Genomic DNA, 123,787 nt, shown 5'->3' with positions numbered 1-123,787 from the left:
GGCAGGCCCGTTGTCCGGCGGTTTCGCCTTTCCCCCGTGGCCCCGCTCCCCGTGCGGCCGCCGACGGGTTTTTAGCCAGGCAGCCGTGGGAAGAGGGTGTTCCGAAGCGCTCTTTCGGAAACCATTCGTGCAAGCGTGTGGGAAGCAACTGCTGAGAGTGGAGGGGATCGCTGGAGGATGGTTCTTTGGTTTTTGATTGATTTATATAAATATATATAAACAATTTTTTCCCGATAAGCAAAATTGGTAACACTTGCATGGAGCAGCATTAGCAGATGCTTTTGCACTTGTCCTTTCATCTCTCTTTATCCCGAAGAAAATACTGGTTCTCTGCATTTTTAGTATTGCATTGTCCTAATGACTGAATGTAGACTTTGTTCCCTCGTTAAAATTCGCTGTGATAAGGAAGTATTGGTTTCATTGGTTTCTTTTTTTTTTCTCCCTTTCCCTTTCCGTGGTATTGTCTGCTAAGGTACAGTATATAGTGCACAATGAATGCCATCATAGTTCTATAGCAACAGCTACGCTGATGGACTTGCACCCTGATAAAGGCTCTCATTTTCCTGAATTTACATATTTTTATAAAGTCACGTTGTCTTTTTATTAGTCACAGTGCCTACACTAAGCAGATGTTTAATGAGGAGAGGAGGGGGAAGGTGGACCACAGTAAAACTAAAGCTTGGTCAGAGAGGCCTAGTGCTTGCCATCAGAGTGCTGGTCATGCTTTGCTTCTCGGAAAAAGAAACTCTGGGTGATTACAGTGTTCTTTTTAATGATGTGTTTTCAAATTTTGCACACGTTTTTACATCATAGGCTGCTGTTTCTTGGAAAATCCTGGAAAGTAGCCATGGCCAATTGTTTTTCCTAAAATAGCATGATAATAGTTGATATTTTATTTGGCGTTGGGTGATCTGTACTACCACTTTCCCTAGAGTCAGAGGTTAAGAGAAGAAAAAAAACTACATATAATACAAAAATATTTATTATATTTATTATTAAAACAATATATTTGTACTTAATTTAAGAATCGATACCATGATGTCTTTTTGAATTATATAGACTATAATTCTAAATTAGCCTTGGAATTATATTTCTCTGTAAAGCTTACATAAACAGGGGAAACAAACTGTTTTTTGCTATTTTCTATTTTCCAGTGTGAAAGAAAAAAAGGAATAAAAGTAGGGACAAGAACTGGAGGTGCTTACAGAAGAGAAACTAAATACAGTGGTGGTAAACTTTAGCATAGTGCTATATGATTGTCAAGTGTCCTTAGGGATATAGTATGAAAAGGAATGCTTTTTTCCCCAGTGATTGAGTGCGCAGGAAAGCATGGAATACTTCTAATAGCCAGCCTCTGATGAAGTCAGCAAAACCTGCTTTAGGTCTAGTAAGGGTAAGAAATGACATTGTCACAGGATTTCCCCCACCCCTCTCTGTTCAAACTGTCTTGAGCAATTGGTATTGATACTCCTTGTCTAATCTGCGGGTGTGTGTGTACCCTTGCCTTCGCTCCATCTTTCTGAGGCTGCTGCTTTATTTGCCTGACCAGAAGAGATCTGGTAATATAACACTTTTAAAACTTGCTGTGAGAGATTGCTGTAATGACTGCTGCATTTCAGTAAATGTGAAACCAGTGAAGTGTGTTTAGGTTCTTGGCTTCACCTGTAATACATTCAACACAAATTTGTGTTCTTGGGTTTCTCTGATGGATGGAATTTGATCAAGCTTCCATGTGTGTCTTAAAGCATTAGCTGAGTTTTTTCGTTTGACACTTACATTTTAATCCAGCATCTTCTAATGCAGATAGGGACTATTTACATTTTGAATTTAAGATATAATTTTTTATTTTATAGTGGTGATTCATTTAGTTTGTAGGAATATCTTTTTCTTTTCACAAAAAAGCACTGACTTTGTTCTTTTTTTCCTTTTGCCTAAACCTCTGTGTAGATTACCTCTGGTTGAAAGCATACTACAGGGACTCTGGTTCTTGTTACTTTCTCACTGCTTCCGGTGCTGCCTCAGGAGCATTGCCTGCTAATTATAAACAATGTTGATGTCTACCATATGTTTTGGTGGAAAATATGGGATTCCTGCTGTCCCACTCAACTTGAATGCCTAGCTTACAAGTATTTGTGAATCTGTAATGGAAACATTGACTTCCTTATCATGTAACTTCATAATAAATCCTTGTTTTCAATTTCCAAAGAAATTAAGTTTTATATTGAGTATTAGTTTCTAAGAATATGGTCAAATACATCTTTCATTTAAAWTTTCAGAATCCAGGATCCAGAGCTTAAACTCATATCCTTAACAGATATTCCAATGCAAATGGTAAGTAAAATCCATCTGTTCCAGAAATGAGATCACTAAAATCTTCATGTAGTTTTTTAGTTCTGATGAATACAGTGTCTTGGACAACATCCTTGCAACTAGTGTTGTACAAATGTATTTAAGCTGTAATTCAAACTCATGCCTTGTTTATCTTAGGCATGCTGCTTGGGTTTGATCTTGTGACTTTGCAAAATCTTTAAAAGCTGGTGTAACAAAACCAAAGCTTCACGTATTTGAGTTATACAGTTTGGTTTAGACATCTTAATTCATAGGTATTAAGCTCACTAAAATGATACAGCTTGTGAATAAGATAGTGTTGGTTACAGTGGCTCACACAGTATTATTTTCCAATGTATTAGGGGATGAGCAGGTGTTAGATGGGAGACGTGCAAATTCTAATTTAAAGAGGGAGTTATGATTGTAGGTGAGAATGAGGAAAGAAAAAATTTAAATAGCATCAAGGAAGATTGCTGCTGTTCTCATAGTGTTGACAAGCTTGTGCAGAGAAGAGAAATGAGAGAGTGAGCACCTTGAGTGAGCAAGTAGAAAAATCCACTGGCGAAGCGTTCTACCCTTTAGGCTAAGCGAAAATGGGAGATTCTGAAATGAAGTTTTGTTTACAAGGACTCTAAATTGGATAGAGAAGCAAGTGAAGATGAATATGGAGTATTTTCCTGTTTCTAGGTGAGAAGATGAGCTGCTGCATTTTGGACAAACTGAAGTTTGGAACGCTGGGACCTAAAGAATCCATTAAGAAGGAAATCGCAATAGTTAAGAGGAGATGAAGGTATGACTTAGTGCTTGACAGAAGCAATGATTCAAGGGAGGTAGTTGTAGTAAGCACATGAGAATTTAGAGTCCAGCTAAACTCTTATGGTGTTGGCAGAGTTGAATTTGAGAGAGATGTTCTGAGAGAGATTTTCTGAAGAATAAATGTTGGCCAGATCAAATAAAGCAAAAAAAAAAAAAAAAAGTGTTTGAATAATAAGATGAATAGATTTGATGGTGTTGGAAGAATAAGATGAATAGATTTGATGTTAACCTAACGAGATGTTTTGGTCATTAAATGATGTGTGTGGCTGATTGTCAGAAAATAAATGGCCCTTCTTAAGGGAGAGGATCAGACGGACACAAAATACCTAGGTGAAAGGTGCCACTGCTTATCTACTTCTGGTGTTTGTGAAAATGTTTTCTTTCTAATCAGTGTGCCTTCTGCATGTGGGTTGTCTGTTTTCTCCATGCTGATGTAATGTTTGCTATTTCTTTGTTGTTACACTCTGCTCCAGCCCAAGAAGTTGTATCAGTGGAGAATATGTGAGTATGTTACTTCTATGTAAGATGTTCCAGGCAGCAGTTTGGCAGGCTTGTTTTTATCTTCTCTGAAACATGTGCCCATTTATGTATATATGATGGTGGAATGTTATAGCTTTTATTTTGAGAGGGTGGGAGAAAGGTGCTGTGGCTACTGCAGGTGGTTGTTACAGCCAATTTAATTTGTGGCTTGCAGAAGAAAGGTTCAGAATCTTTAAGACAGGCACAAAAATTGAAGGAAAGACAACTGTTCAAGTTAGGGACAGATGTATTTCTCTCACACGCAGTAATTCAAGGGCAGCAAAGTTATTTTTATTTTGTATGATGATGGATTTGTATAATCCTGAAATATTTTGAAACTTAAAAATGCAGATGAACAAACCATTTATGCCCCAGCTCTGAAATGCTTTCATATATATATATATATATATTTTTTTTTTAAAGTTGGTTAAAGTTAGCAAAGCTCTCAAATTATTTACATATTCTTTATGCTGGGATTTTTATTATTATCCCGATTGTCTACCTTATGGATTGTGCAGTGGGAAAGAAAAACTAGCAAGCCATTACCATTAAAAAAAGATTTAGAATTGTTCAGGGTGTTTCAAGGCTCACACAAAATCTTACTCTGAGCTGAGAACTTTTTTAATGTAAGGTATCAAAAACACGATTTTCTAGGCTTGTAAGCAGTCTTTTTATTAGCTTTTGTTAAGGCTGTCAAGCTTTTATTTGTTTTCTTCTTACCTCTGGTCTGTTTTTTTCCACCTAAAAAGGATAAATGCTTTTGATGTGTCTACTATGATTATGTCTACACACCCTACTCTTAATTTATTCTCAAAACTGCCCTTCTTTCCTGGTCCGGTCCTTCACCCCAAGTTTAGAAGTGCATTTCTTTTTGCTTCCATACAGTTGTAGTATCATTATATTGGTCTGACCTCTGGCACTGAAATATTTCTGAGGGTCTGAGCCACACACAGTTATAGCCAAAGCTGTTACATGTATTGTTATGAGGTTGTAGAACTTGATTGTTCTCTTATGTAAATGTTATAAAAGGGACAAGAAGTTCTAATCTTGCACCCCAGAGGAAAGTTATTTTGTGCTTGCTCCAGACTGCCAACAGTTGCACTCATCAGTGCAGCTGTTTGTCTTTTGGCTTTGACTCTTGACTCAGCTGCTCCTGGCCTGGAATTGTTCACTCTCTTTACTCTTACTGTCTATTTAGTTAGTTTTATGAAGCACTGAAGACATGAGTGCTGTCTGTGATCTTTCATCACAAACTGCTTTTGGTCAGTATTTTTAAAGAACTGGTGAAAACGAGTACCTTCAGTGCAAGTTTTTGTGACTGTTGGCTTTTTCAGTAGGACTAGCTGGGGAAGAAGTGTCATTTTATTTTACTATTCACTGATTTTTTTTTTTAGCGTGTGATTCTGAAACTGTGTCCATGAGGATTTCTAAGCTGTGTGATTTCTATCTTGCTTCCCCATAAATTCCAACTAAGTAAAATTTTAAGAGCTGAACCTGTGGTTCTCATTGGTGTTATGGAAGTGTGATGAACAGAAAACTTCTGCGCTATGCTTTGAACATAGCATTTCAATTGACCTATTGCCATGTAGAACAGGATGGAAGAAGCCACCTCCCAAATTGCATCATGTTGCTTGTTTTGTGGTCGCTTTATGCTCTGATGTGTGTTGGGACTGTTCCAGATGACTGCAATTTATGCTGTATTGGCTGCATGTTGCAAGAGAGGGAAGAAAGTAGATCTGACTCTGCTGTTGCCTCTGGTAACAGCCTACAAGGGCAAGCTATAGAGTTCATTCTGCAGAAAGGTAAACACAAGGCCTCTTTCTGTAAATGTGGCAGAAAAGGAAATGTGGAGACACATACAAAACCTGAGACATTTCTTTCTATTCTAAATTACAGAGGCCTGGAAACTGCTGCAATTTAACATATACCATATGTGTTTGGCTTGGCATGAGGCTGAAAAGGTTAGAAAACTCTAGCAAGCTATCATTTTGGTGTATCGTATGCTGTAGCATCATTACAGCCTTCCGCATGTGCTTCTTTGGATTAGGGCAAAACTGCTTAGGGCTGCTGTCTGTGGACACATCCTTTGATGAAACCAAAGAAGTGCTATTCTTTGTGAGAGTGCTAATTGCTTCAGACTGTCCTGCGCTTGCACTTCTTGTATGAAAAGACTGAGGTGTAGGTGTCATGTTTCATAGCTGTACGTGCAAATGTTGTGGACTCTTAGTTGTATTGCTTCTGGGCTCGGTACTCTGCCTTCTTTCGCTCTGGCATTTGCTGTAAAGCAGAGGAAAAGGGCTCCCATTCTGTGAAATGAATAGTTAACTGAGATCAAAGTAAAAACTTATGAGCATGATGTCTTTTTCTTCTCTGAACCTCTCTTATTCGCTAGTTCTCCATTTGCTGTCTCAGTATTCATTATATTGCTCATCGCTCCTTTTTTACACTCATCTTTTACTTCCCTTCTCCCAGAATGTTAAACAGAGGAAGTAGTTAACAGGAGAGGGATCTTCTAAATTCTATCATTAGAAGTACTTAGCAGACGCAGTGTGTAAATTAACACTGAAGCATCCAGCTGAAAATGGGGCATAAGAAATGGAGTACTGCTTCCAAGCTTCAATTTGGTATGGCTGTGACCATATGCTTTGGATGATAGCTTAGCACATTGTTAACTCAAGTATTAACTAGAAGTTGGACACATTTTTTCAAACCATGTCTGCATCTGCTGTCAGAAGTTGCTGAATTAGAGTACTAATTGTTTGTGTGTAATGGAACTATTATTATATGCTTGATTTTTGCCTTAAAATTAAACAAGCTTGCATACTGATGAAATATATAGGGTCTGTGGTTTTTATTTGCTTAATCTTTTGGTTTGAATTAATTGCTTGTGGAAGATCAGGAACATTTTGTGTACTACTTGAAGATCAGGCACAACATAAAACTTCAGTATGCCCTTTTTTAACTGATAGTTTGTTGATCAAAAAGAAAATAATCAGCTTATAACTGAACAAAGCAGTACAAAAAGCTGAAACTCGGATTTGATCTTCCCTAAATGTGTGAAGTTACTTTTTCTTTGAGGTCTTAAAGGGCTCTAGCATACAAACTTGACAGCTTCTGTGTTGAAGAGTAAAACATACTGGTCATCTGCATTTGAGTACTTAAGCGTCTGTTCATATGTTGGGTCTTATTGTTATTTTGAAACTGTGCAGCTGAGTAACTCAGTGCCTGTGTGCTCTTTAATTACAAACTAGATCAGTGAATGAATGTTTAGAGCTTTTGTCCACTCTTCAGGCCCATTTGTTTGGTGTGTTTCTCAGATTACCCTGGGGTACCACCAGTCATATGGAGATACCTTTATTTGTGTTCTCCTTGACTTTGTGACACCTACAGGTCCTCTCTCCCACAGCTCTAAGATAGCTTCAAAGGAAGATGGAACAATAAGCTACATAGATACTTGTGTTATTCAGCTTTCTCTCTGTCATTCTTATGCACACAGATTTTATTTTCATGTGGTACAGATGAACTTTATGCTTTGTGGGTTGAAGTTAGCATCTAAAAAAACTTGCATGGTGGCTTCAGGGAATGAAGCTGTTAATTTTGAAGGTTGCAAATTTAGAAGCTGATTTAAAAAAAAAATTCAGTGTATATGATTGAAGCTTTTCTTTTTTCCTGCACTACTTCAGAATGTCTATTGTTATTTGTGCTATTGTTTGTGCCTGGACTTGCAAGCTGCTGCAGTTCTGAATGTAGCTGCCCATCTGCTTCTTGGTTATTTATAGGCAGATCTATGGAGTTTCTTATAATCTCAAGTCTTCAAAAACCTTACTGAATTAAACATCACGATACTCATGTAGAGAGGGAATTAATATATAACAGCTCCATTTTACAGATGGAGAGATCGAATGAAGACTAAACTGGATAAATGGCTTGCTGAAAGCCATATGTATATTTCATAGCAGAACAAGAAATGGAAACCAGATTTTTTCTAGTCCTGTATTTTAACAGAACAGCTATGCTCTCCTGCTTGATATATGATGAGAGAATGATGAAATTACTCATTCCTTGAAACTTACAGTGAATGTTTGTGCACAGACAAATCCATTTAAAGATCTTGCTCCATGTACTGAGAGTATTAAATGTTTCAGACCTAAAGAATTTGTGTAATCATTTTTATCTTAATTCTCTTTGAGCCTGGATTCATTTTGGTTGTTAATGCTTTTTGTGGAGTGGTTCCAACTGGATCACTTAGGAAGAAGACACACATTAACTTCAGAGTCAGGTTCTCTCTAACATCTTCAGGGCATCTCACTTCTGGTCCTCTAGTGAATTGTGAGTCCATCAGCTTCTTCTCTTCCTCTCCCTTTTCCTTCAAATAGTGTCTGGACATCTGCTCTTATTTAATTTTTTTTAAATTATTATATGAGACTGAAGATGTGTAGTAGCAAATGCAGAAGATGCGCTTTTATTCATCAGAAATTATACGCATTATACACATGGGGGAGTGGGTGTGTTTTTTCTAGTTTGTTTGTATTTTTTTTTTAAGAATTTTAAACTGTATTGGGTAAAACAATGAAATTACAGTCTTCTGGAGCCTAGAAATAATAGGGGATGAAGCCTGCTTAGCCATGATTTGATTCCACAGTGGAATGCAGCATGAAATAGTATTTGCAGTTTATCTGTTCTGTACATTTGTAGCCAGTTTGTTTACTGTTGCCCGTTCCCACCTATTCCTATCACATTTAATTATGTATTTAAGACAATTGTCTTCACAAGTAGTATTAGCTTATGCTTGAGGGTGGTGGGAAGAGTTTTCGCTTTCACTGTGTCTTTCTTCCAGGCATTTGGAATACCTTTCAAGAGTTTAGGTTTTAAATACATATATTCTGTGTGGGCTTAGTCTTGCCACATTTCTCTGGAAATCTTCAAAAAAATTAATATGTGGTTGGTGATGAGCATTGCTGTATTGATTTAAAAAAAAAAAAAACTGTCTGGAAAAACTCAAGTCATCTTGAGTGAGTTCTGTACAGCTCTTTAATGTATTTCTTTTATGTAACATGTTTCCTGTTAACACAAGTTTTATAATTTGGCATATGGTGTTTTAATTGGCTGAGTAGATTGGAGGTGGGCATTCAGCACTCTAGATTTTCTGATTTCCAGCAAACTGATTAAACCTCTTTAACTTGGTTTCATGTCTGTAAAATTTGAGCATATGAAACTTGTATCTTTTGTTTTGGACTAGATAAAATGCAGCTAATGTTTTTGAAGTACTTTGGTTTCCTCAAGTGAAATCTGTTCTTTTCAGTGCTCCTGCTTTCTTCTGTAGCTTTTTTCTTTTCTCTTTCATGGGTCCAAATGCTTTTATTTTATTGGCGAGTAAACACTGGTTCTGTTCCTTTCAGCTAAACAGTGATGCCACATAGTTTCTCATTATTCTTTCCTAATTTTAAATTGAGAGCTTGATGGTCATTTTAAGAGTCTGTTATTTTGTCTTCCTCTGAAGAATACGACTCTACGTTTTACTTATAGGACTAAATTTGTCTGGTTTTTAGCAGTGTACTTTTGTAAAATACCTTTGACAGCTCCCAGTGGAAAGTAAAGGCCAGCTCTCTTGAAATTGTTTCACTTGCTGATAGAGAAATGGCATTTAATTTCACTCATCCTGATATTCTCTAGAGTGTTGAAGACAGTGAGGGGTATTAAAACCCTTTCAATTCTGAAGATTTTCTGGCATGTTCTGATAACTTGCTCTAGTGAGTTTCCCTCTAGACAGAATGCATCAAAACTTTCACAAAAAAGAGGTAACTGAAAATTTTAGGAGTTTCTGGAACAAAGGATAGGTGGTTGAAATTAACAGTAATTGCTCTGACTCAGTTCCCTCCATGCTCAGTGAACAGAATACTTCCTTTGGTTCCAGGAAATATTGAACAAAAGAACTATTTTAATCGATGGACAGCAGTTTTCTACTGTGGCAGAAAGCCAGGCAGCGCTTTAATATTAAATAACTTGGTGTTTTAACAACAGCAAAGAAGTAAGTGCTTCTTAGTCAATAAGTTCATACAAACTTTTGTTCCTGTATGAAGGTATGAAGATAATGAAGTGTGTGTGTGTGTAAGTTTGTACTGTCTTCATTGATTATACTGAAGAACCATTTGTAGTAATTTTGAAATATAGCTTGAGGAAAGAGTGAAATCATTACTAGGTACATGTTCTGCGTGTTAACCTTGGCAATTTTTTTCTTAAGTAGCTTCTGTGGGGTAGTTCAAGTGTGGTTGTAATGGAGAGGCAAGAATGACTACCTTGAATTTTGTGTTTTATGCAACAAATAACCTGATTTTGTCTGAAGCATACAGGAAGTTTTAATAGGATGCTTATTTGAGTACTCATTTAAAGTGCAAGCTGTCTTGGTGCTCTCAGTTTCTTGAAAGAACTGAAATTGCTGTTTGTTTCCTTCTGTAACTTGCATAGGTGCCAAAAAAGACACAAGTACTGAGGTTTTGGTGGGAGGGGTGGGAATGAACTTTGCAAAGCATTACGCTTTGGAACAAGGAGGAACAGTAAAAAGTTGTTAAAATGTTATTTCTGTGTTTCACAAAAAATAATCATTAAACTTTTGGTTCATAATGAAACTCATTGTTTTAACAAGAAAAGGAATAACTTTTTTTTCTCAGACTCTCTATTTGAAGTTCTTAATCTTTTTCTAGAACATTTACAGTTTTGATTCCATTAACCTTTTTTCCTCACAGCAGATTGTATGTGTGAATACTTAGTGTTCATACAGAGAAGTCCAGTTCCCAGTCTGAAGCACTATGCATTGAGTTTAAAAAAAAACAAAAAACTTTTTTGTTGTAAATGGATATCAGTGTATATCTCAAATCATGTTTCTGTGCAAAATTCAATTCTTATGGATTGATCCATGCAAGTATGAGAAGTGGGTCACTTTGAAAAGGAAAGCAAGGAATAGGATCGTGCATGATAGATACCCCAATTTATGGTGACCTCAGGTTCCTCTATTTCCCTCAAGACTGACAAGTCCCTACTGTTATCTTTCAGTTCTGGGGTTTACAAATCTGATCTGGTTCCTAGCTTGCATTTACATTGGCCATAGGGCAATAGCAGCAGCAGCTTGTATGATCAGAATTCATGGCCCAGTGACTGTTTCCCATAAGTCCAGCCTGTAAGGGTTTAAAAAAGTCTACCAAAAAACACTTGCTTAAATCCAAAACTTAACTCTCCTGCTGGGCTCCCCTCACCCTGAAGGTTTCCAAGTCTTTGTATACCACAGATAAGGTGTTTATATGCTTAAATATCTTGTGATAGATGAGCCCACAGCTGAAATGAGAGCTCTCTTAGGATTCATAGTGTGTGTTCTCCCCATGTTGGCATTACAGGGTTCTGTTTTCATATAGGAGGTCCTGCTTTCTTCTTGTGACTTGTAGATTCATCTCTTCAAAATATGTGCTGACCCATAATGCCATCATGGGTTTTTCCTTTTCTATTCAGATGCAGCTCTGCCAACTCTATGTGAATGACCAAGGCTCCCTCTACCGGCAAGCATGTATTACAGTGAACCTACTACTGTCAAAACGTAGTTGTTCTCTTTTAGCTGAAATGGTGCAGGGAACCCCTTCTCTTTTGCTAATGTGATCCTAGGTATGGCTTCATAAGGTATAACTTTATAAAGCTCTTGAGTTCTTGGCATACTGATCTCCCACACCTTTCTGCAAACAATAAATTGCCAAAGTAATGGACAATTTTCCTTGGCACAGTGAGTGCCACCTTAAACATCTTGGCGTTGTTTTGTCCAAGTAACCGTGCAGCCCCCCCAACTTGAATGTTAGCCCTAGTGAGTCAGTTTGATGTTACATTCTGATGATTATATCCTAGCCTCTTGTCCTTTCTGAGTGCTGGACTGAACACACCTTCCCAGATGCAGGTCCCACCCAAAGTGGGGATTGGTGGAGCTATGGAACCTGCCCCTCATCTCTTTCCTCTAACCTGATCAAAATCCACTCAGTCTAGAGGCCTCCTTAAACCATACGTACATTTTCCTGGCACTTCTCTGGCACATCTCTAGCATTCTTGAAAAACCTCAACCCACAGTTAGATTTTGCGTAGTCTCCTGATGGAACTTGATGAGCAGGAAATGTGTTTCTGCACAGATGGTGACAGCTTGTCCTGCCAAGGCTGTCTGCCACCTTCTTTGACCCAAACCAGGTACAGCACCTAGCTGCCAAGTGCAGCAGTTGATTTTTCTGATTGCTTGCTAGGTATAGTATTCTCTGAATTAATTTTTTTTATCCATATTATTTTGTTTAGGATCTTGCAGAAATCTCTTTCTCACACTTGATATTTATCGTATTAAATACTTCCTTTAAAGGTGTTTTGTATGGAGCATCCCTAAGAACCCTATATTTTCATAAAGGTTTCTGTTCTTTTGCAATTTGTCACTTGCCAGTGTTCAGGCTGCAGTCTTTGTCACAGCTTAGACTGTATTCAGTCTGTGTCAAAACTCTTCCTTTTATTTTTGTAAATTCTTACTGTTTGATTTGCTTATGGTAGTATTGTACCCTAAGATTCAGAATTGGCTACTGTTCTTTACTTCCTTCTACAGCCTAGCTTACTCAGTAATAATAATGATTTGATTTTTTCCTGTGTTAATTGTACTTTTACTTGATATAATATCACATCTTACCTGTTTTGGATTATTGATTGTTCCAAATGTCTCTCTCAGAGGCACTTAATTTCATGCAACCATTTAGCAAACAGCCATCAGGAAGTCACTTCTAATGTATTTTCTATATATAATTCTCAATTATATGTTGCAGCACTCAAGGTCTATTTGTTTGCTTAAGCACTTTATTTCTGAGAAAGAGTAAGTTGTCTTGATAGAGCAATAACCAGTTTATCATCAGTAAATGAAATGCTACTTTATAATAGCTTTTAACCACACACAAATCTAGTGAAGTGAGTCGCTTCCATTTCATTTGTGTGACATTTAGGAACAGAAAAAAAATAATGCTTGAGTGTAAAATAAGTTTCTGAAAAAGGAGTGTGTGTTGTTGGGATTTTCTTGTGGATATGAGCAGACTGCATCTGCTTAATCCTTTCACAGCTGAAATTTTATCATTTCCTGAGAGTGTGATTTATCTGTCTCTGCGTCTCTTTTTTATGAAAGTTTGTCTAATTGGAAAGAAATGAATCTGAAAATTGTGCAGCACATCTTCCGTGGTGCAGGAGTAATGGGAGGGTGCGAATAATCAGAGTTGAAGTTTGTTTCTGGGAAAGCATGATACTGCTGCGTTGTAGAGTAGGGCATAAGTAAAAACATGAACTGAGGAAGACTCATGAGGGGACACCAGTTGCTGCTCTGTGTAGGCTAGAAGAGTCCGTTGTGGTTCTAGTGTCCTGTTGATTATCTGTGAAACACTGGAGCTTAATCACAGTGAATCATGGCACATAATGTAATGAAAATGGGATGAGGCTAAGAAGGGATCTGGAGACAAAGGGAGCAGAAACATTTCATTTATACGTTAAACAAACCTTTTCTCACTCTTAGGGTTATTTTTTTTATTTCCCTTTGAAGATCGACTGCTTGCAGATTAATGACAGTGTCCTGACATAAATGCAAAGGTATTTAGCATAAGGTATTTAAATAATTACTATATTCCTAGTAATATGAGACAGTCCATGTAAAAGTGGTAAGCATACTAATCTTACTTATTTTATACCTGAATGACCAACCAAACAGATAATCTGCCTGTAAATTGCTTGTAGTTTAGTGGGGTTGGGAAATAGGGCTTTTATATAAATTATCTCCATGTCTTTGGCTGAGATTTTGCTTTGATTTTCTTTTTTTAAGGTGAGGAGGAAGAAATGTTTAATTAAAGATTTACATGGAAAATGAGTCTGGTGTTTTCTTCAGTTTTTACAACACTTTGAACTTGCTAAACTTTGAGTTGGATTTTGATTATAGTGTTCTATACTTCCTTCAAGAGTACAAAAATGTTTTGGCCCATGCTCATTTTACTGAAATGTGGTAATTGATTTCCCATACTTGACAACTTTAACTTCTTGTGTTTCAGAGCGGTGCAAATTATCTGAAGTAGAATGGAAGCTTCGGTAATATTACCCATTCTGAAGAAAAAATTGGCCTTTCTTTCAGGTACGGTTTCTGTTTTCCTTAAATGGTTCCTGTCCGTGTAATTTGGATGGGGTTTTTAGGTAGGTTGCTTTTTTATACTTGCTGGATGTATTTAACAGAACTATATTGTAGCTTGGCATGTTGTCATATTTCAAAAGCATCTCTGAAACTTTTAATCTAGTAGCCAAACTATTGCTGTTGGTGTTTGGCAGACTTGTTTTCACTGTAGCCTGTAACTCAACTCCACAAAGTTAATATCATGAAGTTTCACTCCGTAAATAAAAGAATGATTTAGTAGGGGTCCAAGAATAACCCTCTTGGTTTTATAAGTGGTTTTTGAAATGTGAGTGGTTAGTTTCAGAATTTTCCAAATAATTTTTTTTCCTCCTTCCTCTCCCCCCCCCCTTTTTTTTCTAAGTGGGTGGAAGCAGAATTAGCCATACATTGCAAGGTTTTGGTTCCTACCAAGTAGTTAATCCAGACAATGCTGGAATTACTGTTATTGTATTTGTTCGGAGTTTGTGAATTTTAGCTTGAATTTAACTTTCCCCCTCCCCAAGCCAAAGAAAACCGAAAGGGAATACTTGAGAAGGATGAATGATGTTCTCTTGCTGACTTCACTGCTGTCATAGATAGCTGTGCTGGCTCTTGGTGTTTGAATGCTTCATTTAGAGAAGGTAGATAACTTGCAGGATACTTCTCAACTTCACAAAATGAGAAATGTTGCTATAATATTCTTTTGTTTTAGTTTATTTTAGCTAGAGAGTAGTTAGCCTGCTCCAGAGAAGTGGAACTTGTTCCTTTTTTTTAATAGGAGTTGTTTGATTTCTAAATTGCCTGGGACAGTAGACAATTTCTTTAGTAGTATCAACAGATGCATAGTGTGGTTGTTTGATCAGCATTATACCTCAAGGAAATTCTGATTAACTGGAATGCATTTGCAGTTTGGCAATTAAAGCTGCCTAATTCATTTTAAAATATTGATGTTCTTAGTGAAAAGTAATTTACTGAGTGTCAGTTTCAATGCTAGAAACCGTTTAGAACTTGCATACTGCTAAGTAGGTTTGACCTTTTTGGAATTGTGTGGTATTGACGGACACTTTAATAAATGGTAAAGATTCATACAATAGTTCTTCTAAGCTTTCTTCAGTGTGAATAAAAGGACCTGACAGAGAAACCGCTTTATCTTATTTAAAGCAATTTTATTCCGTGTGGTTTCATACATGATACATTAACAATAAAAACAAATAATCATAAAAATTATATTTTAGGAGAGTGCTCTCTGGCAGTGTTTGTATGTTGGAATCTTTTCTTTTTTTGCATTACATTAGCACATACAATGTTGGCCTTGCCTTCTTTTTCTGGAAGCAAAACAGTGATTCCTGATGGAACAGCATCTCTTTGGATTTGGAAGCCATAAACTGTATTCAGAGATGGCAAATGGCCTTGTAGGTTGCATGTTGGTAGGTTATTACAAATAGTAGGAGAAATTAAAAAAAAAAAAGTTAGTGCTGACTCAGCAAAATGAAGCAAGCAGCCACTTTGACTGTGCAAAATAAATTAAAGAATTTCTTTCTTTTGTAATGAGTTAATGAGCTTAGTAGTTTCCTTTAGCTTAAATTTACTTTTTACAGTTTGTAGACTTTAGCACTTCTGCTGATTTACAACACACATTATGTCAATCTGTCCTGATTTTTGTTTGTCAGGCTTAGTTCTAAGCCTGAAGACTTGGGCTTTTTTGTGACATAAAGGGGATATTCCCCCCCCCCCAACCTAACATTATAGTCTCATTTGGGTTTACCTCTCTGAAACATAAAGGTTATGGTGAATATTTATAGAATGTCTAGCTTTTAGAAATAAGTTAAAAATAATATGACTAAGATCATAATAGTATGGCTAAGATCAAAGGAAAATTTACTTCACTGTTTAATAAATTTTTATTGTTTAGTGTGGTAATATTGGGAAATGTTACAGACTACATTCATGATAGCTAACACTTCTTAACTGATAACTTTAGTTAATATTCCTTTAAACCCTTATTCAGTTTTTCAGTATTTCCTTTGAAATACAGTTTTGAGTTAAAATGATTGTTAGCTGGTGGTTTGTATGAGACATAACCATTATCTCTTTATCCATCCATCGCTTTTCATGGGGGAAAAGAATCAAAGATAATCCCTACTTTGTCCTCATTTTGTGCTATGACAGAGTGGCAGGATATTTACCTGAACTGTGTATATATTTCAGTTGTTCGTGAAAACTGTACAAAAATCACTGTGCAGGCAGAATATGGATGTTTGAATTCTCCCTCGCAGTGTTTACAGGGTGGGGAAAAACCCTTCAGTTTGTGCACAAGATGCCACGAAACTGAAGAATTTAGCTAATTATTGTAGTCTTTTTGTGGAATGTCAACAATTTTCAGTCAGTTCACTGAATGCTATTTAAATCCAGGTATACAAGTGAGAAGTTCTAGGTATTTACTGTCTTGTATGAGTAGGCTTCCACATGCCAATTCTAAACTGCTGTAAGAAAGACCCTGTTCAACACAGGAGTCTTCCAACTCTGTGTAAACAAATCATGAACCACTATTGGTAGTTATCAGTTTTGGGGGGGAGGGGGTGTCTCAGCATTTTTCATAAATTCTCTAAGCAGTTTAGAGAAGAACAAGTCTCAGCTATGATTCAGCTGTGGCAAGACTAACTTGCTTTAGATGTGGGAGTGTATCTAGGGGTGTGTACACCCCCATGTATACTTTCATTGAAATGAACAACTTTAAAACATGAGTTTTAGGATCACTCATGAGCTTATAGGTGGTAGAGGGCAAGGTGTATCAAATATGATTCTTAAAAGTATACTGTCTGATACAGTCCTGAGCTGCTGCCACGGCTCATGATTGAGGTTGGACCAAAGCTGCCCTTCTATTGTTCCTTGTAGAAGCACCTTCATACCTGCTTTCTTACTTTTCATATTACAGGCCCACTCAGTTTGATTGAATTCTGTCCATTCTCGTTTAAAATTTTTATTAATATTTGTGGCGATGTTTTCTTGCTTCTTTACTCAGCTAACTTTTCGTAGTGCATCCATTTTACTTTTTTTTTTAAACTCAAAAGTAACCAACTTTTGAACTTGGCCCTTGCAAATCTTAGTTTCAACCAGTTTATTTGCTCTATCCCTAAAAACTTTATCTTGCTTGGCTTGATTTGTCAGTTGGATATGAGACCAGAGTTACACTTGGCATTAGATATATCCTCCTTCCTTTTAGGATTTTTTTTTAAATATTTTTTTGGATGAGGAAAGACCAAACAATGCCGAACTGCTTAAGGGCTTCTTTCTTCATTTTAGTGTTTTATTCTTGTTGAGAGATGGTAGCTAGCAATCTACCTTTGGATGAATATGGCTTCGTAAGGGTTATTTTAGATCCCCAAACATACCATTTTCCCCTCATTTGTTGGATTTAATGTGGACTCAGTAAGCACTGTAGCAAGAGGAGAGAAATTCTACTTTTTCCAGTTCAAGTATACAGATGAGAACCAATCTCCAGTTTTTAAATGGTTGAGATTTTTCCTTCCTTTCTTTTTCTCCCCAACCCCAATTTTCAGACTTTGCCCTTCAGAAAGGGAGAAGGAACTAAATACTGTTGCTCTAGACTGTGACTATGGCAAGAACTCCCTTGTATACATCTGTAAGAGTTACTGTGTTGTGCTTGTGTGCTTTTTGTTCTGCACGGGTGATAATATTCTTTAAACAATTGTGCTTACTGGTTAGACAGAACTTAGTTCTACCAATGTTAAATACCTGTAGGAAGCAAAAACACAGTTTAATGGCTTTAACCACATGAACAACACATTTAAAATCACTTAAGAAGAAAAGAGTTCTTTTTCAGCTTAAGAAAAATCACTTTGCTTCTTTCTCACCCCAAATGAAGCTGAGATTATCATCTTCCTTGTACAATTCCATTTTTAAAATCTGGAGGAAATAGTTTAGTAACACCCCCCCCCCAAATATATGTAAATGACTCCTTGTTATTTTGGACTTTTTTTAAATAGCTGATATATTAAAGAAAAGATATTCTAAAAAATAATGATGAAGAAAATGGAAAAACCTTTCAGCTACTCCAGAATATGAAAAACTTATTTTGAAACTCGTTTAATGTAGATGTGATCATTAGTTTAAAAAAAAAAAGCCTGAAGATTAAAAAAAAAAAAGGACTGAAGTTGTGGTTTAATAAGCTGTAAAGTCAAGCAGTAAATCCTTCTCTGGAGTATATGTTTTGTTCACTTCATGTTCTTCTACTTAATGACCAAATTCTTTTCCCTACTTCCATTCTACTACTTCTCTCCCAGTCCACTCCAAAAAAAGAGAAACAAAGAAACTTGTTTGGGTATGAAATGGGGGTGTTTGGTGTGTGTTTTTTGCTGTTGTTTTGGGTTTTTTTTGTAGCTGATTATAGACATGATTCAAAATTCAAGAGCAGAGAAAAAACACTCTGTTCAAAAGATACATTTCTGGTACATCTCTGTATCAACTCCTGGCATCTTAGAAGCATGTATAAGTTTTGTTGTTGTCGTTTTGTTTTGTTTCCCCTGCGCAGCTACTTGCACAGGATGGTGGTATAAGCTTAGTTGGCCGGACTGGGAGATGTGAAGAGCAGTTCTATGCAGCTGCTTGGAAAAGCGTGATGGAGGCTGGATTTCTAATTAAATATTCCCATGTTCTGGATCCCCTTATGCTTTTTATTGTTTTTGATTKTTTTTTTTKTTTKGTTTTAATCAACCTCTGTGTGACTGGTGATGAACCTTTTCTTCGATTCTCAAACTCTCTCTGAACCTCTTGACACTTAGATTGTGTCCCCACCATTTTGCCTGTAAGTCAGGCTTCCGTTAGCTCTAACAAAACTTTTTGTACTTCTGTGTGCTTCCTTTACTCTGCCTTCATTGGTACTTTCACCATTGGAGCTTGCAGAATTCTGGAAGTTATGGTGAAAAGCAATAAGATATTGAAACTTTGCATAGTCCTTGAATGAGCTGGGCATTGACACTCTGATTAAGTAAGGGAGCAAAGGTAGCTGTGCTGCATCTTTCCACTTACAGATTTGTAGCTGCTCTTGACTACTTCTTATATTTGCCATTTTGAGCAAACCAGCTTCTCTGTTTTCTCTGAAGTMAGTCATTTAGGGGCTAATGTTTTGGTCTCAAGGCCTTCTGCCTTCAAAATAGCCCCAATGATGCTCCTGTACTTGGAGATACAGTGATAATGGAAGAGTCAGTTGCACACCTGACTGGTCTCCTTCACTCTACAGGATCTTCTGGTTGACCTTCTTGTGACATAGTAGAGGCACATATCTGGGAGTTGTCAGTATTTATTTTGGGCTTGATTCAGTTATTGGTGGATTTGGATTCAGTTTCCATTTAAGCCAGGAGAATGAACCTAGTCCAAATTCATTCTAGTTATTGGTTCATACCTGTGTGACTCAAAATTCAATCTTCCAGAAAAAAGACCAAAGGAGAGATTTTTTGGCTCTCTTCAAAACTCACTTTTCCTAACTGTACTTTCCAGAGATTTTCCAGTGTTTGTATAGTCAACAGTAACCCAAGCCAGAGTTATGGAACAGTCTGCTTGAAAGCACTATGTTAACATCACCTAATAGTTGATATTATTGGATCTTATAATGGAAGGATAAATGTGAGACCTGCTTTTTTCAATATTTTTGTTGCTGGTACTGTTGGTATAACTTATGCCAGAARGGTTTTGAAAACACTTATGAAGATGAAAGCAACTATATGTGCTGTGGGTCTGTGTGGTACAGGGCCCTCCTTTGTGTACTGGATGTGTTTAGGAGATCTTGCCCTCCAGCTGGAACTGCTGTGTACATACTTACATTGGAAACTTGCCAGGTTTCTGACAGGTTGATAGTGTAGAAGGTCTAGGAGATATTTCTTTGAAAACAAAATCTAGGTATGCCAAAAAATTGCTTCTGGAAGATTTAATTTTTGATTATGTTGTTTATGTTGAAATACTAGATGAAAGACTAACAGATACAGATGTGATCTATGCTCTGAACCCTTGGTGGTGCATTAAATATGAATATGGTGAATGAGTCCTCACAACAGAGAGGTGAAACTTCAGTTGTGATTTTTGTAGTAACTTTAAACTTTAGTTTTCTGATGTGTTTTGAGACCATTTAAGTACAAAGTATTTCTGTTACCTTAAAGCCATCCCATCTTTCTAATGACTTTTTCCCCCCTAAATAGGAGGGAAGGACAGAAGAAGTGGCCTCATTCTGACAATTCCACTATGCCTTGAACAGACGAGTATGGATGAGCTGAGTGTCACACTAGACTACCTTCTAAGTATCCCAAGGTGATTTCAAAGGCATTCTGTTCAGGGCTGCTTGTTTTTCTGGTGGTAGAAGGGGTCTTTTTTTTTTTTTTTCTCCTTACCTTTTAATACAAAATGAAGTTTACATAGACAGTTGTTTTAAAATGTGATACCATCTGATTTAATTAGAAACAACATATTTCAATAAACTAAGGTATATCTACTAATGATTGTATAAGTCCTTTTGTATRTGCATGGCTTTGTTTTTTTGCCGTGTGTGTTCCTTGCTTCTTTCTTGGAATATCTTTGTTAATTTCATTTTTAATGACAGCGCACTTACATTGCTATATAAATTAATGGGCCACTATAATGAAACTCGTAAGATTACAAAGATAGTCATTGCAGTTGCTGAACTTAGTCAGGCTAAGAAAGCTTCTTCCTCTTTCTTTGCTAAATGCCTGTTTTTGTAGCCTGTGGTGCTTAAGCATGTGCTTAATTAAAAAATATATGAAGTATTATTGAATATTTAAAGTTAAGAGAGTGCTTAAATGTGTTGAATTACAACTCAAGTATCCTGCTGTTCAGACCTTACTGTAAAATCATCATTGATTAAGTTCTGCTCGTGTAACCCTGCAAGCTTACAGTGACAGTTCTTGATCTTATCTTAGTTACTGCCTTTTTTTGTCTTAAGAATCTGAGGTTGGTCTTTATTATAGCCTTGCTTTATTTTCCTTTGGAATGGATTTATAAAGGAAAGAAGCCCCTCAGCTAAATGCTTATTTCTATTCCTTTCAGTCTGTCTTTTGAAAATGGAGAAACACTGATATAATTAGAGAATGTACTTTGCATAAATGCTTTAAAAACATGGATCTGCGCTTTTTTTTCTTTGTAGTTAAGAATGTTTAAAAAATACTCTGGTTGGAGAGAGGGAAGCAGAGAATTAATTCGGGTTGCTTACAGATAAAACATCATAATGTAGATGTGTATATTGAACAGCATTTTAGTCATGGAAATTTTAGGGTTTTTTAATCAGCTTATTGTCTTTTTTAAAATGATGAAAATCCCAGATTGTCATCTGTGCAAGTTGCCTCATTGACTTAAGGGCTTGGCTGTGCTTAGGGAACAGATGCAGGCATTGTTGTTCTAGCAGGCATTAATTATTCTGCAGTCTCACCCTGGTATATGGCTTTAGCTATATTAGTGTAAAAGTAACTCTCTGAAAATTCAACCAAAGCACTCTGTGCACTCTGTGCAAAGTGTGAAATCCATCTGAAAGAAAAGTTTAATGTTTTCACTTCTAATATTGTTTGTCAGTCATGTGGAAAAAGTAACCTCTCTCTATGGTGGCAGTATGGAAAAATTATTGTCATTTTTGTTTGCATGTTGTTTTTTTTAGTGGGAAATGTGTACTTTTTGGACTAATCAGTTGTCTTTTGTGTTCTGGAAAGTCTAACTGAACAGTGTTTGGGGGTAGGGGGACATTTTGCCCAAAACCCAGGTGGGTTTCCATGAAACACTGATGTTACTTTTTTCCCAAGTTTTCCATGGAAAGTAACTTTATATGTTTATCTTTGAATTCAGTTATGCATGTCATGCCATGTTTTTGAACTTCTAAACTTTTGTGTTTGGACGTGTGACTAAACCTTTCAGAACTGGTGGCTTACTTGTGGGTTTGATTGTTTTGTTTTGAATGGGTTAAGTAATGAGGGAAAACAGAAGCTGATACTGCTAGTTTCCAGTGAGTGTAAGAAAGCAATGTCTCAAATGTTATAGTGACACCGTTCATCTTGCTGCTCTTAAAAGTAGTGTTGGTCTGCCTCTGTGATTTGTTCTGATTGAACATTGAACAAAAAAGGCCTGATTTTTCTAAGTGGTTTCAGGAAAATCATGTGTGTAATCCCAGAGGTTCCTTAAACAAACAAAATCAAATATATGTGTGGATTGGCAGCCAAATTTGTAATTAATTTTTCCTGAATAGATTAATAGGGTGCCTTTTTTTTCCTTTTTTAAAATTCCAAGATAAACTTATCAGTTGTGGGTGGAAGACAATAAAGCTTGGCTTAAATGTGGATTAAAAATCAATTAATTTTCTGAACATGTGAAACATAATGTTTGCTGTTACAAGCAAGTTACATCTTTTTTTGTAAGCTAAAGAGATCAGAAATAGCTTTTTTTTGTGATCACATATTTGAAAGGCTGGACCCTAAAGATTATGTAATGTTTTTCAGATACTCATGACTTTGACAGATAGAAAGTTTCAGCCTGAAAAGTTGCAATACCAGGCCTTACAGTTCAAGTAGAGGGAACTTCTCTAGTCCTCCATTTCAGAAAGTAAGACTAGAAGAGCATGTGTTAGCAAAGCAATAATTAGAAATTATGTAGCACATTTGTGTCTGAGAAGCTTTAAGGCTTCTATATGGATTTAGAGTTTGGCAAGGGATGATGTTGTTCTGAATCCCACCAAAAGTTATGAAGTTGTAAATCTTTTAAAATTACTGCTTGCATTTATTTTGTGAGTGTGTCTTATGCCTTGATGGCTAAATCCCATGAATGTACTTTTACTGTCCTTTGCTTATGAAAGGGAGAGAGTGTTATTCTGAGGAGTGCTGTGGTGTCTGATGCTAAAAGTACGGGCTTATTTCCATGCCCTTTTCTGGCTGCTGCTGCTGACTGTGAGCAGGTCGCTCTTCCAGAGGTTGCTGCCCTCTTGGAACTATCTGCTCAGCCAATTTTGCAAGCACCTTGTTACCTGTTTCATTTAAAATGAGCTGGATAGGTCTTCGCGGCGATGTGCTGGGAGTGAGGAAATGTTTTCCCATTTGGTACTTCAGCAGAAGTACCTTTGAATATTTGGCTTTGCAATTAACTGTTATTTCAGCAGAGTTCTTGTTTGTAGGACACAGACTCAAACCTTTTCGTTAAAAGAATAATAGACACTGTTAGTTTAAAATACTTTCTATAGAAAGCTATATGTAAAGTCTGTCCCTGTAGAGGCTTTTTGTGCACTATAATTATTAGATCACTCATTCAGAAAAGAAATTAGCTATGTTTAGATGCTTTCCTGCTTGGACATGTGTCAAGTGATTTTTAGTTGTATTCTCAAGTCTGCACCAATTTGCAAGTGACCTCATGAAAACTAACATTCCTTTGCTTTTCTTACCAAGCTGCAAATGACTATTTTATCATTTGGAGGATTTTTGAGTTTTTTTTATATGTTCATAAAACCTTTTCAGAGGTACTGAAGTTTAAACAAATGTTTGTATTATGAAATATGCTTCCGTGCTACTGCAAAATTGTGATTTGGGATATCTATTAATATGCATGAACATTAAAAATGAAAGCTATTTCTGATAGAGCATACTTAACATTTATAAGAGTTTTTTAAGAAAAAAACTATGTAGTATTTCTTTAAAATGGTTGAAATTCAGAGTCGCTGTGATATGACACTTGTCCATGAATTTTACTTTATTTCTAAGTGTTTTTCTTCTTTTAGTGAAAAATGTAAAGCTAGAGGATTTACTGTGATAGTGGATGGCAGAAAATCTCAATGGAACGTGGTAAAGACGGTTGTGTTAATGCTACAGGTAAATCTGTTTTTATACATTCGTAGTTGACAGATTAGTTTTTATAGATGCAAACCCAATTAGCTGCATTACTGTAACAGCAGTAATTTCTTTATTGATAAATAGACAATTTATGGTTTTTAAAATCACAAAATCAAATTTGTTCTGTAACAAAGTTTTAGGCAGGAAGAAACAATCTGAAAAGGGGATAATATACTTAAGTGGGGGACAAATTCATTACATGCTCAGAACACAGTGTTGTAAACCTTTTTCTAAAACAAAGGGTATGAAACCTTTTTAGTTTAAAAATCCAGAAGTCTGCTGTTGGCATCATCAGTCTGGGTAACCGTGAATGGTAGAAAGATCTGTAGAGAAAAGTCCTACAAAGCAGGAAAAAAAGGTGCCAATTACTGGTGTAAAAATTTCATAATTTATTGTTTTACTTCCTCAGAACTGTGGGCTTATTATAAAGTCATCTGATTTCTGCAGAACAATATAGCTTATTCTGTGGACTCAAAGGTGAAACTGTAAGATACAGTATGTGAATAGGTTAGAGAACTGTCATGTGTTTTGGATTACTGCCTTACTAACTTCACAGATGATGATTGAGGAAAAAGTGATCTGTTTATCAGAGTGATTTTCCTCTCAGACTTAGCTGAAGCCTCAGAAAGTGTCAAACATGAATAATTTGATTTTATTGTCCTACTGGACAAAATTTGTGCTCATAGGTTCTTTGATCTGTTTCAAGGTGTCTTTCATCTACTTTTGACTAAGATGCTATTTCTACAAATAGAGAGATCGTAATTCAGTCCATTAGCTTGCACTTATGGCTTTAACTGAGCCTTCACTTCAGCTAATACCCAATTGTGACATTTAGTATGAACTTCAAGCTAGTGGGGAAGGTGGCTGTTTGCCCATGCTCAGATTTCACTGGCTTCCTGTCATCATGGCCAGTGTGAAGTCTGCAGAAACATAAGTCGCACATCTGTAAACTTAATTTGAGAAGGAAGAAATAAAGAGTATTTTGATGTGTTAACCACTTGTTTGTGCGGACCATTTGTTTTCTCTCTGCTTGGATGCATAGTTCACGAAAGGTTCACAAACATAGTGGTTGGTCATCAGAGAGGCACTTCTGTGTTAAAAATATGGTGTGCTTTTATATAACTTCTGCATTAAAATGGAGTAAAATTGAAATAGGTCCTTTTTTCCTTTTAGTTATGATTGCTGAGTTGTATACTTTTTTTTTGAATTATATTTTTAGAAATAGAACAAAATACTGGAAGTCACATGCGCAGTGTCATCTTGATCTCAGTACTATGAGTACTGAGATCATCAGTAGATGATATTAATGTGTTAGGCTGAAGAAAAATTTTCCCAATAATACCTTCATTAATATACTTGAATGTTAATGTTGGCCTTTCATTGTATTCTGAGCAATATGTACTAGAGAGATATAGGATATGATCTTGATTCAAGATTTAATAATAAAGTATACATGTCTTTTCTGACTTTGTCAATGTTTTGAATTCTTTCCATTTTCAAATACTGTTTTTCATAAAGCTTATACTTTTCTTAAAAGGTTTCTTAAGATTCTATATATATATATAGCAGAGGACACAGGCAGAAAGTTTTGTTGTCTTTAATTTTTTTTTTTTTAAATGAGGTACCATAAATAAAATTCAGTCAGGCCAATAATAAATGTTCTTCTGTACTGATGGACCCTGAACTACCTGTGGTTAGACCACAAAATTGGGAGCAGAGAGGCCAGATTTTCTTTTTAGTTCTGACAATAACTTGTTATGGGATTTAGTGCACTCTACTTCAAAATAGGATGGCACCAACAAGCGTCTTAGATGCAGTAGATTTTGTTTAAAATATATCTGTAAATTTTAAATCCTTGAATAGAGGGTGACATAAATGAAATTCAGACTTTAATCTTGAGTGTTTTACTTTTTTTTAAATTATTTGTTTTACAGAACGTTGTTCCAGCTGAGGTATCACTTGTTTGTGTAGTAAAGCCAGATGAATTTTGGGACAAGAAGGTTACACATTTCTGTTTTTGGAAAGAGAAAGATAGACTTGGCTTCGAGGTATGTAGAACTTTGGTCTACCTCAGTCAGAAATACTGTTTCTAGAATACTAGAAATTGGATGAAAATGAATCTTTTTTTGAAAGTAGTCACATTCTGGATTGCTTTGTGGATATCCTTAAGAAACTACTGTGGCCTTCCCCCCCCCCCCCCCCCCCAGTGAAAAAAACATTAAATGAAGTAGGTCTTGAATTCGAGATCTGCTTTAATTCTTTGCCCAGTGAGAAGATAAAACTGTTTGATAAACCTGGTCATGTTTTGCTCAAGAGATTGTTTTACAGGGTTTAGTGTGAATCTTGTAAATGATTCTTCAGTAGTAGATTGCAGAGTTGCATATTGCATGGTGTCACTAAATCTGTAGTAACTGTTTAGAAGAACATCTTGCTGCTGTTGCATGCATCTCCTTCTCGTGTTTGACATTAGAAAACTCGAGGGACCTGTAAGCTTGGTTACTGAAGATATGCTGATAGTGCACTTACCTTGTGAGGCAGAATTGGTCCAAGAGTTGCACACTATCATTAACAGTTCCATTCTTTTATCTTTTTGGAAGGTTAATGGAATGTAGGTTGTTTTTAATTTTCCCTATATTTAGAAAATTATTCATCACATGATCGATCTTTCCAACTGTTTTTGGAGCTGATCTTGTTTGAACTAAAACTGGTTTCCTGTGCTCACCACATACTAAAAGGTCTAGTTGTTTTATACAGCAAAACACCATTGAGCATATTTTTTTTGTGAAAGGGTTTGGATAGAAGTATTTTGCAGCCCTCTCAATTGCTAGGTAATTCCTACTGATGTTAAGATTATAACATTCTTAAATACTCCTGTAGAAAAAGTTAATTCAGGGAAAATGAGGATGGGAAGGTGGCAGCTAAAGGGTTATATAACTATCTACTAAATAATATAAATCCAGAGATTCTATTATTCAGGTATAACATTGTTAATTCACATTAATTTTGTCCTATTACATTTTTTATCAGCCTTTACCAAGAATAGGTGGCTTAATTTTGGAAACATACTTCCTGCATGTGAAAGCGCTCTGAAGGAGCGTGGGGGCGAGGGAAACGTCTATTTTCCAATCAGCTGGCCAAGCCTATTTTTTTTGAAACTTTATTAGTTTCCTTTTATTACATTACTTTTTTTTTAAGTCAGCTTTACATTGTAATGAGTAAGCAAGTCCTGTAGCTTTACCTTCAGGCTGTTTTTGTCTGCATTTTCTCTTTGAGTAGCTTCTTAAAGACAGATTTGAAAAGTAGCTGAAGTTCGGCAGAGCAATCCAAAGAATCCCTGAATAGTCATTTGTGTTTGAAAGCCTACAGCCAGTTAAATGTTTCCTAATAAAGATACTTAAGTGCTTGAAATTTTGCTACTGCATGTGGTCCCAAATATGACCATCTTGTGACTTAAATTACAGTTAGTCTCTCTTGGGCTTCACAGAGTGTCTGTCCCTTCACCTAAACCTGTTGAGGGGTCTGATAAGGAAGTGCAGTCAAGGCGTGTTCGTCTGTGGCAACATCTTGGAGTTCAGCATGTAGCAGCTCAGTCATGGCTGCTGTGATTACGAGAGGAAAGAGAGAGGGGTATGGTGCCCACCTTTTATGTGCTAGCCTGTTGGTTGGTGCACCTCCAAGCTGAGCATTAAAAAAGAGAGACCGAACCAATCATCTGTACTCAAAAACATGATTTAAGAGATTGTGTTCAGAAAGTGACTTAAGTTTGCAGTGTTCAGTTTCGCGTAGATGCCTTCAGGACTTTAGGTACTGAAGTTCGGGGACTAGCAGCAATAAAGATGGACCTCTTTCTTTAGCAGTTCCTACTGTGTAATTTTAGGCTGTCTTTCTGCACCTGTGAATGTTGTTCTCAGACAAGTTCGGGAAGCCTTTGATGTTGTGATCTAAAAGAATTTTTCTCATGCCTTTTGTAAACCAGCATGGTTGTAAGCATGGTCTTGCTAGTTTTGAAACTAATCTTTTTGAAGATTTTTTTTTTTACATTTTTCTTTAATATGACTCAGCTAGAATGTATTTCTAGGCGAATAGGTGGAATGCCTACAGAAAACATGAAATGATAATGAAGCAAGGATAGTTTTACATGGTTACAATAACACAGGGTTTTTTGTCTGACTTTAAGGGTTGATTCTCAGTCATTCCTGGTATTTCTGTAATGAAATTTATTACGCATAATATTTTTGTGAGGACAGTTCTGTGCTGATGAGGATGGCGTTGTTGGTATAAACCATTGGAACCGTGTAATTACATTTTTTTCTTTCAAAACTTTTTTTTTAACTGAACTGTGAACATTTGTTCCTGGTCTTAAAATATTAAGAGAACTGTAGATCAAACTTTCAGAGTTCTGCAGTTTTAGAAATGGGGAAAACATTTAAGTATTAAAGACAGATTTCATGCAGATGTAGAACAAAATGTGTCAACTTCTCTGTTCAAAAAAAAAAGTCAGTGATGAATTGTTTTACAAGAAAAAAATCACAACATTGAAACACAACAGCTGCATACTGGTCTGGAGGAAAACTGTTTTTTTTTTTTTTTTTCCTTAGTGACTCCTTGTATTTTGGCTTGATGCATGGACAGGTCAAAGGTTTGTATGGATAAAGGATAAATAATAAGTAGTTGCCGAATTCTCACTTTGGTTGATAGTTCTTTGCTCTTGAGTTTTCCTCGCTAGTCTAGAAGTGCTGACTGGCAGCTTGTGTTGAATCAGAGTGAGACTGCTGTCTTGCATGGGGTATCCATCAGCTTTGGGGCAGTTGTCCTCCAGCTGAGGGTGGATAATGAGCAGCTGTTGGTATAGTGTTGCCACAGCTGTTTCTGAAGAGACTGTGACTGTGTTCTAGTTTTCTCAGTTTCTCAGTTTTTTATTCCTGTGCAATAAAATCCCATTTTCTTAAGTGTCATTCTTCACTAAAAGACAAGGAAAGCTCAGAGAATAGTAGGAAAAAATTGTGTGCTTTCCCAGATGACAAAGAATGACCCTTAGTAACAGGTAAGCTTTTGTTCTTCTGTTACAATCCGTTTAACTCTGTTAATCTGTTATTTGGTTGTGTTTAGGAAAACTGGCTCAGTAAAAATGGCCCACTGTCTCTGTGCTCCCAGTAATCTTTGTTTTAGAGATAGTCATATGCTTTACTGTCTTTTTTTCCTGTTCCTGATATGACTGCAGAGCCCTGATAAGGCTATGGAAGCCTCTAACTTATGCACACACTTACAGCTGCGTAATTATATATTACTGACAGTAAAAACAAAAACCACAACTTGTGTTTCAGATCACAGGGTATATTTGCATAACTGTTAGTCAGGAAAATCAAGATCACTTTTGCACCAGTGAATAAATATGATGTAAAATTTTGAATGAAAGCATGGAATCTTTTCTGTTACTTCAAAGTATAATCTCATTTTATTTCAAATAATTGCTATGCAACTGTGGTTTCCAATCTCTTCCCTATTTCCTGCTACCTGATCTGTTTTTAATATCTTGCTTAATRCTGCTATACAAAGCCATCACTCACAATACCTTCCTTTCTGTTCCAAAGCAGAGATTCTCTGCCTCAGAGTGAGGTGTGGTGGTGATGACCTGGAGAGCATTGAAAGTGAATGTGGGAGCTGAGATCAAAAGGCTGCTGGGTGGATAAGTATAAACAGGTGGTCTGACTCAGCTGAGCAGAAAAGTGCACATCCTTAGTCTTGGTTGGTAATAGTGTTGGGTTTGGACACTCCTCAGTAAATTCTCCTTTACCTTCCAGCAGAGCTTTCCGCCCCAAAACATGTGTTGTTCACTGAAGCAGTTTTTTCAGGTCTTGTCCCCATTGATATAAGGGTGCTTCATAGCAGGAGAGAGTTGTTTCAATAATTGCTCAAGGTGTGTCACTCAGCTGGAATGTTGTGTATGTTACACTGTGTAATACTTAAGTAATAATTAATATTGCTAATGGTTTTAAACGAATGAAGAATAGGATGCTAATATAAAAATTTCTAACTGCATTTTGGTAGTTTGAGAGGTGGTGCTTTTGGCTTTTTTATTAATGTACTACACACACAGTGGTATGAAGCAAACCACTCTCTTTTTCAGTAGCCATTGCGTCTTGTGTTTGATTGTGAGCTTTTCACTCAAGATAACTAGAATAACTGGAGGAAAATGGGTACTATAGAAGTTGCAGAACTGGTAAATGTCTTTGTGCTTTGCTATTCGCACACAATGCACAACTGCCCCCAGGCTGAGTAGGGGGGGCTTTTGTTTTTGCTTTGGAGGGGGAGGGTTTGCATATCACATCCATTTAGCTCCAATGGGAGCTAAAATTGTGTCTGACCTTGGTTCAGATGTTGGATTAGTCCTTTGAAAATCAGTTTGCTTTGAAAGGGGAGGGAAAAAGTGTGGTTGCTATTCTTATCCTTATAGAAATCATGGAGCAAAATTTAAAAGTTCATTTAGGATTGGGACATAGGAAATCATGATCTAGGTGGTAAACACATGGAAAACTTAGACTGCTGGGGACCAGTTGAAAAATCAGACCTTAGAGTATATGGTAAAAGGATCTTGATAGTCCTGAAGTCCAAAGTCTGAGTAGTTTTAAATGTTTCATGCTTACATTGTAGCAGCTAACACTGTTAAGTTTTTAGTAACAGTGTCAAACTTATGATCAGAGGTCAGCAGAATCTGCACTGGAAAATCTCAAGTTAAGTGTCTAATGCCAACCATGTTCAATGTACAAATGAATACTGAAAACCAAAAAATAATCACATTTTTGTCTGAAGATTCCTGCATATCTGTTTATGGTCTGTATATTTGCATATCAGAATTGTTCTGAAAGAAATAACAGGTAGCTGATTTCTTTTTTCATCCCATGCACGAGAAAAATAGCTAATAAGCTTTTGTCTTTTGTTTAAAGCAAGTATAGGAACTGCTTAAGAAAACTTAAAGGGTCAAATCCAGTGTGATTAGACCCCAGCTTTTCATATCAGTCCCCAATTCAAGCAAATTTCTTTAAGTTGGAGTGGTAGATACCTAAGTAGGTACTTATCTTCTCAAGACTTTATTCTGAAGGTGATTAAACACCTGCTAACATGGTTATAGCATTCACTAATGTTCCGGGGGGGGGGGGGAACACCCCAAACATTTTAAGTGTGCTTTTTGTTGCCTTTAAAAATTCCATGTGGTCCAGAACTTTCTACTATGTTACAAGTTTTTTTTTAAACTGTTCTTAGATGTTGAAATTAAATGTTACTACATGTATCTATATATCTTAGCTCTCGGTATTTTCCTTAAAATTAAACATGGCACAGTATCCCCATTTTATCTTTAAAGAATAATGCCAGTAAGCAGAATGTTGCTCTGCAGAATGTTGCTCAACAGGATGAAAAATGGCTAACATTTTATAGGAAGACTTTAGTTTCTGTATCAGATATTCCAGTTCATTGTCTTAATACTGGCACCAATATTTGCAGCTTCATGAACTAAACTGTGTTGTGAAAGTAATGTTTTTCCCCTCAGATTTTCAGATTGCTTTGTGTATTTTTTTATCTTCAAAATGACACATTTACTTAAATATATTTTTCTAATATGCTAGATTTCTGTGTGATACTGGCCAGATAAATGCTTAACTTGTCTTTTTCAGTCTTGTGTTAAAGCAGATTTTCACTGTATAAGTTAGTGTTCCATTATTAACAAACATCACTTTACCCTACTCAATGTTTTATCAAAATAAAAAATCGTTTCAAAAATGGGTTGAAATAATATTTTTTTAATCAAACAGGATTTTGTTCTGCTCAAGAAAGCCTTTTCATCTTTAAAATTGTGTGGCACCAAATGACTGTCAGACTAGATGTATGGGCAGCTATGTCTGGTGCAAGTACCATACTTATTCTTGAAAAATCACCAGGAGAATAATTGAGTACCTATTTCAGTTTTTCCAGCAGCTGGTTTTTCTGAGTAATAAGCACAACTAATTTTCAAAAAACAAATGCCACAGGTGAATCTGCTTATGCTTTAGAAACCAATTAGAATCATGTTTGATGAGAAAAGTTGCTGCTTTTTGTTTAAAGCCTGCATCCAATGTAGTGTGAAAAATGAAAAAAGTTATTTGGTTTGGATTTCTCTACAGACTGAGCAAAGGTATGCTCACAAAATCTCTGCCTTGTTTACTGAAGCCTTTCCCATATTTTGGGGGGGTTTGTTTTTTTGTGATGGGGGGGTGCTTTTGGAAAAAGGTATTTTGGGTGTGAGGGGTTTTTTGTTTTGTTTTTGCTTTTGGTGTAACAGATCATCAAGAATCCACTGGTATTACTTAGAAAAAATTTGCAACATTGAGCCCAAAGGACTTCATCCAAATTTAGTATGTTATGGCCATCAACCAGGCTATGAGATGAGAAGAGCTATTTGGGCTTTCTAGTGATTCTTAGTAAAGTTTTGGGGAAACAAACTCCTGCTTATACTTATTTGCATGAAATGTGTCCAAAATTACCAGTCAGTGAACAGATAGACTATGATCAGMTTATAGAGTGCATTATTAATGTTCTCCTAAAATAAAATTGTATATTTTAAGAATAACTTCTTATTTTCCAATAATTAAATGAAGGAAAGTAAATATTTTGATGTAACAGTTCATTAAAAGTAGTAAACGAGCAGTGGTGTTCTGTTCATATTGAATAAATACCTTAATATACTCTTGGAGTAGCTACACTTTGTAGTCAGTTACAGTGCAACATAACAAATTGGAACAGCTAATTTAAACATTATTATACATATTTAATATCATATCCATAATCTTGTCATTAGTTGCATTTCTATATCACTTTTATCTAACACTGAACAGCTACTACTGTGTTTAATATATCCATTCTGTTGTTCATGGACTTTTTTTTTTTTCCATGCTAAAGATGTATCTGATTTTATGACTAGCATCACTCTGGTACCACAGCATCATGAGGGTTATTTACAATAAGTGAGAAAATGCCACACATCAGTAATGCACATTTAGCACACTTAAAATTCTTCGTAGTTGAGCACTTCAGAATTCTTCATTAAGAATTCTGAACTCGGTCATGCTTTTTGTTGATGGATATTTTGTTGCTTGAAGTGCAAAAACAAAAACCAGACTAACAAGCGGTATTCAGTATAGGTATGTGTATTCAGTGTTCTCCATTTTCTTAAATGATTTTGTCAGGATTAGCTTTTTTCTGCTCTGTGAAGTTCAGTGTGGTTTTAGATTTACAGGTGTTGTATTAAAATGTCTGTTAATAATAAATTAGAATATTTCTTTTTTCTAAGAGAAGAGACTATTCTTTTAAATTCTTTTAAACTAAATCTGATTTTTAGAAGGCTTTTTTTACTCCTGGGATGAAAAATATGGATTTTTCAGAACAGTACTTCTGTAGCTATTTCCCAAAATACATTTTTGCTCTGATAATAGATGTAGAATATCATAGTCCAAGTTGTTTAGATAATTTAGGATTCTTAATTTATTCCAGCATTAGAATATGGTATCTCATAGATGGCAAACTATGAAGATTAATGCAGATGCTTACTCCACTCAGAAGAACATATACTCTGATTTCACTTGTTTTAATTTTTTTTTCCTCAAGCGATATCTGTTCTTTGGATCTTAACTGCTCGTTTTTAGACTTAGTAGTGTGGCTGCTTTTGATTTTATAGCCTTAATAAGAGAAAAAAAAAATTCTTGTAACTGAGATTTTACACCAGCCTGTTTTCTGATAGTTCCTAATTTTGATTCTATATGTGACATTTACATTAAATTGCTTTGTTTGCGGTCTCCCCCCCCTCGCCCCCCAAAAAAACCCCAAAAAACTCAGATGGACATGTTTAACATTTTGGGGTTCCTTTCAGTATGTCTTGTTGAATATCCAGGCATGAATATTGGCATCTGCATCTATGTGATTTCAAACAGTCAATGATATGAGGATCAACTGCAAAAAAAGAGCAAATGAAGTAGAGAAGTCAGCTTTGTACAAACACTGCTAGAGCTGTTGTATTATTAAAAATCAACATTAATAGCACTGTTGACTTGGTCAGAATCATGCTGCTAAAAAAAATAACCATAGTCCTACTTCAGAGAAATATGTGAATTTTGCAATTGCAATACAACACTTTTTCTAATGCATGCTACATCTTGTTATGTTTTTTTCAGCTCTGAAAAAGGTTGTTTTGATTTTATTCAAAAAATATGCCTTTTTTGTGGGCTGTTTCTATTTTTATAATTGCAGATAGCCTCCATTTATACCTGTGCCTTATCCGGGATTATTGAAAGCTGGTCAGGCAGTAGAAAGCCATCACAGGGAATGGTGCCCTCTTCACAGAGGGAAGRGGAATTAATGATGTTCTCTGTGGTCAGTAGGCTAGTGCAGGTTGGTAATGATAATTGTAGAGGGAAAGATGGCAAGTAATTAAAGTATGCTGACAACAAAGTATTGAACTCTTGAGGATTCTGAGGAGCCCGTGTGACCAAGTGCTTTGTGAAGCATGAAGGACAGTAGTGTGGTGGAATGTGAAATTTAAGTGCAAACAAACTGGAACAGTGTAAATGACAAAGGAGAAATTTTTACAGAACGTGAGAATCTGACATTCATTTTCACAGCAGATCAAAGACAGTTCCTGTGATTGGATTTTGAAAAGTTTTAGGAATCTGTGATAGGAAAAGTTGGCATGCTGGAAATACTTAAAGAAGTAGAATTCACATCTTTTGGAGGCAGAAATGTTTTACTTACTCACTCTGCAACATTGCACCTACTGTTTTTCAGCTTTTTTTCTTGGCTCCCAGGCTGTCGTCTTATGGACTATTTATCTGTAGTAGCTGATTAAAACAGTATTTCAGAAGCTTCAGAGAGGCAGGTTTTTGTTTTTGGAGGTGGTTTTTGTTTTTGGGGGTGGTTTGTGGGGGTTTTGGGTTTTTTCCTAATATGTTTTCCAGTTCTGCTCCAAGATAAATCTTGAATTCTGGTTACAGCTTCCTGTAACCAGAATTTTTGCTTTGCAGGAAAATTTCTTTGCTGGTTTGTTTTCTTTAATCTCTCCCTGCTACAAGTTTGTAAAGTGCCCTTCCTCTTCCCTGCAAAGTAAAATAGTGGTCTCAATGTGGCCCATCCTTTTCTTCATTTTTTTTAAACCAGTATTTCAATGATGTAAAGTAGCTGCCCTAATTACTTTAGTACACAACATCAACATATCTTGATTGAGTAAATTAATTTTCTCCTTTTTCATAAACACGTAGAATGTAAAGGGAATGTAAAAATGACCTGAAAATATAAGTATGTGTCTAAAGAAGAAAGAATAAAAAATCTTTTTATCTTCTTGGACCTAGCGTCATCTGAGGTTTGGGCTGCTTACCAGCATTACTTAAAGAAACTACAAACTAATTCAATTTATGGCAGCTACGCATGCAGTTGTATGGGATGAGAATGGAGGATAATCTCCTATATTGGCTGAATGTTGGTGGAAGACATTCACGTACTAGTACTCATTAAATATTAGGTCATTTTGGAACTATTCTAAATTCTGTAGTAGTAAAAATTGAAAAATTATAGAATAGTTCAGGTTGGCAGGGACCTTGGGAGGTCTGTAGTCCAACCTCCTGCTCAAAGCAAGATCATCTGAGAGATCAGACCATGTTACTCAGGACTTTATTCAGTCAGGTCTTGAAAAACTTCCAAGGGTGGAGACTGCACAACCTCTGCTTTCAGTTGCTAAAGATGACCAACAGCTGTTGGCCTGAGTAGCTTTTGATCTGCTCAGAAACACAGTATTTCATCAATGATTTGGTATATCAAATGGGTTTAGTGTTCTAAGCTAGTCAGAACTGCCCTGCAGTAGTGGAAGACAAACACTGAAGTAACTTAAGGAGAAACCCAGTAGGTTTATGATGGGGTTTCTATCTTGCAGTGTCTTCAGTAACATGGAACTTGACTAGAAGATTCTTCTCAGGAATGTCCCCTGCAAGAATGTGCATGGTTTGATGGATTCTCAAAATTCCCTTCACAGTTATTTTTTTCTGGCCATATAGTGCCAATATATCTGCTTTCACAGACAGATTTTCCATGAGTTATTCCAGTGGTAGCATGTCTTGTATCAAAGCAACCTGCGCTGCCAACTTTTGTCTTCGATTTATATGGATGAGGCTCAGCCAGGAGGCTCTAGAATGCAGAAATTAAGCGGAGAGTTTTGTCTTCTGACTGGCAGTGGACCTCTTTTTTTCTTTATTTCCTGAAGCGGTTGGTGCTCTTCAGAATGGTCTTCTGCGTGAATGACTCAGGCTTTTGAGCATACTCAGATTTGAATTTGACTGCTCATGGGAGAAATATGACTGACCCAGCTCTTGCTGGGCTTATTTGCACAGCAGATGCAGGCACTCAACTTGTGTGGCATAAACTCAGCACTGGAACTGGAAGTACTGCAGGACAGTGACATGAACACTTCTTTTAACTGCTTGGTTGCAGAATACCATGCTGCAAGAGTCACTAAAAACAGATCATGTGAAGAATCACTTAATGAAGAAACATCAGTTACCATCAAGAGAATAGATATCTAAGAAAAATGTCTAAACAGACAAGGTGATACAGGTAATGCTCTTACAGGATTGATACGGAACCTACATCCCGTGCTCAAAATTATGCATCTGTTTTAAACCCAGATTAATTGCAACTATCTGTACTTCACTTAAACATTTAGGCAGTAAGAGCGTCACCTTCTCTGTATCAAATAAAAGATCTTCTGCTTGGTACCTCTGGACACACTTTGTACAACCTGTCAGGTGCTTAAGGAAAAACATGAGCATTAACTAGAACAGTTCCTAAAATTTCTTATATTGTTGCAGGTTATTTTAGTATCTGCTAACAAGCTGACTCGATATATAGAACCATGCCAACTAACAGAAGATTTTGGAGGAACTCTCACCTATGATCACATGGATTGGTTGAATAAGAGGCTGGTAGGTTTTCTTTGTTTCTTTCAAATGTCTCATTCCTTGAACCATGAATTTTTTTTTGTGTAGTAACTGATATATGTAAAGAATCTGTCTATGTATAGTAAGGAAATGTACAGTTTAAATGCATAAATAGCCTCATCATGATAACTAACACTGTTTTTGCTCAAGGAGTGATAAAGCTAACATAATCAATTTGTGGAAGCAACAAGTTTCTTAATGAAGCTCTTATGTAGAACCTCTTTGTAGAAGAGCCTGGGCATAGGGTAGAGTGGCTGCAAAGGGAGATTGTGTTTGGCTACTGATAGGAGAAATTGAAGACAGTAAGGGAAAACTTGGACTCTGCAGGTCTGTAAGGCTTTCTCTTAGGCCTGGGTTCCTGTGTATTGACAGCTGGGTTTTAAGCTGCCCTAATGCTAAAACCTCTGGCAGTACAGTTTTCCATGTGGATGCAGTGTACATGTAGAAGCAAATACACCCCTAAATCATTAACAGTGACAAATTATTTGATCAATTGTTAGTGCACATAGCACTCCAGAACATTTTAAATCTGTTCCTCGTTGTTATTTATTTTGTAGTTACTTAAATTGAATTTTCAAAACAATATAAAATCTTGAGTGAAACTATTTCCCCTTCCCATGCAATATGTTCTTAAAATGTATATTCCTACCTGTGATCCCTAGGTGGGATCCTGGATGTGGGACTCCACAGCGAGTCCCAACCCCAACTGTCAAAAGTCTTCAAACATACTCTGCAGCCAATCTCACAGCAGTACTTCCCCCCTCAAGTAATTTGAGGGTTTATACACTGTGTACCTTGTTTTATTTCTGCTGAATCTCAGCAGCCATATGTGCTCAGACCTTAGGACAGAGAGAGGGTTATCTGCTGTGAGCTTTTTTCTACTAGACTTTGACTGATCTGTACGTGTGCCAGGACTAGGACAAGTGAGATTTTCAACTTCAGGCAAAGAAGAAACAGTCTGGACAAATAAGGAGAAGAAAAGAAAATCTGTGTAGATAGAATTTTAGGCGGAAGGCCTGGGCTTTTAATATCATGAGTCTGCTTATACAGAAAACCTTGTTCACTCCCTCATTTTTCTTAATTTGAAAATTGGCCAACTTTCTGCTAATATCTTCATAAACCTTCCTTCTTGGATAGGATATACAAATTTGGCTTCTACCCACTTCTTCCTACATTCAGAAAATTCATAAGTACAGTACTTCCATCCTAGCTGAGACTTCTGCTTTGTGTTTGTTTTTGGCTCCAACTAAAAATCTTTGTCATGTCTCCTCAGTTACGTAGCACTAGCCTCATTTAACCTATTTTATATGTTAACAAAGAACCTTCTTCAAAGGCTTTTATGAAGTTGGAGGGTAAATATGTCCATAATGACTTACAATTTTAAAGAAATCTCAAAATTCAGTTGTCCTCCATTATATGCTTTAATTTATATATAATTTGCTTTTTAAAAATTAAAACATGCCTTTTATTTAGGTATTTGAAAAATTCACAAAAGAATCGACGTCGTTACTAGATGAGCTTGCTCTAATTAACAATGGAAGTGATAAAGGGACTCAACAAGAGAAAGAGAGGTATTTGATTAATTTTTTGAAATAAACATAATTCAGTATAAATTTTGGGGGTAAATCAAAACAATATTGAACAAGTATGATATGCCTTTAATATTTTGTGAAACATGTAAAGAAATCTTAACGGCTTATAATGTGAACAACAAAATTCATCAGTGTCTTTGTGTACAGATACTCATTTGGCTATTGACTACATACAGTTGCACTTCTGATACAAGTTGAAAAAGCCAGGCTTTCCTGGCCAATTCTTTTTACTGTTATTTAGAATCAAGGATGAATTTACTCTGGGTGCTAAACTTTCTAATAAGCATTTGTGTAAGTGTGCTCCAAAACAATCTAAAGAACTGTGTGTGTTTTTTTTTTTTTTTTTTTAAATGTGTGTTACAATATGTGTCAAAACAATGTAAGGGACAAGCTGGTGTTCTTGATTATTTCCTAAGACTTTGATAAAAGATAGGTCTTTTTATAGATTTGCAAGGAACCCATGTATTTAAGGTATTGGGTTGAGATGCAGGAGATTAAGTTTCAGTTTTAGGCTTTGTTGGAAACTCCTTACATGACAGTGTGCAAGTCGCTGAGACTTTGATCTTGTGCTGTTATCCTGGCAGGTCACAGTCCAAGAGCAAAGCTTGTAACAGTGATAGCACTGTTGTTGAGTTCTGTTAACTATGAATACTGCTGTTTTTCACTTTATCTGCACTTTTTTTGTCTTGTTATATATAATGTGTTCTCTGGAGGAGCGTAGGGGGAGGAAAGGCATGAAGAAAAGAGGCATACAGACTCTTAACAGCTCTTTAGTGCTACCATAATACAGATGATTAATAATATGATTAATAATATGTTTATTTGTTCTAAGATCAATAGATTTGAACTTTCTTCCATCAGTTGATCCTGAGACGGTACTCCAGACAGGTACAGTAAGTTGCAAAATGATCTTTTTGGTCGATAAAGTAACATAAATTGTTTCGAAACTTCAAGTGAAGGCACTGAAGATAAATAACTATCTTAACTAATTTCACAGTCTAATAACCTTATCAATTAATGTCATCTTTGCTGAGTTTAAAAAAAAAGTTAACGAGTAAATGGGAGCCATCCTGATAACATTTTTACAGAATTACCATAATTAATAGGTTTAATTTGAGAATGTATTGCTTCTAGATGATGACAATATGTCAGCATTGTAGAATGAACTCCACTCAGTAGCCACCAAATGGTTGCAATACAGACAATGTTTTCCCACACAATTTTGATAGTTTGTATCAGCCTAGTTCTGAGCAGACCAATTGTAAAAGTAAAGCATACAGTCTTCTGGCTCTTTGGTGCTTAGAGTCTCCCTTGAGCATTAAACAATTTGAGGTTTTTTGATATAAATGTCTTTCAGGCAGGTTTATTTTTCATGGTATAGTGCCACCATTGATTTGGACTAGAAATTTGCTAACAGATTTGTGCCTTTGTGGAGTAGGAAGTAATGTATAATATTAACATGGTGGTCAGGGTCTCTAAGGAGTGCTTAGGATCATTATCTTATAGCCTTGTACAAACTAACATGTGAATCACGTATATTAATTGCTACAGAGAACTGCTGGCTTTATATGCACTCTGCATAAAAGCTTTAGCTTATTTAAATCTGGGAGAATATTGTTGAAGTTGGAAATTGAAATAATATTGAAGTTCCTTCCTGCAGCCTTTAAGGTTCTTATATGTAAAGTGTCCACTGACGCTGTCGATAGATTTTAGAGTCTAACTGTGTGTTCTCCTCTAATGGTAAGATTTTTGGACAAAACAACAGTTTTAACTTTGAGTAAGTAAGTGGCTCCCAAAAATGTTAGTTTATACACATTGTTTATTTTCTTAATTATCACACAATGAAAATTCTTTAGGGCTGTTGAGTTTAAGAACTTTCATTAAGTGTCTCTTAGGAACTCCCATCAACCTTTCACTTTGTCAGACCCACTGTATTGACATTTGAGAAGTCAAAGATTAAATTGTCCCYGGTTAAACTTTCCTATCCTTTAATGTAAAATACAAACAAAGGCAAAATAAGGAAAAGTTGTAAATTTTTTTTCCTCCCTGTTCTAGGATTTTAAATAGAAGGCTTCTGTCTTCCACAGTTAAGTTCTGTTTCTTTCACAAGCTCCAAATCCACATGTAAAGTGTATTTGTTACAATTTCACAAGAACCTAATATTAAAAAAAAAATAAAATTATTTACTGTGAAAATGTAAATTCTTTACTGCTGAAACAATACAATAAAAATTCAAAATTATCCCAGTAGAACTTATGACTTGAAGAAACTTCTGGGAGCCTGTGTTTGCCCTGCAATTATCTCTCTGTGCCTAGTAGTATTATATAAGAGGAAATCAAAGATTTTTATTTCCACAGTATGTCCCAAGACATACTCATTTCACAATAATATATGCTGAGTAATTTAAAGTTTCTTGCTGCAATCTCAAAAGCTCTTGGCATTTTGATTGTCTAGATAAAGCAATTGAATTCAGAGTCTGTTTTTCTGCATCTTCCTTGAGCTGTGATAATTACTGTTTTAGTGGTAAATCTTTTTAGTGAACTGTTGCATTACTGTTTTAAGAGCTGCATAACTAACTGATTGCAGCCTTTCATTTTTACGCTGGCAGTTCTTTAGTGACTAATACACTGTTTTATTTGCTAACTAGTTTTTGGGGCTTTTGGGTGACAAATAGATGACTTCCTGGAAGGATGGTGTTTACATCCTGAAAACTTTACCATAATTTGTCAATAGCTTGTATTCTTTGGACAGTTGAAACAGAGGACTGAATCACACCATGCTACTTTTGCATGTATGAAAGTTGTTACACTGCAGAGAGTCTGCACGCAGATGTGGTACTTAAGAACACAAAAAAAGAGGTAGGGAAAGTGAGAAAATAATTTTGGTAAAAAATATTTTGGATTCAACACCACAGTTTCTGCGAATGTTTTGTACTTGCCATAAAATTTTGTAAGCTAATAGAAAAGTGATAYGCTTAATTAATCTAAATTTTCCATTTAATCTAAGAGTAGATTTCTTTGTTAATATTATTGTCAGTGTGAGTACTGAAGACTTGGTACCTTTTTTCTGTGTCTAAAATATACCAGATGATTTCTGCCTTATTTTGACTGATACAACCCCACAGACTGGACAGTGTTCTGCCTGTTGTTAATGAAATGATATCATTAAATGTGCCCAATGCATAAAAAATCATTAGCTGCAAGAATGTACCAGCAGGTGGTCTAAAAGCAATTTTGCCTACTAGATGTTTTTGTGATTTGATTTTTTTTTTGGGGGGGGGGGGATCTAAATTAACCATGTTGCTGTACGTATCCTTAAAGGTCACGAGTTACTATCTGAGTTGCAACAGCGTCGATTCAATGGTTCAGATGGAGGGGTGTCCTGGTCTCCAATGGATGATGAGCTACTTGCTCAGCCGCAGGTCATGAAGCTCCTAGACTCACTCCGAGAGCAATATACCCGCTACCAGGAAGTTTGTAGGCAACGTAGCAAGCGAACGCAACTAGAGGAGATTCAGCAGAAAGTGATGCAGGTAAGCGCAGAGTTTTTCTTGATACTGTGAGATGGAAGTTTGAGTTCATGCCCCAGGCTGTGATTTCCTACAAAACTAAGAATCGGAGATGAAGATCTTCATTCCAGTCTTAATGATCCCTTTCACTCCTCAGACTGACATGCTGGTTTGACTTGGTGCTTTATGTTGTGGCTACATGCAGTGACTTTCCAAAGTCTCCATGTTCTGATACGTAGAGATAGTTAGCATACAGAATTCAGATGGAGTTGCTCTCCTATCTGCACAGTGTTTCTGAAGAACCGTCACATTGTCCCTTTGCTGCATACTGTGTACTGTGACAACTACTCTTACACTGTCAGCGGGTCAAATGCCTGGCCTGTTAGCAAAGAAAGGAACACTCACAGGAGAGACACATTTGACTGTAGTTTAGCTTGTGAGTTGGAAAACTTCCCCTGCTCATGTTAAGTTCATGTTACTGAAAATAAGTCATCACTTATTCCTTTTTGTCTAACACTTGATGCTTTAATGAAGTTAGTGATTAAACTCTCTATCTTTGGATTTCAAGGCTACCCTGACAAGAATGATTACAAAACTTTCTAATCAATTGTGTGTTAAAGGTCATAATGAATTGCTTTGGTCCTTTGGATATAGGCATGTAATTGGCACTTTCAACGTTTTCACAGGCATAGTCTCAGTAGAAATAATCGAGGAAATGGAATTAATTTATTTCTCTGGTGTTTATTACTTGAAATTAGATTTATATGTTTTTAAGCTTCTGTAATAGTTTGAATATGCAGAAAATGGAACGCATATTGCTCTTAACCTTTAAGCATTGACATTTCTAATGTGTGGGGAAGGAATCAAGTAATTATACTTCATAGCATTTCAGGTATGAGTAAATATAAAAACTAATCAATCTTGTTATTTCTAGCAATAAAAATATAAATGTACTGAAATACCATTTTTCACTTGTGTAGTCATTCATATTTTAAAAAAAAGGGAGGGGATGCAAATGTCATCTTTTGATATTTTCAGCTGAAAACAAAAATATGTAAAAGATGAAAGCAATACTGCATAGAACACATTAGCATGGCAGTGGTTATAATCAGGTGATGAGTTGTTTTTTTTTCATGTGGTAAAGTTATTTAGTTTGAACAAGATGTACTGATTGAAATGTTTATAACAGTTTGGCAAACAGCCATTGTTAATGCATTTAAATAGACTTGTTTACTGGGGCATCAGCCCGATTTTGCAATATTTGTGTTAGAAATAGTTATCGGTTTGCTCTGTCTACACTACAGATGCTGCATAGTAAGTCAGCTAAGTCTCAGCACATAGGAGTGTGCTTAGCTATTTTAGTGAGTTGATCAGTTTTATAAAGTACATTTTAAAGATCTCTAAATAGCATGCAAATTTGTGAAAAACATACTAAAATCTAAAAATTGATTTAGTTTCCAGTTGGTTTGTGGGAGAAAATTGGGCTAACAGAAGAATAAGAAGATAGTGATGCACTGGAGGAAACTGATTGAGACAAAGTGCTCTGAAACTTACTTTGCTAAACCGAACAGAAGTTGCAGGATAACATGCTCTAACAGTATTAAGTTGGAATGAGTTTGTACATACAACACACGCCCTTGTATTGCTGATTGATTTTAATGATTTGATTTCCTGTCATCTTTCATTACAATTCTATTCCTATTTCATTCTTTTTATTACTTTTCATATTGCTTACCACTTCTGGTTGGCTTTTATTTGTGTTTCTTTCATTTTCATTATGTGCTGCTTCAGCTTACTGTGAACTGCTTAGTTCTTACTCCCCTCTCAAAACATTCATGCATGACCATCCCTTTTGCCTTCAATATCCTATCCCCCCTTCCAAACCACCACTCTTTTTCTTATTCCATAATTTTATTTCCCTTCCCTTTCTCCCTCATTCTGCAGTGTAAAGATGGCAATGATTTCCAGATGTATTCTGATGAGCAGTTTTACTAAGCAGACTGCTAGTAGACAGTTCTGTATATTATGATAAATTTTAGCTTTGTCCTCATGCAGAATTGTTAATTATTACTTTTCTAATCAATTTACAAAAATATATGCCTAGCCTTGTAGTTGTCACTAGTCACTGACCATTTAAAGGAGCTATTTTATGAAAATAATATTGCTTCCTCCTCAGTGTCTCTTAATGACTTAATGATTCTCTCTCCTCAGATCAATTATTTGTTGTGTTGGCCACAAGGGTGGCCACATGCTGAACTAAGTAGTTCAGGAGGCAATACAGTAGTAGCTGAAAACTTGAAATGGAGCAGTGGCCTTGGTTGGAGAGGGGGCTGCTAAGCAGTAGTCTTGCACACTGTTTCAGGCTTTCACCAGAACCATGATTTCCATATGTGAGTTTTCCAGGCCACACTGAGGTTACAGGGGGACATCTTAGTGCCTTCACTTCTAGGTCATATTTAACAAGAGATGGCTGTGCACAGATGGTGAGTGCAACAGGGAGCTTGTCTTAAAACAAAAAGACTCTAGAGCAGTGGAGTCCTGATTTGACAATTGAAGGCCCCTAGAAATGATATATAAGTAAATAAAACCTAGGATGTTTTTGGAAGTGTGTGCTCTGAAATAGAGCTTCATTTAAAAAGTATGACACAGACAAGGATGACTAAAAGTTGGAGTGAATTGAGCGAACTTCCTGTAATGATCATGGTCATTCATGATTGCTGTTGCAATGTGGCCTAACAGCACTGAGAAAATGGTCCAATTAGTCCATAGTTTTTTAGGAAGTATAATACAATACATAATGTGACACTAACCATAAAGACAAATGGAAAAAATAATATGTGAAGCTATTCTGGCACGTTTGCTTAAAGAAAAGTCGCATAAAAGAGAAGAAGCCAGTTTTGTGTGCTTTTTTACTAAGATTCAGAATGTGGGATATTCCTGTATTTCTTTGCTTCAGGACTCCAGTAATGAGAAGTGACTTGTGCATTAGGTTTCATCAGGACTGCCTCTGTTTTCTAGATCTGTTTAAAGATTTATCATAATATTTTTGTCATAGGGATCATCTAATAATTCAAACTTATATAAAGAAAACTAAATTTGAGATACTCAGCTTTCCTTTGAATAATTTTAACATAAATTGACCTATTAATTTTCCAGAAAAGTAAATCCATACTGTAGTCTAAAACACTACCACTGTCACCTTGTGGAGAGTTCTGCAAAGGCAGATCCCATGAAAAGTTGCTGTTAAGACTCTGAAAGAGGCTTCTGGTATATGAATGGAGCAATTTTCAAGGCCTAAATATATAAAATACCAAAGGTGTTTAATTTTGAAAAACATACGTGTCCTGTACTTGTATGTTAACATTTTCAACAAAAGGAGAAGACTCTCAAGCATGAAGTTGAATTCAACAGTTCAGTGTTGCTATGTGCATTGTAAGTCACTTAAGGGGGGGGGAAATTGTTTGAACATGAGCTCCATTTATCAAGACAATTGTGTGTTAACCTTGTTTGTTGACAGAGGTATGAAATGACAAGTATTTGTGTGACAAATCTTTTGCTAGCTGCCATGTGCTTGCATGGAGCTGACAGGCTAAGGTTAGTGAAAAGTACTTTCTACCTTTTGAAAGCTTTTGAAAAATGTGAATGGTTTCAACAAGACTTCCATCAATCCTAAACAAACAAAAAAAAGTAATAAATGTATACTTATATTGAAATATTTCTACTTATGTTTCAAAATTCATTTTATGCCAGTTTTCATTTAATTAATTTGATTTTTTTGTCACCTTTATGTTCTTGACAGGTAGTCAATTGGCTTGAAGGACCCGGATCAGAACAGCTAAGAACCCAGTGGGGAATAGGTGATTCAATTAGAGCTTCACAGGCTTTGCAACAGAAACATGAAGAAATTGAGAGTCAACACAGTGTGAGACTTCTCCTACCCTCTTCAGTAGCAAAATAGTTCTAAGTACATGAAGTTATGAACAATGTATTTTGGTCATGAATATCTAGAAATTTAGGGTAGTGTATGATTTTATGGGTTACAGAAAAGACTACCTGAGCAGTTTAAGAAGTTAGTATGTTCATTACATGTTGATTTTATTTATTTTGTTTTCCAGTATAGAAAAATACTGATTTTTATCTATGATTTGTCTTGTTCTTGTTGCATTATAGCAGTTCTTAAATTTTCATTTTCAAGTAGGAGGAGTAAATTTCCCTTCCCCTCTCTACCAAAATAGTTGAGAAGTCCTTTACTTCTCCAGTGAATAAGTTAACATTTCATCTTTATTAAACCACATTAAGCCAGTTTCAGCTCTTAGTAAATGCTTTCACTGATCAAAACTTAAAATATGGGTAAAATTCGTAATGAAAATTTGAAGAGACTGATTTATAACTGTACTGACTTGATGCCTTTGTTACTTCTAAACCTGAAGATTTCCTAAGGTTTAGTAGAACCTTCTTCTTTCCATCAGATACTTTATTATAACCCAGATCTGAATGCTCCATGTTCTAAAAGGGAAAATGGCCAAAGGGTGTTTCCTCTTGTCGGACCTATGCATGTAGACGCTGACAATTCAACCAGCTTTTCCTAAGCTCCCTTTACAGTCATTGCAGGGAAAATAATCGCTGTTGAGGCATGATTTTTCTGACCTTATTTAGAGGTGGGGGGAGAAACTTTAGTCTGAGAAACACTGTGCCCTAGACTTCACTGCCTCTGTTGACCACATCTCTACTGTTTATGATTTCTTCACTCAGATGTAGAGATGTGCATTGTGGGTGTCTGTGTTTGGTCAAATGTATCCTGTATCTTCTGTCTTTTCATTGTTCCAAGCTCTTTAAGTGTGGTTCTACTTTGAAAATAGTATCTTCTGAAGTGAAAGCATCTTACAGTTTGGATCCTAATGGATTGAAAAAAAATCCTCTGCCTACTTTGGAGAAAAATAATTTTGACTACCTTTCAATCATATTAGCACTTCAAACTGACAAGGGAAAATAAGATTTAATATACTTTGTTCTYACTTGGATATCTTTAACATAGAGAACTATGCTTTAGTTGGGGATGCATACAGTCTTCCCAGAAATCATTGAGATGCCACTGAAGTTTGCAGGCTGGCCTACAGCATCCTTATCACTGTTTATATAGCACAGACAAAACAGAACAGGTGCTGCTGTGAGTTTGTAGAAATAACAGCCAGAAAAGTGATTTTTAACTTATAAGCCATATGAAATATTTGGGAAACCACTGGCCAGTCTTAAGTTCAGATTCCCCGTTATAAATAACACATTTCTTAAAAACAGCACTGGACAAAATATATTTTGCCTTTTTCCATAACTTCTAAACATCTTGTAATAGGTACAAAGCTGAGTGCACCTGTTGTCTTTTCTTCCTCCTTTAGCATTTTCCTATTTTTTTCTCTCCTAAAACTTGAATTGACAGCTTGTTTGCTTTCTCTCATCGTATATCCCATTTATTGTTGCTTTTATTACTCTTATTTTGAAGAGGCTTCCAAAAATGTTTGTTTTGTTTTAAAGATTGGGTTTTTTTTGTTGTTCTTTCAGTTTACTTAAAAATGAAAAATAATTTTCTTATGGTGATTTTTTTTTTCTTTATTGCATTTTTTTTCTTGTTTTATTCAGAGTCCATATACTAGAGCTGCTATTTTGGGGCAAATGTTGGTCTTTTCTTCGTGGTTTGAGCTATCCCTCATGGCTGTATCTAACTAGAAGTCTGTGGATAATATGAAAACTATTATCCTGTGGATAATATGAAAAGTGTCAGAAGTATACCTTTTATATTTGATTTATCAGTCTCTTAATTTCAGTGCTATTTTGACCAAAATTAACTATTGCAATTGTTTATTTTAATGATAAAAAAATTTCTTGATCTAGATTTATCTTTTGACTCTTATATTGTAGTTGATTTATCACACTCAGTAAGGTTGATTTGTATGTTCAGTGTCTAAAGATAATAACAGGAGTTAATTATTGCTGTTGGGTAAATGGAATTTATTGAACCTATAGATTTATAGCACAAGTGTGACAATACATGTGACATGCCCCTTAAGTGCTCTGGTTGGGGTGGATGAGAGATTTATTGTGCTCTTAAATTTTTGGCTGATTGCTAATCTAACTTTTTAATGACTTTTTTTTTTTCCCTCCCCTCATCTTTTCATATTCAGTTTCTTCTGTGAGCAGACAGTAGAAAAGGTTTTGACTAAACAGGAAAAAAATCAGAATATGCATATTTATACCCTACATTTTGCATGCTTTGTAAATAAATATGATGCAAAAGCTTAAGGCATAATTTAAAAAAATTGCAAACATCCTAATTGGAGAGTGACAAGAGTACTAATTAAATCAGATATTTAAGGCCAATAGATGGTGCTATTCACTTGCATTAGAAAAGCATAGGGCATTTGAAGGTCACTTGAACATAGGCCAGAATGAAAGCTGTTGAGCAGACATGTTTTGCTTTACAGGCTTATAAGTCATGCAAGGTGTGAATTTAATCTTGAAGTATCAAGTAGTTTTTATTATCTCTCAGAACTATTAAATATTCAAACTATTTTCTTTTGCAAATACACCACCATGACAACATTAATAAACTCCAGTGTTCGTTTTCAGTAATGAAGATATTTGAAAGTGAAATCTACATACTTTGAAATGAGTAGTATAATGCTTTCCTTAAATAAGAAACAAGGGTCATTTTAAAAATAAGCTTCCATATATGGATGCCTTGTTTTATTCAGAACATAGGTGTTACTTCACTTTGACAGTAGTGCTTTTTTTCCCCAAACATTTAAGAAATTTACTGCTGGTTTCATTTGCCTTACTGAGAACAACACTGAGCAGTCTTATGAATAGCTTTTTGTAAATGCTTATGATTTGGCAAAAGGTCTTGTCCTTTGTTACAGTAGAGCACTATCAACATGTAAATATTAGGTTTTTTTCTTTTTTAAAATGATGAAATTCTTCTCTTGGTTCAATAGAATAGTTTTAATGGGAGTTTGTTCTGTTAGCTGGTAGCCAGGCTGTGTTTATGGTTTGTGATCTTCCCATCTTTCTGCACTGTTTTCTTATATACCAGTATATTACCTGAAATGTTTTAAGCATGTTTTGAGTCATTCTGAAATGAGAAAAGTTCCTTCCTCTTGTGTGAGATTTAATAATTACAGTGTAAGCTGTAATAGGTTCCTTTTTTAGTCTATTAGCCTGCAGTTAGATGCATGCCATTTTAAGAAAAACAAAATTATGTTTGATAATATTTTAAGGCTGAATTTTCTTGTGTTTTTTTAGGAGTGGTTTGCTGTTTATGTTGAGCTTAATCAGCAGATTGCAGCCCTTCTAAATGCAGGGGATGAGGAGGACCTTGTAGAACTGAAAGCGTTGCAGCAGCAGCTGAGCGATGTGTGTTACCGGCAAGCCAGTCAGCTGGAATTCAGGCAGAACCTGTTACAAGCAGCACTTGAGTTCCACAGTGTTGCCCAAGATGTAAGCTTTTCTTTTTAACTTATTCCAGGCTCACCTGTTGATATATTATTGTCTTAATATTAAAAGTATTCAATATATTGGAAGAGATTTATCTGGAAAAAAATTTTAATGTCACTTGGGAAATACAGAAAGTCTTCATTTACTATGACTGAAACTCTGAGGCTGGATTTTCCCTTTTGTAAGTGGGAAAGACATTGCAATACCTCTTACATTTCAATAGTATTTAAACAGGAAAGTTTACTAGAAAAAATGTGCTTTCTTCTGTCCTCCTTTTTTATTAGAGGTATATGCATTGACTGTACCACAAGATGATATACTCTTCATAGCTTCTTTTTAATACTGGTGTTTGTTCTTGTACTTGTCTAAAGACTTTTGGATTGTTAGGTTTTTTTTCTCTAGGGATGTTTGCACTTGGAATCATACAAGCAGATGGGCTGTTTATCTTTCATCTTGACATTCTGGTTGGTGTAGATGCAAAGAGAAACTTGAAAATGAGAGATTCCCAAACATTTAGACAGAATGTAAAGTCAAGCCTCTAAAGCTCAAAACTTCTTTCTAAATATCATTATTTAACTAACCTTGTGATTTGGTGGGGGGTGGGGGGGGGGACAATCTTGATAGTATTCTTTGTATATAAAGAAGTAGATAAAACCAGGACAGGATTTTGCCATTTAATTTCTTAGAGCAATTAGAGTGAACTAATTGAAGAACGATGGCGGTTTAAAAAAAAAAATCCAAATTGTATGTGCTGTTTTTCATTTTAGTTGTCTCAGCAGTTGGATGGCTTACTAGGAATGCTGTGTGTAGATGTAGCACCAGCAGATGGGGCTTCAATTCAACAAACTTTAAAACTACTGGAAGAGAAATTGAAAAGTGTTGGTAAGCAAAATATTTCTGCATTTCAGGTATACACATTCTAATAAATGCATTATAGGGAAAAAAAATTTTTTTCATCTCACTAAAAAAAAAGAGTGGGAAAAGTAATGTCTGCCTCTTGTGGTTCTTGGCAAAGTAATGCCCCACCTAACTATCTCTGATTTGCTTATGCTTTTAATCTGGGGAAATGTTCTGGAAATGTCTTTTAAAGGTTTTACGGGTAATATAAGCATTYGTTACATACTATTACCATGTTTTGCATTTGTGAACAAACCTTTTTCTTTTTTTTTAATCATCCTTGGAAATACAATGCTTAAATAATCTTTTTTTTCTTCCCAGCAGTGACCCCTCGATGAATAAGATGATTATCTTATTCAGTTTTAGAATGCTTGTATTGAATATTTTGCAGTAGTTTTGAATGCATATTTTATTAAAAGTAATACTTAAGGTTGTTATTTTGTCAAATGTATCCTGTAGGAGAAAGGTTGGGAAGTAAAAACATATATAGCTGAAGTAATCATGCTCGGAATATAATACTGCGTAAACCGGATATTCCTTCAGGAAAACAGATAGTAGACCTGCCAGATCACAGAAGCAAGAGCAGATCTAAGGGTTGGCATATTGGTATAGAAAAATGTGTCAGCCATATCATATGTATCATAAAATAGTAATTTCTGCTGTGAAAGAACATTTAGGTTGCAACTGCATAGTGGTGATAAATATTTTAAGTATTGTGCAACTGTGTGGATGAAAAACATTAAGTAGCTATTTTTATGCTGAAAAGTTAACACTGACTGTTAGCTTTTATTTCTTTTCTTCTTTCCTTTTTATCTGCTAGATCATAAAATAGCAAAGTCTGTATCCTTAGCTCTTCATTAATATTGACAAATGCTCCCTCAGAYTTAAGAAAAAATTAAAGGGAAGGGGCAGAGAGAGACAAAAATAGTAATGTCCTTTTCCTCTCTCCACCCTTTTATCTCAGAGATTCTTTTGTATTTCATCTCTCTCCTTGGGGAGGGGAAGCAAACTTTTCGAAGACTGACTATTTTTTTCTTTTGTTTTAGACTTAGGCTTGCAAGGCTTGCGTGAGAAAGGTCAAAGTCTTCTTGATCAGATATCTAATCAGGCATCATGGGCCTATGGAAAAGATGTGACCATTGAAAACAAAGAAAATGTGGACCACATCCAAGGAGTGATGGAAGATATGCAACTTAGAAAACAAAGGTAGTAACAACAGTTCTAATTTGTTTGGATTTTCCATTAAGATTTTCCTGATAGGTCACTTAAAAATATATTTTTAAAGAGACAGTTTTGTTTTATCTTCAGTTAAGGGATATAGTACAGTTGTAACTTACACTATTTGTAGTATAGTTAAATGGAACTGAAGCTTTTCTTTCTCCCTGGCCTTCCCCCCCCCCCCCATCTGTTACAGCATATTCTTAAATTTAAGTTCTTTTTGCTTTTCAGTACTGAATGGAGTATTTGAGTGCTTTCCTGTACTTGTAAATGTGGAAGAAGTGTCTTCTATAGAGAGACAGATGCAAGAGACATCTTGTAGATGTTAGCAGATTGAAATGGAAAGCATACTAAGACTATAGCAGTGATGATGGCTCTAAAATTTTGTAGTAATTGTGCACCAACTTGGTTCTGCTCTTCTTTTTCACAACCTCTAGCCTTTGTCTGAGCACGGTGTTTCCACCCCTAAAGATGGGAAGAAAGAGAAGCTGGTGTCAGGTCTCACTCCATACCCTGTGCCACTGACCAGCAAAATAGAGGGACAGAATTCAGCTTTCAGAATGTGGTTTTTGTGAGTCTTGGAAAAAGATAGTGTGGGGGATGAAGTTGAACTAGGGTAAAATGCTGAGGAAAGTTGGATTTGCGAGAAGGAAAGGATTGTGTGTGGAGTGTGTGTTTTTTGGTTTGTTTTTTTTTCCTTTTTGTCACCGTCCTCTTCCTCTAAGCCTTTCATTGACTCCTTTTTCTTAAAGATGTAGTAGTACTGGGATAGATATGGTGTACTGCCTTTTTTTCACCTCCACAATGTGAAAGAATCAAATGGTGTTGCTTGTCATAACTGCTGGAACCTCTGAGAAAATAAATTACTCTCCATAGAAAGTGCTTGAAGTTTGGGGGCAATGGCCAAACAGACAGAGATGCAGTTAGGAAACAACAAGGTTTAATGAGCACTAAGTTGCTCATTTTAGGAATTAATTCTGCTACTCACAAATTGTTTTCTGAGATAGCTCAGTCTAAGAAACCATGTGTTTTATGATAGCACTTAAAGAAGGTCTTGTTTCAAGTATGTGCTCCAAATCCTATTTACCTCATTGATGCTGATGTTTAGAGGATCAAGTGCAAACTGTTACAGAAGGACCATATGTCACTGTCTGGGCAATAAAATGGCAGTTGTCACTTCTCAGAGATGAAACTTAGAAAGTTTTTGCAACAAAGTATCTTTAATGCTCAGTTGTAGTGTGAGAAGCAAATAAAAAGCTAAGGAGTATTAGGAAAGGAATAAAAAATGAAGGAAAACGTCAGTGTGACCTTGCATAGATCTGTAATGCACTTGCATTTTAAATGTTATACAATTCTGGTCTGTCTTCTCAGAAGGGATATAGAATTGTAATAAGTCAATTAGAGGATCAAAAATGTCAATAAAATGTTCAGACAAGGATCATCAAAGGTATGAAACAGCTTTCAGGTGATGAATGAATAAAGAGAATTCTTCAGTCTGAGAGAGACACATGCAATAAGGTCTCTAAGATCAAGTGAGCTGTGAAGAAGATAGGGATAGACTTCTCTGCCTCTTYCAGTACAAAAGGTGAGGGAATCAAATGAAACTGGCATAAGGAACACTGAAAGCTGGAGCTCATACTGCTTCAACAGCATGTAGTTAAGCTGTGGAACTTCTTGCCTCAGGCTTGCTGATGACAAGTTTAATTAGTTTCAGAAAGTGTTTGGACAAACTTATGGAAGGAAAAATATATCAAAGGTCATTAAACACAATTGTAACTTCTGCTTCAAAGTCTCTGTGAATTACTAGATGCAAGTAAACTTACATTACTGTGGAAATACTGCTATATACTTACCCTGCTTGGATGTTCTTTCTTACGCATCTGCTATGTGTATGTGCTTAAATGCATCTTTGAATGCTGTCTCTTTTCTCTGAAGACAGTTATGTTCCATGCTTATAATTCTTACTGTTACACTGGGGAATTTGAGTCCCTTGGCTGAGAAGGAGAAGTTCTGTGCATTCATATGTGAGAGAGGAAGCAGATACAGACAACATCCATTTAGATGACATACCCCTTAAGTAAAACATTGTAGGACACCACCTTTACCCCACCCCTTCTCTGTGTCAGTCTGTTTTCTCCAGCAAGGTTCTTCAAACCTCATGAATCCATTTCACTTGACAGGGTTTCTAAAATGACAAGAACTACTCTAAATTGCTTGCCTTTTTCTTACTATCTCTTACTGTGACACATTTTGAATCTGCCTTAACTGTCAGCATCCTTAATCTTATCTGGTTGCCCTAAATAGCATGTAGCTTCTCCTAGTTGTAGCGATTACTGGAACTTTTTGCTTGCTTTTGTATTCAGTTTGTGAACTAGATCTTTTGTGTAATATTCAGAAGATAGTTGGCTGAAGCCAGTGAAGTTCACATCTTCAGAACTGAACAGAATCTGTATGTTTCCTTAATACTATCATTGTAGTATCCTTCAGGTGGTGAAAAGAAATTGGAATGTTAGAATTTCACTAGGTTTGTAAAAACTAATCTGCATAGTTTATTCTAGATTTAAAAAAAGCTTATCAGCTAACCATATAATACATCTTACCATAGAATTGGAGGTTTCTCATTTAAATACATACCTAAGAAGGGGTTTTAGTAGTGGGCTATTTCCATCAAAAGGAGGAGAAGGAATAGAAGTAATATATATTGTTGGGAACTGAACATGATTGGTTTCTGCTGTCTGAATTTTTCCAAAGGAATCAGTGACTATAAGCCCTTTATATAGGCAGAAAACAGAACTGTTTTAAGGTATAAGTGGATAAAACATTTTTATTACTTCTATTTTGACTACATTGCTAGATTTTATCTTTGCTSACTGAAAAACACCTAAGGACTACTGTCTGTCCAGAACATTCAATAGTAATTTTGCAACATTTCATTTTTTTCAAATTCTGTTGAATGTTTTTCATTTATTTAGATATATGCACACACGTAGAGTTTTGTTAGTAGCTATTTCTAGGGATATTTTACTGCCTTAATTATGTTTTTGGAATCCAAAAAGCTGTTTTCCTGCATTTAAACTACAGTAACTGCTACCTACCTGTAAACATCCCAACACTGCAGGGCCCTTAGCAAAACTCAGCGTTCTAGTAGACTGCTCTTGGGAAGTGTTTATGTGAATTGGCCAACTAGTTTGAGAAAAGATGTGTGCATACTGCTTTCACCATACACTTACAGTGCTAACTGTTGTTGATATTAACTCAATTTGTTGCACTGGACAGGAGTCTGAATCTTGCTGCCTACTTAGTAGGCTCTGAAATTTAAGTGGAAAGGCCTTTCTGCTGGTTGTATTAAAGTTTAGCTCTCACTGTGTAAAGAAGGAAACTTCCAATACTTTTTTTTTTCTGCCTAGGAAAGGAATTACAAAATGATCTTAATTCACAACAGAAGAATTAGAATTAGTTTTTTTATGAATTAGATTAGAAATGTCAAAAATTTGTTGATGTTGCACAGGTGAAATTGTTTTTTTCTAGAAGGGGATTTTGTACAATTTCAGAAAATCTGACAGATTATAGCAAAAGAAATCATCAAAATGAGTCCTGTAAGACTTTGATTCCTACCTGTAATGGTCCACTTGTTGCAAACTTTATGTAGTTAGCTAAAAAGAAAGAGGGAAAGATATATGCTGTGATTTTAAACAGTCTTCATTTTTATTCACCAAGAAAGCTTTGTCATCAGCGACAGTACAGGTCAGAATCCTGCCAGGTTTAAGCCATCTTTAACCTAGAAACTTTAGTAGAAGCAGCAGTCTGTCTTAGCCATGCAAACCTCTGTGTGGCCTGCAAATCTTACCAGAGCAACAAGGTAAGGAACCTCCAATGCAGCTACACGGCCACAAAACTTGCTGGTATTCTCATCTATAGTATAGACACGTCTGAGTCTTAAAGATCATAACTTTTGTGTTTTGTAGCACTCAGTTGTATTTATTGCATGTTTCTTTTTCAATATTATGCAAGATATTGTCTATTTTGGCCAAGCTGAGCAGCACAGGAATACTTTAATCACCTTTTCATGAACATTTGCACCTTAATGTTGCTCACTGAAAACATGTGGTTTGTTATACTGTCACTGTCAGATGTGGAGTCTGTTTGGTCTGCTATGCTTGTGTTGGTGAATCTTTCTGTGCTGCTGTTTAAGGTGTGAGGATATGGTAGACGTGCGTCGACTAAAGATGCTTCAGATGGTGCAGTTATTTAAATGTGAAGAAGACGCTGCTCAGGTATGGGACTGCCTGCAGAACTTCATTCTGTTCTTTGTAGTCCGCTGACTAAATTCATGAGGGTTGACAGCATTATTTTTGTCACTTTCAAATGTAATTTTACTTAAGTGAATTTGTAGAGTGAAAATAAGAAAGGATATAGCAATTGACTGGAAATAGTGTGTTCGGTGATTTCGTGCATGATTGACCAGTTTAATAACTATTTTTTCCAAATAAAAAGTATATGTCAGCACTGTAGTTAGTTCACCCCTCTGGGTGAATTTCTTAATTTGGTATGAAAACTGTTTCATTTGTATAATTTACTTGTCTCTTTTAGGCAGTAGAGTGGTTAAGTGAACTGTTGGATGCTCTGCTCAAGACACATATCCGCTTGGGAGATGATACTCAAGAAACTAAAGTTTTACTGGAGAAACATCGAAAATTTGTTGATGTTGCACAGGTGAAATGATTTTTTTCTAGAAATTTGAGGTTTTTGGAGTTTCAGAAAATTTTCTAAATAAGATCGCTGCCATATATATATGATTATTGAACCGCTGTTACTAGTTGTCTTCATAGTTTGCTTCAATGCTTGAATGAAGAAATCATGATTGCTGGAATTGATGATTAGCTTAATGAGATTTTTGGAGTTGCATCACCAACAGTGACACCGCAGTTCTACCACCTTTAGTTTGGTCTGCTTCACATAGGCAATGCAAACCAAGAACATAAATTTGACACTGACTTTTTTTTTTAAAGGCAGATATTTCAGACAGTCTTTGTAATGATGTTTGAAGGATTGCAACCAAGATAATGAAATATGAGTGAGCCACTTGACAGCAGTCTGTCTTCTGCTGTATGTTATGAAACAGAGCCTGCCTTTCATTTGGTTGTCCAGATAGAGTTGACTATTAGTGTGTCTGTCCTGCTCACACAAGGAGCCCTTGGTACTAGAAGAGTTAGGGATAGAACAGAACTGACATCTCTTGACTGTGGCAGCCAACTAAAAAATCCTGTTTTACAAGAAGATACTGAAATTCACTAAAGCCRTGGGGCATGTTTGCACACCTGTTTGCAAACCTCGAATATGCAAACAGAATATGTATAAGTTGGACCTTCTTCAGGTACTTTTTCAGATGCTTACTGTTATCTCTTCTTTTGCCAGCATGAATGCTAGTCAGTAGGGGGCTCTTTGAAGAGTATAGTGCCAATTAGAGCAATTGTGTTTGGTAAATGCAATTTTATTCACGCTTCAGCAGTGTTTTTCTAGTAGACCAAATTAGTTCAATATGCTTTGTGAATCTAAGTTGAGGAGGTTTGACAGACCTGTCTGGTATCATCATTTTAAGATCCTAATGAACCCTTAATTTGAATGCAGAAGTTTTTACCTCCTTTCTTCTCCCTCCCCCCACCCAACTTTTAGAGTACTTATGATTATGGGAGACAGTTACTGCAGGCTACAGTTGTGCTGTGCCAGTCCCTGCGATGCACTTCAAGGTCCTCAGGGGACACACTTCCAAGACTGAACAGAGTGTGGAAGCAGTTTACATTAACTTCTGAAGAAAGAGTACATAGGCTGGAAACAGCTGTTGCATTTCATTCAAGTGCCGAAAAGGTGAGTGTTGTGTTTTTAAGAAGAAAAATATAAAAATTTAAGCAAACAATAATTTAATAAAATCATGTAAGAAAAATAAAGTTGCCAGTGCATATTTTAGACTTTATTTTTTTATTTACCTTTCTAAATAGTAAAAAGTAGAAAGAATAGGAATTTAAGAATCTAGAATTCTTACTGATTATAAGAATTATGTTATTAATTACTTTTTTCAGTACTTAATTATTATTTGCATACAATATGTTGGCATAGGGCCTGTATAACAAAAAGGAGAACACCCTTGAACAGGTGGCATCGGATTGGAACTGGGAAGAATTTTTTTTAACTCTTAATACCAAGACAGATTCTGTGTGATGTTGATCATAAAGCATTTTTTTGTGTGTTTGTTTAGACTGTAATTCTTAAAAGCAAGGAAAATTTCTTGATTTGTGTTGTTGTGCAAGGTATAATACAAAGCAATGATATTAAGAACTTTGCAGAGTTGAAAGCAATAAATTGCCTTATACACTCTGTTTATAATGTAATCTTCTGCTAATTGTGTAGGTGTATGAAACTCTCAGCAATTTCATTTTCTTACATGCCAAGTTGCTACATCTTTTATTTTGCACTTGGAATTCAGTCCTGGGGGATGTTGAACATGCTTTCTTCCAAGCACTCCCCTATCTTACTGTGGTTTTCCAACTCCTATAACTATGGGCCTGGCTCCTGCACCCAGCTGGATGTTGCTAGAAGCCACAGAGGAGGAGCAGTCAGCAACAATGTTGTGAGGAAAACTTGCTGTTCAGTAACAGCTTACCTAAGGAGGAACGCTGGGAGTTTTCAAATACCTGAATTCCAGAAAGCATCCTTGAATATAGTTCATGGGGGACTTGGCCTTTTGGTACAGGAAATGTTCTTTCTCCRTGTTTATAAGTGATATGTGTTAGAACAGCAATTTAGGACATCTATCTCCAATATTGACACCATTATCACTTAAAAAAAAAAAAGCCAACCTTGGACACAGTAAAAGTAAAAATTTGAATTGTCATTGAAGAAAAGAATGGATAAAAAGTTGATTAATACACTCCTTGTCTTCATTCCTTTCTTGTTTGTGTTAATGGAGGATACTTTGAATTCCTGGGAGTTAGAAGTTGCTCGAGGTTCATAAAAGCAGAAATATATCATCTGTGCTGCCACAGGGAGCTGAAAATAGCTTTACCTGATATTAAATTAGAATTCAGTGATTAATAAAAGTTTTGATTGTCTCAGTCCATATTACAAGCATTCTTTCATTGTTGCAGTAGTTAATTGCTATATTTGTAGGCAATCATAAATAAAAACAAGTAAGTGGATGCTTGAAAAAACTACTGTCTTGTTCAAAAATGTAATTCTCCTGGCACTATTTTTGCATATTAATTAGTGAGACTGTGAAGAAACTTGTGATCATAATATCCATGCTTCGTAGGGGGGGGAAATGAAAAAAGGAGGAAGAAAATAGAGACAGTGCTTTTGGAAGAAAATATGGAGTTAAGCACTAGTATTGGGTCCCACTCCAGCACAGAAACACTTATGTTCAGATCTTTTAATCCTAATGTACTGTGTGAATTCATTGCTGGGTATGATTTTTAGTTTCAAAATAGCTTGAAAGGGGCCCTTCATTATTCATGTTTTTCTGTTTCATGTTAGTCTTGCATGTTTAATGATGCAGCCTACTTTTTCCTACATTAAATATATATTGTTGGAATACCTCCTAGCAAGACCTCATTCTTTTCTTCTTTATACCCACTTAGCAGTAACACAAAATGTGCCAACACAGAATAGCAGCTGCCCTGAACGATCTTCTCAAAGTAGCTGAACCAATCTCATTCTTGAAACTTACGTATCTGTTTTGATCATTCAAGATTGATCTCATATAAACAAAGTGCTGAAGATGCTGAAAGAGCATTCACTCTGCCACTTAATGGCACTTTAAAAACTAGAAGCTATCCTTTGTCTACTTCAGTCTATGTTTCCTTATTGTTTTACAGATTTTGCAAGAATGTCCAGAGCAGCCTGAAGCTATTAATGAAATGGAACAATTTGATGAAATTGAAGCCGTTGGGAAATCGCTGTTGGACAGATTAACGGTGCCTGTAGTTTATCCCGATGGGTATGCAAAATGTTATTGTAATGCCTTCTGAGTATGCTTTTGGTAAAGTTTCATAAGTTTTCTGTGCATAAGAATTATGAATGCTTATTGCTGAAATAAAAAATGTAGTGCACTAATTCTTGTTAAGATTTTTTCCCACCTTTTCATAGAAAGCAGACAGGTCCAATTTCAGACTTGCCAAAGACAATGTGCCTGCTCTTTCAAGCTTGTGATCTTTTTCAGTCTCAGTAATTATTAGGTTTATGCAGTCTTTACAACAGTGAAGTATGTAAAGATAACAGAACAACGACCTGATCCCGATCTCTTCTCCCTAAAAACCTATATCGGGTCTGAGTCATGTTATTGTATGATTAATATATTCCAAAATGTACCTATCTTAAGTTCTGAGCCTATACCTTGAGGGTAAATTTTAATGATTTATTCAGCTTATAAAACAGTACCCCCTCATGAGGTATTCATACTAATTTAAAAGTGGTCACTGTCTCAGACTACAAAAAGTAAACTGAGTTTGGAATCTCAGTCATGATAATACTGTTCTCTGTGTACAGTAAAATATATTTGTCCAGTGGGATGCTTGAGCTCACAGTTGATTTCTTTTAACTGGCTATAACCAAGCCTTGGAACTAGGCTATGGGTGTGTAGGACCAGACCACAGCATCTGAGATCTGAAATCAATACTTTGAATTAGAGGTTGAAACTTTGAAATGATTTCTTTCTACAAAATTATTTTGAGTTAGCAGGCCTTATGAGTTATCTGAATTTGATGTCTGAAAAATTCCTGGTCATGCAAATGAATTTTCTGTCATCTTATTTCCAAAATATTATGTTCCTTATGCAGCATAGTTCTGTTTGGTAATGAGAGTCACCCAAGAAGATAGACTAGTGACGGAAGTAGTAGTGATGTATTCAGTATGCTGATTGACTGCTCTTCTGCCGAAAGTTTAGAGGCACTTGTCTGGCTTCTGTTGCTTCAAAGTCTGGTTCTTCACTTCTGCTAAGGATATTGAAAAGCAGAAATCAAAGGATTAAAAATATTAGAAAGGCTGATTGCAATTGTTGCCTTATGTGTTTCCCAAGTGGCCCTTGACAGTCTTTCCCTAAGACTTCTACTAACAGTTATCAAGTCAGCTATTCAGTAAGTTGCAACTTTGTGATGCTGTCTTGAGCAAAGATCCCAGTTATTTTGACCTTCGATATTGTACCTCTGACCAGCCTCATACTTGGCTCTGACTTTCTTGTATGCTGTGGACTATTCTTTCAGCTCGTTAAAGTTAATTTCTGTTGCTCGTCACTTTTCAGAATGCTGCTTACTTCTATCTATTCTTTCCATTTCTAAACTTAAAAGAATTTTTAGAATGACACTGTGAATATTTCCTAAAAATTAATTGCATTTTCTGTTTCCAGTGTTCTTTGAAATAGAAACATGCACATATTTTTGAACACTGGCAAATGCAATCTAAACAGTGATATTTTAATGTGAGCTTGTTTATATCTCAGTTGCTTTTCTGTTTACCAGAAACACATGTGCTCTCTTAGACTGAGTCAGTGCATACCTGATGTGGTGCTGGATAGTTTTGTCTTGCTTATGAACCTTGCAATACACTAGATAAATATTTTCATTGAAGAAGTCTTCTACTCTTGAAAAACAGTTTTAACCCTGTGTTTGCATAACTGCCGATTAGTGTATYTTTTTAATGAGACCGTATATGCCATGCCGGGGAACAGAAAACCTTTTCTATGTTAAAATGGTATTTTTTTGATGAATGGGGCCCATCTGTAATGCCCCATAAAGTTGCTCTTCTCTTACAGTCCTATTAGTAAGAAGTAAACCTATTAAGAACACTATTTTTAAATAAAACATCTTTCTTTTTAAAGATAGGCAGTAATTTTGTCATGTTTCATTTTTAATGGGATAGTATAACAAGAAACTGTACTCTTTTCTGAATATATTTTTAAATTATAATCTGATATGTAGCAACCAACTCCTCATGTGATAAAAAGAAATTATGGATGTAGAAGACCATTTTAGCAATGCTCAGCTTTGCTGTTTTCTAGTAGCATCGTCAGTGTACTGAGTGTTTTACTGCTGCCTCAACAGATTTTTCTCCCTCTGGTCAAATGTTTGTAACTTATTTTTCCAAGAAGGCAAGATATGTTAATATCAAGAGCATCAGCAGGGAGATTGAATACATCACATGGAACTTAATTGGTATATACAGTGCACTACATGTAGTTCATATTGTCCAGCCGTATGACTTGGAGGACCTAGCCTGTACTTTTTCCCTGTAAGTGGTACACCTTTATGGGTAAGGATGGTAAAAGAGACCTCAAGGATGCCATCARTAGTGTTTTTAGATGGTGAACTCAAAATGCTGTTACTTAGTGACTTTGTTAATCAGAGAGGTAGCATTTAAACAAAAACTGCCCTTTCAGTAGTGTGTTTGAGAGTAGCTGGAGAGTTTTAGGCTATGAGAAAAGAATTAACAAGTGTGTTATGTTTGTTTAAATACAAAACTTTTTATAGTAGGTTTTGCATATATAGTGACACAGTAAAAATAGTAACTGCTATTTATTCTTAAGATTATTTACTTTAATAGACTATTAAAGTAAAACTAAATGTTAATGTTTTGCAGAACTTGCTTTGGCACCTGTTAGAGCCTAGGAAAGTTCCCCATAAAAGAACACACTTGCTGCGCTGCTGAGTTTTGAGTCCTAACGCAATGCTCAATACAAGCACAAAACACAATAGCTCTAGGTATATGTGCCTGTGTTTTAGGCTGCCTGACTGAATCCTGAATGTTATTTTTGGCCTGTCTGGAATTTCTTCAGCTGAATTCTGCCTGTCCCTTCCTCCTTAGAAGTAGAATTTTAGCTGTCCTAACTCCCAAGATCCCCTGCTAATCCTCCCTGGGCATTCCAGTTTTTGAAATATATAACAAACAATTTGCAAAGGGTTTGCTCATTAGTAGAAGTAGTTTAAGAAATATAGGGAAACATCAAAATGTCATAAAATGCCAACAAGCATACTTCTTTAGTCTTCATCAGCCTCTTCACCGCTCTTGGGCTTTGGTCAGTATCTTCTGGGAAGTCCAGGTTCCCTCCCTGTCCTGCTTGTGTCTTCTGATCTGCATCAGAAAAAATGTCTGACCTTATTTGTGATCACATACACACTTATGCTTTCTGTTTTCTTTCTGGAGGTCCCCAAGTCCAACTAGTCTCCTCCTGCACAAAATACTACTTTTCTGTTCAGGTATCCCCATCCCCTGGCTCCATCTCAAGTTTTTTGTCCTACTACCACTTCCCAAGTCTGTTAACCTCTGTGTGTTGTAACAAGGTTTGATACTGTTCTTCTTTTGAAACGTTTATTCTGTTCAGATCCTCCTTTTGCTGACAACTTGGTTCATGCTTTCCCTAACGCTTCAACTGTTTTGTTATATTTGAATGGACCAAATCAACTTTAACAGACATATTTGTCTTTGGTTTGGGAGAAAGATGACATAACTTGATGGCATGTGGCTGGCTTCACATACAGAGAGTCCTTCAATAATGGAGCAATTGTACAACCTCAGTCAGAATTCATGTATAGACAGATTTCCTTCATTGTCACAGTACTTGAAACTGCCAGATTGGCTTGGAGGCAGCCAGAAAACAGAGGTACAAATAGTATCGGGAAGTCTTCAGGCAAGCTTTTAGCACAGTACCCAGCTGTTCAGAGAAATTTCTGGGTGTAAGAGGATCAGTTATTCATAATAATTTCATCAAGATTTGACAAACTTCATCACTGTTGCATTTCCAAAGCTTTTTAAAGGTGGCTTTTAAACCTCAAGAGGAAAAATGCCTGTTTTTCTAAGCTGCTTCGTGTTTTCTAGAGTTTGTCATTCACATGTATATTCATGCACTGTCTTACTTTTCACTAACTTTTTTGTTTTGTTTTTTTTTAGTTCTGAGCAGTACTTTGGGAGCCCAAGTGATATGGCTTCTGCAGCAGAACACATTAGAGAAAAGATGAAGCTAGTTAGCCTGAAAAAGCAGCAGCTGAGACAACCAGAAGCCACTACCCCGGAGAGCTAATAGACTGACCCTTGTCTATCAATTCATAATAGGACTTCAGTTTGTAATCCAGCATGCTGTTTGCATATTACAGAATTTGGCATAATATATTAAAATACATTTCACAGCCATTATAAGTCTCATTTTTTCAAAGTAAATGTTCTCAGCATCTTAACACTGTATATCTATCAAGCCATAATTATTCAACATGCTATGAAACCACAGATTCCAAATATCTTATGAAAAGGAGCTGTAAACTTTGCACTGAAATTTGCTGTAAAGCTTTACCTGACCTGTCAGCTGCTTCTTAGTTAAACAGCTGATGCAAGCTTTGAATGGTGCTAATGAAAGCATTAGAAATTCCACCTCATGAAATCATAGTTCTTTGCTTCCCCTGTCCCCAGGTGATGTAGTAATTTTAGACTGCAGGCAAAGTACCTGCAGTGTAGACAGTGGTGACCCTATAATTTTAATTTGAAATACTTTTAAAAATGATCATTTTTATTGTGCCAGTATGCAACCTATCCATCAAATCTTTGATATATCAAATTCATTAAACAGATGTTTTCCTATTTGTATTGATAATGTATTAAAAGCTGTTTGTGCTTAATAAAAATCATCTTTTTAAAATCTAATATAAACTTGTTTTGGCTTGTATTCCCATTTATGTTACATTTCGTGATAAATGGTAGTAAAACCCCTCAATCTTGCAACATATTTACAATGTCTGTATTGTTTTTCTTATAAACCACACTGTTTAGTACCCTGTAGCTATGAACGGAACTGCTCTTGAACTATTATATGGGAGTGAGATGCTGTTCTGTTTTTTCTTACTTTCTGATAACAGTCCTCACACAACAGTACATTAGTATGTGCATAAGTCACCATTATATTAATAACAGCTTTGCTCCCAGGTAGGACTGGCACACATCTCTTGTGTGTTGTTTTTAAATCTTCTTTCCCTTTGAATTGAGAATCTTGAATAATGTGATACCCTTGGGCAGTGCTTTTGAAGATAAAGATTTTTCATCTAATTAAAAATGGTTAAAGTGAAGTTCTTAAACTATTACTAACCTCATGGTTTTAAGTTAAGTGAGATTTATTAAGAGAAGGGAATTGGATCGAAACAAAATCAACCGTGCATAATTTAGTTAACTTCTTACTCTTAAGGATTTAATTTGGATAAATTCAGTATCATATTTACTAGAAGATGGTGTGGTGTCTGACCATTTTAGAATACTGTCTGTGAAATAAACAACTGTAGGTCTAAGTATTTTTGGTTATCTCACTATATTTTGCTCCCAGTAAACTTAATGCTCCCTTCCTGTAGGTACTGTTATTACTTTTCAGGTTTTCTTGATGGATCTGTCATTCAAATAGTGTATTTAACAATTTGTTTCAGTTTCTCCATATTTTCTGCACAGGAAAGTGATGTGTCAAATACAGCAGTTTCTCTATTAAAATTACTCAAAATTAATGGTTTCTATGTAACTTGAGTGGTAACTTTTTTTTTAACATCTCAAGGTATTTTGGAAGAGAAAATCGAGGGGTTTTTTTTCCTGATATATTTGATGCGATGGTATGATATTACCTTAATGGTGTAGTTTAAAATCAACTGAAGTTTCATAGACCTTATTTATAAAGAGGCTTTTTATAAATAACATCTTAAAATTGCATTTAATTGCTCAGTTCCGTGTGAGAATGCAGCTGATGCAATGGCTAATATTTGGATGAGAGCACTTTATTTAGAACCAAAACAAGGAAAATAAATACGTATTTAATGGCCATTCCTTTAATACAAAGCATAAATATAAAAGTAAACCAAGACTATAGTCATTAATAAGCACTATGTCTCCACTTCTGCAGCGTTTGTTTAGAAATAGAATCCTGTTAGAATAAATAATGGTCTGCAGTGTAAAATCTTGTTTAAAGTATTAATTTACAATGAGCAAGTATGTTATGAACATTCAGATTATTTGTGGGGTTTTTAATTCTATTTTTATTTTGTTTAAGGGCTCAATAATGTGATTAGAGAGCAATATCACAAACTTAAGTTGTTCACGTGACAATTTTTTTTTGAGGGATACAGTGCTGCATATGAGATGGGAAGCTATAGTGGAATAGAGAAGGATTGATTATAAGGGTTGTAGTTGTTATAAATACATAATGACTAATGATTTAAAAGTGATGGTGTCAACCCTGTTTCACCATAATGAAGCCAATAACAGGAATTTCTAAGTTCCAGTCAGCCAAGTTTGGATGCATTTGAAATGTTTCAAAATATGGTAATTGTTTTGTTACTGTTTCTGGTGGTGGAATCCTGAGTATGTTTTTGTGACAATGAAGAGCAAGCAGGTAACTTGAAAGTTATTATTTTTGTTTTATTATTTGGGCATAATATGGCTCAAAGCAAACAATCCACATCTGTGAAATAACCCCCACTTCCTCTGGAACCAGCAAGTTGTTGGAATGGTGATCAGCTCAGTAGATCTCATCCGTTCTTAGTAGGACACCAGTTGGGTAGGCTGTTATATAAAATGCCCGTAGGCTCTTCTAATTGCAACGGGTGTGATGGTATTTGTGTTAATTTCCATAAAAACTGTTTGCTGCTTAACTTTGTATCATCATTAGCAGGAGTAGTGGGGTTAACCTTTTGAAAAGATAGGTTTGGAGCGTGGAGGCTTGTATGACTGACCAGCATTCAAATGGAGTTAGTCTGGAGATAGAGGATGGAGCAGGGTTGTGTGTGCAAGGGATTGGATGGCACTTTTTGACACCAGCACACTAGCCTAATGATATCAGACCAGCTGGGAATGAGATAGGGAGAAAGGCCTCAAAAGTTGAGGGACATCTTGAGTAAAGAAAAATGAGTAGTAAAAGCATGAGTAGATCCTGATCACAAGGAGATGTTGCCAAGGGCTTTCAACAATAGTAATGTTCTGTAATTTTTTCGTGCTGCCTCCTGTTTTCTGAATTCTTTCTACAGGATAATTTTAATCTGTATAATAAGGGAGGTGATGCATAGGATGGAGGGAGCTCAGTAGCTAAAAGACTAAGGAAACAGGGCTGAAACCAAAAGTTTGGTGATGCCATTTCAGTTTGGGGGAGTTTTACTTTCTATATTCACTTTTGATTCTCTCAGCAAGAGCTACAGATGCTGGGTAAGTGACAGCACATTTCCACTATCATTGACTTTCCAGGCATGCATGGATTGCTGATGATCCCCATGCCTTGCGGGATTAGAGCTTGCAGAGTTCCAGTGGGTTGGAGAGCTCCACTAAGACATTTCTTTTAAATACTGCACCAGGAGTTTTTTAAAGCTTTGGCCAAGAGATAAGTATTTTTTCATGTTCCATTCTCCTCTTAAGGCTTTTGGCTATGAGGAAAGCGTGTAACTTCCATTTTCTCAGGCAATTATGCAGCATGGCTACTTGATAATTATTATGATTGTGTGATGTTGCAAGTCTGGCTTTTAGAGGTTGGGAATAAGCCATATTCTAAACTGGTACTAAGTGCAGAGTCTTCTCTTTCTGAAGCATTGTATGCAGCTCTGCATGCTGCTGTTAGGCAATAGATAACTGTGAGCTGGGCTCTGCAGGGTGAATACTGTACAATGTAATGTACACGTTTAACTGCTGCTGCACATATCTGTGATGATGATGTGAACATGATGCCCCACTGTCTGCTTTATATCACTAACTGCTTCTCAGAGCACAGTCTTCCTTCTCGCCGAGACAAATGTATACAAAGAAACATAGCAATGCGGTCAACTGTAGCCAGCATTTTTATTAATGCTTTGCTTGAAATGGCATCAAGGCTGTAGTGAACCACATGCTCTGAGTTTGTAATGTTTTTATTTCCACCCATCGTATATGGCCAATTTGTTAGGTACCTGCTGTTCACAGGCATCATTTTATGTTGCCTTACCTCTGCAGGGCTAGTCATTCATGAAGAAGCCAGGGCTTTTGCTCCTACAGATGATGGAAAAAACATGAATATTGGGGATTCTTTCTGGTATTCAGCATTAGCTGTAACCTCTTTGCTGTGTATTTGTCTCCTGGCCCTTATCAGAGGAATGTCCACATTCCTACCACTAAACTGTCTTTTCTGCTAACAGTTTTGTCAAAGACCTTGCAAGTGGGCCAACAACTATTTTTAAAGAGGACCTTCAGTGTTTCCAAGGAAGAGTTTAGTTTCAGGATGGAATGGTTGCTACTGCTAGTGAATGGTGGGGAGGAGGGTGGTAGATGCATTCCCTGCTTCACAGCATTGCTGTGAAGGAAACCTCATTAATGTCTGAGAGTGGGTGAGATGTTACAGTCATGGAAGTCATGCACACTCCCAGAGGATATAAAAAGTGCAGCACAAAACATTTTCATCTCAGAATGCTGAGGTGATAGGGTTTTTTTCTATATACAGTAGTGAGAGCTAAAGAACAGTATGTCATTTGATTGTAAAGAAAGAGAARGGAGGGGAAAACTAAGAGTGCAATAAAGCCTTTTAGTGAATTGAAAGGGCTTACTTTGCAATTAAAATATTTATATAAATCATATTTATAGTCTAAGTATCAAACGGGTGGGCTGCAGGGAAGTTTGAGAAAATCTAGCTGGCCACTTGAAGGCTGTCAATCACATACCCTGCAGGCAGAAGTAACGTTGGGACAGTGAAAAAGAGTAATGCAGAGAAAGGGGGTTAATTACAAAATATTTATTAAATATCAGATCAAGTGCATAAAAAGCTATGCAGCCTGTCAAGTAGTCTAGCAAACTTTTTATGAGTGCCCTTGCCTGGAATACTGCAAGCCAGGTCTAAAACACATATAGTTAATGTAGATCATGCTGCATCAGCAAGGGGTGACTTAAAGTAAATTCATCTCTGCCTTTGAAGAAACTTCTGTACAATGAAAGGAAGGCAGAGAAATCCTCAAAAGTTTGTATTAATTTAGGCCAGGTTCTGGGGTTCTTCTCTGACATGTGGCTGTTAAGTCTYGAGAGACAGTCAAAAGATTATGTTGGATTAAAGCTCTGTGATGGAGTCCTGCAATGCAGACAGTGAAGTAATTTAGAAGCAAACAAACAAACAAAACCCAACACCCCCTAACTCTTTAGCTAAAGAAACAAAAAGCCCACAGTGGTTATGTAACTGGAAAGGGGGGGAGGGGAAGGTGTCCAAATCTAATAATCTGATTTTCCATCTCGCAATTTTTCTTGTTATCAGGATGATTTAAGCTGCTTTTGTCATTTAAAATCACATTGGGTGATTTTTAAAGAACCAGTGCAAAAATAGAAAAATATGAAGCATTTAGGATTTGCAAATACATTAGCATTATTATGATTTTAAGCTTACTTTGTATACATCCCCTTTATCCCAGGGACTCACAAGTCACCTCTTAAATGAGTAACACCCTGACTTACGGTCATTTGCATATTAGCGGATAGGGACAGAATAGAGCAAAACCTACTGCAGTGCACTGAGATTTGGGAAAATGAGGTCAATGATACCATGATATCTTCTGTAAGTCTTCTATAAAAYGTCAGTGGATTTTAATGTGACCTGTCAAAAACCTTGATTTGAAAGTTATTTTGCATTATGGGAACTTCACCTCAGCACACTAGCAATGTTATTGTGACCAGTGGTGATGCAGTACTGTTCTCAGACCATAATATTTAGGCAAATGAATGTGATATTTGAGAATATATTCCCAAGTACTGGCTCATGTGTTCTAATGCTGAAACTATATTAAGCTTAAAAACAAAACAACAGCCTCTGTGCATTTTTAAAAATGCAGGAAGCTTACAGCTGTACTCAGCGTGATTAATATTTCCTCTTGTTTTCAATCCTGTTGCACATAGAGAGTCCTCAATGCTGCTTTGTGTCAACCTGCAAAATCTGTTTCATAGTACGTGCCTGCCTTTCGTCTCCATACTGTGATATAGAGGTATAACAGGAAGTTACAGCAGAAAATCTTGTATCATCATATTGTTAAACTTCAATTCTTATCCTTTTTCAAAGATGGTGATTATCATCCTAGATGAACCCTTTTGCAAGTGTGAAATCTGAGCTAATTAGCAATGGGTTTCCTCGATCAAAGTGGCTTACTGCAGAGTATGTTAGAAGACTGATGCTTAAGTAGCAGCTAGATTGAGAGACTGGAAAGAGCGGTCAGAAATAAATTATTCCACAATTCATAGGAAAAGACTTTTGTCAGGACAAAAGGATCCTGAACACATTACTGGACTCTGTGCTGAGGTTAAATCTCTCGGAAAGGATATATTTGAGCAACTGGATTGCTTATAAGTGATCAGCACTGATGCTGATGATCTATATGTATATGTAGGTATATGTATATCTCTGTTAAAAGGGTCATAGATAGAACCATGCAGGTTTAATACAGATGTAACAGAGGCTCACCTTAGTGATTTGGTTTGCAGCAATGCTGCAGTTTTAAAGTGAATCTTCAACTGTCTCCATTCATTGCATATTAGTTTGATTCTCGGACCACTGTTTTGGTATATTCAATTTATTTTTTTGAAGAAAACTAATTGGAAGCTTAGATCCAAAGCTGATCTAAATTGCTTCAACACTTAATGAGATATTAGGTTCTTAACGAATGTGCCATTCTCCCACAAGCTCTTTCAGCCCGTATTTCCTGTAGGCATATCAACAGAGAGGTCTTCGGTAATGCAGAGCTCTTGCAATACCCTGACATGGTTCTCTTTCTACAAAGAGCCAAGTGCCATGTGTGCCTTTTCACTTACTGTTGATTGTCAATCCTTAATTCATTCTTGCAACTCTCAGCTTATCCTTTATCATTCATCAAGACTTCTTCTAGTTCAAAATTGTTTCCAGTTTATTTCTTTTCCCTCTCCCTGCTTGAATTCCTTCTTTCTCTTATCACCCTTTTTTTTTTGAATTATCTTTTTCCAATTTTGTGGTCTTTTACAATGTTGAGAACTATGCCTTCAGCCTCCTGTTGAAATCCAAGAGGAGAAACCTGAGGTCCCAAGAAGGCTGGTCATTAATCTGTGCAGTGGAAGAAACAAAAGTTGTTTGGAGCAGATGGCAGAACTACTCAGTGGCTCTTCTAGGAATTTACTACTTTCACAATTGCCACTGGGGCACAAGAGGGGGAGGAGGAACGCTGTGCAGAAAAGGTATTTGAAGGGAGTGAAAGCAGTGTTCTTGAAGACCTGGAACAACAATTGCATCTTGAGGGCAGCATAGGAGCCACACACCCTTTATGAAGAGCCTGAAGAGACTGTCAGGTGGGAACACAGTGCCAGGTTGGGCTTTTGGATCTGGGGAGTGACAATAAGAGAGATTTCAAAGGAGTGTGCACCYTCTAAAGCTGATCCAGGATCTCTGTGCCTGGAATCTGCAGACAAATCCAGCAAGGACCTACTGATGGACCGTTTTCTTTTTTTTTATTTCTCCCTACCATAGCCAGGTAAAGATACTGTTTTCTTATATACATTTCTGGCGGAAACAGGCTTCTGGTGATATTACAGCACTGGGCTCAGAGGTGTGGGAAAGTGACACATCTCTAGCTTGACTGCATGGGTTGCTTTGCCTTTAAAGCAATTCCTCCAGGGCCTGGCACCCTGAGAGGAATCTTCCTGTAGCAGTTCCCTGAGACACATCACTTGCCCAGGCCCTACCCTGTGTGAGATGCCTGGTCCTTCTGCCCAAATGAGCCATGTGTGCAGCATGCTATGATAATCCAGTGCTCTAATAATGTCTTTGGTCTTCTCATGGGAAGAGGCATAAGGACAGCTTGGGAGGGGGTGGGCAAAGAGGAGTCATTTCTGGGACAACAGATCCAATTGTGAGGACTCTCTGGGGCAGAAAGCATGGACAAAAGGGTACTGATGGGCCATCATGAGGTTGGAAGGGCACAGTCACCCCCTGAATAATGTTTCCCCCGGAAAGCTGAAGTCTGGGATACCAGTGAGAACTCTCCTGAGGGGTGGAATTGATCATTGTCGAGGTAAACAGCAAAATGGGAGGTATACAGCATTTAACACTGAATGATCTTGTCTGATCTTGGTACAAAAGTACCAGCCTCCTCATCAAGTCGGACACCAGAGTTACAGAAGACATGGGCATTGTGAGTCTTTATGATGAATCCTGCTACGCTGTCCCCACACCAGTCTGCACCTAATTTCCCAGGCCCAGAGTCTCTGGCAGACCATAAGCAAAGCTGTTATAGTGGAAAGGAGTTCCAGAAAAACTCTGCCTCTCTTTTTCCACAGAAAAAAGGATGTCCAGCCGAACAGACATTCATTCATCCAAGACAATATCCCCATAGGGTTAAGTCTATTGCTCCCCACTGTGGTGCCTTGTAGTGCACATTGCCATGCAGACAACTCAGTTGCCACAGTGACACTTGGAAGTGATATAAAGAACAGCGATACATATAGGGAGTCTCATATAGGAGTGAAACTATAGGGAAAAATAGGAGTGTGGTCCACTGCTATTGCACTAACCTGCTTGCTGCTGCAGACAGAGGCATTCAGATGAAATTTGAGCCCATAGTCCCAGAATGAGGACCAAGTCACCTGTTCCTGGTAACTGTACAGCAGTATGAGCTTTTGCTATGGGTAGAACCCAAAGGTTCTAATACATATAAACCAATCTTCTGAAGGAGTATTGAGAAAAAATGTATATTTTATTATAGACGCTGCTTCCTAATTTTATGTGGGACTTAAATTCCTAAGTTTTACATGCCATCTTTTGTAGGTGTTCAGGGTCACTTAGATAAACTGTGAACAGTGAGAACATATCAAGGAGAAAATCTTTATATCCTGTAGTCACACCCCTGTTACTTTGGGTGTCAGCAGTGAGCACATATCTGTTTAACAAGCCAGTTCAAGATAAATAAGCGGGGGGGGGGGGGGAGATTTCAATATTTCCTGTTTGTTTTTTGTTGTTTTGTTATGTTTTTAACCTCTTCTAAGTATGTCACAAAATTCAGCACTTAAGGTTAACTGAGAGGGACAGGCAAGAATTGGTACGTGCTTGGTGTTTGAGGCACCATGGTCTGGAAGAGGGAAACGTGTGACCAGAATATACAGAGGAATGCTCAGCAGTGTGAACCTTCAAGTAGCAGTGTTGTACAAGATGGAGTTATCTTTGTAAAACAAAACAAAGCACTGCTATTTATAGTTCCACTGATAAATGCCTTTTTAAAAAGGATTATAAAGCCTCATGGCTCTTTAACACTTAAAATTCAACTCCCCTGTTGAATTTTACTTTTCTGGGTAAAGCATCCTCAATATTAGATGTCTAAAGTAATGTGCTATTAAAAGTGTGGCTGTGTAACACACTTCTCTAGTTGTTCTAAATTTAGCTTTTTGAAATCTGTGTCCATCCAGGCAGTTATTGTGCATTTAAATCAATTCTCCCAAACAATAAAAACAATATGGCTTGAATGTTTTGGTGCTGTTAATATAACTATTTAATTAGTCTCTTGTTAAGTGAATGACTCATACTGGTCTTTTTGCATCATTGCTGACTGATTACTTTGATAAGGTTAAACAGAGATATTTCACCCTTAAAACATGGTCCTAAGAAACCAATTACACTAATAATGCCTCTTTGAACAGTCTGTATGATTTTTAATTGATTTTTTTTCACATGTTTAATACAAACACCTGTATTCACATAGAAACACTGAAAAATAATTAAAGAGAAACAGCCTTTTTGTACTGCTAAACTGTAAATACAAACTGAACGCAGGAATTGGTAACATGAGGCAAAACTGTCATTGTATAATTACCTCATTAGTGGGACAGTGTGTAGCTGCCTTGAAAATAGACCTGGCCTACAATCTGCCTCTTAGCCTTCCTTCTTTAAAGGGAGAAAATGTAGCCTCTCTCGCATCTATATTTGGTGCAGGGTGCACACTCTGCTGTGCTAACACACCGCATCAGAAAGGAATTTCAAATGCTCCTCAAGAATTTAGTAATAAAAGTCCTGTTGGCTTTCGCTATGTGCATGGATAAGGGTATGTATAATAGAGTTTCTTTCTGCTGCTACTCATGGAGCCTGAAGAATGGATTAATGAATTATCTAATGTCTCTTCATTCTCCTGATAGGGTTGAACAGACAGGGCCACAGTTTTCACTGCTGACAAGCTTGCAGTTGTGTTGAGTGGTGCTTGTACCACCTGTGAGTTATCTGTTACAACTCCTTCACTTTTGTACTCATCAGTATAGACCCAGAGGCTGGGCAGCCATTTGTTTCGGACAGCTCCCAGCGAAGCAGAAATGTTCAGCTTCCCCAGTGGTGCTGACGGGTAAGTCCTCTCCAGCTGATTTGGAGGACACTGAAGTGGGGAGAGTCTCTCCACCATTTCCTCAGTAAACTTGGGAGGATGCACTGGTCCACCTCTCCCCCATCCCAGATGAAATGAGATGATGTAGATGGTTTCACACCTCACATTTGTGTATTTTTTTGTTTAATCTTTTCACCCTATTAAACTGTTAAAACTCACTTCATTATATTTTTGCCATTATATAAACATTTGAATAGTCACCAAGTGTTTCATTTTTTTTTTCCTTCAGTCTTTCCAGTAGTTGTCACTTTAAGGAAAGGCATAAATCTGACTTGAGTGTTTTATTGGCTCTGACAGCAAAATAAAATTAAACTTGCAAAGAAAAATGATACCAAGTAATTAATGTGTTTGAACAGATGTCTCCAAATACAGATGAGTTGGCTTAGTGATGCATCCGTAAATCAGGCAGAGCTGCCAATGGTCTCAGAATTATTGTGGGGGCCAGTGCTCATCTCTTTCTCTCTTTTTCTCTTTCTTTCCCTAAGGTGTTTTTTTTCTCCAGTTTATTGTAGTATGAAACCTTCTCAAGCTTATTTGTGAGTAAAGAATCTAAAGAAATTTTTGCATGGTGCTACATTCAACGAGGAAAGGAGGTGCTTTTTGAAAGCACTAATGTTTTAATGCATTCTCAAAACAAGAAATGTTTTGCTGCGAGAGTTCCTGACTGGAGCTCTCAGTCCCAACACCTCAGTTTTCTATGGTACCCGTCTTGAGTAATGCTAAGGTGACAAGATAAGAAGAAAGCAGACCAGATAAGCAGGCTACAGCAAGACTTGGTTTATTATTTTTGTATATTTGAGAACAATCAGGGTGATTGTACAGCCTCGAGGAATTCAAATAACATTATCATAGTGCCTAGTGAACAAAAATGTGAGCTGTCACTAAGTGTCAACATTCCTTGCTGCTCCATRTATAAGCCAGATAAAGATTAGGAAGACACATTTTTAAATAACAGATGCCAGAAAGAATGGTCTTTATCTATTCACCATTTAGAAGCTGGAGTTCTAAATTTAAAGGTTAGATGAGCTTTCTTTAAATATGAGCGGAGGCTGGAGCTGACACATGGGCTCATAAACCCTAGTTAAACTTGGTGGAACTCTTCTATCATTCAGGACATATTAAGGGTTTAGGTACTATTTTGGCAAGTGCTAGGTACAAATAGCATGTATATGCTGTGGAAAGCCTCTAGTATCCAAAAAGAGGGATGCAGGGGGAAGAGAGTGCTTGGGAAGGGAAGAGTGGGACACGAAAAATTAATGACGAATGGACTGAAGAGCATATCAGCTGTCATTGCTTCCCAGGTCTGTTTACTGAATGTTGTTTTTTTTAAAATGYGGTTGTCCATGGAAGCAAACAAATAGCAGATATTGCATGTATCTGTGCACCTAATTAGAAATGTTAAACTGTTTGCCAGTTTTTTGATCTTGGATACATTCTAGTTTTTGCGCAGCTAGCAGTTTTTCTCTCGTGCAGCTCGGTGTGTTGAGGATGAATCAGGATACCTTTACGTTTGGCCTCCGCTCCGCTCTGCGTGGCGGTGCTGTGGGGTCGCCCTGCCTCACCGTGCTGTTCTTCCTGCGTGGCGCGCAGTGCCGCAGGAAGAGCCACGGCAGAGGGCGAGGGTTGTGCTGCACTCATGCACAGGGCCAGGGGAAAGACTGTGCTAATTTTATTTGATAAAATGAACCTGTGAACTGCCAGACAATAATTCATATAGTGTGGATCGTGATTCTTTCTCATCAACTCTGCCTCTGCAGGGGCGGGGGGGTCTTTTATCACTGGAGCACTCTTTCACAGCCATTTCCAGGCCTTTCACTGAGACGCCGGTGCCTTCTCTTTTCGTGTCAGGTAAAGACAAGAAAACTCCCTTTTTGGGCCACAGGGGCCCCCAGCCTTTCTGGGGACTGCCTTAAGCTCACGGCCCCCAGGCTCTGGGCCAGCAGGGAGATGGTTTCCGCCTGTGCTAGCGCCGTTGCCGACCAGGCCTCGCTCTCGCCAACCGCCGCCAGCCCCGGGGGGCGAGGGGGGAGAGGGGTGGCCCGGCGGGGCGGGGCCGCCGCCTGGCGCCGTGGCGCAGGGAGCGAGGCGGCGCGCAGCCGCTGTGGGAGCCCGCGCGGCCCCGGGGCCCGGGCGTGGGGTAACGGCTGTTGCCCCGGCCCGTGTCCTAATCTTGCAGCCACGCAGGGGGCGGTGTGTGTGTGGGGGGGGATTAGCTCTACTTCTTCCTCTGCCTTCTGGGCGCTGCGAAGTGATGTTCTGCCCGGCTCCCCTTCGTCCCGAGACTCCTGCCCCCCAGCGAAGGAGGCGGCTCCTGCAAATGCCTCAGTTTCCCTCCATTGTCCAGCAGCCTTCACAGCATGGTTCATTTCTAAGTAAGCATGGCCATTTCTAAGTGGTACTTAATTTCTAATTAAGTAGCAAATGGTGTTATATGTTCCTATTCCCCATCTGATATTCATTTACTTTTTGACCTCTTCAGGAGGAGACATCTGTGTTTCCTGCCTTCCTTGTCTGACTGTTACAGTTGCCAGGCTGATTTTTATCGTATTTGGTTTTGCTTTTTAGGAACAAAGAAATTTGGCCAGGATTTCAAACAGTTTGTCCTCCTACAAACTCACTTGGCGAATGTTTAGTGAAGAGGAGCCTCTTCCGGGAGAAATATTTATCTCCTGCTCCRCCTTCACCTTTGTATGCGCTCTCCATTGTGGCATGGTTCCCTCTGCATGAATCCAGGGTGACTTTCAGGTTGTTTCCCTTCATACCCTCCCTTCAAGGCTCCTGAGGACGCCTAAAAATGGCGCCAAAGGATAAGAAAGTAGGAGCCAGCAAAAAGCAGCAGCTGTAGACTTGCTGGGGTCTAACATCTTGCAGCTTACCTGGAGGGGCCTGCCAGGGAAATAGTGTTTATGTACCTCCTCTCAGCTTTCCTGAGCCGCACTAAATCCATCAGCTCAGGAGATGTTTCCTTCTCTCATTTTCCCCTCTGTCCCTTGCTTTTCATTGCCTGCTCTCCCAGGCATGAGACAAGGAAAGAAAAGGAGACCCTGTTACATTTACAAACCTGTCGAAGTAAAGAACCTCACATCTTTGAGGTTGCAGGTAGTGAACTTTGTCCCTCCCAGAGGCATTTTCACAGTATGTTGGCAGCTCCAAAGCTCTGAGCAAAACGTAACATATGTTCCTGAAAGATGGGCCCTTTCTCTGTGAGTAACTGTCAAAACTGGAATTAGGACTTCCCTCACCATACAAGAGAAAAAGCTGCTGATAAGACAGTCTCCRTGTTAAAAATGAAATGAGTGAGGATTATCACATCTAGCTCTCAAATCCTTTTTTCTTATAGTCAGATAAGACCTGACATTATTCACACTGCAGAGAATTAATCTTTTTTCTGTTTTACTCAGATGGTTTTCTTTGTTCATTTGTTAGGTTTCCTTGTTTCTCATAGACAGATGATGAATACTACAGTTTCCTCTTTGTTATTCTTCCTCTTGTCTTTCACAAAGCAGTAGCTAAAAGAAAGTATTTCTCCCTTCTGACACAGATAGTTTGCCTGTTTCTGGCTTCCAGCAGGTTGGTTTGTTTCAGATAGAGAAGGTATGACAGGTAAGTAAACAAGACTGAGAAGGGCATGCCTAAGTTGGTAAATTTTGTCTCCCTGAACACAGCTGAAATTGATAACCATGCAGTCCCCAAATTCTCAGCTTTGTCTCCATGTGTCATGCTATGAGATTTTTTTCTGATTCCTTACTATTTTTTCTCTGCATGCTACTCTGATGTTTCCCTGTTTCTATCTTGTTACGTGTAGCTGAAGCTAAATCAATACTATATCCGTGCGTTTATTATCAGACATTTTGAATCACTTGACTTATCTGCTGCTCAACTTGCTTATGGTCAGCTTGAGCAGTGCTTTTCCATGGTTTCAGCTATGAGCACTACAAAAAATAGTTCCTCATTAACCTGAATGAAAAGCAGCTCTTACATCTAGCTACTCTGGTGAGATGATGGAATGGCTCAACTTGTACCCACAGTTAAAATATGACTGTGAGAAAACAAACATGAAAAGAAACACCTGGGCATAGTATCAAAATTGGCTTGTAACTCCTGTTATGAGACTAACTGGAGTTCAGGCTGTTTTTTACTATCAGTTTTTCCAGCAGTGAAATCCTGATCTCAATCCTGCCCACAGGGTAGAAAACCCAAAGTCCTTATCTTCTATAATGTTTTGTGGAAATCTTCAGTGTTTAGCAGATTTTACAAACCTCGAATTCATACAACGTTTATGCAAGATGTCAGTCTTCTAGTCAATCCAAAATAAGGCTATATATTCTGTTTTAAAGTTTTCTTCGTGACTTCTACCATTAAACTTTAAATGTTTTGTTCTGTCACACCTGTTACACAAATGCCCATCTTATCTCAAGGATTACAAGTTCTTATCCTCACATGAATCTCATGAATATCTATACAATGTTTGTTTTAGCCCAAAAGGCCTCTGGGCCTGTGAAAGGTATTTCAATGAGTTTTGGAGAACTATGTGGTATTTGCTTCCCTTGTTGGCAGCTTGAGAGTTCATGGTTCTGTTTTGGCGTAGGGATGGTGTTCTTTGACTGGAAAAATGTTTGTTTTGATTTCCCAACCCCGTGTAGTTCAGGACAGTTATCCAGAGTTTGAAAGTGGAGCACAGAGAAAAATTGAAGCGTTGTTAGATCCAGTTTCCTGCATTTCCTACTGACCATATTGGGGGTGTGTACTGCAGAACAGTTAACCTGCAATGTCTGCAGCTTAAACTACCACAACATACTTCTGGATGCTCTCTTCCAAACTCATGGTTGGAAGATGAAGATCAGATTAGGGTTATAATATGCCAGCAATTGAAGGGGGGAAAAAAAAAGCAGCCAGCTCTTGACACATCAGTTCAAATATACTGTAACTCCATCTGCAGCTTCTTTCAGTCCAATATATTTTAGGATTTTCCCCCAGGTTTTGGTTTTGCTGCAGGTGCGTCTGTTTAACCTGCAATTACAATGTGCAAAGCACTGTACCACTGCTTTCGATAATTTTTGAGATGTATATTCAGAGGCATTCTTCTGGTGTAAACAAGGGTTCACTGTGTGTGGAACTTCAAAGAGATATATTCTGATTATTGGAGTGTAGGGTTTTTTATTACTGCTAATCACAAAGGTGACTTTAAAATACAGTCAAGCTTGATGACACTAGCAATTTAATAGGACTTAATTTCTAATGCTAAGACCATCAGATTCTGAATCTAATTTAGATCTTAATACCTCTAAGTGTTAAATATTTTTAAACAAATACAGCAAGCAGATGCTTATGAGCCATTTATGTCTGTAGTTTGGTGGGATTGTGTTGCCTCAGTGACCTGCAAACCTAAACAGCAGTGTCACTTTCTCAGCTGTTCTGTCAAAGAAAACCTAACAGCTGCTGTTTAATACTGTAGGCTACTTGTAGCATGCTCTGGGCTTCTGGCAATAGAATTAATATGCTGAACAAATACTGTGATTTAAGTGTCTGTTATTTCCATGCACTGAACTTGTGCTTAAGTGGAGTGCAGGCTTTAAACAAGTAAAACTGAGTTCTTACAAAGACAGTATTATAGATGGCTTCCTAATCTGCTGATTTAGATCAAAATAAAGACAACAGAAACAATTTACAATTAAAATGAGAACCAGAGGAATTATCTTAACATTAGGGAGGAATGAAATACTTGAAAATTCACACAAAGTACTTGGTTTACTTCAGTTGTTATGGTGACTATACATTTAAATATTTTGGATAAAAAATACCATCTGTTTTGATTCAACATCTGATTTATATACACATGCTCCTCCTGTTTAAATGCTTTGACTCAGAGGAAGAACTGTGTTCAGCAAATACATTCAGTAAAGAGTAAGTGAGAAAGAAGTTATTACTTGTATGTGAAATGTGAAAATGTGAAATGAAATGAATGTGAAAATTTAGATCGCATAGCTGCTTGTTTTGAAGCCCTACAACCCTGGGTTTGTCTGCACAGCCTCAATAGTACAATTAATTCTAGCTATTTTAAGTTAAGAATCTTTTTTCCTTTAGTTATCCAGTGTCAGGTGATGTTCGTGGAGGCAGCCCGTCACATTTCAGATGGTGACAAAAAAGAACAGGCAGTTTAATGCTACCAAACTAGGGGTGTGTCAAATCTCTCTCTCAAGTATGATAAACTCAATGGGGTTGTCTATTTTTAACATCCTGTTCTTTCCTTTTGGCAGAGTAATCAGTGTTAGCTGAACTCTTTCACTGAATGAATCCAAGCAACTCTGTTGCTTTCTGAAATGAGCAGTGGACCTTGTAAGAGTGTATCAAGACTTCTTTAATGTATGAAGTCCCCTTCTGAAACACCATGTCGAATGAAAGTAATTTAGAGCGGACACTTTCTACAACAACCATCAGTTCAGTTGCTGTTCAGGCTGGGGATTCCAGTATCGTTATAGCAATACTTAAGGTAAGGCAAGAATTACTAACATTTTGTTCTCGGCTTGGTAGTTTTCTGCTACTCAGTGGTTACTACTTCTGTTAAATGTTCTGCACAGATGAACAGCTATATAGCACAAAATGATAAGGCATGTACCTGTAATTAATGAATGTTTAAAAAGCCTTTCTTATAAGTTAACACTTGTTTCTGTTCAAAACTTCTGTTTTTGATGTAGAATAATTTGGCCAGAATACATAAGCTTGTTGAGGCAAGGAATTCCTTTTGCTCTGTTTAAAAAGTAACAGATAGCTGCAGGGTGCCATGAAAATGTATTGATAAGCATGAATATTATCTTTTGAGGAGTTTAAACCATAATTAAAATGGTTTTTAAACTGTAGTGAGACTGTTATATAGTATTATTGATACCAACTTCACAAATACAGATTGTGTGCGTCTGTTTTGGTGTATTTGCTGAGAAAAGTCACCTAAAATGGGTAATGAGTGGTTATTTTTGAAAGCTGTGAATTCGTATTCCCACATTTTTTCATAGGAGCCCTTATGTATCTATGGCTGTGCTTATGAGCACCTAGAGCCCTGTTTGTGAACTGGAATCTGCACGTAGAGCTTGCACAAAATTTAGGATGTGGAGTAAAGCCTAAGGTATTTAGGTACCCAGTCGCGGTTAGAATTTATTGGCAGTCTGATTCTTCATTCTCAAGGCAACTTGGAGAACACCCTAGCCTAAGCCCCTAGTCTGACTGCAATGCAGAATAAAGTGATAATGTGTTAGGGCTGTCACTGAAGGTTAGGGTGATTATTCAGAATGGTGTACTCTTACTTCAGTCCTGCCAAGGGAGGGTTCTGTCCTCTCAGGTCTCACCCTTTCTGGAAGTTTGTCTGCAAGGAGTAGGGGAGTAATTTTGTTGCAAGGAAGATTAAGTTTAGGGTGAAGGTGCTTAATTCTCCTGTGTGCCATGGGATCCATGTTAGCCTCCAGTGGCATCACTGCTTCATTCTTTGTCACTGTCCTTTATTAGTGTAATACTTCTCAGACTGTAGCAGTTTTTTAGCACAGAGAGGATTAGGAAGTCCTGGAAGAGAACTGGGTATGCTTTGGGTTGCTGTCATGCTTTACTTTGTGTATCCTCTGGGGCAGAGTGAGAGATTGGTGTTTTAGTGCCTACTCATAAAGCTAGTTATTATCCCTGCTGCTAGTTGTTCATTACCTCTATATCTTCAGTATACAGCTATGTTGGATTTGTGTGCTAGAAATAAGACTGGAGATGAAGGCTTTTACCTCCACTGTAACATATTTGTTCCTGTCCTATACAAATTTCCTTAACTGCCTGTGCAAGCTTCAGCTAAAAAGGGAGATGAGTTGGTGAAACCTTTTCAGTCTGTTGTGACAATCTTACTCTTCATAGGCAAAAACAAAATCTCAGTAGAGATCGGTTAAGACTAGTTTCTGGGATCTTGGCACGTTGCTTCAAATGAAGTAAAGTGTATATTGTAACTTCTGAGTCTTGATCCTGCAACTGAATGCATGTTTATGGATCCCAGTGCTCCTATGACCACAAAAGTATGTATATATAACCTGAGAGCAAGAGTCTGCGTGAGTAAATCAAATGAAGGAAAGCTTGTGTTTTCTGAAGCCCATAATTGTTTGCTTATTACAGTGTGGAAAATGGGTGAATCTTCAGCTGGCTGAATCAACACCAAATTTGTTAGAAATTGGCAGCAATCAAGATGAGACTCAAAAGCTACTGCAAGATCATGAACTTCTCCTGGCTAAACTTAAGGTAAGACATCTGATAAAGCCACCCAGAAATATTTCTAGTCTTTACAGTACAGATGCAACAGTACATGCATGCAACAGTGACATAGGTACCTGGGCCTCCTGCCATAATCTCTTCGTTAGGGAGCTTCACACAAATATATTCAACCTATATCTATAAACAAAGATTCATTTTAGCAGCATCTTAGGAAAATAGACTGCATCTCTCAAAATCCCAAGTCACAGTCTTCACTATGTCCAAAAGCCAGACCTCTGTATTATGTAAAATGTGAGCTAACGTGTGAAATATGGCCCAAAATAATAATGAAAAGGAACATAGGGGAGGAACCACTGGGCAGGATCACGGTTAAAATAAACTAGGTATAATTCCAAAATTACCGGAGAAGTATGTAATCCAGTCATCTACACATGTAAGTCTGGTCTGAACAGTTTGAAAAGCCCTACCCTGTTTCAGGAAATAACAATGAAAGACAGAAGTAAATGGAAAGAGGAACAAAAGGTGGAGTGTTTTCCAAAGTTCTATCTTTCCAGAGCAATCTGATACCTAATTCTGATGAAAATATTGCTTTCCTAGAGAATGAAGATGTTGTATAGCTTATCTATGTAGAATTCAGTAAAGAATTTGGTATGATAACACATAGGAAATTATAAATTAAGCTGAAAAAGACTGAATTAGTACAAGCGTTAGAGAGTGGATGAGTGGCAAATAGACAGATTTCTACTGAAAGAAGTAGTATGAGATTGGAAGGAAATTACTTTTTTAACTAGTTGGGGTTTTCAAATCTGTGGCATTTTATTTCACTCGTTATTTTATGAATGTTGCTGGCACAATAAGGGTATGAGAATGAAATCTGCAGATGACACAAAATTAGGAATTATGGGAACAGAGAGAGAGTCCTATACAGGAAAAAGCAGAAGAACATATAGTAACAGAAATACAAAGTTCAACAATCCAAAGTGTAAGATGATGCAGTTAAAGTGAAGAGCAAGAATTTCTGTTGCAGACTTGGATATACTACTTGACTGTAAAACAGCTATTAACCACCAAAGCAGTGTGCTGTGGAAGAGGTGTAGGATCCTATGTAATTATAGAGGTACTCTGAGAAGAATCAGGAAGTATGAATGGAAATTAATGATTCTGGTCATCCATATTGAAAGAAGCCAACATCAAGCTGAATAGGTGGGTGCAGAACAGAGATATCAAGGGAAAGGGTATCTTATTTATTAGGGTGGACTGAAAAAAATGATTTACAGTAGTGGAAAGGCTGAGAGACTGACTACAGATGTTCTCATAAATATGTTGCAAGGGTAACATCACAGAGGGAAAAGACCTATTTAAATCGAAGGACAATGCTTGCATAAGAATAGGTATAGTAAATAGAGATCATGCATAGAGTGAGGCTGGAGAAGGTTTTAATTGCCAGAGAGATGTCCCAAAACAGCTTTCCAGTGGAAACAAAGGGAGCAAGAATCTTATATGATCCTATGAGATTCACAAATATATCGTATTCCTGTTCAGAAAAGAATTGTGTGAAATGGTTGTTTCTGAGACTCAGAGACCTGAACAAAATGACTCAGGTACTCACTTTGTAATCTTAACAGAGGATGAAAATTCAAGGATCTATGTTTTATTGGAGTTCACCTGCACTTCTGAGATCTTGATTATACTATAGCTAATAATTTAAATCTGTGGTTCATGTCAACTTAAATTACTAAAAACTATGAATTTATGTTATTAGATTGAGTCAAGAGCTGACTCAGGAGCTTTGTTGCATGTCTAAGAGGAAATATGGCATAGTATTTCAGGGGGAGAAACATTTTTTATGGTGATCTTGTTGCACTGATGACTGAGTTCAGGAAGCCAAAGATAGAAGCTTTACTGACATACAGTTTTAGATTTTTCTGATAAGCAAATCAGTAAGGAAGTTTAGGAGGAAAGAAGGCAGTTCCACCTACCAAATTCTGGCTAGACCTAACTGCAGACACTCTGTGCACTATTCAATGATTAAATTCAGATTACATGCCCTGTTTGCATTATCAGAACATAAACTGTCATCTGATACCAGCAGGCTTCTGATGTAGGCCAAACTGTAAGGAACGCTGTTAAACCTATTTTATTAGGAAGTTTTACTGAGTCAAATTGTTGCTAATGTCTGGAGGTCACAGACATCACAAGACTGGACCTGTGGGATTGATTCACTTTTTTTTTTTTTTCCTGATCAAACAAACAAAAAAAGGCACTTTCATGCAGTGAAATGGGGAAAATAAGTTTTAGGTTGAATTAAATAGTTCATTTATCTGTAAAATAAAATACTTGCATTCTGATTTTTTTTTAAATACTTTGAGTAATTTTTCAATATGAATGTGGATATGTTTGTAATGAGACTGGTAGAATAAAAAAAACTTACAAATATCTACCACTTATGAAAAGAAAGAGTGAAAAATGCAGAATTTGAACCATTTTAAATCTACATATAGATTAGTTCAAATAATTCTATGATATACTAATTATAACACTGTGGTATGCTGTATTTGGCTTTCCTAATATTAGCTAGGCCTCAAGTATAAGTTAGAGTAAACTCATATCAAAATAAAGTGGCTTCAGCATGCCTTGCTATTACAGTAACTAAAGAATGGTGTAAACAGGATACTGAATTGTCCATATTCTTTATCACTGTTACATCTTTCACTGTGGTCAAAAAAAACCACCCCCCCCCAAAAAAAAAAAAAAAAAAAAAAAAACCACAAGATTTAAAACACAAGCACTCAGAGTTGATGAGGGGACGATTTTAATTCTGTGCTCCCTCAGTCAGGTCTTCCAGCCTGATATGAAGCCCTTGCTTCAGAATGCGTGTGCTGTGCTAGAGCTTCTCAGCAAAACTTGTACCTTTTAAATGATGTATTCTTCCCTCCTCTTGTTTTTAAAATGACTAATTTGTTTGTTTTAGCTGAAACTTTCCAGAAAAATTCAGCTTGACGCAGATCCTGTCGTGTTAAATTTCATCTTGCACGGTTTCTTTGGCAAATTCACAAGCAATAGAGAACAGTATCCTAATGAAAGGAATATGCAGCCATAATTTTAGGCATTACAGTCTGCATTAGAACTCCATGAAATAGTGCTAAAACAACAAAACTTTGAACTTTTCCTTCAAGAGAACATGCCAGCACTGTCGGAAGAATTCTGTAGAGCTTGGTTTTACTGAACACAGGCTAAATTCTAAACAGAAAACTCAGATCTTCTGGGGGAAGCAAAATAGAAGCACTTGTAAATCAGTCTTTCTCTAACCCCATCCTCATAAATCTGGTCTTTTCCTTCAGTTTTGTCCTGAGGTTAGCAGCTCTGCATGGCTTTTTGGGTTGCAGCAAACACTATGCAATCCCCTCTACGTCCCTAGGAGGTTTAAAACCCATGTGTGTGTCTGGTCCTTGTTTTACTCGAGTTCTCCAGTTTCCGACAGTGCTTTTGGCTCCCTGGTTGCTTGGTGTCTTGCTTTGTTTCCTCTGCTTTGTACTTCAGCAGCTTTCTCCTACTGAATGTACTTAAGTCTGTACCCAGGAAGGCACAGTTTTCAATCCCTCCAGAGTTTTACTAGCTCAGACTACAACAACCAGGAAAGGTAAAAGGCAATTTTCCCMTCTCTTTCTATGCTCTTTTCACAGAATGTGAAGTATCCACGTAATGGACTGTGATCAAATGAATACAAAGGCTACACTACCATTACAGCGTACGTGGAAGGATGTTGTTCAGCTGATTTTTCTAGACCTTGAGCTATTCACATTTTGTCTTTGCTACAATATCAGAGTCCAATGCAGCCCCCCCTGAAAATGGGTGGGGCAAGAGTTGTGTGGCTGCACAGCCGCTGCATGCATGCATGCATGCATGCATGCTGCAAGTCTTAGTTTCCTCTCAGGAAATCTAAACCAGAACATTGTTTCTTTTATCGATCAATATTTTCCTTTGGTACAGTGAATAGAGCAGTGGGGAAGATGAAAGGAAAAACATCATCTCACACAGAAATTGAAACTGGCCTGAAGTTTTAAAAACAATACTTTTAAAAACAATATATGTTTTAAAAACAATACATGGTTTTACTGACACCAGCAGAAGTTGCATGTTTGCAAAAACTCTTCTTGACTAGGTGTGAGGCATTCCCTATATGTCAAGCTTTATTGCAGGTCCTTGGAGCTGAAAAAGAAACATACCATCCTGTACTTTTTTGTGTGTTTACAGGGAGTGAAAAATCATAAAAAGAAATAGTATATGAAGTGAAAGGTACTCTATATGTGTTCATGCCACATAATAGTTAATATGAGAAATAAGACTACTACATAATTGAGCTGGATGTGTTTCCTTTTTTTTCCTCTATTCAAACTGGAAAAATAAACTCAAAATCAAAATTTCCATGAAACAAAATCCCCCTGAGTTTGTTTCTGCTCCATTGAAATGATAAATATCTCAAAATGTCTCATCCTAATTTTGATTTCTGTTGCATTAAAAGTAGAAAAGCCATGCCAAAACAGAAAACTGAAACATCCTATTCCAAACATGATTGAAATGGAAAGTTAAGGCTTTATTGGAAAGCTCTGTTAAGTTCATTCAACTAAAAAAGAACCCCCACCTCATCAGAATTCAAATTTCAGTGAAACATTTTGCTTTCCATGAGTCATCATTTTTGACAGAAATACTCTATTGAAAAATTCCTTAGTAGTTCTACACATGACATAATAATCCAAGTATCTAAGTAGCTTCAAATATTTGCTCCCTCTCAGTAAGTTCAGAAACTGTAAGTTATTTTTTTCTCCTCTGAAGAGTAATTGCAGATTTTACCACATTTCCATTCGAAAATGATACTGGCCTAAAACCCAGTGTGTTGATGACAACTATCTATGAAAGAAAATGAGTTAATCTGATGCTTTTTGAGAACTGAAGGCTAGAAATTGTTGCTTTCCATGCAGTGACTGTAGTTTGTGAAATTTAGTGCATTTTCAAAGTTTTTTTTTTTTTTTTTAATGAATTCAAGATGGAAAAGGACACTTTTCAAAAGGAGATAAATTCTATGGTGTATAATATGAGCTAAGGCAGTCATTTCTATCAATAGAATTCATGAACTATTTGCCTTAAATCAAGATTATATGTATGTTTGTTTTTTTTATAAAACCACTTTTAAATCTTTTCTAAGACATATTAACACTCTTTCTTTCTTCCTGTTAAGCTTGTACAATTAGATTCATGCCTCTAGGATGAGAGGCAACAGGAACAAGTTGAAACTTGGGAAATTATGATTAGATGTTAGGAAAATTTTTTGATCATGAAGGTGATCAAATACTGGAACAGGTTGCCCAGAGAGGTTGTGCAGCCTCCAGCACTGGGGCTGTTCCAGACTTGCTTGGGCTACTCCCTGAGCACCCTGATCTAAGTAGACCTACTTTGACCACCAGGCTGGACTAGATGACCTACACAGCCCCTTTCAACCTAAATTATTCTATGACTGTGGTGATAAAAAGTTCAGGTTTCAAAGTATAAAAGCTGTAATATGTGTACTCCTTTAAAAAGTGACCATTTCCCATATGTAGACAAAAATAGTTGAGGATAAATATTTGAGAAGTTTGCAGTTACTAATGAATGGCTTTGTTGGTTGTGGATAGCATAGCTCCAAATTCATGATAATAAAACTTTAATATCACTCATGAACATCTTGTGCATTTGAACTCTTCCTCAACAAAGTTAAGTTTCCTATAAAAGATTCCTCTGGGTGTTTTTTACTAGGCTGCCTTTTCAAAATGCAACTGTATTCTGTTGCTAGGGTAAGAGACAAAGTGACGAATGCTTTGATATTATATTAGGTGTTTATAGCATTACAGGAGCTCTGCTTTAAAACAAAAGATTATCCACAGCTGTTTTATGTGTGTGAACCATATTTTCAATGGACATTACAGAAACAATTAACACTCTCTATATCAAAACTTCCATGAATCAGTTATAAAAGCATAAAGGGTTATTACCCTTTTTTCTAAGTTTTCTAATTCTTTTTTTAATTGTTCATGCTCTTACACTGCTTTTGCATTTCATTCAGTAGGGTAGTTTATTTTGCTCTACTTATTTAAACTTTCAGATTTTCTTGTTGGATTTGAATTCATCACATAGTAACTAAGTGATTAAAAAAAAAAAAATCCACAAAACCATTGCACATGTCTGACAATTTCCAAAAGTTACCCAGTTTTTCCTCTGTCTTTGAGGGATTATTTAGCCAATTAATTACTAGAAAATATAGCAGCCTACTGATCAGGTACAAATGTTAATTAACAAGCTGTTCAAGAAAAAGGCTTCTTAAAGAAGGAAATCTACCTTTGGGCCTATAACAAGTTTGCAGTGTCCTTCTTGAGTAGTTAGAAAAGATTTAGAATTTGAAATGTTTTTTTAGTATGTTGAAGCTGATGTAATATTAAGATAAATGCACACCTAGTTTTATTTCAAAATATAAAATGAAGTAGTCAGCTCTTTAAAAAGTCAAACTTTGTCTACAATTTCCAGTGGGAGCTATCTCAAATGCCACATGTTTTTCCCCAGTGTATTCAGGACAGCTCTGAAAATGGGATGATACTTGTTGGCAAATGCTAAGCTACTAACAACAAGCAATCTATGTGTGAACTTGTGAAAATGTTTTACACTATCATTTTTTTTACGTCAGCATTAGATCATGGCAGTTCTTTAATTTCGTAGATTAATATCGCAAGATGTTGAATTAGTGAAGAGACTATCAGTATCACATATTTATTTAATTCCTGTTACGTTAGTTTCAGAGCTGGTCCAGAATATGAAGAATATGATATCATGCCAGATAATTATAAAAATAGTGGCATTCATTAAAATTGTTGTGCATGGGACCATTTTATGCCTCAGTAAGAAGGAAACGTATAATAGTGGCTTTTCTTAGCACTTACTTAATCATAAACTTTTTATCTTGTAATATTAAAATGGCTATTATAGAAGTAACATTTATTTCTTAGATGTATTGATAATGTTCAACAACTGCTGTCTCAACCCATTTTCTGCCTTCTCATGCCAATGCTATTCACAGATAAAATAAGATGAAATACTTGTTATTGCACTAAAAAATATCTGGAAAAAAATAGAAGCGTTTCATGATCATAGGAAATGACATCTCTCTCTAACTACATGTTGACTTATGGACAGAGGTTGTCACTTATTTGCATCTCTACTATATTAATTTTATTAGAAGCTGTCATTTAATATATTATGTGAGAGATGGGATCCTTTAGTGGCAAGTGTGCAGATATTCAGAAAGATAAAAATGTTTTAAAGTCTCCCTTCATCTGTTCCATTAGCTAGCTTCTCAATATAATTCTCTGATTTCAGTAGTCCTTCATGAATGTGCAAATGAAGTTTGCTATTACCTGAACGTGAAAAAACACTGATTATCAAATTCAGTTTAGAGTCACAGCTATTACCAATGAACTAAATCGAATTCTGGGTCTTCAGTAGTGGTAAGTCTGATGGGAGAGGGCTTTAGGACACCATCTTTCCCAGGATGCATGGGAATGTTTTGAATTCCCTCAGCAGAGACTTCCAACATGGCTCCTCTAAATCCCAGACATACTTTAAAGTTATCTTTATTCCTCTTTTTGTCAAAGAAGCCTGATGAAGGGCAGCATAATTAGCATCTGCCTATTGCTGGGTGTTTTTATGGGCAGGTTGTAGTCACACAAAGTGAATTTTGCATGTCCTTGAACCAACTTCAGTGAATTTTCAGCAAGACTTTAGTAAAATTCACAAAAGGAGGCAGACCCTCCAGGAAGAAAGGAGCCATATTACCTGTTCTATGGAATCTTTTTCTCTGTCACTTCCAGACCTCCATCAATTTAAGCAACTGGCTTCTGCCTATAGTGCCCAGCAAGGAGTTGACATAGAATGTGCTTATCTAGTGCACCGGCCATAGCAGGTTTTGTTTGTTTGACAGCCAATAATCAAAGTTTTCTGGTTGGGAGAAGTTTTACTGACAGGTGTTTTACAAAAGGAAGTAGGCGATCATGCATAATTTTTAAACATTTTTACAACTTCTGGGAGCAGCACAGATTTGCCTTAAATGAAGCAGATCACAAGCTGGTTAAATTCTTCAATGGATTAGACTGCTCTAGCCTTGCTGGAAGCCAGAGATTAGACAGAAGAACTAAGGCAGGATTGATTTCCCTGCACCCTTAGAAACTATTTGTTATGCTTTGGAGTGCAAACAGACAAATACAGGCAGTTAGAGGGAGAAGAATGGATTTGTATATATTAGTAAATATTTGACCAAGTTCTGCAAAATAAAAATACAAGCTTTTTTCCAGCCTTAAATGTAGTAAGGACCCTGGAGCTATACATGCAAACAGTGTTTTTTTTTCCAACTAATTAATGACCAAATTTCTAACCAGACATTTCTGTGAATGGTCACAATAGTTATGATGGGAAGTTTAAAAAAAAATTTTAATCATATGTAGTCATCAGTTCAGTTAGCTCACGTGAACAATGTTGAATTGAAAGTAGTTAGGGACGTAGCACACCATAATGATTGATTAGTTTTAGAGATTCACTAACTGTCCTCCTGAGAAATGGGCATTTGTTAGAATGGGAGACCAGATTAAGTAACAGGAGAAGGCTTGATTTAACTAGAGATGGCTACAGTTACAATACAGTAACAGAAAATTTAGCATTAGGGATGATTATTACTGGCACAGTAAATAAATTTTTGCAACATAGTCTTGTATAAAAGGGTGGTTCTTGCACAGTATCATGAGTTTCAAAGAGTTTATGAATAATTGTGGTACAGTTTATCATAAAATTGTTGCCATATATCTCATTGTCAGATATCTCACAGCTCCTCTGCCTGGTATATTTTAAAAAAATGATTCTTTGGGAGTAAGGGGAGATGTCAGATTTCAGTTTAACACAATACAATGGGATCTTGATGATCTATATTGACAGGAAAAAAAAGCTTCAAAGACAATCATCAGTAAATCTTCATGAGCAGCAGTATGAAATGAATTGTTAAGTACTGTAATCATTTTGGCCCAATTTTGTAGTGAGACAATTGGAGGTGAAGCTCTTGCACCTGCACAAGGCATTGCTGGCTCAGAAATGCATTTCCTCTCCCTTCCCAAGTTCTCCTGTGTGGCTCCTGTTTCCTCTTTCCTTCTCTAGCACTGCTCAGTTTGGCTAGGTGATAAAGTGAACATATATTCACTATGCACAGAAAATTATTTTCTGTGTACCCATGGCAAGGTTTTCCTGTATTCTGAGCAGCTTCAGAATATTTGACTATGGAGCAAGTTTGACTTGACTTGTCAGGCTTGATTAACCTCTTTCACAACTGGTAAAAGATGTGTTTGGATTTTTTCTTCTCTTATTGCTACTTAAACTGGCTTGAGGATTTTAAAGTCCATAAATCCAGTGGCTTTCCTATTGAAGATTACACTGAAATGAAATATTGGGAAGATCAGATACACATACATCACTACAACTTCTTGCAACTCTACGTAAGATCTACCAAGATGTAGAAGAATTGCAAATAACCTGTGCCTTCCTATTCTCCTTGCACTAGAACATCTTTTTTTCCTGATGCTACTCTTAATCACATAACCTTTTATGTATAGTGTTGTTGAAATAGGATAATTCTATGGCAGAACGGATATGCAAATCTCTCATCATGTTTGATAGCAACTTTGTAGCCTATTGGCTACCTAAAACTAAGAGGTAAACTGTGTGTTATAATACAAAATAATTTTAATTTAGTAATAAAGAATAACATGATCTTTCATACGCCCATTCACATTCTTTAGTAACTTTAGGGATAAGAATCTGTGAAGTAGTACAGCACACAGCAAAGAGGGAAGAAGTATGAGAAACCTTAAGCCATCTTTGGGTTATCCCAACTCTGGACTGGCATATCCGTTGAACTGGCCTTGAACAAAATGTGGAGAAGAAATAGACAATAAATGACCATTTCAGTGATAATTATCCCTGAGGCTGGGTAGTCTGTAGTCCACAGTGCTTTATGTTTCTGTCCTCTCTTGGCAGCAGGCAAATGACTGCTTCAGAAAACAGTCTCACTGTCTCCCACGTCACTGGAGCCATCCTTTCCAGGTTGGAAACGAGTTGAGGGCTTTCAGGGACTATAGATCTCTCTGGGCCCCTTGAAGTGGCTACAAAGTGGGGAGGTGAGAATCTCACTCACGGTGTCAATTGTTAAAAACATGAGTTTGGTTTATCCCTTGCCCAATGAGTGTCTGTAACTGCCCAGAGATGCAGGTATCCTTGCCAGCTTCCACTCCCTCCAGCACATTTTAGAACAATTCAGATGATGAACATTTTAACGCTGCATAAAAGTGAGTAGAAATTTAGAAATTGGCCTTTGACATTAAATTGCACTTCCAACTAAAAAATAATATAGGTGAAGACTCAAACTGCCACATTGAGCTAATCTATTTTAGGGCATAGCATCCCTAAATTTTAGGACTATTATAGGACAAATTTTAGGACATAGCGGTTACTTCCTAGTGTTAAGTTTGAGATATGAAGGCAGGAATGGGGAAGAATTGAATCTGCACATGAAATCCTTTTCCATAATTTTTTCCCTTTTGTGGCCTCTCATACTCTTTCATTTATCAGTAATTGAGCCCATTGAAAGAATGAGTGAAATCTATAAACATTATTTATGTCCCATTTTTTTATGGCTTTTTTATTAGTGTTTCATTTCTCGACTCATGATTTCTCTAGAATCTTTTTCTAAGAGTGAAATAGTATAAGCATTGAAATGTGCATCTGAAGTGTTATTTATTGCTTTGAGTAGGTTGAGTTGTCAGAAAAGGGAGTGAAGCATTTTTCTGTGCCCTGTAGACACAAAGGGCCCGAGGCATTTCATGTTATGCTATCATGTGTAGTTAGAAAATGTTCATTATTTTGATGAAATTGAACACTGTACAGAGCAATGCAACATGAAAAATTACTAAAAACTTCCCCTTTTATTTATCTGAAAAGCTAGTCAGTCTATCCTTGACACTGTCTTCATGGTAACAAAAACATTGTTTTATGTTACACTTTTATTGGGGTAGCCTGTAAAACCATCTTGTGAACATTCTGGCTGTGTTTTCAAAATAGATTTTGAGAATCAGTATCTAGGTCTGTTCTGAAGGAACATAAATGCCATATCCTGCCTTTATGCTATCTGTGGAATGTAATAAATGATAACAGGAACAGCTGGCATTAGAAATAAATTGGAAGACTAAAATATATTTATTGAATGTATAGAGTACGCATCTAAAGAGAGAAGCACATTATAGTTATGTATGCCTACTTACCTATTGGCAAATAGCTTCAGTTAAAGAAATTGTTCATTAGTATTCCTTCTGCAAAAGCTTAGAAACAAATTTAATAGCATAATTAGCAACGTTAGAAAGAAACAGAGTACAATAAGTTTAACCACAAATTTTACCAGCATTGTACAACACGCTAGAAATGTGACTGCGTTATTAATGTATCTGAAATTAACCAGCCAGGGACATGGTGGGAAAGAGAGGAGGGGGCCTGAAGAGATGGGCTCAGTGGCCTGGTAGCTGAAGTGAGTGGCTTCTTCCTGTAAGTATTGTGTGACCACTGGTGATTTCAAGGCCTAACCAGTGCTTCTCAAACAAGTAAACAATGTGGAAAAATGGGCAAGATTATGCAGTCATCATGCCTGTAGTTTACTTCTGAAGATGATTACTATTAAAAAACCAAACCTTCAATATTTTCCATAAACTGCAGTCTATTTTCGAAGAGAGTTAGAAGTTCTATCTACTACCCTCTTGCTAACTTCCCAGTTCCCTAACAAATCAGGAAAATAATCCCTTCCCATTTGTCAGTTTTAACTGATAGCAATGACTGCTGGCATATCTACAAATTTGTTTTCTAGCCATCATTTAGCCTTAAAGTGAGCGTTTTTATTTTTCAGCGGAAAAATTTTGACTAAATACTAAGAATTCTGATGTGACCATATTACTGTAGTCATGCTGCTCATGGAATATCTAGTTTGGGTGTCTTATAACTTCATTCTCCACTAAAAGAGAAATGGCATGGTGAGGAAGCTCTACAAATAGAGGAAAGTGGGCATAATGAATAGAGTCATGACAATAGAATTTTCCATGTTTTTATTTTTTTGGCTTATGTCATTCACTTTTTCAACTAAAGTCAAATTTACCTGCCAAGAGCAAATGCTTTTCATGAAAAAGTTTGAAAATCATTTCTCATCAAAAAGATGGAAAAAATGTTCCACTGATAGAACATTTTCAGCTATATCTAGTAAGCCCACTGAAGTATATGTCTATGTTAACCTCATATTTGGAATCACAGAGTGATGATGAAGTCATATTCTCTATGTGTATTTCGTTCATTCATATTCTGTCATGATACTTCTTTTATTCTGCAACACAAACTGGCTTAGCAATAGGGATAGGACTAAGGTAGGATAGGGATGTAGAAATACACCTCCTTATTTGCTCTGTGACCTTCTCTGCCTTCATCCCCACTTTGACCTGAAAGCTTCCATAAGACTGACGCAGAACAGATGTTGTTCTTCTGGGTGCTAGGAAGTAAAATAAAATACTTTTAGATCTGTTGGCCTGGATTCATCCAACATAAGTAGCATTTTGGGGTTAATGCTTGCAGTTTAGCTTATTTTTAAGGTTGAACAAAGCACCAAGGCTCTGTTGAGTCTGAAGAGGTTGTGCACACATTTAGGAAAATCTAACTTTGCGTGGACACCATGATTTTTATAGCTTTGGTAATATAAAAAATATTTGAGAAATAATGATGCAAGCCAATAAAAAGAAAATAAAGTAGTTTTCAAAGATCTGTATTGAGGATTGCAGTGAAAGATGGATGTTCTTTTAAAATTTGCATGAGCTTGGTTCATTAACTCTGACAATTATCATTAGTTTGATGAAGCTGATTTTTAAGTTTTATTTAATCATACAACCAAATAATCTCTGTGATATAAAAATTATCATGAGTCTGTACACTTCTTTAAGGGTTCTGACTGCTGCATATAACACTTGTCGAACACTTGCAACAACCTTTAGTTACCTTATCAGATAGATAAGCATTACTGAATAAAAGATGATTGAAGTACTATGGTTTAGGTTCTCAAGGCCAAATGTTTTTCCTAATCTGATTCTTATCTCACTCTGGTGTAATGGAGATATAAAACAGTTGCTATCAATAGTTATATCAGAGTGACGGAATCTACTTCATGGAACTGACCTGATTTCAATTTAAAGCACCATTTTAAATAGATGCTAATTAGACTTGTACTTACATACAGAACAGGTAGGATTTGGGGGATTTGGTCTTTTATTCCCATATTATCCGGGTAGGGATTGGCTCAACAGAACAAAAGGTTGGTTTCACAGAAGGATTAGAAAGCAGCAGTTTTCATCAGCAGTGCTACTGTTCAGAAAGTAAAAGCGAGTGTGTGTGTTGTTCTCTGATACACTGGGTTTTGATTGGGTGCTCTTTGTGACAGGTTTGTCACCAAAGGGTAAGCGTAGATTCATGCTACAGATAATAATGAGACTTTTCTATATACTGCAAAAAAGACTGTGGTGGTGGATGTGCTCTTACGCCCATTCATTTTACTGCTGTGCTATGCCAAAATGCCTTTTCTTCATATATTGGATTTTGGTAAAACAATTCTCTGATTTTTCTTAGTTGGCTCTGTATAAAGATAAGTTGAAATAATTTCATTGTATTTTTTTATGAAAGAATAAAAGCTTCATTGTTTAATATATCATTCTCACCATTGTTTAATATATCATTCTCACAGTACTGCTGTTAGAGAGAAGTGATCCCTTTTAACCCTTTTAGTTCAAATTATTATTTTTGTGTGGTATACAAGGTCTAGAGAAGACTGGAGAATGTGGTTCTGTGCTTAGAACAATTAAGAATTAGTTTTCTGCAATCTCCTCTTTTCAGTTTGATATGTCAGGAGAATTTCAAGTTTTTCTATTTTTTTTAGTCTTATTAGAGGCTCTGTTATGAGAATGAGTTATCACAGATTTTAATTTGCCTAATATAATTTTTTTTCCTGTTATATGTTCATGTGATAGCACCTGTAATAACAGCAGAAATTGGCACTTTATTAACTCATGCTCATGATAAACATGCCAAGTGAAAAAAAAATTAGAACAAATGCTAATCAAATTTTTTGACACGCTAAAGATTTTAATGTAAGCTGGAAATGGCCTAGCAGTTATCTTTCTCATGATAAAGTTAGTAGAAGGATTGAAACACAGTAGAATGATTCTCTTGACAATATGAATATTTGTGTGAATATGAATATTATGAATATGTGGCCAACTTGAGCAATGCAGCAAGCAGAACAGGAAACATTGCACATACTTCGTCTTTTTCTAGAGAATACTTGCATATGTTCAAATTACTGTTGTCTGGATTGTATTGGAATTATCAAAGACTTGCAAGTAAGTTACCTGACAAACCTTTAGAGCTTTTTGGGAGGGAATAAACTGATTATATCATGGCATATGAAAAACAGATCTCAAATATTTTCATTGCTAACACTTGCAGGAATATTTATGTTCAAGTAGATTTAAAAATACTTGAATCTGAATTTTAGAGGTAGAATGATAGATTTCCTTAGCACTTGTTTTTAAATGAAATTGCATAAAAATGTTGCGTCTAAGTGTGGAAGAAATTCAGAAGCTTGCTGTGAAACACAGGAACAGCAACACTCCTGTGGTTAGGATTTGATTTATCAGTTCCACTGAAAAGATATCCTGAGGCTAATATCAGTATGGTGTTTTGAGTTCTGTTTATAAATTTCTTTGTTCATTTTTTTCTTCTTATCAGACTTTGGAAGACCAAGTGTGGGACCTGCTGCATGAAGCAGACAAGGCTGCAGAGGAGAACAAAGAACAGAGCCAGGTGTATGATGCTATGGCAGAGACCCTTGGGGATGCATGGGATGCCCTCATCATTATGTTAGAGAAGCGAAGGGCACTTCTGGAACTTACGGCGGTGTTCTTCGAAAATGCTCTGGAGGTTTGTATTGAAAATCAAATGACTCTCAGTTCGAAACCTCCCACATCTTTCAGGAATTCTTTCCTTTGTATTTCCTTCGTTTTATGATATCCTTTGCATTCTTAAAGGTTCAGTTGATTAAGAAAATAATAATCCATAGATGCATTCCATCCTTTTTTTCCTTTTTCTGGATAGTTGAAGATGAAATTGAACCAAAAAAATACAGACTTTCAGAAATATCTTAGTCATGACATATCCAACATTTGTATTTGACAGAAAAATGACAGTGAAAAATGGAACTGGACCTAAAAGTAAAGTATATAATTCAGTGGCTCTGGACGTTCTCCAGAATATCTTTCATTCCTTCTGATTTAAATTATTTGACACTGAAAGAGCTAAATTCTTGGATGCCTTCACTAATGCTCACTAAAGACTGACCACTGAAGATTTTACACTGAAATATGTACAGCTGTTACATTTATGCTTACAAACTAATTTTTAGTCTAACTTGCTAGTCCTTTACTCAAGATCTCCATATGCAGCCATGCACAAGGGACAATTGTGCRAGCCCAGTGACAGATTTCAGGGTGGTGGTGTTACCCCTATTTATCCATTTCTCTGTATCTCTTATCTTAACTCACAGCTACACAGGGAGCAAAAGCAGAGAGGGTTTCCACACCCTGCAGGTGTGCGCTCACCCTGCCTTCTGTTCTCCCCACATTCCTGGAGTTATGAAGGGGATCTTTGTATTACAAAAGTAGGCTGAATTCACTCCAGAAGTTGAACATTCAATAATGTGAAGTTTTCAGATCTTTATTGCAAAATATCCATGATTCATCAAAAAGCAGGACTCAGACACCAACAATTTTTTAAAAATGATTTAACAGTTCTCCCTGATAGATCTGTTTCTGCAATGGTCTAGTGTCACACATAAATTACAGAAGCAACCATTCTAGTGCAAACTGTCCTAAGAGCTCCAAGGGGAGAACTCCCCAGATGAACAACCTACTACAGTGTCCTGGCTATTTGTGTTATACAAAGAGATTACTACAGATTTAGCATAGGTATCACTATGATAAATTATATACAACCAAAAGTTAACCCAATGCAGAGTAAATCCTTAAGGGACTACTTGAATTGGCCTTATAACAGGCTTACATCACTAAAGCAATGTGCCACAGCTGGAGCAGGGCACAGATCATACCTGTTAGATATAGATGCAAAGAAGAAATGCAATATTGGTTTAAATAGGAATTGTTGAAATTTCTTTTTGAAAGCCTTTTCTTTAAAGGACAGCCTGTGATTATGTTAATCCTTTTTTGTATTGTGATAAGGAGCAAACTTAATCTCAAGAATATTCTTTAATGAAAATCAGATCTCAAATCCCAACTGTTGACACATAATGGATTTATTTTATAGCATACAGATCAAGAGGGAGAAAAATATGGAACAGCAGACAGAAAAAGCAATAAACTTACTTTTCATCTTTCTTAATTTCACTATAGGTTTCAACATCTTTGATTTCACTGAAATACAAGTGTGAACTATCTTGATTTCTTCATGCTTGCAATGAAGCAGTAGAATTGAGAAAGACCAGGCAAAGATGCAGAATTTGGGTCTAGATTTTTAATACCTTTTTATACCTTTTTAATAATCTTGGTTTAGGGTAATCATACCTGGAAATGTCCCTTTAAAGATGGAAGCCAAATAAAGAATTCCAATTTTAGTCAGGGTTTCATCAAAGCTTTTGTCAGCCAGGGTCTGGTTTGCTACTTACTACGCGATGAAATTATTCAGAAGGAATGGGAGATAGATAATGATAAAAACAACTAAACAGGTTTAACAAAAGGAAGAATGTGTTGCTAGCTGAAATTATCACCTGATTTAAATCTTTTTAAATGCATGAATAATACTGACTAGCAGTGCTTTGTGTGTTATAAGAATGTCCAACAGTCACACCTAAAGTTTTGTGACTTATCACTTAGTTCTAAACTACCTTGTCATTCTGATTGGTACTCTGAATAATTTTTCAGTATACCTTTCCATGGGTGATATCTATTCTGAGGGGTGATACCAATTTGAAATCATACTCTGCAATCCTAATGTAAGTCAGAAGATTTCAAGACAGTTACTGTATAATCTGTAATGGGACTGTCTTGGCAGTCTTTTGCTCGTGCAGTCTCAGAACTGGGTTACCAAATCTGCTCCAGATATCCCTGAAACACAGCATGTTTCAATATTTAAAATATAGAATGTCTGGAAAAATGAGCTGTAAAAAGTAAGCTAACTTCAGTCTTCATAACAGAGATAGTGCAGTCCCACTATAATCAGTTAATGTGTTTGCCATAATATTAGCTTCAATTTGCTACTYACTGCTACTGTCAGAAGATTGCTTTGAAGACCATATCTCTGTCTGACGTTTCCCTCAAATGTTTGGAACTTAATATTTTAACATGAGAGAACTTCTGGAAGGAGACCTAACTTAACAGTTTCATTCATTTAAAATGGGTCTTTACAAAAGGCTTTAAAATTCATAGATTCTTCCATAAGAATTTTCAATGGGTTTGAAGACTGTGTGGGAAAGATGATTCATAAAGTGACAAACTGTAATTACAGAGTATGGCAATTGAACATTGGGTTCCCTCAGTCAAATGAAAAGTTCAGAAAAACTGTAGAAGCACAAAGGCCGCAAAGCGTCTGTAGCTAGCAGTCACTAGAAATGCTTATCTTTTTCCGAGAATTTAAAATTCTTGTAAATTTGCCCTAAAATACATAGATTATAATGGAGTTCTATAAAAGAGAATTATGCTGTGCTTCCTTCCACCCTTTATTTTCCTAATGCAGTTTGCTGTTAAAATTGACCAAGCTGAAGATTTCTTGAGAAATGCCCAAGAGTTTGAAAATGTTGATTCTTTGAGAGAACTCCTTCTGCAACAAGAGCATCATACAAAAGGTACAGACAGTATTCCAATCCTGGCAGTCTGCATTGACATTTGTTTTTAAACCTCTTAGAACAAATATGAAAATATCCTAACTGGGAAAATATAATGGTGAAATAATTGAACTCTGCAGCAGGCCTCTTGAAAGCTTTGAAATTCCTGGATTTTGAGCTCTCTCATGGTTCCATGTTTGTTGCTGCAGAGCGTGTAGTGCTAGGCTTATGTTCTGAGTTCAAGGCAGTCTAGGTTCAGTGAGCTGCTAAGAAACTAAGCTGATTTTCAGTGCTGATTGGCAAACAAGTTCTAAAACCATCTGTATGTTCTGCTGGAAAATTCATCAAAGTCAACACATACCTAAATGAACTAGCATTTTCCCATGGAAAACATTCCATGAAAAAGCTTCCAATTAGCCCTAGTACCAATCCCCTTTAGAGTTCCACAGCCTCTTGAGAGTGGCCAAGGGATAAGTTTTACCTTTGCTCCCCTGTATTCAGGGGTGAAGTTTGAGGCAAAAATGGTGAAGTGAGGATGGGAACTATGAGCTATAGCTGGCAGCCGGACACCTTTGGAATCTAGTTGCCTACATTAGTTCCCTGCATTCTGCCTCTGACTTTGAGGAGCTGGGCTGTGTTTTACTTCCCTGTCAAGTTGTTGTGTCTGTTCTAAGAGGTTGTGCAGCCACAACCCTACCACTCTGGTAACAGGGTGCCCTCTCCCCTTCCACCACAGATTTCCTGCACATATGTTTACCTAGACAAATTCTTCCCTCTTACTTCTCTTTGTTCATTCATGAGAAGCATCTTCTGCCGCATTATGGTACTCTTAATTTACAAAGATTTTATTGTATTAAAACATAGCTACCTTGAATGCCGGGTATTCCTCCAAAGAGACTGCATAGAGAATTGAATTCAGATATCTGGAATATGGGTTTTGGAGGTTCCAATTCAGTCTTCATGGGGGAAAAGTGCTACCCATGTAGCAATTTTAACTTACAATATCTGGCAATGGTTTATTGTCACTCCTGAAAAGAGGGTCTGTAACTGTAAGAATCAGCTGAAATGGTTTGCCAGAGGAAAGATGGCTTTGAGAATGATACACCTTTCCTCAGACAGAGGGACATGATTGCAATTGATTCCTCTTCATCTTTCTTAACCACATCAAATTTGGAAAACTGGTAGTGAACTATTTGATAAAAAATAGTATTTGTATTTGTTTTCTGTGAGAAAGACATGATCTGCTTACTCTGAAGTAAGGTTGCTGAAAATACGACCTTTACAAAACATTGGCTCTACCAGTATGTGGTGAATAGTTAATCACAAGTATTTCTCACCAAAAAAAACCCAAAACAAAACAGGTTTTGAAACAACTGCATTTCAAATGAGAATAAAAAAAGGTCCAAATATGTAAATGCTGCATATTTATACATTCTATACTGATTTGGATGGACTGCAGTTGAATATTTCAGATTATCTGTTACCTTCCTGGAAGGCAAGAAGTAAAATTGTCAGGCCGTCACAGTGAGCTCCTGGATGCTGAATTCTCTTGTTAGCACTTCATTGCTGGAAAGGTGGGGGCCTTCCACTTGTGCATTTTCCCTGACCACTCCACATGAAAGGTGGAGAGCTAGGTGCTTTGCCCTGAGCTATCAGCACGTGTGCTTAGCTGGGAAGATGAATGTTCCAGCTGTTTACTGCCTGTCGTATGGCTGCTTCACTAGTAGCTCCTTCCAAACATTCCTGTCCTATATTTTTCTCCATGATTTTCTTGCTTCTTATTCTGGCTTTGACGATTCTCTTTCATCCTGAGTCCTTCCCTAAAACACTTTTTATTTCAAAGACCTGTAAATGCTGATCTTAGTCTTTGTCCACTAAATAGATTTTGCATTAGGTGTAAAAACCCTAACCCTCCCCCCTAAATCCTAATAACCCCCCCTGAATTTGACTTGTATCACAAAGGAAAAATACAGAGGCTACTGACCCACACAGAAAGCAGGGTAGAAAATTCCGCTTCAGCTTTGCTGAGTCTTGGGAAACCAGAAAAAAAGAACTTGACTTGGAGAAAACAATATCATTTCTGGATTTTGTCTCAACCACTGCATGGTTGTCTGTACACTGTTATACTATTTTATATATATATATATGTGTATTAAAAAAAAGTGGGTATACACACATGCACACGCACACATATATATGTACCCCTTTATACTTTTATGTGTTTATACAACAGCTGTCCACACTGAAATGTCTTGGGATATAAACTTTCTAGACGTCAGTATTTATAATGTATTCAGGCAATGTATGAACATATATTACGCTTGTGTATGTTAATAGGTATATAGTTTTAAACGTACTTGAGCAATGTTTAAAATATGCCACTACATTTAAAATCACTTTTTTTTTTCTATGAAATTCTATTCTTACAGAGCTCTTGGAAAAGTCACTGGCCCTCTTAAACAAAAGTCAAGAGCTAACTGAATTCATAGAAGGATTCAAATCTGAGGGGCCAAATGCAAATCCTGAACTGATTCAGGGAGCCCACAGCAGCTGCTTGAAAATTGACAATCTCCTTGAACTATTACAAGACAGGAGACGGCAACTGGACAGATTTCTTAAACATCAGCGCCAAGGACTGGAGCAGGTTCTGCACATTTGTTTGTGGCACCAACAAGAGAACCAGGTAAGGCGCATGGTATTTAGGCAAGCCACAGTAAAAAATCAAGAAACTGTTCCACAGTAGAGATGGTTACAAGAAAAGGAGATGAAATATATTTATTAGGTCAATATCCCTGCACATCTTTCATTTGATGATTCCTAACTTCTGAGTATTTGACTTTGTAACTGTAACATCCTCATAATTTATTTTAATAAACCTTAATGTTTTCAAAAGCATTTTCTATCATATGGGATCCCTCCTTTAAGTTATTAAGTTTGGTACTTCAAACAAAATTTGATTCCCTTCAAATGAGATTCCCAGCACAAACCTCTAGCTACATGAGCTAACACAGTAACTGATAATAGCAGTTATATCTGCAGCAGGCTGTTTCTGGACTAGTCAGTTGAAGAGAAGATATAATATAGTTAGCCAGCTAGTGTGACTGAAAGCAGAGGAGTATTGTGTTCTTGGAGTCAAGTCAAAATTCTTTAGGGTAATGTGGTGATTGCAGGTTTTCCGCACCCATGATCTTTTTCTCTTCCTTCTTTTTTCTTCAAGCTTAGCTCCTCTCTCTTACTGAATCTCCCAAATATATCCTGTTTTTTTTGCCTTCCCTTCAGAGCCTAGGTATGTTGAAGCCCCACTGCTTTTTCTCTTCCTCTTTCTGGCCCTACTGCACCTTTTCCTTTGCACTCATCTCCCAGCATTCAAATCAGCTAGCTTTTTTCTCCTTGTCCTCCATGTTATCAGAGGAATTTCTGCAACATCAGATTCTCTCCTCTTATTTTTCATGAGAGTCACCACAAAAGCTTCGCCAACTTGTCAGTGCAAATACACAGAGAGTCTTGCTCAGCCTCTGAGTTGCTGGATATTAAGTATGCTCAGAGAAGGAGGAACCTATGCAAATTTAACTGCCAAAGTCTAATAAGACTCAAGTAGAGTTATTTTCAGTATCTTGTAAATAGGCTAATTTTTGTATAGACCACAGCAGTGCATTCCTAATTGTGATATCCCTGTAACTTTCATTCCTTGCCTCCAAAATAAAGCTTCCYATTGTGTCAGAAGAAAACATTAAAGACCCTTAACTGTAGTCTATTTTATATGCACTAGCTTTGCCTGTGAGGTTAGTTAAACTGTGAAGCACCTTATTCAGCAAGAACAACTGTTTGTAGTTTTGGATAGAGACAATATAATTGGTGAGGTACACAAGCAAACTGACAGCCTTATTCTGGAGCCCTCAGCATGAATAATTGCCAGAATCAGAGTAAGGATTACTTATTTAATGATTAGACAAAACAGATAAAAATATGCAATATGCAAGTGTCCTAATCTCAGCATCTAGTTATAGAATAATAGCTGACAACAAATCTACATCTTAAATGGAAATAATGAAAACAAGAACTACAAGATAGGAGACTGTAGCCATTTCTATGAAAATCATTAAATACCATCTAGTGCTTGCTTGGAGAGACATGTTTTTGATGTTTTTTTTCTTTATCACCCTATAACTATCCCATAGACGAAAGATCCTCAAAAGGAAATTTTGTTTCAACTCACTGGGTGCTGTAATAACTTTACAACAGCTGCAACTTAAGTTTCAATGTCAGGCTAACTTGGTAGTTTGGAAATAAATTCTATTAAACATAAAAAAAGATCCTTTTTCCATATCCTTTCTCAAGTTAAAAAGCATTAGATATTACTGTAATTACCTGATCATCCCAATGTTATCCAGTAGTATACAAATAGGGAGGAGCATTCAAAACAGAAACATTTCTGAAATATCTTGCTGCTTAAGAGTAAATAAGAGATAAATAAGTTTGTTTTTTTGGGTTTTTGTTTTGGTTTGGTTTGGTTTTTTTGGAGCCAACCACTCTTTCGAAAAATGTCGCAAAGCCTGAGGTGCTAAATGCTTTGGTAAATTTTACCAAAGATGTCCATTTGCCCTCATCATGTAAGGGACAAATATTTGAGAGTAACCAGATGGAATTTATCCTAATTTAGGCATGGTGGAAAACGCTCACTGTGTAGTGAGTTTTATGCATGTATGTTTCCATCTGAGGGAGGTGCTCACATCACAGTGTGTCAGCATAGAAACTCGTATCTACTGACAGCTTTCCTGATAATCCGGGGAGAGGGGCCAGTATTTAACTTACCTGCCTGTAGTTTGAGGCTGGTGAACACCATGTGGGACAATTTAAACAGTTCATCATGCTTAGCAGAATAGAGTTTTCTGCATCTGCGTAAGAATCAAATCTGGTATTGTGTATGGTTATTAGATTTATGCACAATTAATACATTTATATACATCACATGCAAATAATATATTCACATGTAAATACATACATGGAAAATTAACTTTTGGAGACTTTATATAAAATCTGTCTCTTTAGCCTTTAAGATACTTTTAAGTAATGACAGAAATTCTATTTGTAAAGCTTCTCAGCAGATCCAGTCTCTGTATGTGCACTGAACTGCCATTTATGTCAAATGGAGTGCTACATATATACAGAGAACAGTCTAGTGAACTCTTATTGACATTAATGGAACTTCAGGGGATATAGATAAAGCAGAATACTGGAGATGAGCTGTGCTATTCAGATCCAAGAGTGGATTTTGGTCTTTATACTGCTTCCGTTTTTCTAGGTTTAAATATACAGCACAAAAGTCTGTGTAATCTCTTTTTTAAAAGAGAAGTCAAGCAGCTCTAAAGATCACAAAGATCCTGGTTCTGAAGAGCTAAAAATGTAGCGCCTGCCTTTGACCTTTAATTGGAATGTGATGGTCTGATAAGCATGATTGTAACATATTTTTCTTTATCAGTATTTTCAAAATGTGAAAGTGTACTTATTTTACATTTAAAGAAGGGCAGCTGACTTTCCTTTTTGGAAGTTTCAACATCTTATTTTCTGATGAAATCTCTTTCATTAATGAAAATAGAGGCAGATTGGGCTATTTTGTGCATAATTATCTTTGGAAGAAGATTTATGAATTTTCTCGATCCAGTTTTTCCCAATTGAAGTATGAGACAAACAGATAATTAAATTTGAAGTATTCGTGGTCCTTGGTAAAAGGTAGCATCAGGGGCAGAGATAAGAGCTGAGGAAAACTCAGGGGATAGGTGAGTACGCCCACAACAGCTTTCTAGACAAATCACAGAATCACAATGGTGACAACCATCGAATGGTTGAGGTTGGAAGGGACCTTTAGAGATCATCTAGTCCAGCCCCCTGTTCAAGCAGGGTCAGCTAGAGCAGGCTGCCCAGGACTGTGTCCAGACAGCTTTTGAATATCCTCAGGGATGGAGACTCCACAACCTCTCTGGGCAACCTGTTCCAGTGCTCAGTCACCCTCACAGTAAAGAGGTTTCTCCTTCAATTCAGGCAGAACTTYCTGTGTTTCAGTTTGTGCCCGTTGCTGCTCGTCCTGTCACTCAAAAGAATCTGACTCAGTCGTCTTTACACCCTCCTTTAGATATTTATACACACTGATAAGATCCCCCCTGAGCCTTCTCTTCTTGAGACTAAACAGTGCCAACTCAGCCTTTTCTTGTATGAAAAGATGCTCCAGTCCCTTAATCATCTTAGTGGCCCTTCACTGAACTTGCTCCAGTAGTTCCATCTCTCTCTTGTACTGGGGAGCCCAGAACTGGACGCAGCACTCCCGGTGTGGCTTCACTAGGGCTGAGTAGAGGGCAAGGATCAGTTCCCTCAACCTGCTGGCAATGCTCTTTGTAATGCAGCCCAGGATACCATTAGCCTTCTTGGCCACAAGGGCACACTGCTGGCCCACGATCAACTTGTTATCCACCAGGACCCCCAGGTCCTTCTTGCAGAGCTGCTTTCCAGCAGGTCAGCCCCGGCCTGTTCTGGTGCATGGGGTTATTCCTCCCCAGGTGCAGGACCCTGCACTTGCYTTTGTTGAACTTCATGAGGTTCGTCTCTGTCCATTTCTCCAGCCTGTTGAGGTCCCTCTGAATGGCAGTGCAGCCCTCTGGTGTATCAGCCATTCCTCCCAGTTTTGTATCAACAGCAAACATGCTGAGGGTGCACTCTGTCCCTTCATCCAGGCCATTGATAAATGAGTTGAACCCAGTATTGACTGCTGGGGTACACCAGTAGTTACTGGCCTCCAACTAGACCTTGCACCACTGGTCACAACCCTCTGAGCTATGCCATTCAGACAGTTTTCAATCCAGCTCTGTGCATCTATCCCATACTTCATGAGCTTGCTATGAGGATATTATGAAAGACAGTGTCAAAAGCCTCACTGAAATCAAGGTAGACAACACTCCTCCTTTCCCCTTATCTCCCCAGCCAGTCATTCCATCATAGGAGGCTATCAGGTTGGTTAAGTGTGACTTCCCCTGGGTGAATCCATGCTGAATAAATGGGAAACAAACTATCTTGTTTTAAAGGAAGAAGTTTACATCACATAAATTTTCTAAGAAGGAGTCAGAGCTTCCTTTTTCTTTTAGTTTTAATTAAAAGGCAGTTTAACTGGCATAAAAAGCCTACTATTTTAGCTCAGTGAATTAAAGACTGTCATTGCATTTTACCCAAATAAATGCAAGGTATTCTTCTTCCCTTGTAATCTTTACACAGTAAATAGATGGGGTTATGATCTTACTTGTCTGAAAGGTATTCTGTCAGTTAGGCTACAGGAAGGTTCTATTTTTGCTTGTTTGAAACCAGATTTCTGTTACGAAAAATGGACCTGAACCTTTATAGGTTACTTCGTCATAAAATTTCACAATGTTTTTGCAAAGTTCAGTTCAAAATTTAAATTATTCCTATTAGCTAATATTCTAATTAAATTCTGCATTTGGGAATATTGTCTAAACAGAAATCCTTTGTTTTAAAAAAAAAAGAAAGAAATCATGCAATGCTGCTGCCTACATAGTCAAGAAACTTTACAGATGAAAAGGACTGTTATAGTATATTGCAGCTTGATTTGCTTTTGGTGGCTATACATCACATTTAATGGTGTGGGGTTTTTTTTATTTCCACAGTCTTTTATAGTCCTTCACAAACATGGTTAAAACAAGCCACTAATAGCTACTCTGGGACACTGCAGTGTCCTTTCCCATAAAAATTACTTTATTATTGCTTTTCTGTATAAGATTGTGCTTGATCATAGAAAAGTCACTAAAGCCCAGATTTTAAATTGAAGTGCTGCATTTTTCTTTAAGAATGTGTTTGGTCTCGTTCTGCTCTAACTAGTTATTTATAAAATTAGGATGCTTCACTAGCAATATTGTGAAGATAAATGCATTGAGGATTAGGGAAGCATTTAGGTAGTGTGGTTATGAAAAGAGGGACTTATAAATCTCCCTTGAAAGAACCAAGATAGATCTGTATTATTATGACAATTTGTGCACATACTGATGATAAAAATATTGTTTGAGACTTAAGATAGTAACTAAATCATCAGCCACTCAAATACAGTGGTGACAGAAGCAATATGAAAAAATAGATATTGTTGGCTATGGAAAATCACATGTTGCTGGAGAAACCTACACAGTAGACAGTGGAAGAGAAAACCTGTCTGGTATTTAACAAAAGTCAGCTTATTGTGAATGCACTGGAAAAACTATTTGAGAATAGCTCATTCATATGAAAATGCAACTCCTGCAGTTTAGCATAGACATGTCAAAAGATATATTGCAGACTGCTGAAGTTCGAACTACCTGAAGTGAGGTCAGTTTTAATTTATGGCATGTGTTGTATGTGTGTTTTAATGTATACAGGAAGAATGGGAGTGAAAAACAGTTTTTCCTAGTCTGAAATATTTCTTGAAAGAAAAGTGTATTTCTTTTTAATTTCTATTCTCTGCTGTATTTGCTCTTTCTCTCTGTTCTCACAGTAGTATTGGATTGTTCAAGAACTTCAGTACATCCTAGGAGAACATACTTATGTATAAGCTTTGAATTAGAGTTTGCAAGAATTCCCCTCTCACTGAGAATATCCCAAGCCATATGAGCCAAGCTACACTGTTGGGTTTTTTGCCCCAGTTTTTTTTTGAAAACTTTCTTCTTCCAAGTTGACAGTGGGAAATGTAGGAAGTCAATGGAGAACTATAAACATTGAAATCACTCAGACCGTAATCAGTACAAAATGAGCTGTTTAGCAACCTGAGTAAAATGTTGCAGAACCTTTGATTTCTGACTATGGGTTATTCATAGCAGACAGAGCAGTTAGTAATCTACGGTAAATGAATGATAAAGTCTAATTTTTGAAGAATGGGAATGATTTTAGATTTCAACCAATCAAGGATAACCACCATCTTTTTCAGAATAAATATGTTTACCTTCTCTCTTTTCCTGTCCCTCTACCCAAATCACTGAAAGTAAGGTTCTGTGGATTTCTTAAAAAGCAGCCAAATATTCCCAGCTGTCACACGAGCTAAACTGGAACCACTGAAAACACTCACTGGTATTAGCAGTAGTGAAAGCTAACTGATTAAACTCATTGTAATGGAAAGAGACATTGCCAAGTGGTAAAGGGGTGAGTATTTTACTGTAATAGGATTCAAGAATGACTGTTTTTCCTCTCTCTCTCTCCCTAGCACTACAGAAATACTGGTTTGTTTTGATAAACAGACGGTACTTCAGGTGACAGAGAGAACTGCCTTAATTTACAGAGAAAGTCTTTCCCTTTTAGCACAGCGTTGTCCCTTCCATACATTTGTAATTTGATGGGCACATAGCAAATGTTCTGTGGAAACATACTTCCAGGAAAAATGCTTTCATTAGGAAGTACATATCTGAAGGATATGGTCAAGAAATGGAGGGTTGGTAGTCCACATAATGGTCTGATCCCTATCTGAAAATACTGAATTTGTAAGTGTTCCTTGCACTCAAAAATTCCACCAGGCTTCAACCTATACCTCTGTTATGGTCAATCTTTTCTTTGAAAGACTTTTTGCACAAATGGGAGACTTAAATGTTCTAGCCTTATTAATTGGAGGAGTTAAATGGTCTTTGCCATATCATATCCTATGACCATATCTATCTACCTGGTAGTAGAGAGTGAGTGGTATTCAACCTGGTGTGAGTCCGCCCTTCCCTAGAAATGGAAATACCATCTACTTTTCCAACCTAGAATGGGCTGTAAAACAATAGACTGTATTTCAAGCTGCCTTGAGTTTGTTGTTCAGTAGTTTAATTGATTAATTTTTTTTATGTGAAGGACATGCAAAACTCCTTTTGTATTTGTGTGCTTGTTTCTCCAATAAATGTATGATATTTGGAAAAATTAGTTCCCATGTGTGTAAATAAAAACAAAGAATAAACTGGAGGTATTTACAAAGCGGTTTTGAGACTTGGACTTCAAATTAAAATTTAGTTAGATAGTTAATCTCTTTGCTTTCCTAGCTCTGTTGAAGTTTTTAGATAATTTGCCCAAATTTTTAGTTTGGACATAGTGGAAACATTTTCAGTTACAAAGGTTCTTTCATTTTCATAATTATTTAAATACATTAGAAATAGCTTCTACATAAGCAGATCTARTAAAATCAAGAGTGTGCTTTTTAAATCTGTAGTACCTGTGGTACAGAGTAATTCTGAGTATGCCATACTTGATTACCATGTGGTGGTGATTTTCAAGACTTTGAAAAGATTTGAGAAAGTGTCTTTGATACTAATAACGTTCTGAGTACTATTTTAAAATGCAAAGCTTCACTCAGGTATTTTTGCCATGTGTTGTTTACAAAGAAAGTGCGGGGTATCTACCGTGAATCAAGCAGAAATAAATGCAATTCATTCTGTGCAATTCACAAGATATATTAACTACTGCGTATATTTGCTACATATACTTGCTGAAGTAAATCTACTAAGATGTAACTGTTTTTTTTTTTAAGCTACTAACGATTATTTCACATAATAGTATTTCAGTAACTTCACTGAGTTATTCAGGCCAGAGATGGAGAGGTCCTATTTAGTCTTTGTTTCTGTATCCTTGTAAAATTCTTGGATTTATAGTCTTCTACTGTACACACAGGCATATTTTTATATTGATGTGATTCTAGGGAGAATATGCAATATCATTATCATGTTAGAAAACATACATTTCTTCTGTTTGCCAAGTTCTAACTTGATTTTTCTTTTACTGTAATCAAAACAACTGTATTAATTTAGAATATGATCACACTATGAATACCTTTGTCTTCTTTCGTTACATATATTCCAATATATGTTTATTTGGACCATGATTCTTTCATTCTGCATTTCTTAATATTTAAATAATGCAAACACAAACATTTGAATAAAGGAATGAAAAAGGAATGAAAAGTCACAGGAATGAAAATTAGGGCTTCCTTTGTAGTTGAAACGGTTTTGTACATATTTTAGAGACTGGACAGTCATTTTTGATGTTTTGCACTAATGACTGAATTTATTTTTGTTGTTTATCTAGGTAACATCTTGGTACAAGAGCAGCATCAGAGATTATTTTCACAGGCAAAACCTAGGCTCATCTTTATTGGAAAATGCAGAGCTAATTCAAGAGCACAATGAAATGGAAGTCAAAGTGAAAGTAAGAAATATGATAATTGGTTGGTGAAGCAACTGTAAAACTGAATAGCAAAACACAAACTCATGCATATAATATACACGTATATGAGTAGATGTGTGATACATGTACATATGATAAATGTGCATATGATATATAGCATATGCTTAAGTGAGAAGTTTTTTTATTGTTCCTGCCTTAACACACACACACGCACACACACACACACACACACTTTGCGATGTTTTTCTCATTTAAAACTTTCATAATTATTGATAAGGCAATAGAAGAGTAATCTTTTCTGTTGTGTAGTTGTTTTTTCAGTTTGCTGATCAGCTTTCCAGCCTGGTGGTTTAGATACAAAATGGTGTTGTAAACACTAAAGAAAAGCAATTTGACCATTTAATATTGATAAAGAGAAAAATAGGTGGCCAACCACTAGTACCATAATTTATTGTCACTCAAATGTGTGCCTTGTTGGAACTGATGTTTGTCCGTCTATTTCTTGGGAATAAAAACAATAGAAAATATTGATTTCATCATGAATTTCAGCGTGTTAGAGAATAAATCTGTAACTGTGATGCAAAAAACCAAGGTGGGATTAAAGATTATGTTGATATCAAAAAAGAGTATTTATATGACATAAAATGCATACCTCATAGACTTTTTCTTTCGGTACTCAACTGTGCCATCATCAGGTAAGAACTGCTGCTGGGTGAGGATCATTCCTCGTTGTGTCATTTTTAAACAACTGTATTTGGATAACGTGGGTGACCAAGTAGGCCTGTTTTCATCCAAAAACCATTTCTATAAAACAAATGCCTTTTTAAAGGTTACTGCGTTGATAGGAACTAACAGCTCTGTGATTTTTCAGATATATTTCCTTATAAGTTTTATAGTTAAATGTCATCTATCTGCCTGTTTGCATAATTTGCTTCAGGATTGTAATGTAAACAGAATGAAATAATATTTCTAATGCTTCTCCAAGCAGCTTGTCAGAAAACACATTTCCTTCATGAAGGAAGGATTGGGTCTAAACAGCCAAATTTTGCTGCAGACACAGCTGCTGCACAGACATTTGAGATGATATTCTACGTGTATTAAGGAAAACAATATGTATTTTCATTTTGTACAGTAATCAATCCTTTTCATGGCTGGGCCTCCAAAAACTATCCCACAATGATAACTCTTATTATTACAGTTTTATCTAATAATTTCTCCCCCATACACTAGGTAATAGGTTCTTTGTATCAACTTACCGAGTTGTGCTTTTTTTTCTTAAGGTCATTTAAAAGTGTTCAGTGTTAGAAATTTTTCTTACACATCCATGTGAACTTTGAGAGTACATCTTACCTTTAGCCATCTGTGTGTTTTTGTTTTTTTTTTTTTAATTAGTAGGATTGTCTAGCAGAGGGAAGTGAAGTTTATGAAGTGAATCTTACTGAAAGTGTTGGTTATGCTTATGTGCAAAAGAGAGGCCAGGTTGAACTGTGTACTGCAAATATATTTCAGAAAGCTGAATTACAGGGCTTTGTACATTAGTTTTCATAGCACCAACCCACAGATGTTAAGACTAGAAGGAAGGAGAAGTCTGGCATCTTGATTTTAAAGTTCAAATAAGGTATGTTATTCCAGTAAATATTTGTTAGATGGCAGAGATTAATCTTAGATTCATCACTAAACAAAGCAGCGTTTTACGTGTGTTTGGAATACACTGAAATTCAAGCCAATCTAGAAATGAACTTGGCATCTGTGCTCACAGACTAAGCAAATCCATGCTGTATCTGAACGTGAAATTGCCTAAGCCTTTGACGACTCATGGGCCTTCAGCCTCTGATCTCTGATCTGTTTTGACTCATATAACGTATTTCTGAACTGCTGTACTGTTGTCTGAAGTATTCTTTCTGTGTTTGAGAAGCTGTTGACTCATTCCAAAAGAAGAAGAAAAAAGTTCTGGGAAGGCCAGTGAACAACTAGGTAAAATATTCCAAAAATAATTTCATTAGTCCTGGAAATGGAAATATTATTTCCTTTCTATTCTCACACATGGGTTCACAAAATTGCCTTAAGCCTCTTTGCCCATAACAATACTTATTTCAGTTGGTCATCCAACATGATGTTACTGTCCAGGGTGACTACCTTCTAGGGCACAATCTTTCATCCTAGTAATGTCACAGAATTCCTGATAAGTTTGAAGTTACAGGTGGCTGTTTTATTCAAATGAGCCCATATAATGAAAAGGTCACTGTGACTGACCTTTCCTAATTATTATGTAGCACTCAGCATTATCTTCTGTTTTTTTTAATTCTTGTTGTATGAGATCCTTCTGTAAGGACCACCTTGTTCCCTGAACTCAAGAGTTATTATATGCCATGACAAAAAAAACATAATATGTGACAAAATTTTAAAACACCCATAAAAAAATATTGCAAGGTTCACATTGTTTAGAGGGATTCCTAGCTGTACCTGGAAAGCTAAAAAAAAATACTATACACAGCTATGGTACCATTCCATATCCTCTAATTTTAAGCAGCATATATTATTTGGAAAGTCTTAGGGTAGAAATTACATTCATATGTCTTTAATGTTTTATCCAGATGAAAGCAGATAGCAATTTTTGCTGCATATAAATTGGAAGCAATCTCATTAGCAATAGGAAAAATGTATTTTTCTGATAACACTAAAGCTACAGTTGGAATTGTCTCCCCTACAGAAACTCCTTTAGTGTCTCAACTTACGTTCTAATTGAAAAAAGAAAAAGAAAAAAAGAAAAAGTGAATGTTCTACTTTAATTTCAGAGTGAAATCTAGTTTTCAGAAGTCTTCAGAATTTGGTGTATGACCTGTCTGTTTTAGCAGTTCTGATGAGAGAATATGGAAAGAGTTGAGAAGAAATTTCAATTCATGTTCAGGAATAACCCTCAGGAGGACCTTACATGCTACTTGGATAATTATATGCTTTCTGTAGCTTGGTGATTGCTTGGAGCATAGCTGATGTCTGTTGTCATTTATATCTAGTTCCCTGATGCCAAAACTGTGGATGCCTCCTAAAAACAACTAGTAGTTTTGAAGTATTTTATTTACTTTGCTGGAATTATTAAAGTAGATTTTTGTTAGCATCTTTCCCATAGTGTCTGGCCATGAACAGTTTCTAATGGTATTCTGTCAGAAGGAAGGAGGGCCTTCATAAACAAGTCTTATCCCACTTTGGGATTTCTGTATTTTGACCTACAATGGTGTAGATGCATCTTTTCAAGGAATGTTGCATATGTATACCGTAACTTTGAGGGTATGTGAAAAGTTACTGTGTACTAAGACATGCTGAACAAGCACAACTTCTCATAGCGAGGAAGATAGTGGAAAGTTCTGGTATTTTGAACAGTCTCACACAAAGATCTGTACATGTATTTACTTCCATGTTTTGTTGCATTAAGACCAACATGACAAATGATTTGCTTAAATTGTTCAGAGGCTAGCCTAATACATATTTGCAGGGCTAGCCCCCTTATTTATGTGACTGGGCTGACAAAAGATAGAAGAATGGCTTATTACATTCTCCAGCTGATATCATGACTTGAATGTCAGCTTGCTGAGCTTTAATGTGCAATGATCTGACAGAGGTGAAACAACTTAGAACATTAACACTCTTTTGTACAAGAATTAAGGTCAAAGATAAAACCAATAATTCATACATGGAAATCCAAGTTTAAATTGGAAAAAAACCTTACCCACACGTAAGGTTTAAAAATAAAGAGAGGAGAGACAGATTCAAAGGAGAGTGATTCTGTTGCTTTCTGAGCTCGTGTTTAGGAAATGGTGTTTCAGTGGAGCTATCTGCTAGCACTGATGAACTGCTTTCTGTCACGTTTCTGTGTGTATTTGAATTGCTTGGCACAATAAAAAGAACTACTAGCTCCACTTTGTGGCCAAAGAACTGCAGAGATGAAGAAAAGTATTCTAAATTGTTTGCATTTTGTATAGTTTCTCTCACTTTTCAGAACTGAACAGTACTGGGATCGGTTCTACTTTTAACAAGGACTAGTAAGCCAATGAAGAGTATTTCTTTCCTGTATTATAGATCTGCACGCTTGTTCAGTCTGGAATAGCCATGCTAGGTACTAATGTTATGGAGATTCAGTCTGTTCTACTATGGTCTCAGGATGCTTCTTAATGACCAAATGAATGTCACAGTCAAATGTTTGTCTGGGACCCTCTTCTCTGTCTGGCCATGCACCTATATTATTCTCTGTGTGGATGCAAATTTACCAGTTTTCCCAGGACTGGCACGCTCTTGAGGAGTCTGACAATTATTGCATATCATGATCTAGCAGATGTCTTAAAGCACTTGTGTATTTTTATAGCTAGAATGAAATGTTTTCGAACACCAGAAAGGACTGCAGGTAACTTCATTTTRTCTAATTAGTCAGCTTTCTCATGCGGCATACACAAATCTCTGTTAATCCAAACAGATCCTTCTCACTGTCTGATTCTCCTGTAGTGCCATCTCACTGCCTTGTGAGAGTGTTCTTTTTCCATCTATTATTGTTCTGTTATTGTCCTGTTTTTGTAGTTCCATCTCTATCCTGGCGTTGTATTTTAATAGCTCTCAAGGTTTTGCTGAGGGGTGACTTACTTTGAATGCTTTCCCCCTCTTTGTTGTTGTTTCTAATAGCTCATGGTTGAAGTACACTGGTGTAGCCAGGCACTAAACTTCCCAACAGACAGATCATACAGTAATTGTCATAGCGCGTCAAAATCCATTGCAGCTTGTATTAGACCACACTGTATTATTCCTAATTTAAGGGAATGGTATGAATGGATCAGCAAATGGATCTAACTACATTTAATACCCATAGAAAGTGTACAAGGTTATAATGTTCATGGATTTTTTTTTAAACTATAAATTATTGTAATAAATTGTTACTTTGAGTTTGAGTGAAAGGATAAGGCAGGAACTTGGCTGAGTATAAAAGAGGCAGAGGTTTAACCTGGGCTTTAAGATCTGAAAGCTGATTATTGGACACCTTCTACCAAACATAGATTTATGAATGCTGTTACAGTGAAATCCTCTTATAGTGAAATGATTTCACTATTGGTGGAGTGAGTTTCTTATAATTAGTCTTGCCAGTTTTAATTGCAATTTACACAATGCAATACTCTGAAACAATGCAGACCTTTTTTCTGCTTCTCTACTGCTTCCAAGCTAACTGTAGACAAATTCCATTCCACTTGCATTAAAATATGCATTTTTAATTCTTACAAAAATATTAACTATGATATGAATAGATTTTCATAACAAAATGAGGCCACACATATCCAAAGATGGTCTTATTTTTTGTTAATTGTAATTAGTCCCAGTTAAAAGCTCCCAACTGCAGTTTTGTTTTCTAATTTTCATTAACATCGGTATGTTTAAATGTTCAAATGTGAATAAAATCTCTATTAGAATCTGATCATAGAATTCATTTGGTACCGGTCATTCCAGCTGCAAGTAATGGAAGATGATGACATTGTGGTGCTGACAGGTTTGGATATCAGTGGTCTAATTTGTCACCCCTTGCTCTCCAATAGGCCAATTGAAGACGTGTATTTGGAGAGTCATCCTGTGCTATCTATTTCCAAGATAAATATTTCAAATAAAGATGAATGAATATAGCACAGCAGACTATAATTAGTCTCGAAATCCTCATTCTTGCTGAACTTTGCTTGGAGTAGAGAGACAAAGACAGGATTTTATGAAAGAGGTATTGTATGTTAAAGAATGCATTGCATGGTCTCACTTAATAAAATTTACAGGCTGAAGATTATTGCATCCAGAATTTAGGAGTGATCATTATTTTAATTTGAAAGGAAAATAAAACAAAAAAACAAGAAAGATTTTGTTATAGATGTTTATCAATAGTAGAAAAAATGAAAAAATTATCTTTCATTGTGATCCAGATTCACTTCTTTCTATTCCACTGGGAAGCTGAAAGCATCTGGTTCAAGGCCTCAGGTAATACTTAATGTGAGGAATTTTGAGTGTTTTCTTTGGGGAAATGTGCAATTTCGTTTTGGCTTGTGAATCTTCCAAAACAGCAGCATTTTCTACTGTATACAAGCAAATATAATGGGCAGGGTTTGGCCTTCAGATGCTTGTTTGTCAAAGAGCTGAACTTTAAATAGCTCTGAGAGGCTCTTCATAAGGTCTCCCCTATGGAAGGAATGGTTAGCATGGGGGAGACAGGTCTCCATGTTTGTAGGCATACCATGCACATATATTGAAACTTACTCACAACTCGGTTCTCCATCTTGTAAGAAATTCTGGCATTTTTTCACATCTTTCTCTTTCAAAATGAAACAAAGCCAAAGTTGCTGAAATATCATGTGGAATTAACTTTCTTCCCAAACCATTTAGATTCCAGTTGAAAAATTCCAATATTATTAAATTATTTTATGTTGGCTTTTGATTTTTTTTTTTTTTACTGGTAATATTATAAAGAAATTTCAAAACATATGTAGAACTAAAATGAAAAATCAAAATAAGGTGTTAATGCATATCCATAGGTTTTACACAGATACTGAGTTCCTTACCTCTTCCATGGCAGAAAAGGGAGGAACATTTACCAGAGTGGAAAAATTTATTATAAACTCAGCAGAATTGTTCTTGTAACTTTCCTTTTACCGTTCATCCTTTTTTTTCAAAATGAAAGCACGTATTTCATTGCACAGAAATCGGACACTGATCGAGTCTTTCATCTGAGACACTTCTACTGCTTCAGTGAAGGTCTTATCAATCCTTATATGTTTATTAGCATGATGTCTCATTTTACATTTTTACTGCCCGAAAAGCTTGCTTAATGCCTAAATAAGCTTTCATATCCTTCCAAATTTGTTTTAATTTCATGAAAATCTATGTTTTTAAATCTCATGTAGGTTCTCATTTGTCATACAAATGTGCATCTTTTTTCTTAACTTTGCTAAAATATTTATCTTTGTTAAAACCTGCAGAAGTGAGTACCACAGGATAATTAATCATGCCAAAAGATCTTCATTAGTTAATATACTTTTGTCATTGTTTTCTGAAAGAGGACAAAGGTATTTTGAGATTATCTATTGTTTGTTCATATTTTAAAATTATTTTTGTTACCTGTGTCAATACCATCTATTTCAGCTTCAGCTGATATACTGTAAAGTTGCAGAAATGAATCCAGAGTTCAGGCATGCTCCTGAATGCATCTGTGTTTTCCATTCTGAGGTGTATTTTTCACTGACCTGTCCATAATGCCAGATCTTTTTTCCTGAATTGCTCACATTAATCTAGAAAGCAGTAAGGAATTTAGTCCTTTCCATTGGAATTACCATGCACTTTTTAAGCTTGAGTATGTTGGGCACTGGGTACGTTGGGAATTGTAGGAAGTCTCTTGCTTGTTTCAGATCAAGTCCATAGTGAGGGAGAGTTATAATTCATCTGGAGAAGCCTCTGTAAAATAAGTTGCTGATTTCTTTGAAGGAGAGTTTTTATCATACCAGTTGTTGTCACAACAGAGGACGGTCTCGGAAAAGGAATGCACTGAACTGCCTAGACCAAAATAGGTCTATTCTCATTTACTGTATTTCAAAGAAGGGTAAAGCAGCATGGTGGAGCACTGTGAGGGAATTTGTATTGTGGTTGCTTGTCAAAGATCTGTGAATAACCAGGTGACTTATTTTGTGAAAACTTTCAAACCAACATCTTTTCACTAGCAATAGTTTCACTAAAAAGAAACAAAAAATGTGAAGCTGACATTCTTCTGGCATGCTGAAAAGTAAAAGGAAAAAGACTGCCCTATGTTCTTGTTGTGCTGTATGCACACTTCACAGCATTTTTATGGACAATTGTCATATTTTAAAATATTTTTCTGTCTGCTCAACCAGACATTTGATACGAATCTGGGGAAGGAAATGCTAAATGTATTTCAAAAAGGTTTTTCTCTTATTTCAAAGTGCATTTAATTCATTATCAGAAAAAATAAAGGAAAGATGCTACCTAAGACATGGGGAAATTGCAGGATAATAGCAAGTGCTTCTTTTGTTTTGAATAGTGTAATACAGTCCTAATATTAAGTGTTGACAAGCACAGTAGGAACAAAGTACATTATGTAACAGTTTTACTATCTTATTGTTTCCTCTAAAAGAACACAGCAAAAATAAAAAAGCAACTAAAAACAAAGCAGTAGTTGTGAGACAGGAAGAGATTAAATTGTTTTTTTCTTGACTCCCTTGAAAATCCTTTCCATTTGAGTTGTCTAATACACTTTTCAATACCTCTTTATAACTTAAAGAAGATAGTGGGACTGAAGACTGTACTAGCATTTATCATAGGTGAAAGTGTGGAAAGAAAGGTTTTGTGTATGCAGGAAAGTGCCTTGGTTGAATCCCTGGATTTGATGTATAAGTGGGGTCAGTACGCTAGAAGCATAAGTCAGTTCAGGATGAATAGTTTAAAAAAGAATATAGGAGTCAACACAGAGAATCAGTTCTGATTAGGTAAACTTGCTTCAAACTATGCAGTGCAGACAAAGCATCTACATGCAAACTTGTACTGACTCGCTTCAATCCATTTTAAAGTACGTTAGTTTTAAAGTATCTATCTCAATCAAGTGTCAATAATGTTTCTGGCTGTATGGCTGGAAATAAAATGTATGATCACCCTTTTTAAACCACCTCTTCTGTCCGTCATTGCCACTAGGGTGGCTCATGGTCAGATGAGGCAGAGATATGTTTTGAACTGACTTTTTTTTTTTTTTTTTTGTGAACAAAGTCAGGAAAAATGTATGATACAGGGTGTCAAGGAGAATGTCACACGTTACTTAAAGGATAATCATCTGGATTTAAATGATTACCAGAGAGCTCTCAGCAGAAATTGTCTTGCTGAAAGCAGTTGTTATCCAGGCAGTATTTTAATTTGTTATTGTTTAAACGGTTGGGCTTAAGGGGCTATTTATCATAGCAATGTGATGTCACCTACTATGAATGATGTATTCATTATTAAAAACTGAAGAAAAAGTTTCTTGTGTGGCTGAACCTGCTCTTTATGTTTTCCAAACTAGTCTGGACAACAGACACACTAGAGTTTGCCACTTCGATATGTGAAACTGTGTGCAAAGAATGTGCAATGCTGCCACTGACAATTCTGTCACTAAAACCATACTTTGCTGAGAAACCCCTCCTAGCAGAAATTGTTTCAGATGGCGATAATCTCCAGACCTATAATGTGATCTGTGATTTCCACTATTTATATTATTGTTACTGTGCAGATATGTTACATTTTCTATGTATAGTTAATTAAAGTGGAATTCTTCCTATTAGGAATGGAATTCCACTGTGGAACAACTGAAGGCTGAAGCACTTAAGGTCTTGCTTTGGGAGGACTCTGCAGACAAAGAACATCTGAAGCTTTCAAATCAGAAAATCTGTCTGCTGCAAGAGGAGGTGTGCTGCTGTATGGAAGAAAGGAAGGCCCTGCTACAAGAGGCCAATGACTTTTTTAATGCTGCTAATAAGGTTGGTAAGAAGCGAAGTCTGTAATAGTACCCTGATGATACAACTGTTGCTTTGCTCTTAAAGGCTGTTATATATGGGATTATGCAAATAGGGTTTGTTAAGCATTTTGGAATGCATAACTATTAATCTGATTAGCCTTTAATGTGATCTTCTGCCTCAAAATTCTATCCAAAATGGCAAGTGTATTTTAAAATGCATTTTAAAAATGTGTATATGGAGAAGAGCACTCAACTTCCAAAATAAGGGTTATAGTATTCTGCAGATAAGGTATATGAGAAATTTAATCTTCCAAAACTTGAACTTTAAGATCATGGGCTCTGTCATGATGGCATAATGCTATATAAGGAAAGATACAGGAGTTGCTCTAAAATACCCAAACTGTTACAAGCTAGAATGGGTAATAGAAGCAGTGTCTATACTTGCGGTCTTCTCCACAGGGGCTAATTAGTAATCAGACATGAGAGAAACAAGGACAATATATAATCCTTCATATAGGGCTTGTTATACACTATATGGACTAGACATGATACAATGGCAAAGAGGCCAATTAAAAAAAGCACAAAACTCAGTCACAACACAAAAGATGAATTAAGGCCCTGAATTTTGAGGATGTTTTTACCTTCTGGAGACTATAATGAGGTCAGCAAGGAAATGTGTAGGCAATAATTTCCATCCCTGGAGAGCTAATTTGGAGATTCAGTGATCGAGATTCCAAAATTAGATTCTTGGAACTCTCATGGGAAAAGGCTAAGGACGACCTACTGATTTACTGAATTCTATATGTTGCTTGTTTTGTGTGGATTGTATTTAGGAACAATCAGCCTTGACTAGTATGTATCTTTATTTTTCTGTCTTGTCTTAACCTCGTGTGATGAAAATGATTAAATCATGGTTGCCCCCACCCAAAAAGGAATGCTTTAAAGCTAAATCTTTACTTTTCCAAACATCAACTGCAGAAATTACTGCTCTTATGAAAATTATTTTTATAAATTTGGTCATAAATTTTTGTTACATTCTACTTACAATCCTTTCCCCACCTTCTATGTCATAAAAGGTGTTTACCTCACTAGGATACTTCAGTACACTTTCAGTAATTCTATTTATTTATTTCTCATAGGTTTTTTCATTGACTCTAATGTGAGCAGGGTAAGAATATTCTTGTAGACTGTCTCTTCAAATCCTTATCCCCAAATAAAAATAACACTTTGTTCTTCAGTTATCTCCTGAGGTTGGTTAGACCAGTCATCATGTGGTCTTAAATGGGTTAGATTGCTTTCAGTATTCTTACTGGCTCAGGGCCAAAGATCTTAAAATTCTTTTTGAAATGTTTTAATGTTACAGGGTAATACTTAATCACAGTTAAAAATGTATTATTAGTTTTTAAATTAAATTAATTCAAGGGGTAACTTTAATCTGTGTCCAGGAAACAAATGTTTTAAAACTTTGTTTGAGAAAAGGAAAAGAAAATAACTGAAATTAAAAAAAAAAAAAACACCCTATATGACGTACAATACAATCAAGGAAAGGCATGAAGGAAGAAAATAAATGATGACAAAATAATAACAGACATGATAGAAATGACCTGAGATTCAGCCACATGCAGTCAAATAGCATTAAAATGGTAAGAGTGCTGTTCACTTATACTGGAAAAAAAAAAGAATCCTCAGGGATCCAGTGCTTGTTCTTTGCTGCAAAATGCTCCCAGTTAAAAGCTAAAATATTTATAGGCGGGTACACTTGTTGCTAGAATTGTATTCACTAGTATTGCTTACTGAGCCTTTCTTCTTTGAGAGACTGGGTTGAATTTGAAATTAGTCTTAACAAAAATAAAAGATCCTCTGAACAGTTTTTCTTGCTATATACAAAATGATCATAAACCAGTTTGTAGTGGATGTGTGCTTATGTAATAAAAATTAGCATCTTATTTGGATGCGAAATTAGCACTAACTCCTACTGTCTTCTAAAAACTCATGAGAAGTAAGAAATAAGTAGAAAGGTTTTTTTYCCCCTCTTTTAAGAGGTAGTGCTTGAAATCTCTAAAACTTCCAATTTTCCCAAAACTAGAAGAATGCTAATATTGTGCTGAACTTAAAAAGGGTGGAGATGGAAAGAGGAGGGAGGACACAGCTAATTAAAAGCCTTTCAACCTAAAATCAGGCTTGAACAAAGCCATGGGAACAGCTAACAGAGGAGTTGAATAATAAAGAATTGAGGGAGCTTAATATCATTAATGTAAATCCATTGATATATGTCATGAAGACTGTTGGTCAGTAAAGGTAGATACGGTGTTATAACAGACTTCTGTAGAGTTATATCAATGTTATTTCATGTTTTGATAAGGAAAGGGAATGATACAAAACCCACAAGCTACTTTTCAGGTTCAGAGACAAATCTATTGTAAGCCTTAAAATGGGGACATAAATGGGGATTTTTACCACAGATGTGCTCCCAGTGGAGTACTATGGATTAATTATCGGTCTTTTTCTGCTTGTAATATTTATAATCTATGTAAAAGTAGTAGATAATGAAAACAGGCAACCTATAAGCACCTATATGGGCAATGAAAGCTTGATAATACATGATTTTTCTATCAACAAAATCCTTTGACAGATGCCCAGTTTAGGTAAATTCAGACTAGAAGTAAGGCATATATTTTTTAAACAGTGAAGAAACAAGCTGTTGGAACAATTTATCATATTTCTAGCAGATTTTCCATGACTGTAAACTGAATGATATTCTTTAGTTAAAGCAAGAAGTAATTTAGGAATATGTGGTTTATCCTTGTGACAAAAGTAATTTCTGGTATTATATATAGTAATCTATGCAACAGTTTGTTGAAGGAAATTGATTTGTGTTAGAGCAGAGGATTAAGCAAAGAATCTTCTATCTTATCTGTCTTTCATGTCAGTAGAAAATGTATTTTAGGTTTTTCCAAATATGTGCTGTCAGAGCTGAGATCTATTTTTGTTAGAAATGGTTTCTCAGTATTGTTGCCTTGATTTGGGAGCATAAAGCTTTTGAAACATGAGGTCT

The 123,787-nt window shown here is 36.5% G+C and overlaps 2 protein-coding genes across 3 annotated transcripts; both read left to right on the top strand.

The window, feature by feature from the left end:
* The first annotated feature begins 2,279 nt into the window (after positions 1-2,279).
* Positions 2,280-64,106, top strand: SESTD1 (SEC14 and spectrin domain containing 1). 2 transcript variants are annotated; one of them, XM_026091005.1, is made up of 19 exons: positions 2,280-2,331; positions 3,016-3,118; positions 13,746-13,825; positions 20,053-20,161; positions 23,613-23,703; positions 25,659-25,772; positions 36,603-36,716; positions 38,205-38,302; positions 39,156-39,211; positions 41,644-41,855; positions 45,631-45,753; positions 49,125-49,319; positions 50,084-50,198; positions 51,260-51,419; positions 55,624-55,705; positions 56,022-56,144; positions 57,105-57,296; positions 59,300-59,421; positions 63,363-64,106. In XM_026091005.1, exons 3-19 carry the CDS (start codon positions 13,771-13,773, stop codon positions 63,490-63,492), a joined length of 2,091 nt encoding a protein of 696 aa, XP_025946790.1. In that variant the 5' UTR covers positions 2,280-2,331; positions 3,016-3,118; positions 13,746-13,770; the 3' UTR covers positions 63,493-64,106. The 2 variants fall into 2 exon arrangements, with proteins under 2 accessions (XP_025946790.1, XP_025946791.1); XM_026091006.1 differs by lacking the exons at positions 2,280-2,331; positions 3,016-3,118; positions 13,746-13,825; ... (1 more) ...; positions 23,613-23,703; positions 25,659-25,772 and adding an exon at positions 28,329-28,363.
* Positions 64,107-80,195: 16,089 nt separating this feature from the next.
* Positions 80,196-120,754, top strand: CCDC141 (coiled-coil domain containing 141; the record flags this gene model as incomplete). Its single annotated transcript, XM_026090999.1, has 7 exons — positions 80,196-80,297; positions 81,944-82,066; positions 96,962-97,153; positions 99,977-100,085; positions 102,494-102,747; positions 111,135-111,254; positions 120,560-120,754. Coding segments are annotated over exons 1-7 (1,095 nt in total), but the record flags the coding sequence as incomplete, so codon positions are not given.
* Positions 120,755-123,787: the final 3,033 nt, after the last annotated feature.

The sequence above is a fragment of the Apteryx rowi genome, unplaced genomic scaffold (assembly GCF_003343035.1).
Source record: "Apteryx rowi isolate R43461 unplaced genomic scaffold, aptRow1 scaffold_89, whole genome shotgun sequence".
Classification (NCBI taxonomy): Eukaryota; Metazoa; Chordata; class Aves; order Apterygiformes; family Apterygidae; genus Apteryx; species Apteryx rowi.
The sequence above is the reverse complement of the archived record's forward strand: the minus strand, read 5'-3'. Positions and strand labels throughout refer to the sequence as shown.

Excerpts from the sequence above, each read along its gene's own strand:
- SESTD1 (XM_026091005.1), top strand. The coding sequence starts at position 13,771 with ATGGAAGCTTCGGTAATATTACCCATTCTGAAGAAAAAATTGGCCTTT. Across the intron at positions 20,162-23,612 it reads TACCTTCTAAGTATCCCAAG|TGAAAAATGTAAAGCTAGAG; the intron begins GTGATTTCAAAG and ends TTCTTCTTTTAG. Across the intron at positions 51,420-55,623 it reads ATGCAACTTAGAAAACAAAG|GTGTGAGGATATGGTAGACG; the intron begins GTAGTAACAACA and ends CTGCTGTTTAAG.